This window comes from Dama dama, chromosome 4, assembly GCF_033118175.1.
Source record: "Dama dama isolate Ldn47 chromosome 4, ASM3311817v1, whole genome shotgun sequence".
NCBI lineage: Eukaryota > Metazoa > Chordata > Mammalia > Artiodactyla > Cervidae > Dama > Dama dama.
This window is the reverse complement of record NC_083684.1, coordinates 8,733,466-8,877,644: the sequence shown is the minus strand read 5'-3', so window position 1 is coordinate 8,877,644 and position 144,179 is coordinate 8,733,466. Positions and strand designations below refer to the sequence as shown.

The following is a 144,179-nucleotide window of genomic DNA, read 5'->3' as shown; positions in this document are numbered from 1 at the left end:
GTTATGTTTGGCAGACATTCAGATTAAATATTAATGTGCAGTATTTAATGCTACCAGTTAGTGGTGTTGCTCGTAATACGCATTACTTTCGAGGTCTCAAACTAGACAATATTTAAAGAGTTAAAGCTCTGAATATTTAAAGGCAGAATATGAAATTCCAATTACAAGATAAACTATGAAGCATGGGTAAAGATCTCTCTACCACATCCACACCATGAAAAAGGCAGAAAAGTAAAAACTAACGCATGAGACTACAAACTAAAAGGCTTCTGCCCAGCAGAGGAAACCGCCAACAGACGGAAACCTCGTCAGACACGAGCTGCCAATAATCTACCAAATGAGAGGAGATACTTGCAAGTCACGCATCTGATGAGGGGTGAATTTAGCAGAAAAAAACGCCGATATGATTAAAAAAACAGGCAGAGGAAACAGACATTTTTCTGAAGACATACAAATGGCCAACAGGTACATGAGGTGTTCAGAATCACTATTCATCAGGGAAATGCGAATCAAAATCACAGTGAAATAGCCATTCTTACAGGTGTGGTGCCTATATATATATATATATATGTATATAAAGACATAACTATTTACATATCCTTTACATTATACACGGCACTTTAAGTTACCTCAGTTCAGTTCAGTTGCTCAGTCGTGTCCGACTCTTTGCAACCCCATGAACCGCAGCACGCCAGGCCTCCCTGTCCATCACCATCTCCCAGAGTCCACCCAGACCCACACCCATTGAGTCGGTGATGCCATCCAACCATCTCATCCTCTGTCGTCCCCTTCTCCTCCTGCCCTCAATCTTTCCCAGCTGACTCTTTTCAAATGAGTCAGCTCTTTGCATCAGGTGGCCAAAGTATTGGAGTTTCAGCTTCAGCATCAGTCCTTCCAATGAACACCCAGGACTGATCTCCTTTAGGATGGACTGGTTGGATCTCCTTGCAGTCCAAGGGACTCTCAAGAGTCTTCTCCAACACCACGGTTCAAAAGCATCAATTCTTCAGCGCTCAGCTTTCTTTATAGTCCAACTCACATCCATACATGACCACTGGAAAAATCATAGCCTTGACTAGATGGACCTTTGTTGGCAAAGTAATGTCTCTGCTTTTTAATATGCTGTCTAGGTTGGTCATAACTTTCCTTCCTAGGAGTAAGCATCTTTTAATTTCATGGCTGCAATCACCATCTGCAGTGATTTTGGAGCACGAAAAAATAAACTCAGTCACTGTTTCCACTGTTTCCCCATCTATTTCCCATGAAGTGATGGGACCAGATGCCATGATCTTAGTTTTCTGAATGTTGAGCTTTAAGCCAACTTTTTCACTCTCCTCTTTCATCAAGAGGCTCTTCAGTTCTTCTTCACTTTCTGCCATAAGGGTGGTGTCATCTGCATATCTGAGGTTATTGATATTCCTCTGGGCAATCTTGATTCCAGCTTGTGCTTCCTCCAGCCCAGCGTTTCTCATGATGTACTCTGCATATAAGTTAAATAAGCAGGGTGGCAATATACAGCCTTGACGTACTCCTTTTCCTATTTGGAACCAGTTTGTTGTTCCATGTCCAGTTCTAACTGTTGCTTCCGGAACTGCATACAGGTTTCTCAAGAGGCAGGTCAGGTTGTCTGGTATTCCCTTCTCTTTCAGAATTTTCCACAGTTTATTGTGACCCACACAGTCAAAGGCTTTGGCATAGTCAATAAAGCAGAAATAGATGTCTTTCTGGAACTAACTTGCTTTTTCGATGATCCAGCAGATGTTGGCAATTTGACCTCTGGTTCCTCTGCCTTTTCTAAAACCAGCTTGAACATCTGGAAGTTCACGGTTCAAGTATTGCTGAAGCCTGGCTTGGAGAATTTTGAGCATTACTTTACTAGCATGTGAGATGAGTGCAATTGTGCGGTAGTTGGAGCATTCTTTGGGATTGCCTTTCTTTGGGATTGGAATGAAAACTGACCTTTTCCACTCCTGTGGCCACTGCTGAGTTTTCGAAATTTGCTGGCATATTGAGTGCACTCCCCTTCCCCACCTGGCGTGAGGCAGGCGGGCAAGGTGGGCATGCACACACCGAACTCCACCAGCTGGCTGGCTGGTGCGTGCGCATGCATGGAGTTGTGGCATATGGGATCTAGTTCCCTGACCAGGAATTGAACCTGGGCCCCCGGCACTAGGAGTGTGGAGTCTTAGCCACTGGACCGCCAGGGGAAGGAGAGTGCCGCAGAAGCACGGAGGCTTCGACGGACAGTGCAGAGGCTTAGCAGCCGAGAGGAGCTTCAGTTATCTAGAGATGATTTAAAGTATATAGGAGGATGTATGTGGGTTAGATGCAAATACCACGCCTTTTATATAAAGAACTCGAGCATCTGTAGACTTTGGTATCAAAGGGGGGTCCTGGAACCAACTCCCCGAGGATACTGAGAGATGATTTATCACCTCTGATTATTTCAGTATAATTTACAAAAACCAAATATGCAAACAACCTGAGTATCCACTGATGGAATATCATTCAGCCATAAAGAAGAATGGAATCTTGCCACTTGTGACAACATGGACCTTATGCTACATGAAATAAGTCAGATAAAGATTTATGGTCTCAATTATGTGTACAATCTAAAAAACAAAAATCACCACAACCATGTAGATACAGCGAACAGACTGGCTGCCAGACGCTAGATGGTAGAAGTAGGAAAGTTAGGTAAAAGGGGCCAAAAGGTACAAATTTCCCCTTAGAAAGTAAGTCAGATAATGTACAGCATGGTGACTGTGGTAATAATATTGTATTGCATGCCTGAAAGTTGCTGAGAACAGATCTTAAAAGTTCTTAGACTCAGGAAGTTATGTGTGTATGCTCAGTTGTACCCGACTCTGTGCAGCCCCATGGACTGTAGCCCGCCAGGCTCCTCTGCCCATGGGGTTTTCCAAGCAAGAAAAAGAGTGGGTTGCCATTTTCTCTTCCAGGGGATCTTCCCGACCTAGGGATCGAACCTGCGTCTCTTGCGTCTCCTGCATTGACAGGCAGATTCTTTACCTCTAGTGCCACCTGGGAAGCCCAGGAAAACTTATAGGAAGTAAGAAAAAAATATGAGATAAAGATCCGAACACTACAAATGACCTAGTCATATTGCACAAATTTTCAGGTAACCCAGAAGTATTGTCTTACAACATCCTACAGGAATCTTTCCCATGCGGCCTGGGAGCAGAGAATGCTGGTGGCAGGTCATTGATGCCTAGGATCAATATCACTGAGGTCAACAATCAAGATTTTCCCAGTAGTAAGTATTTATTCCTGTTTTCAGATCACTTCTGAAATTCGTTACAAAAACAGGAACACTGGTTAATTTCCCAAGGAATAAATTGAGTACAGAGGACCAAGATCAGTCTTCAACCTTAGAGGCAAGCTGTAGAGCCCTCGAGTCTAACCTTCGCTTCCTTTCACTGCATCTCAGCTGCTACCAACACTTCCTAACTCTGATTTCCTGTCTCTTCGTATTCTCATCTACTCCACATTATAAGCTAGCATGGTTTTTCTAAAGTATAGCTCTAATTATAGGATCGGCTGGATCCTATAGAAACGTCATCCATTATCTCTTAAACTAGTGACTAGCCCAGCGTTCAACACATTTCAAACTCCTCCTCCACCCTCCTTCCCCTGACTCCTCTCTCTGCACAGATCCTCCCACTTGGATCAGGCCACAGATGGCCTAGATGGGACCTTCCATAATTTGAGTCCCTCCTCTTTTAAACCCTGGAGGACTTTTATTGTATTTCTCATGTGGCATGTATTTCAATCTGCTTTCTTAAAAAAAAACAAAACAAACAAACAAAAAAAAACCTTATTTCTCTTACTGTCCCCATTAGATATTATGATTTTTTAGACCAGATAACAATTTCTGTATTCTGATAACAATATCTCTGTATTTCTGTTAGCACGAACTACATGAGTACAAGTTAGGTACTCAAAGAAAATAACTTTGTATGAGTTAGAAAACTAGAGCTGTTTCTCTTTAGAAACAAAAGGAGACAAACATAGTATTTCAGGTTCATTTTTGATATAAATTTCTCAGGGCTGAGGTACACTGACTCAAAGATCTTCTTTCTCCATGAGACCCTCAACTTCTGTAGGTAACTTCACTGCAGACAGAGACAGAGGGAGGAAATCTGCCGGAGGTCCCCAAACCATGCAGCTGCGTGGGCCGAGAGCAGGTAGGAGGCTGGTGCGCCTTCAGAGCAGACGCCCACTGGAGGTCTCCCGCCCAGTCGGGGGCTTCGGCATCTGAGATGGCCTGAAGGTGGGGCTGCTGTAACCTCAGGGAGTGCCCAGAGAGAAGGAACTGCTCAGCATGTGCTTCTGACTCTCTGGCCCAAACTGGCTGCTTCACAGAGGGGACAGAATCTTGCTGGCAGGACCCCACTGGGCACCTACAGCCTGACCAACAGGCACAGAGCCTGGACACCGCGGGAGGCTGGTTGTGCTCCGACGGCGCGTTCTCGCACCAGAGGCAAGACTCTGGGCTCAGAAACTTACTGCTTGAGTCCTGGGCTGACAGCCGGAGGCCTGTGTGAGAGGACCTGGAACATGGAGCGGGTGGCTGTGACAGGGCGTGCGGAAGATCGGGTGCTGTTTGAAGGGTGGGCTAGTGCCCTCCCTCTCCAGAGTTCCCCCAAACTTCACTATTTCCTTTTCATCTGAGCCTCTTCCTCCTGTCCACACACCTGTGACCTCAGGAGAAGGGTCTCACTTCTGTATCACTTGAAAGATCCGTAAGCACAGAATATGTGCCCGAGCTATGTTCGGTGCGGGGACAAACGCGAAGCTCCTAACGTGTGAAGCTGCAGGTCTCGGGGCGCTCTTGGTACTACAGGTCAGGGGCAGGGGGCGCTCAGCCACAGACAGTCCAGCCTTGGGGCCCGAGCCCACTGTGGCTCCAGGGATGTGACACCCGCCGGGATCAGTGAGGTCTAAGGGAATTCAGCAGGCGTGTCTCTGTTTCTGAATTTAATTTTGGTTTTACACTGGTGAGTAGTTCACTTAAGATGTCACGTTCGCTAAGACTTCCCAGGCGGTCCAGTGGTTAAGATTTCGGCTTCCAGTGCAGGGGTGCGGTGCGACCCCTGATTGGGGAGCTAAGACCCCACACACCTTGCTGCCAAAAAAAAAAAAAAAAAACCCACCAAAACATTAAAAAAGCAAGACTGTAACAAATTCAATAAAGATTTAAAAAATGGTCCATACCAAAAAAAAAAAATTTTTTTTTAATGTTGTGGTTAAGTATTTAGCAACTCGATTCACTAACATACATGGGTATGTACATATACCTGTGCTATACAGTAGATGCTTAATGATCTCTTTTCTAGGGTGAATATGATAATTCCAACCCCCTAATTTATCCCTCTCCTCAACCCTTCCCCTTTGGTAACTCTAAGTTTGCTTTCTACATCTGAGATTGTGTTTTGTAAATTATTTCATTTGTAGCAATTTTTAGATTCCACTGGGCTTCTCTGATAGCTCAGTTGGTAAAGAATCCACCTTCAATGCAGGAAACCCCAGTTTGATTCCTGGGCCGGGAAGATCCCCTGGAGAGGCTACCCACTCCAGTATTCTGGGGCTTCCTTTGTGGCTCAGCTGGTAAAGAATCTGCCCACAATGTGGGAAACCTGGGTTCGATCCCTGGGTTGGGAAGATCCCCGGGAGGAGGGAAAGGCTACCCACTCCAGTATTCTGGCCTGGAGAATTCCATGGCCTGTACAGTCCATGGGGTCACAAAGAGCTGGACATGACTGAGCTACTTTCACTTAGATTCCACCTGTAAGTGGTATCATATTTGCCTTTATATGTTTGACTGACTTCACTATTATCTCTAAGTCCATCTGTGTTGCTGAAAATGGCATTATTTTATTTTATGGCTGCAGAATATTTCTACCACATCTTTATCCATTCATCTGTCAATGGACATTTTGCTGCTGTAAACAGTGCTGCAGGGAATCTTGTGAGCATGTGCCTTTTCGAAGTGTGGTTTTCCCTGGACAGACACCCAGGAGTGGAACTACCGAATCGTCTGGCAGGGCTGTTTTTAGATTGTAAAGAAACCTCCATACTAATCTCCACAGTGACTGTTACCAAGTTTATATTCCCAACAGTGGCTTAGGAGGGATCCCTTTCTCCATGGCCTTTCCAGCATTTCTTGTTTGTAGACTGTGATGATGGCCATTCTGACTGCTGTGAGGGGATACCTCACTGGAGTATTGATTTGTATTTCCCCAATAATTAGCAATGCTGAGGAGCTTTTCATGAGTAAAATTTACCTTTTGAACTTGGGTTCCTGAAAGCCTACCCTATTTGAAGTCGTTTGTGATTATCTACCCAAGACATTTTTTGAGGGCCCCTATCATTTACAGCTCCAAAGGTCTGGTGATTATGAAGTGCCCCTAAGCACTGACTTTAAAGCTGTTTTTTAATAAGAAATGGCAGGAAGGTGGCAGGGTTTCTTCTTGCCCGGTTCTGGTTACTCAGGGAATGTGAGCCTGAGGGAGGGAAGGTCCCGTTCCTTGGTTACAAATTAGAGTGGGACGCGCCTGACCAGACACCCAAGGGCCTGTGTCTCCTCCCTCTTACCCTTCATCTCCCAGACAGAGCCCGAGCCCTGAAAACTCCTGTTACGGGTACTGTCATCGGAGGCGGGCGGCTCCGACGGGGCAGGCTGGAGATGGTCACCCCCCACAGGAGAGGTGGCGATGAGGTGACCTTTCAGATCTCTTCCAGGCCAAAAGGGCCACCTTCCTTTGGTTGCCCAAGTCCTGTTTTGGCTGCCCCTGCACTTGGAAGACTGTGGTTCCAAGCAGAGGGGTCCAGGCACGATGGGTCAAAGGCGACACGTTTCTTGGTACATCCGCCCCTGCACCCTGCGTTTCATGACAGTCCAGCCTTGGGACCCAAGTCTGCTCAGGCACCAGGGATGTGACACAGCCTGGGTGAACGGGGCCCAAGGGAATATAGTAGGCATTTCTGTTTTTCTTTTTGAGTTAATATTTGTATTTTAAACTGGGGAATACTGTTTGTTCTGCGTACACCAACCTGACTCACATATTGACAGGTGCCTACACATTCAGTTTTGGACTTTTTTCCATCTAGGTAAGTACAGTGTGAGTACAGTAGGTCCCTGTCCATTAGCTCTTCTCCATATAAAAGAATGTATGTATATTCCAGCCTCCTAGCTTGTCCTTCGGCCCCATCTTTCCCCTCTGGTAACGATAAATTTGTTTTCTATAGCTGTGACTCTTTCTTGTTGGTAAATTAGTTCATGACTACCAACTTTTACATTCGACCTATGAATGACACCTTACGCGTGCCTTCTGAGTGTGACTTACATCACTCAGCAGCAGCATCTCCAGGTCCTTCCGTGCTGCTGCCAATGGCATCACTGGCTCACGAGCCAGTAGTGTTCCACTGGCTTTATCTTTTTCTGTTCACCTACCAGTGGACACTTTGGTGCTTCCACGCTTGGCAGCCATCAGTAGTGTTACAGTGGGACTTCCTGGTGGTCCAGGGGCTCAGACTCTGAGCTCCTAATGCAGGGGGTCCCAATTTGATCCCCAGCCAAGGAGCTAGACCCCACATGCTGCAGTGGAGACTGAGGATGCCTTGTGCCACAACTAAGATCTGGGGCAGCCAAATACATAAATACTTCCTAGCAACAGTGCTACCGAGAACCTAGGGTGCGTGTCTCTTCCAGTTGTGCTTTTCCTAGACACAGGTCTGGGAACGGAATTCCTGAATCATCTGGCAGCTCTATTCTTAGAATTTCTTTAAGATTTTTTTTTTATGTGGACTATCCTTAAAGCCTTTATTGAATTTGTTACAATCGTCTTCTGTGTAATGTTTTGGTTGTTATTGCCACCAGGCATCTGGGATCCCAGCTTCCCGACAAGAGATCGAAGCGTCACCCTCTGCATTGGAAAGCGAAGCCTGAAGCATCGAACCACCAGAGAAGTACCTCTTCTAAGATTTTTAAGGAACCCCCACACTGATCTTCCTAGAGGGTGTTACCACTGACATGGCCACCAGAAGCCGGGGGTTTCCCTTTTATCCTCTCCCACTCCTGTATTTCTTCTTTGTAATTTCTCTGAGGAGGGCCGCTCTGAATGGTGCCATAGGGGCAGCTCATTGTATTGTTGACTGGCATTTACCCCAAAATTAGTGATGTTACAAATCTTTTCATTTTCTTAATTTCTTAAACAATGTGAGTAAAATTTAACTCTTGAAACTGGTTTCTTAAGTCTTTTCTCTATTTGAAGTCGTTTTCAATTACCGACAGTATTTTTGTGAGGGCACCTGTCATTTAAGGCACAGCAGACCTAGTACACAGAAGTGCCCGTAAGCACCAGTATAAGAGTTGCTGCTAGGAAAAATGGCCAGAAGGCTGCAGAATTTCCTTCAGCCCGTTTTGCGGTCTCAGGAAAAGTGAGCCATAGAGAAAGTCTTGTTTGTGACATGGAAATCAGAGTGGAACACACCTGACCAAACGACCACCGGCTTGAGGCTCACTATGTCCTCCTCGATATTGTCATCCCTGAGTAACTTGCAATCCCAGGAAAACCACCTGTTAGGACCCTGTGAGCAGGAGGAGGAACCAGAGGAAGGATGGAGGTGGGAACCCCTGCGAAAGGACCCGTGGAGATGAGGTAACATTCCAGTTTTATTAGAAGAAAGACAGTTCACCATGATTCCGGTGTCCAAGGACAGCCTTAGCTGTAGAAGGACATTAATGGACAACAATATGTGGTAGCAAGCACAGGAAACAGCCAGCGCATCCAGTGGGGGGCATTGTTGGTGCATCCTCCCAGCTCCCTCAGCAGAAGGACAGACTGCAGCAAGGAAGAGTGACGGTGTTATGAGCCCGGACAAAATGGAGTCTTCAGCATACTTCTTTTTAACTTAATAAATACTTTTACAATACCGAATACATGACTTTAAAGGTTCTGATAAGTTCAAGACCAACTTGATTAGAACTCCATATATAACTAAATAAATTTCTTCTATCTAAAACTAAAAACAATGTAAAACTATTATATCTCCATGAAAAAAAATTACATGGAAAGGAGAAAATGAAGAAAAAATGACCACTCTCGTCCACCCGGGCCTTAGTGACCTGGTGGTGTCATAGCCCTGGGGACCCAGCAGCCTAGATCTATGGACACTGCGGGGCTTGGGGCACCAAGGAGGGCTGCTGGGACATGAACCCCTCGCTGCCTCTACAGCGCCTGGGCCCCTCTGGAGCAGGCCACAGCCGACCAGTCAGGCACACTGGCACCTACACCCGGCTACTGCACCCCCAAAATCCCGGACACCTGGGCTGGCAGCACTTGGAGAGGTCCCCCTGTCTCCATTTCTCCTGGGAGGGGGGTCCCCAAGTTCAACTTCTTACAGTCTCTCCACCTATGTAGGAAACAGCCTGAAAACAGGACTTTTCTGGGTCTCAGATGGCTCTTGCCGTCTCAGACCCAGGGGGTGGGGGTGGGGGTGGGAGGGTGGTTGTGAGAGAAAAGGGGCGCGGAGGAAGGACACTCAGGCTCTCCGGCGATTCCTCGGCGGTCTGCACGCTCCCTGACGACCCAGGAACGCCACACCGGCTCGGGTTCTGGGTGCCCACCGCGCAGACCGCGGCTGGCGGAAGTGCTGCCGTCCTGTGGCCGCTTCCGGGAACAACAGCGCTAAACCAGGGCCGAACAGGTGCTTCCCGGACAGAGGCCTGCGGGATGCTGATGGAACCCGCCCTTGAGAAACACCCTGGTGTAGTTCAGAGAGACAGGATTCAAAACAGGCCCGACTTTCAAAAACCAAATACAAACGGTAGATTTTCCTCACACTTAATGGAAACCAACTATCCGCACCTTGAAACAATCTCTGCCTCCCTAATTCTTAAGAGATTGCCAAGCAAACCTACAGCCAACTATCATCAGGCAGCCCTCACCAGCAAATCAGAATAAATTCTGGAGACCTGCAGGGAGAGAAGGGAACCCTCCTCCGCTGCTCCTGGAAATGGAAATTGCGACCAGCCACAATGGAGAACCTCATGCAGGTTCCTTGAAAACAAAACCAGCACCTACCAGGAGATCCTGCAAGCCCTCAGCAGGCCCTGTATTCTGGGAAATGCATCCGTCGAAACAACACAGGCACCCCACACTTCAGGAAGGCACTCTTTCCCGGTGCCAAGGCGCCAAAGCAGTCATAAAGTCCTTGCACACAGGGGTAAACACTGAAGCTATGCTTCATATATGCCTCAATTACTCAGCCATAGGAAAGAATGAAAAAATGCCATTTGAAGCAACGTGGAAGGATCCAGAGATGATCATGGTGTGTCAAGTAAGTCACACAGACAGACAAAAATGGCACAGGGTATTGTTTGTAGGTGGAATCGAAAAATACAATCAACTAAAACTTATTAGCAAACACAGTCTGACTCCCAGTTACACAGCAAACGTAAGCTTATCAAATTCAAGACGGATGGGGGTGGGGGTCGGGGTGCGAAGATCACCGAGGAAGCTGGAATTCAACAATCCATGCGGAGACACAGACACATGGTCAGGGAGACCCACAGACACATCGAGAACAACGAGCAAGTACGGGCCGGACAGAATCAGGAAGTGCGCCCCACACTGTCAGCAGCTACGGGGGGAGTAAGTCCAAAAGGAACAGACGCGTGAACATAAAGGAACCCACTGCTTGTTCCACCACAAACAAACATGGCAACAGGAATCAATAGGCTTCAGTGCAAAATACACGTTTCAGGGAAAGGAGAAAATGAAAACAAACGCATACCCAACCCCTCAGGCCTGCTGCCCGGGGTGCTGGCACACCCCTGGAGCCCCCCGGCTCCCCGGCCCGGCCCGGCCCGGCTCCAGGGCTGTGGAGGGCGTGCGGGCGCAGAAGCCCTCACTGCATCTACAGCGCCTGGTCCCCTCTGGGACACGCCACAGCTAAGCAAACTGCCAGGCACTCCTGCACCTATACCGGGGCTACTGCACCCCCAAAATCCTGGACACTCTGGGCTGGAAGCATTTTAAAGTTCCCATCTCCATTTCTCCTGGTGGGGGGTTCCCAATTTTAACTTCTTCCTTACAGAATCCACGTATATAGGAAACAGCCTCAACACAGCACCTTTCTGGTGGCTGAGATGGCTCTGGCCAGGCCGGGGGTGGTGAGGGGGCTTTGTGAAAGGAAAGGGGCATGGAGGAAGGACACCCAAGCTCTCTGGTGTCTACTCGGGCAGTCTGCACTCTACTCTACAGCTCAGGTTCTGGGTGCCCACTTGACTGACCAGAGCCGGCAAAAGTGCTTCCGCCTTGTGGCCGTTTCCTGGAACATCGTCAAACCAGGGTCTCTGAACTGTGGTGTTGGAGAAGCCTCTTGAGAGTCCCTGAACTGCAAGGAGATCCAACCAGTCCATCCTAAAGGAGATCAGTCCTGGGTGTTCATTGGAAGGACTGATGCTGAAGCTGAAATTCCAATACTTTGGCCACCTGATGCGAAGAGCTGACTCCTTGGAAAAGACCCTGATGCTGGGAAAGATTGAGGGTGGGAGAAGAAGGGGACGACAGGGAATGAGACGGTTGGATGGCATCACCGACTCAGTGGACATGGGTTTGGATAAGCTCTGGGAGTTGGTGATGGACAGGGAGGCCTGGTGTGCTGCAGTTCACGGGGTCGCACGGAGTCGGACACGACTGAACGACTGAACCGAACTGAACTGACACGACTGAGTGACTGAACTGAACAGGCTCTTCCCAGTCAGAGGCCTGCCTGATTAAGCTAAATGACCCCGCCCTCGACAAATAACCTAGGGTAGCTCAGAGAGACAGAATTCAAAACAGGCCCGACTTTCAAAACCCGACCGCAAACGGTAAATTTTCCTCACACTCAGTGGAAACCAACTATCTGCACCTGTAAAGAAACTCCGCCTCCTAACTCTTAGAGAAATGCCAAGCAAACCTACAACCAACTATCATCAGGCAGCCCTCACCAGCAAATCAGAACAATCAACGCTGGAGACCCGCAGGGAGAGAAGCGAACCCTCCTCCGCTGCTCCTGGAAATGGAAATTGCGACCAGCCACAATGGAGAACCTCATGCAGGTTCCTTGAAAACAAAACCAGCACCTTCCAGGAGATCCTGCAAGCCCTCAGCAGGTCCTGTATTCAGGGAAACGCATCCTTCAAAACAACACAGGCACCCCACACTTCAGGAAGGCACTCTTTCCCGGTGCCAAGGCCCCAAAGCAGCCATAATACCCCAACACAGGGATAAATACTGAAAGTGAAAGTGGTGTCTGACTCTTTGTGACCCCATAGACTATACAGTCCCTGGAATTCTCCAGGCCAGAATACTGGAGTGGGTAGCCTTTCCCTTCTCCAGCAGATCTTCCCAAACCAGGAATGGAACCCAGGTCACCCGCATTGCAGGAGGATTCTTTACCAGCTGAGCCACAAGGGAACCCTCCTCCGCTGCCTCTGGGAATGGAATGCTGAGACAAGATGCAGAACCTTATGCGGGTTCCTTTAAAACGAAACCCAGACCTATAGCAAGACTGTCCAAGCCCATATGCATGGAAAACTATACTATGAAATAAAGCACCCCAATGTTCAGGAACCCATTATTTACAATAGCCAAGATATGGAAGCAACCACAACACCTATGCACCCAGGTTTATAAATTGAAGTTGTGATTACTCAGCCTTAGAAAAGAATGAAATCGTGTTATTTGCAGCAACATGGCAGATACTGGAGATGATCACACTATATCAAGTAACTGAGACAGAGACAACTGGCTTAGGGAATGCCTTACAAATGCAATCTGAAAAGAAAAACAGCACAGGGGATTCCCTAAACCTCAATCTAAAAATAAATACAATGAATTAACTTAGGAAATGCAAAGAGATTCCCAGAGTTAGACAAAGGCTTAGGCTTAAAAAAGGCAAATATACAGTGATTGAAGAAATAACCAAGGAGATTGGGATGAAACCATACACACTTATACACAGACAGAATGTCACAAAGAGACACCCACAGATACATCAAAGAAAAATGAACAAGCATTGGACAGAACAAAGAAGTGTGCTCAACACTGTCATAAGCTACAGGGGAAGAGAATCCAAAAGAGATCAGATACTTAAGTATAATGGAATCCACTAGTGGGCCACACACAATAGCATACTAAATGAACTAAGTCAGAAAGAGAATGACAAATACCATATAAAATTACTTATATACGGAATCTAAAAAATAAAACAAACTAACCTATCTGTGAAATAGAAACAGAATCATGCCCACAGAGAACATACCTGTGGTTGCCAAGCGGCGGGGGTTGCAGGAGAGATGGAGTGAGAGGTTAGGGTCTGCAGATATAAGCTATTACATACAGATAAACAACGAAGTCCCAAGATATAACACAGGGAACTATATTCAATATCCTATGATAAACTATAATGAGAAAGAATATTTTTTAAAAAGAATGCATATGTATGTATAACTGAATTACTTCACTGTACAGCAGAAAGTAACACAACATTGTACATTAACTATACTTCAGTTAAAAAATAATTTTTTTTAAAGGGCCAAAGACCTTAACAGGCACTTCACTAAAGATATACGGATGGTAAAGTAAACGTGTGTAAAGACACTTAAGATGTCAGAGAAGTATCAAATTATACTGCGAAACACCTATTAAAGTGGCCAAAGTTCACAACCCTGACAACACCAAACGCTGGCAAGGACACGGAGCAACACGAACTCTCTCTCACTGCTGGTGGGAGTGCAGACACTGTAGCCACTCTGAGAGACGGCTGGGCAGCTTCTCACAAGCTACTCTTGCTGCACCATCTAGCTGTACCTCCCCGCATTAGTCTTCCTCAGCATTTACCCAAATGGTTAATTCACGTTCATACACAGACATGTTTATAGCTGCTTAATTCCTAACCGTCAAAACCTGGAGGCAACCAAGATGTCCTTCAATTGCTCAATGGGTAAATAAATAGTGGTACATTCAGACCATGAGATATTATTGGGTGCTAAAAAGAAATAAGCTGTCAAGTCATGAAAAGACATGGAAGAACTTTAAATGCAGATTATTAATGAAAGTCTGAAAAGGCTGCATACTGACTGATTCCAACTGTGTAACATTCTGGAAAAAGAAACCACTGATATATATATATATATATATATATTTTACTGCCCCTCCAATTCTGCCAGGTGCTCAAGGAAAGGGAGGGAGGGATGAATAGATGAAGCACAGGGGATTTTGTGAATAGTGAAGCTATTCTCTAAGATACAATAATGGTGGATACATGTCATTACACATTTGTCAAAACATACAGAATGCACAACACCAAAAGCAAATCCTAATGTAAACTATGAACTTTAGGTGGAGTATCAGTACTGGCTCATCAATTTTAACAGCTATACCACATTAATGCAAGATATTAATAACAGAGGAAACCATGTGTGCAGAGGGAGTAAAGGAATTCTGTACTTTTCACTCAAATTTTTGGTAAGCTCAAAACTATTCTAAAAAAATGAAGTCTATTCATTAAAAGCAAAACAAAACACATATAAACAGAACAGTATAATTAGTATGCCATCTCATAATAAGCTGTACTTGTGTAAATATGTAGAAGTACATTCTGGAATGCTACTCAAGAAAGTAATGACAACAGAACTCATGTAAGTTAGAGGGAGAATTTAAATACATATCCAGATCTTTAGTGAGTTTTCTGGCATCATGTTAATCTCACTGGAAAAATAAAATACACACTGTATTACCCTGAAGAATGCTATATGAAATAACCGGAGACAAAATAATAATCTGTTTTTCTTCCTGGGAATGCTGCTCAAAACACCATCTATATGAACGTTCATAAAACTAATTTAGACCTAATACTCGAGAACCAAGGAAGTGGTATTCATAATAAATGCAAGAATTGCTTAGTTAATTAACTTGATTTACTTAACTTTTTTTTTTTTTTTGGAATTTACTTTTTTTTTTAATACCTGATTAACTTGATTTTACTTTTTGTCTGCTGGTATTGATTATTCTTACTATGTTTTTCTGAATTTTAGTCATTTATACCTTTCATTTCATTTTCTAGGTCCTTATATATTTCCTCAAATGCACAGAAATATTAGGAATAAACAACTCACCTGGGATTTGTTCATTTTCTGCAGCTTCTGGATAAAGGCAGAGAACTATGAAGGCAGAACTGGAATAGAGGAAAACAGAAGGTATTGTTATTAAAGGTCTGACTTGCCTCAGAACTTCCAGGATGACTTGTTTATAAATCCTTACACATCACCTGAGAAAATTCCACCTCGTGGGCTAGTCCTTTTGCTTGTTCAGAAAGGGCAAAAAGGATCATGCTGGCAGAACCCACTTTCAATCAAACATTATGAAACATCTGAAAAGGTTTAAGACTAAGACAAATATTACCTGACAAAACAGAAAACATAACTGGTTAAATTACCAAACAGGGAATTTAAAATTATGATTCATATATTAAAGCTTCGTGGAAAAGATTTACAAAATGAATTAACAAATAGGGAACTTCAAGAGACGGAACCATCAAGAAAGAAATGGAAATGCTAAAAAAAAAATGCAGTAACAGAGTTGAAAGACCATCTTCAATATGCAGTGCTACAACAGAGCTGAGAAAATTTTCGGTAAATCTGAAGATAGGTCCAAAGAAATTACCCAAACTGAGACACAAAAAGGAAGTTTAAAAAAAGAAAAGGACAAAGAATCCAAGGGCTGTAGTGCAATATCAAATGGCCTAACAAAAATGTATTGGAGGGACTTCCCTGGAGGCCCAGTGGCTAAGACTGCACACTCCCAATACAGGGGGCCCAGATTCAACCCTCGGTCAGGGAACTAGATCCCACTTGCACAACCAAGAGTTTGCATGCCACAGCTGAAAATAAGATCCCATGTGCTGCAATGAAGACTGAAGACCCCATGCGCCCCAACTAAGACCCAGCACAGGCAAATACAGAAATAATTATTTTCAAAAATAATGTGTTGCCAAAAACTTGGCAGTCCAGTGGTTAAGGCTCCGCACTTCCAATGCAGGGGGTGCAGGCTCGATCCCTGGTTGAGAAAGTAAGATTCCATGCCCCTCAGAGCAATCAAGCATGCTCATTGCAATTATTGAGCCCGCATGCCACAACTATCCTCTGGGGGCCGCAACAAAAGATTCCACATGACACAATGACAATCCCACGGGCTGCAACTAGGACTCAACACAGCCAAATATATAAATAAATATTTTTACAAGTAGTATTTGAAGACATAATGTCCAAGAATTTTCCAAAAATGGCTAATATCAAACCTCAGATCCAAAAACTAGGATAAAAAGGGTAAGTATCAAAAAACAAAACAAAGATACACCTAGACATATAATATTTAAGTCAAAGTTAAAGAGAAATTCTTGAAAGCAGCCAGAAAAAAAAAAACCTGACATATTACATAAAGACATATCTTTTTTTTTTTAATTGTTCTTCTTAAAAAACAAATTAAAAGTTTGTGGCAACTCAGCATTGTTAAATAATGGTTAGCACTTTGTAGTAATAACATTTTAAAATATTTATTTATTCATTTGGTTGCACTGGGTCTTGGCTGCAGCATGCAGGATCTTCAGTGTTAGTTCAGACATAGGATCTCCTCATTGCAGCATACAATTGCAGTGGTGGCATGTTGATCTAGTTCCCTGACCAGGGATTGAACCCAGGCCCCCTACGTTGGAAGCACAGAATCTTAGCCACTGGACTATCAGGCAAGTCCCAGTAATAATGCATTTTTAAATTAAGGTATGTAGAGGACTTCCCTGGTTGTCCAGTGGCTAAAACTCCACGATCTCAAAGCAGGGGGCTTGGATTCGACCCTTGGTTGGGGAACAAGATCCCACATGCTGCAACTAAGAGTTCACAGGCCCCAACCGGAAGATCCCTTGTGTGTGCTGTCAGGAAGTCATGTCTGACTCTATGACCCCATGGACTGGAGCCCACCAGGCTCCTCCATCTGTGGAATTTTCCAGGTGAGAATACTAGAGTGGGTTGCCATTTCCTCCTCCAAGGAATCTTCTCGACCCAGGGATAGAACCCAAGTCTCTTGCATGGGCAGGTAGATTCTTTACCAATGAGCCACCAGGGACGGCCCTGCCACAACTAAAGATCCCACGTGCTGCAACTCAGATCAAAGATCTCGCCTGTGCAACTAAGACCCAGCACAGCCAAATAAATAAAGTTATATACATTGTTTTTAGGCATAACACTATTGCAGACTTAATAGACTGCAGTATAAAGGCAAACAAATTTATATGAATTGAGAAAACAAAAGACTCATATGACTTGCTTTATTGTAGTGATCTGGAACTGAATGCTGTTTCTGAGGTTTGCCTGTACAGAGGACTCAACATAAAAAATCCGTTTCTCATCAGAAACTATATAAGCTGGAAGGCAATGTAGTGACATCTTTAAAAAAAGAAAAAACTACCAATCCAGTATTCTATACCCAGCAAATATATCTCGGGGGAAAAAAAAAAAAAGTGAAATAAGGTAAAAACCTTATCAAACAAAAACAGAGAATGCATTACCAGTAGTCCTATACTACAATAAAAAAGAAATTTTTTTTTTTTTTAAATAAAAAATTTTTAAAGACGTTCTTCAGGTAGAAGGGATACCAGACAGAAATGTGGATCTACACAAAGAAATAAAGATCTCTGGGAGTGGTTAAAATGAAGAGAACTATAAAAGACATTTTATCTTACTTTCAATCAATCTAAAAGATAACTGATTGTCTAAAGCAAAAAGACCAGAAAAGTTTTGTGAACTTATAGGATATGTAAAAGTAAAATATGACATTAATAGCATAAAAGATGAGATGATGAAATTGTTGATGAAGTATAGTTTTAAAGATCTTACCTTACACACAAAGCACTGGAATATATTTAAAAGTTCACTGTGATTCACTCAAGAAGTTTATTTGAGCCTCCTCCCTCCCTATTTAGTATGATACGTCCATCTGCATTTCACATTAACCAGAACTCCTCAAAGGTAGGAATGCCTACTTGCCATAATGATGTTTTCTTCTGATGTGAGCAATGTAACTTCTTAAAAGAGTAACATTCTTTCTCAACTCTGTAAGGGGTCATGATGACTTGAGGTTCACTCTGCATGCGCTTACTTGAACTACTGTATACTTGGTGAACTTTATGTCAGTATGTCATTTTGGTAAATGATCCTCTGTCTCAAAAATGGACAAGAGATTGTCACACTGACTGAAGTAGTCAGAAGAGTGTCTAATATCCCTTATATATGTGGAATCTAAAAAGAAATGATACAACTAAACTTACAAAACAGAAGACGACTCAAGAGACTTAGAGAACAAACTTTGTTTGGTTGCTGAGGTGAAGGGACAGTTAGGGAGTTTGGGATGGACATGTACACAGCGCTGTATTTAAAATGGATAACCAACAAGGACCCACCGGACAGCATAGGGAACTCTGCTCAGTGTTATGTGCCAGCCTGGATGGGAGGGGAGTTTGGGGGAGAATGGATACATGTATTTGTATGGCTGAGTCCCTTTGCTGTTCACTTGAAACTATCACAACCTTATTAATAGGCTATACTCCAACACAAAATTAAAAGTTCAAAACAAAGTATATGACTATGCCTTCCACATCTAACAGGCAGAACAGTTCTCAGAGCTCCTAAGTCTGTCTCTTGGGTTATAATCCTCAGGTTGGCTCAAATAAAATTTTCTTCTTGATTATTAATTGAATTTTCACCAACAACAGCTAGATCAAAACAAAAAGTACAGGGGCTCTCCTGGCAGTCCCGTGGGTAAGACGGCTTCCACTGCAAGGAGCATGGGTTCAATCCCTGGTTGGGAAACTAAGATCCTGCATGACATGCAGCACAGTGGGGAAAAAAATAGTAGAAGGACAAGAAAAGATTCCTTGCACACATTAATCAAAAGAAAGCTGGATTGATTAATATCAAAGTAGACTAAGAAAAATTACCAGGGATAAAGTGTGATATTACATAATGTCACTGCGATAAATGACAATGACAAACGTATCAAATCACCAGAACACGTAACAATCCTAAATGTTTATGCACAAAAGAACTTCAAAATATAAGAACCCAAAGTTGATAAAACTGAAAGAAAAGATAGGCAAAATCCACAATTGTAGCTCAAGAATTCAGGATTCTTTTCTCAGTAGGTGACAAGACACTAATATAGAAAACCAGTAAGGATACAGAAAAACTAAACCACACTACCAACAAACTTGACCCATTTAGTATTTATAGAAAACTCTACCACTAACTGTACAATAGTCATCAAAGTACATAAAAAACATCCTCAAGGTATAACATATCCTTGGCCATAAAATAAAACAAAACTTTTATTTTTATTTTTGGCTGTGCTGGGTCTTCACTGCTACAAGCAGGCTTTCTCTAGTTGCAGCGAGTGGGGGCTACTCTTCATCCAAGTGTGCAGGCTTCTCACTGTGGTGGCTTATGTTGTTGCTGAGCATGGACAGTAGCTGCCCCAGGTATGTGGAATCCTCCCAGGATTGAAGCATGTCCCATGCATTGGCAAGTGGACCCTTAACCACTGGACCTCCAGGGAAATACAAGTCAACAAGGTTTAAAGAACTGAATTATGTAACAAAGTATATTCTTTAACCAAAACAGAATTAAACTAGAAATCAGCAATAGACAGAGATCTAGAATATCCCCAATGTTTGGAAATTAAACAACAAATTTCTAAACCACCAATGGGTGAAAAAGGAAGTCACAAGGGAAGTTTAAAAAACTAAATGGAAATGAAAAACAAAACATACCAGAATTTGAGGGGTGCAGCTAGAGCAGTATTTAGAGGACAGTTATAGCATTAAAATCAATGTCAATAATAATGGGAGAGACATTACTACAGATGGTACAGACATTAAAAAGTTATTCTTTTACATTAAAAAAAATTAATAACCACTTGCTACACTAATTAGGGAGAAAGAGGAGAAATCTCAGATACACATAATAAGCCAAGTGGGAAATATCAAATACGAGAAAAAATGAAATAATGGGGAAAAGATTCCATCTTCAATAGCAATAAATTACAAAAGAATAAGATAAAAACGCAAATACTCATGAAAAAACTTACAAAGGGCTCTTAATGGGGGAAAAAATGAACAATTTGAACAAATGGGAAGGCCTATAGTAAGATCCAACATTATAAAGGTGTCCATGCCCCCTAATTAAATGTAACCATCAACTGGATCGTCGAAGCACGAACAGATTTTTAACATATAATTTATTCTAAATTATCAGTGGGAATCATTAGCAAAGGTGTATAATCTCAAAACGGTGGAGGTTTGGGGATGTCCAATAAAAGAAGAGCAGTCAATTCAACCACTGAAAAAATCGTAACGCCTCCCCGGTAAAAACTACTGGTGAGCAAGATTAAGAGGCAAAATAAAAACTGTTTGCCGTTCGTGTGACGGGACCAGCTGGCTGCGCCACCTCGGGTAAGCGCGGGAACGAGCGCAGACGCAGTGGAAGGGCGCGCCTCGGGGAGCCCCGGCTGACGGCCCGGCGGGAGGTCCCGGCGTCGCCGTCCGCGCCTCGCCAGGGCGCTCCGGCCGCCCTCCTCCGCGAGGCTCCGTCCGCGGCGCACGCGGCGCCCGCGCGCTCTGAGGCGCGCCCGGCCCCGCCCCGGCCTCGCCCCGCGCCGCCCGCCGGGTCACGAGCACGCGCGCACGCACGCGCGCACGCCCGCCGGCTCTCGGAGCACGGCGGCGCGGCCGGAGACCTCCGCGGCCGGTCGGAGGCGCCCCGCCGGACAAAGGGAGGGAGGCCGGCCCTCGCCGCCGCCCGCCCCCGCGCCGTCCCCGCCCCCGCACGTCTGGCCGGGCGGCCTTGCCAGCCCCGCGCCGCCGACAGCGCCGGGCGGCCGCCGACGCCGCCCCGAGGGTCGCCGCCCCGAGGGGCTCCGAAGTTTGGGCTCCCGCCGCGCGCGGGCACGAGCCCGCCCCTCGGCCCCTGCCCCTCGGCCCCCGCGGCCCCGCGGGGCGCCCTGGCGGGCCCCCTCCTACCTGGAGGGGCACAGCCTCCGCTCGTGGCGCAGGGCCAGGCTGGGTCAAGGTGCGGAGACCGGGGCCCTGTCACCCACTCGCGGCTGCAGGTGGGGGAAGGGCGGCCACCGGCGCGCTCGCAGCAGTGCGCATGCGCAGATGTAAGGGGCTGCACGCCGTCCCAGGGTCCTCCGAGGGGTGGTCCGTCAAACTTCGGGACTACATTTCCCATAAGCCCGCAGGGCCACACTGTAGGGACTCTCAGGAAAGTTTTCACCTTGTTTAGCCGGTCGGATGAGTGCTGAACCTGATAATCCCTTGGCCTGGACCTCATTTCCACCAAAGGGGGTTATGAGTTACAATCACCACCTCCCCCAAAATAAGAATCCTAGCTTTTAAAGATTACACAGGTAATCTATGATCACAGCATTTGAATTAGAAAATATATATAAAATAGAGCAAATATCACCCATGACCTCACCTTTCAAAGATAACTATATATAACATTATTACCTTTCTGATATTAAAAATAAATAAAATTGGTTATAAAAGTATGCGCTGTCAGTAGGGTTTTTTTTTTTTTTTAGTTTTGGATTTACAGTAAAATTTGAAGAGAAAGTTCCAGTGTACCACGTGTGCCCACACATGAATGGCCTCCCCCACTAGAGCACCCAGTACCAGAGTGGTATATTTGTTACAATTAAACATGCAATGACAAGTCACCCAAAGTCCATAGTTTACATTAGGGTTCACGCTGGGTGTTGAACATTCTGTGGGTTTTGACAAACATACGGTGACATGGATCCACCACCACAGTATCACACAGAATAGTTTTACTGCACACAAATTCCCCTGTGCTCCATCCATTCATCCTTCCCTCCCTCTCCCTAAGTCCCTGAAAGTCACTGACCTTTTTACTGTACAGCTTGGATTATTACCGAGTCCAAGCTGCACGCAAGACCAATAACTCAACAGACAAGTTGTTGGGGCAAGGAATAGCGACTGAACTGGGAAAGCAAGCAGACCAAGAAGATGAACTCATGTCCCAAAGAACCATCTTGCCTACTTTTGGATTCAGGCATCTTTTACACATCCCCTAAAAGGGGAGGGGGTGGAGTCAAACAGTTCCTGGTTTCCGGCAGCCTCTGGAGGGGGTATATTAATTTCTTCTTCGTGCAGTTATTCACAGGTAGGCCTGGTCAAGGTGCTTACAGTGAGCTGAAGAAGGGTATTTTAGCTTAATGCACATGACCTGGGAAGCAGGGTTCCCAGAGATGGGTGATTATGTATAATGTAAGCTTTGAGGCAACATCCTTTTAGTGATTAACTTGTAATAGAATACAAAATTTCTTCCCTATTACAGTTGTCTTTTTCAGAATGTAATATAGTTAGAACCATTCAGTTTGTAGCCTTTTCAAGTTGGTTTCTTTCACTTAGTAATATGCATTTAAAGTTCCTCCATGTCTTTTCATAGCTTGACAGCTCATTTCTTTTTAGCACTGAATATTCCATTGTCTGCATGTACCACCATTTTATCTACCCATTCAGCAACTGAAAGACATCTTGGCTGCTTCCAAGTTTTGCCAATTACAAAAGCTTCTCTAAGCGTCCCTGTGCAATGTTTTGCATGGAAATAAAATGTTTCTCATTTGTGTAAATGTCAAGGAACACATTAGGTTGTATAGTGAAAATATAGTTTTGTAGAAACTGCCAGACTGCCTCCCAGAATGGCTGTACCATTTTGCACCCCCACCAGCAATGAATGAGAGTTCCTATTGCTTCACATCGCTGCCAGCTTTTGCTGTTGTCTGTGTTGTGGATTTTGGCCATGCTAATAGGTGTGTAGTAGAAGCAACTAGTTTTCAACTGAACAATATATGGTCTCAAAATCTACTGTTATTGAACCAGACCTGGGTCTGTATGCACACACTGAAGCCAATATATGATGCCAGGTTGTGGTAAAGAAAAGTGCAGAGTTTATTGCAAGGCTAAGCAAGGCGTAGGGTCAGATACTGCTTCAAAGAATGCAATTCCCTGACGTCTTTCAGGGAAAGTTTTTTAAAGATGGGATGGGGCTTCCCTGGTGGTCTAGTGGTTGAGAGTCCACCTGCCAACGCAGGGGACATGGGTTTGATCCCTGGTGTGGGAAGATCCCACATGCCGTGGAACAACTACGGCCGTACACCACAGCTACTGAGCCAGTGCTCTAGAGCCTCAACTGCTGAAACCCAAGCACCTGAGAGCCTGTGCACCACAGCTAGTGGAGCTGCCACAATGAGACACCCACATGCAATCAGCAATGAGAGAAAGCCCACATGCAGCAAAGACCCCCACAGCCAAAAATACATAAATAAATCAATCTTAAAAAAACAAAGACAGGGTGAAGGAGAGGATTGTGGGGTAATCAGCTCATGGACATTTTTATGGTTGGTGATGAAGTAATCAGGAATCTACCTTGATTGACTCACCAACCTTCTGGTTTCAACCCGTCTGGGGTCTACATGCTTGTGGTCTATCAATATTGAGTTAACTTCTTCCACCTGGTGGAGGTTTCAGGATTTGCAAAGTAGCTCAAGGATATGGTTCATAATATTATCTACAGCCCTCGAGGAGTAACTAAAGGTCCCTGAATTTGTTTAATGGTTAAACCATTATTATTTTGACTTGCTTGACTGTTTTTGTATGTTCACATTTCTTGGATTAAATTTGTTCCTTGAACCTTGAGAAAGGCCTACAAGGCAAGTTTTCTTCAAGCAAGAGGCAGGCAGAGGGGACTTCCATGATGGTCCAATGGGTAAGAATCCACCTTATAAAACAGGGGATATAGGTCAATCAGTGGGAGGGAACTAAGACCCCACATGTAGCCAAGCCGCAGCCCACCTGTGGGCCGAAACAAAAGATCCAGCATGAAGAACAAAGACCCCGTATGCTGCAACTAAAAGACCCGATGGAACTAAAGAAATAAACATTTTTAAAATGTTTTCTCTTTACTCAAAATCAAAGAAAAGCAATGTGATAACATATGTAATATCATTTTGACGTATCAGTTTGGACAATTTTTAAGACTAAGGATACCCAGGGTTGGAACAACTTGGCAAAAAATTTTTTTAATGTGTATTCATTCATTTATTTTATCATTTATTTTTGGCTGTGATGGGTCTTCGTTGCTACACACTGCTTTCTCCAGTTGTGGTGAGCGGGGATCTCACTGCGATGGCTTCCCTTGTTATAGAGTGCGGGCTCTAGGTTTGTGGGCTCAGTAGTTGCGGCTCACAGGCTCCAGAGCAAAGGCTCAGTAGTTGTGGCACACAGGCTTAGTTACTGCGCCATGGCAGGCGGGATCCTCCCAGACCAGGGATTGAACTGGTGTCCCTTGCGTTGCAAGGCAAATTCTTAACCACTGGACCACCAGGGAAGCCCCCCACAAAAAAATTTTATACAATTCTGGTAGGACTTTAAGATAAAATCTTTCTGAAGACCTCATTGTATCAAAAGTTAAAATTTTTAGATTTTAACCTTGTACAATGATGTATATACATGAATGTTCTCACATTGCAGCCTATATCTGCAACAAAACACTGGAAAAATCTAAACATCTTCCAGTAGATGTAATTAAAATAATAATATGTAAATGGAATTTGGGGAGACATTGAAAATGATAATGCATACTAGCTCCATTGGGCTTCTCTGGTAGCTCAGCGGTAAAGAATCCACCTGCCAATGCAGGAGACTTGGGTTCAATATCTGGGGGGGGAAGATCCCCCGGGGAAGGAAGTGGCAACCCACTCCAGTATTCTTGCCTGGGGAAATCACATTGACAGAGGAGTCTGGCAGGCTACAGTCTATGGGGTTGCAAAGAGTTGGACAAGACTGAGCACACACACACATGCTAACTCCGTGGGGGAGGTGTCTGATACATTCAAAATCGCAGATCACACAGATTATGCAGAGTGTGATCCTATTTTTGTAAAAAATTATACATATTTTAGAAGGACTAAATACTTAAATGTATAAAAAGAATAAACACACACTCTTCCCCCAATGAGTTAAATTCTACACACGAGTTACATTCCCAACTGCATTATGCAACAATGTCGAGTACTGTGTGGGGGGCTGTTTCTGAAGACCTTGCACATTATTCTTTATTAATTTCCTCTTAAGAATAGAGGGAAAGTGTGGAGGATTAAAAAAAATCACACTGCAAATTTTAATTTAAATGTTGCCTTTAATTTTTTTTACCTTCCACGAAGGTTTCACACTCTCTTCTCAGTCAGCTGCCCAGCATGTCCCAGTGGTTCCCAGCATGTTGTGGCATCCACTTGCTTTCCAACAAGCGCCGGCACCTAACAGTAACCACATGCTCGGATGGCATTGTTACTGGATGCAGACAGACTCTGTTATCCTAGTGACTGTTCAGAGTGGAGCAAATGTTCCAAAGCACATGAGTGAAGTGTGGTTTGTTCCTGCCTGTGTGCGTGCCGAGTCACTTCAGCCGTGTCCTGCTCTCTGGTGACCCTACGGACCAGAGCCCACCAGGCTCCTCTGCTCCTCTGTCTATGGGTTTGTTCCTGGATACTAGCAAAAAATTTTATTTTTGTTCATTTGCTCAAATGACATTCCCATGGGGCACAGATCCTAGATCATCCAATTATATCAAACAACTTGTGTACTCTGTTACATTAAAATTCATTGGTCTTTCTTGCACTTTGAATGGATCCTTTATCTCAAATCCATGATTTTGTCATATCATATCCTGGTCACTAGAAAAATACTGGCTTACTGAGTCCTAAAGATCTTTAAAATGTTGATACATTTTATTGCATAGTAGCAAATGACCATAATAATATTACCACTGGTCTCAATAGAAAAGCTTTCATAAGTTTTGGGAAGCAGAATCAGGTTTTTGCCAACATTCAAATTTTCACTTGAAAGATACTTTTACCATTGAGCAACAACTTGTAGTCACTTGTTTTTCTTGAAATGACAGCTCACTTCATTCATCTTTGAGAAAATGTCTGCCAAACACCCAGCCTTCGATTGACGATCAGCCATTCAAGTAAAAATGTTTCATGAGAAAAGCAGCTAGTTCAACTTATGACTCAAACAACGGCACAAGTGGTTTTCCTGGAGACAACATTCCATCTCTGTGTGCAGCAGAAGTATTATACTCCGTATGTACTTCCTGTTTCATCGGACAGAATATTAAAAAGGCGAGCGCTGAAAGGTTGAGGCAAGCACAATTAATCATTTTTACTGCTCCACTGAAGTCATTCTTTAGTGAAACTGGCGCTTCTTTCCTGTAACTGTGTGAGAGTGCAGAAAGCAGCGACTACCAGGGACTTCCCTTGTGGTCTGGTGGTTAGGACTGTGTGCTTCAGGGGGCAAGGTTCTACCCCCGGTCGGGGAACTACAGCCCTGCATGCCTCGGCACGGCCCGAAAACCCTGAAACGAGGCCATGACTGCCAGTGCAGTTTAGGGCCACTGTCTGGAATCCCCAGGAGGCTCCCCAACAAGTAATTTTTTTAAAGTGACCTTGACCTCCTGGATCCTCAGCAAGGGTCTTGGAGACTGCAGGGGTCTGTGGGTCATACTTAAAGCACAGTCACTGTGCACTATTATTACACCTAAAAATTTTACAGTATTTCCTAAATACTATGCAAACATCCAGTTGGTGTTTACATTTCCAATTTGTTTCCATGAACATCATACACTTCTTCAAATTTTTCAAACTCAAGATCCAGTCGGGGACTTCCCTGGTGGTCCAGTGGCTGAGACTCCTAACTCCCAATGCAGTGGGCCCAGGTTTGATCCCTGATAAGGGAACTAGATCCCACGTGATGCAACTGAGAGTTTGCATGCCGAAAGTAAAGATCCTGCATGCTCTAACTAAGACCTGGCATAGCCAAATAAATAAATATTTTTTTAAAAATTCAAATGAATCCATGGCCCAGGATTAATGTCTTTTAATACACAGGTCCTTCCTCCATATCTTTTTTTTCCCCCTTTTCACCCATATGCTAAAAACACTGGATTGTCTAATCTGAAGAACTTCCACATGGTCTGGACTGTCTTGATCACCATAAATTTTAATTGTCAATTTTCTCTTCCTTCGTCTGAACTCTGAACCTGAGGTCAAGGTTTAAGAAGAAATTTTAGCCAAATATTACCAGTGATTCTTTACTCCTTTCCAGGTCTTGAAACAATTCTTTTTCTGAGCAAGTTTAATTTTTCCCCCAAGTGTCTTTATTTTCTACTCCTTTATTCAGCATTCTTGCCATCGGCGGCAGGCACTGTGCGTGGACACAGCTCTGAGCAACCCAGAGCCCTCTCCTTGTGAGCTTCCGTTCTGTCTGGGGAGACAGGCAACAAACAAGTAAAACAGAGCATGTCAGATGGTGTTCATTGCTAAGAAGGTCACATCAGGGACCTCCCTGGTGGGCCAATGGTTAAGACTCTGCAATTCCACTGCAGGGGGCAAGGGTTTGATTCCTGGTCAGGGAACTAAGATCCTACACACCACTTGGCATGCCCCCCCAAAAAGTATCAAGAGCTTGTGGAGGGGTGCATTTTTGAGCAGAATGGCTAGTGAAGGCTTTACTCAGCAGGTGAGGTTTGAGCCAAGACTCTTGGGCTCCATAATCCCTAAAATCATAACTCTAAGACTCCATAATCAGACCCCTACCGGTGGATATTCCTTCCTTGTGTTATTTCCAGTGTCTGACAACACCACTCCATCTTGTCACCAATTTCTCCCATCCAGTTGACTGGCCTCCCTCTTTTTTATAGACGAGATGATGGAAAAGGAATGATATCTAATCACAAGCTTTTCCTTCCTCGTTTGGGGCTCTGAGAAGTGACCTTCAATTAACTTTTTTTCAAGGCAAAATTACAAAGTAGGGACCCTGCAAAAATTCTTCTAATTTGTAGCAAAGTGATTATATTATACTATCTTTCCTTTATTTTTTAAAAAATTATTTGGTTGCATCAGGTTTTCGTTGCAGCACATCTTCGTTGCGTCATGTGGGATCTTTCGTTGGAGGTACCAACCCTCTGGCTGTGGCGTGCAGCCTCAGTAGTTGTAGCAACAGGCTTAGTTGCTCTGCAGCATGGAGCTTCCCAGGCAGCTCAGTGGTAAAAGAATCCACCTGCCAATGCAGGAGATGCAGGACACGCTGGTTCAATCCCTGGGTGGGGAAGATCCCCTGGAGGAGGAAATGGCAACCCACTCCACTATTCTTGCCTGGAGAATCCCCATGGACAGAGGAACCTGGCGGGCTACAGTTCACAGGGTTGCAAAGAGTCAGACACGACTGAGTACACACGCACACACGCATGTGGGATCTTAGTTCTCTGACTAGGGACCGCAAGGTGAATTCTTAGCCACTGGACCACCAGGCGAGTTTCTTTCCTTTATTTTTAATATAAATGAACTCTGGGGAATGGAACCAACCTGAGCATCAAAAAAACCTGCTACCTTATTTGAGTGCTTGACAAGGCCATCTTTATCCTTAACGAATGAAGGGGTCTTACAAGGTCAGCGGCTAAGATCCAGGGATCCTCTGTGCATACGAGGACTGTCTCTCATTTGTCACGGCCTTTCCAGCACTGTGCTTGATGTAGATGAAGAAAGAATGAATGACTGGGGCAGGAAGTACTGATTCTTGAAACCCAGCTACTGCCAGTATCGCGCACATCTGTCCACCTGAGTGCACCAAGTGCTGCCTATGCACCCTGCGTCCTGCTGGAGTGGGCAGCTTCCAGCATCACCCAACTTTTCAGGGCTGCCGACCTCAGAGGGGCAGCAGTGCCTCCGCAACACACCAGGGTAGGTAGCTGCTCCTCTGGCCCTTCTCTTGGGCTGGCCAGGTCTTGGGATTATAAAGAACTCCAGCTATTCCCTCGCTCTATCTCCTCTTTGTGAAGAGACACCTAAAGACTACACTAAAAAAAGAAAAAAAAAAAAAAAGGTTTCCCTGGTGGCCCAGTGGTAAAGAATCTGCCTTGCAATACAGAGGACAAGGGTTGGATCCCTGGTCAGAGAACTCAGAATCTAATATCCCACATGCCGCAGAGCAACTAAGCCTGTGTGTCACATCTAGAGATGTGTGTCCTACATCTAGGAGATCCCATATGATGGAACGACGATCCCAAGTGCTGCAACTAAGACGTGAATCAGCCAAAATAAATAAATAAATAAATAAAATTTTAAAAAGAATATCCTATTTATCCCACCTTAGGGGAAAAAAAATCATAGTCATTCTGAATCAGGTTTAATTTTGGGTACATTGGTTTTTATAGAGGATTTAGAGATAACTGCATACAAGTCAGAAAGACATAGGTTTGAATATTATTGGACACAGTATTATTCTTTTAAAAAGCAAATATTCTGAACTTGTTTTATTTCTTCTATTTGTCTTAGTCTTTTTTATCATATATTTATTTTTAATTGGAGGATAATTGCTTTACAGTGTTGTGTTGGTTTCTGCCATACATCAACACTATTCAGCTACAGGTGTACACGTCCCCTCCTTCGTGTATCTCCTTCCCACCTCCCTCCCAATCCCACCCCTCGAGGTGGTCACAGAGCACCAGGCTGAGCCCCCTGCACTGTGCAGCAACTTCCCGCCAGCTATCTGCTTCACACATGGTAATGTATGTATTTCAATGTTACTTCATCCCACACTCTCCTTCCCCCACTGAACAAAGTATTATTACAAAATAAGCAACTGAATCAAAGATTCCTCTATTTTAAGAGCAGATCCATAAATATTAGCAGAACAGATCAGGACCCATTGATCCACATACCTGTTCACAAATGGAAAAAGCCTGGAAAAGCCAAGTTTTAATTCTGACAAAGATAAGCTGTTTATGGCTTCAAAATGATAATATGAGTGTTTTAGGGGCTCCCGCAGACCACACTCAGGTTCAATTTTTCCTTAGAAGGACTCAGAACTCTGTTATAAGCTGTTATAGTCACGGCTACATTTTGCTGCAGTGAAAGGATACAGATTAAAATCAGCAATGGAAAGGCACAAAGGCCGAGGTCCGGAAGACACACGGCACACAATCCCAGCTGTCCTCTCAGGGGGGTCATGCACACAGCACTTGATTCTCCTAGCAGTGGTGTGTGACATCACACGTGAAGTACAGCTAACCCTAAGCTTAGCTGAACCTTGGTATCCAGGGTCTTTACTGGAGGTTGATCACATGGGCACATCTGACTGCCCACATGGCTGACCTTAGTCTCCAGCCCCTTCCCAGGTCAAGCTGATACCCTGGGATCAAGAAAAAGAATAAATGTTTATTGTTTTATGCCATGGAGTTTTAGGTGTTTGTTATACTATAGCAACAGCTAACTGATTCAGTGGAGTAGTAAACGGAGCAATAAAAGTACTTTTTGAAATTAAAGTGTACTGACACGAATCAGACAACTGTAATGACATACTTTCTCAACACACTACTGTCAAGCAAACATTTCTGGTTCTAAATGTGACAATGAAGTGTCAGCAATGTTTCTTCTTTAGTTTAAAAAGTGTTTCCTAGGGGATATAAGTATACCTATGGCTGATTCATGTTGAGGTTTGACAGAAAACAGCACAATTCTGTAAAGCAATTATCCTTCAATAAAAAACAAATTAATTTTTAAAAATGATTCTTGCATCATTTTCCTTGTTGGCTAGATCTTTAACATTTTTTCTTAAAATATTGTTTTAAGTGTAAGAACACTTGGGACTCCCCTGGTGGTCCAGCAGCTAAGACTTGGAGCTCCCAATGTAGGGGACGTGGTCCAGGAACTAGATCCCACACGCCACAGCTAAGAGTTCACATGCTGCAACTAAAAAAAGAAACTGTGCCACAACATAGATGCGTGCCACAAGTAAGACCCAGTGCAGCCAAATAAATAAATGTTTTTTTTTAATGTAAGGACACTTAACATGGGCTCTATCTACTTAACAGATTTTTAAGTGTGCTGTGCAGTAGTTTTGCATGAGCACAATGTGGTACAGTAGATTTCTAGAATTCATTCGTTTTGCATAACGGAAATTTTAAACCTGTAATTAGTAATCTATGGGATCAACACATTTAAAAAATGCCATTTTCGGGCTTCCCTGGTGGTCCAGTAGTAAGAATGCCCCTTGCCACGCAGGGACACTGGTTAGATCCCTGGCCCAGGAAGACCCCACATGCTGCAGAGCAGCTCAGCCCACACACCACAACTCCTGAGCCTTCGCACCCTCACGCCCGTGCTCTGCAACAGGAGCCAACGTGCTCTGCGGTGAGCAGCCCGAACGCCGCGCCCACATAGGAGCTCCCGCTCTCTGCAACTAGAGCAAGCCCTTGAGCAGCCATGAAGACCCAGCCCGGCCAAAAATAAGTAAATAAATAATACCATTTCCTTCTAATACTTTTATGATGTCACTTATTTACATTTAAATATTTTATCTCCTTGGTATTTATTTTGGATATGGATCCAACTTTATTTTTCTCCCTGATACCTGCCATGTGTTAATAAGTCCATCTTTACTACACTGACACTAGGTGCCACCTTTATCAAACATAAAATATTTGTGTGTATTTGGTTATACTTCTGAACTTTCTATTTCTCTTCCACTGGTCTTTCTGTCTATTCATGAAACAATATCACACTTACTATTATTGTGTCTTATGGTATGTTTAATTACTAGGGTCCAATCCCCCCTCATTAATCTCCTTTTCTATTTGTATTTTTATTAATAGACTTAATTTTTTCAGAAAAGTTTTATATTTACCAAATATTGAGCAGATAGCAGAGCTCCGTATCTCCCAAGAGTGCACAGTTTTCCTCTATTATTAACATCTTACATTAATTAGTATGGTTCATTTGTTATAATTAATGAACCAATGTGTGTGAGTGCTAAGTTGCTTGTCATGTTTGACTCTTTGTGACTCTAATGGGCTACAGCCCTCCAGGCTCCTCTGTCCATGGGATTCTCCAAGAATACTGGAGTGGGTTGCCATGCCCTCCTCCAGGGATCTTCCTGACTCAGGGTTCAAACCCAAATCTCTTGTCTCCTGCAATGGCAGGCAGATTTTTTACCAAGGACCACTTGGGAAGACCAATGAATCAATAATAGTATATTATTAACTAAAAGCCATAGTTTTTCAGATTTCCTTAATTTTACTGACTGTACTTTTTCTGTTACCACATTCCATCCAGGAGGCTACATTTAGTGTTCGTTTCCTTAGGCTTTGCTACAGACTGAATGTGTCTGCACCAAATTTACATGTTGAAAACTAACCCCCGATGCAATGGTACTTAAAGGTAGGGTCTTTGCGGGGATGATTATGTCAGGAGGGTGAATCCGTCATGAATGTGCTCAGTCTCAGAAAGCTCCCTCGCCCCTTCCACTAGGCAAGGACTCATCGAGAAGACAGCTGTCTCTGACCCAGGAAGTGGCTCTTACCAGAACCCATGCCTTGACCTGCCCATGCCTTGACCATGACACCCCAGCTTCCAGAATTGTGAGAATTAAATGTTATGTAAGCCAATAAAAGCAATGGACTTCAGCAACAAAATCTGAATGAACTAAGATGGATTCCCCTTGGCTGTGGCTTTTTCAGACTTTCCTTGTTTTTGATGACTCTGACAGCTTTGAGTACTGTCAGGCATTCTGTTCCTCTATTAGTGAGTGTCTAATGTTTCTTTCACGGTTAGACTGGGGTTATGGATTTGGGGGAGGAAGATATCAGAGGTAAAAAGAAACATTTTTATCCTATCCTATCAAGGGCAGTGTATTAGCTTCCTCGGCCTGTTATTTAAAAAAGTATCACAAACCGAGTGACTGAAAACAACACAAATTTGTCGTTTCACAGTTCGTGATTCTGAAATCAAAGTGTTGGCAAGACCATGCAGCATCTGAAACCCATAGTGAGGAATCCTTCGTTGCTTCTTCCCAGCTTCCGCGATGCCCAGATGCAGCACCTTCACCGCTGCCTCTGTGGTCACGTGACATTCTCCTCTCGTCTCTGTGTCTCTTCTCCCCTTCTTATAAGGACAGCAGTCACACTGGACTAAAGGCCACCCCTACTCAGTAGGATACCATCTTAACTGATTATATCTGCAGCAACCCAGTTTTCAAATACAGTCCATTCTGAGGTCCTGGGAAGGACATGAATTTTGAGAGGATGCTATCCAACTCAGGACAGGCACCATCAACATGATTTGACGCTGATGTTGATTTTGATCATTGGGCTGAAGTAGCACTTGCCAGGTCTCTCCACTATAACGTGACCCTCTTCCTTTCCCCCTTTCCACAATGTAACTTTGGAAGGAAGTCACTAGGAGCAGCCCACAATTAGGAAGTGGGAAGTTATGCTTCCTCCATTTAGGGGGAAAGTTCTACATAATTTATTTAGGATTCTTTTGCACAGGAGACTTGTCTGTTTTCCCTACTTACTAATTCAGTCAATCAATCCAGTTACACGTAAAGCCGATTCAGAAGTGTTAACTCATCTCCCTGTGGGAAACAACTTGACTGACTCCAGGACAGTGCTTATGGGCAATTCCTTCTGCCTTTAGTCTAACTTAAAACTCCATTTGGGGGAGTCAGCACCTGTTTCCTCCACCCTCTTCAGAGAGGTTGCTTTATATATTTAGAAAGATAGAGTTAGATTTTCTTGTCACAGTCTTCATTCTTGCCTGGGATCCACCAACCTCCTAAGTGATCTTTTAGAAATCTGCCTCCACTAAGATTCACTCTTGGTGTTGTAAAGTTTTATAGGTTATGAAAAATGTGTAATGTCAGGTATCCACCATCAAAGTTATCAGCGTACAGAGGCTAGAGAAATATATTAAGCAATCCCACAAGAATGCAATCATCCAAAAACCAAATGTGGAAAATTCTACAGAACAAGTGTCCTAGTTTCTTTAACAAGTAAATGGCATGGAAAAATGGGAGAGAGGGAAACTGTTGTATATTAAGAGAGGCTTATGAGACACATTAACCAGTTGCTCTGTGAGGGCTTTCCTTAGATCTTGATTTGAACTAACCAACTGTAAAAGAGACCTTTTCTTTTTTTTCTTTTTAAAATTTTTGGCAGTGTGACATGTGGGATCTTAGTTCCCTGACCAGGGGTTGAACCTATATCCTCTGCACTGGAAACATTGAATCTTAACTACTGGATCACCAGGGAAGTTACAAAGAGACAACTTTTGAGATAAGCCAGTTAAGCAACACATTGAAAGTGGACACGTGGATTCATTTCAAATGTGGTTGGGGAGAAAGACCCAAGTAGGAGTTTGTATTCCTGGTTTGACTGGGAAGAAAAACAAAGACAAGAATAGCTTTATATCAGTACTGTTAGCAACACATTTCTTCAGTTTCTGTAGGAGGAAAACCAAGCTTGGAATAGCTTCAAGAGCAGCAGCCACATCACTCCCCAAGACCCTGGGATATGCCCAGTGGGAGAGTGGAGACAAAGGGATGCAATTATCTTTTCCTTCACTTACCTGGTAAATTGCGGCTCATCCTTAGCACTCCTCTTCCAGGAAGTCTTCCTGGCTTGCCTTACTGCAATAGCCCACCCCATCCCCCAAGAGCCTCCCTGTGCTTTCCTACTCAGAGCCCCATCAAGGCTTACTCTGTGACACTGAAGCTGGGTCTTGTGGGATGAGAAAGCTCAAGGGTATTTGCCAAGCCCCTGAGCCTGTCTGGAGCTCTGGGTACTCGGACTACAGTAAGTCATTGCATAATCTTAAGTTAGGTAGTGGCTGCTGTTCCGTCTCCCTTTGGATCAGTAAACCTCACCTCTCCTTCAAGAAGTACTGACTCAGCAAGCTCTGGCAGGGCCACCTTAAGTACGCACCACCTTAAGCAGCCCCGCCCCCAGCACAACCAATAGCCCGGGGTGGTAACTGGCGGCTGCACAGCTATGGCCAGCCTGCTCCGGCCTGCAACTTGGGGACTGTTCTCCTGGAGGGGCTACTGCTCCAGAGGGACGCAGGTGGGTAGGAGAGGAGAAGCCCCTTAGAGGGTGGAGGGCCCGGCTCCGTGCTGCCCCAGCATCCGGAGATCTCCAGGGGAGAATCGCTGGGCTCACCCCATGTCAGATGTGGGTGTTGAGTGAGGGGGGCTGAAGCCCCCGCGTCTGCCGTGACCGGGACTGGGGGGTTTCAGCTGAAAGGTTTATGGACTCCAGAGCGCCCCCTTGGGACTCCGGAACACACACACACACACACACACACACACACACACATTTTGAAAGAATGCCTGGGAGGCAGGAAGCTGGTTCTAGGCCAGGTCCTGTCATGGATTCGATGGCCTCTTTTCCCCGTCAGTAAAATGGGAAGAAATACCGAGAAGGGCTCCAAGAGCCCTAGGAGCCCCCGGCCAACGTGGGGCGGGGCTGTGGGTGCCTCTGTTCACAGGCAATGGAAGCCCCACCCCACCAGCCAGGTGGCCCCAGGTATCTTTGAGTGACCCTGCCAACGTGTTTCTCCCCTGCAGGGCAGACTCAGCGCGGGCTTTGTGGAGGCTCTGAAGGCAGTTGTGGGGAGCCCCCACGTGTCTACCGCGGCTGTGGTCCGAGAGCAGCACGGGCACGATGAGTCCATGCACAGGTGGGACCCCCACATCAGAAGCCCCCTGAAAGTGAGGGCCCTGGGGTGTCTTCGGCCCCCTTTTGGGTGCCCTGGCATTCTCCACCTCTCCTCTATGCCTCCAGAGGGTGTTCTCTGCCCACTGCGCCTCAGGCCTTGCAATAGCTACAAACACGAGCAGGACCTGAGGGTAGCACACACCCTACACTCTGAGGGTCTGGTTGCAGGTGCCAACCTCCGGACGCCGTGGTGTGGCCCCAGAACGTGGAGCAGGTCAGCCAGCTGGCAGCCCTGTGCTACGGCCAAGGCGTTCCCATCATCCCCTTCGGCACAGGCTCCGGCCTGGAGGGTGGAGTCTGCGCGGTCCAGGTATGCGCGGCGGGCGGCCTCCTCCGCGGGCCAGGCTCTCCGGTCACACTTGTCACATGCGCGGCGGGCGGCCTCCTCTGCCGCGCGCGGCGCCCCTTACCTGCCATGCTGGAGCTCCGGTCCGCCTGCTGGGAGCCACGAGCTGAGGTCCTCCTGGCGGAAGACCTAGGTCAGTTATTCTTTGAATGCCTCCCGCCAGGGTGGCGTTTGTGTCAACCTGACCCGTATGGACCGAATCCTGGAGCTGAATCCCGAAGACTTCTCTGTGGTGGTGGAACCCGGCGTCACCCGCAAAGCTCTCAACACTCACCTGCGGGACTGCGGCCTCTGGTTCCCTGTGGGTAGGCTGGGGCGCGGGGCCTTTCCCCGGGCCTGGGGGGCTCCCTGGGGACGGGGTGTTTCTGAGGCTCAGCGGGACCCCTCTGCGGGCCCCAAGCTGCCCTCTGCCTGCCCTCTGCCCTCCAGACCCAGGTGCAGACGCCTCTCTCTGTGGCATGGCGGCCACCGGAGCCTCGGGCACCAACTCTGTGCGCTATGGCACCATGCGCGACAACGTGCTGAACCTGGAGGTGGTGCTGCCCGGCGGACGGCAGCTGCACACCGCGGGTCGCGGCCGGCGCTTCCGGTGAGCGCCCTCTCCCGGCCCTGCCCGCGCTTCCGGTGAGCGCCCTCTTCCGGCCGGCGCTTCCGGTGAGCGCCCTCTCCCGGCCCTGCCCGCGCTTCCGGCGAGCGCCCTCTCCCAGCTCGGGCCGGGGCCTCTGGGAGAGGCGAGACAGGACACTGTCCTGTGGGCCCAAGCTGGTGGTCCAGAGGCCTGATGGGCGTTGTGCCAGGGAACAGCGGGTCTTCCCTGGTGGCTCAGGCGCAGAGAATCCGCTTGCGAGGCAGGAGCCCCAGGAGCCACAGGTTCGATCCCTGGACGGGGAAGATCCCCAGAGGAGGGCACGGCAGCCCTCTCCAGGGTTCTGGCCTGGAGGATCCCAGCGACAGAGGAGCCTTGTCCACGGAGTCACAGAAAGCTGGACAGGACTGAAGCGACTCAGCAGGCGCATAGGGGAGCGGCTGCCTGGGGGGTAGTCTGCGCCGAGGGCGGTCAGCCCAGACCTTGGGCTCTGCTCCCTCCTGGCCTCTGGCCAGAGACCCGGCGGCACGTGGTCTGGGCGCTCATCTGCCTCGTGTCCCCGGGCCCAGGAAGAGCGCAGCCGGCTACAACCTCACCGGGCTCTTTGTGGGCTCCGAGGGAACCCTGGGCCTCATCACAGCCGCCACCCTGCGCCTGCATCCTGTCCCTGAGGCCACGGTGGCCGCCACCTGTGCCTTCCCCACTGTCCAGGCGGCGGTGGACAGCACGGTACACATCCTCCAGGCTGCAGTGCCTGTGGCCCGCATCGGTGAGCAGTCCAGGTGGGCTCTCCGGGGGAGGCCCCCTGTAAAGGCCGGGGTTCACTTCACCTGGCCTCTCCTTGGCCCCAGAGTTCCTAGATGAGGTCATGATGGATGCCTGCAACAGGCACAGCAAGCTGAACTGCTGCGTGGCACCCACTCTCTTCCTCGAGTTCCACGGCTCCGAGCAGGCACTGGCAGAGCAGGTGCAGCGCACAGGTGTGCTGGGGTGCTGTGGGCAGGGGGCACAGGCTGCCCCCAGAGTAGAGCTTGGTGTAACCCACCCCCACCCCGCCCCCAGAGGAGATCATCCGTCATAACGGAGGCTCCCACTTCTCCTGGGCCAAGGAGGCGGAGGAGCGCAGCCGCCTCTGGGCAGCCCGGCACAACGCCTGGTATGCGAGCCTGGCCCTGCGGCCGGGCTGCAAGGTGAGCGGGCTGGGATGGACGTGGGAGCCTTTCCTCAGCCTGGTGCCCTATCGTCCAGGCCGGCCAGCTGAGGCCCTGGCAGGCAAGACTGCCAAATCCTTGGGAGGGAGCCCCTTCCTCGAGCCAGGCCCTGGGTGCAGGGACCAAGCAGTGGCAGCACAGTGCCCTTAGGAGTTTGAACACAGAAGGCCGACTTCCTGGAGGAAGAGGTGGTGAAGGGGGAGGTGGTAAGGGACAGGAAGGGGAGGCTGGGCCCCAGGTAGCCAGTGCTAGGGGACCTGATTGGGGGTGGGGAGCAGGCTGAGAGCCCTGGGAGCCTATCTGGGCCAGTCGTCTTGTTCCCCAGGGGAAACTGAGGCTCAGAGACGGAGCGGGCACATGCATGTGAGAGATCGAGCTCCCTGAGCCCATCTGTAGCCTTGATCCCTTACCTCCCGATCATGCCGGGGGAGCGGGGGACGCTCACGGAGCTGCCCCAACTCAGGGCTATTCTACCGACGTGTGTGTGCCCATCTCCCGGCTGACGGAGATCCTGGTGCAGACCAAAGAGGACCTGGAGGCCTGGAGACTCACAGGTTCCGCCAGCCTCCCGCGGGCGCCTGGGGTGGGCCGGGGTGGGGCCGGGGCCGCAGCTCTGTCTTTTGGGACCCCAGGAACCATCGTCGGGCACGTGGGTGACGGGAATTTCCACTGCATCCTGCTGGTAGACCCCGAGGACCCTGAGGAGCTCCTCAGAGTCCAGGCCTTTGCAGAACAGCTGGGCAGGTAAGGGCGAAGCGGGAGGTGGGGCAGGAAGGCGGGGTGGGGGGTGAGGGGGCTCCCGCTGAGGATCCCTTCCGGTTGCCACCCAGGCGCGCACTGGCGCTCCACGGCACGTGCACTGGGGAACACGGCATCGGGCTGGGCAAGCGGCAGCTGCTGCTGGAGGAGGTGGGCGTGGTGGGCATGGAGACCATGCGGCAGCTCAAGGCCACACTGGATCCCCGAGGCCTCATGAACCCAGGCAAGGTGCTGTGAGGGGCTCCGAGCACCTGACCCACAAGCCCCCCCAGAGAGTGGCACCTCCCTTTCTGGAACCTGTTTTAAAGCCCCCAGACTCTGCAGGGGTCTTCACCAGCTGGAAAGGTCTTCACTTGCCTTTTTAAACGAACCCCGGGCCAGGGGGAGGAGAGAGAAGCTTGGACAGGCCGCCGGCTTCTCCCCAGCTCTCTTGCTGTCCTCAGGAGCCTTTGCTTCAATAAAATTGCTCGGGGTCATTCCCCGTGAAGCAGCTTCCTCTCTGCTGTGACACATACGGGCCTGGCTGGGAGAGGCACCATGGGTCACCCCAAAGACTAGGACCACTCCCCTCCTCAGCCTCCACAGCCCAGGACAGGAGAACAAACGCTGGGGATGCAGCACCCATAGCCCATCTCCATCTGCCTGGTGAGGGGAACGCCCCTTTGCTGGTGGGGAAGGGAAGTTCTGTTCTATGTTCTCAACCCTGTGCCCCCCACCCCACCCCCAAATAAACCTGAGCCCCACTTGCAGTTGTCTGGAGATGAGCAAGCTGCACCTGTGAATGGCCTCCTGTGCCTGCCTGCCCCACCTCCTCCAGATTCTCTGTCCTTCCGCCCGTGATGCCCTCATCCCTCACCCGGCACCTGCCCTTTGACCTGTTCCAGCCTGAGGAGGGGACAGTGCTCAGGCTGCAGGAGGAAGGTCACTTCCAGGGACCCAGGATCCTGTCCCAGTAGCTCTGCCTGTGAGAGCCCCAGGACCTGAGGACTACACTATGGCCATCCTCACTTACCATCGACTTCCCCCACTGAGCCCCCAAACTGGGCTCTAGAACATTCTGATCATGTCCTTCAAGTGGCTGCTACCACTCACTGGAAATGGAAGTGATTTTCCTGGTACCACACCTGTCCACGGTGTGGTATGTTTCTCTACCAGCTTTCTTGACTCTCAACGTCAGGCTCTGTTCCCCCTGAGGCCTGCCCCAGCCTTGGTCACGATTTTTAGCCAGAGCTCCTGTCCGGGGTGCCTGGCAGTTGTTCCCCCTAAGCCCACACGAGGGCACCTGACACCACAAAGCTCAGACACCAGTATCTGCTTGGGGTCGTGCTCCCCTCCGCAGGGACTTACAGCTCTCAGCTCTGGGCGCCCTGTTTCCCAGGGCCCAGCAGATGCCTGGAGCCCAGGAAACAGATCTCCAAGCTCCCACTCACCTGCAGGTCCCAGGAGCCTCTGGTGCAGACCCACCTCCCTCCCTGGTGGCCTTGGCCCCCAGGAGAGGCTAAGCAAGGGGTGCAGGGGAGCCAAAATAACCCCCCCAACTCACTTCACTCCTATCCTCCCAAGACCCCGCTGAGCTCCTTTCCTGCCTCCGCCCCCTCGCCCCACCCCATTCACCCCATCAACTGTTCAGGCCCCCAGCAGAGGCAGCCCCGCTAACTGAGACAAGCTTGGTTCGAACGACTCCTCTGCTAACACCCGGCTGAGCCCTGAGTTCGCTCTTCTGTGACATTTCTGTCCCTTGGATGCGCCAAGGGTGGTGTGGGGCAAGCCTCATGCCTCACCCCCCCCCCCAAAAAAAAACAAAAAAAAACACCCAATAAAGGAAGCAGGAGCACTAACCATCAGCCACATGAACTCACTGGTGCCTCCCCTTCCCGCAGGCTGCCTGCCACCAGCAGTCCTCCAGGGGCAGCATTCTGCAGGCCAAGGCTCCTCCCTGGCGTGCCACCCCACCCCCACCCCCCAGCGCCTGGCAACTAGTAGGTGCTCAGCCAATTTGTAAGGAGAAGCTCCAAACATGCAGGAGAGTTGAAAGAACAAGTACACTGTTCACTGAAGATTCAACAATGAATGTTGTTACCTGGCTTGCTTCATGTGTGTATTTTTGGGAAACCATTTGGAATTGAGTTACGGAATTTTTCACATCATTCACCTACACAATTCAGCATCGGTTTCCTAGGAATAAGGACCTAAAAACCTCGACATGATTAAATGGCTACTGTGCATGCTAACTCACTTCAGTCGTGTCTGACTCTTTGAGACCCCATGGGCTATAACCTGCCAGGCTTCTCTATGGGATTCTCTGGGCAAGAACACTGGAGTGGGTTGCCATGCCCTCCTCCACGGGATCTTCCCGACCCGGGGATTGAACCTGAGTGTCTTATGTCTCCTGCATTGGTAGGCGGTTTCTTTACCACTAGTGCCACCTGGGACTACTAGATGACTAGTTTTAGTGAGGTGCCCTTTGGCTAGGAAGCTACCCTCTCCAAGTGTGCAATCCACTCGACAATCCTCCAATAGCAACCCACTCCAGTATTCCTGCCTGGAAAATCTCATGGACAGAGGAGCCTGGCGGGGTACAGTTCATGGGGTCGCAAAGAGTCAGACATGACTTATCGACTAAAGAGCCAAGTGTGCTGAGCCCTTGGCAGAGGGAGTGGGTGGAACTCACCTCCCAGTTCCTGCCAATCCCCCCCCCCCCGCCCCCTCAGAAAAGCAGAGCTTGGGAGAACCGTTTGGACGGAGGATGACAGACACCAGTTCCATCTGGGAAGCCAGGACAACCCCATCCCACCCCTGCCCAGAAGCTGGCAATCTGGGGCTGAATTCAGAGGACACGGCCACCAGCAGAGGGCTGCAGTGAGCCGGGCGGGAGTGAAGTCGCTGGGGGTGGGATAAACACCAGCCCCAGGAGCCTGGAATAGCACCCGGCGTGGGCTCCAGCCCGCCTCCCACCCAGCTCACCCTGGGTGCCACCAAGGCTGCCAGGCCTAAGCCACTGAGGTGGGCACATGGTTCCCCTCTGCCTGCAGGCCTAGGGGTCAGGCAAGGAGATGTTCAGGGCCAGCTTTGCTGGAGGAATTAAATATAGAACAGGGAGACACAGTTGCCAGGCAGAAGCAGGAGGTGCTGTGAATAGAACAGTGCTCTCTGCAGTGACAAAGCCATGAGAGAGCCTGCTATGCATGTGCCAGGGCTTCTGGGCAGATTTTCTGACCCTCACGCTGACCTCTGAGCTGTGACTTTGTTCCCACTTCACATGTGGGGAATCTGAGGTTTAGATGGGAGTCCTTTCCCCAACATGGTTCTGCCAGGCAGAGAAGCCCCAGACAGACAGTTTAGAGACCACGTTCCTGCCACCATGGCAACTGCAGGTTTCCGGGGTCACCATCCCACCAGCTTGGACCCAAACTCCTCTCAAGTCTTTATCTGGAACGCTGGACGTGCTGAGGCCTTGGCTCACAGCTGCCCACCAGCCTGCAATGCCCTTGCACAGACCAGGTGCTTCAGCAAGCGTCTGACAGAACATGACTGCAGGGCCTTGGTGGGGTCAGAGCCCGCACAGGGCAGCACATGGGGGGCGGGAGGCCGGCAGAGCATGTGCCCCCCTCCTGAGCTGCCTTCACAGGCTCTGCAGTGCCTCTCCGGGAGCGGGTCTGGCGCAGGGAGAGGCCAGGTGGGCACTGGTACCCCCTGCCCTATGCTTCCCACCCTGCCCAAGGTGTGCCAACTCTGGTGAGCCCGGAGTGGCTGGTTCTAATTCAAGGGCTCTGAGCTGGCTCAGCTCCAAAGCAGGGCCTCTTTCTGGGCCTCAGTGAAGCATGCCTGTGAGTCAGCATGGAGACTCGGCCGGAGCAACAGGAAGGGCAGGGTGCAGGATGGGGAGCCAAGGATGGTGGTGGTCGTGGGTAATGCCTGGAAGAACACAAGTCCCTGCAGCCTCCATCGGCTACAAGATCCTTGTCCCGCAGATCTTTCCAGAAAAGTTCTGTCACGACCACGCCACAGGTGATGACAGATTCCATGAGGCTAGAGTGGGTTTGTAAACCTGCGGGACTCCAGCCTGCCCTGGCCTGTTCCCTCACCCAGGAATGCCTGCTGAGAACCGTGTCACACACTCGTAGCCCCGACACTGGCCTGAAGGAAGGCTAAAGCAGGTGGGCGAGAGAGCAGGGACAGAGACCTTCAATGCTCACTTCTTGGTTGTGTAATAATACTTGATTAAAATGAAGTCACACAGTGCATCTTTTTATTAGACATTATTTTAATACCATATCAAAACACCTTGACTAATGAAGAAAGCCTTTTCCCCCAGCTTTGAACATTTTTTAAACATTTTATAAGGTTTTTTTTTGTTTTGGATTTTAATATATAAATACAGAAACCTATCTTGCCGGAGCTGATGTCACGCATGAACATCAACAGCTAAAATGTTCTCAAACAGAATGCCTGAAAACAGGGGCAGCTGTACATATCCTTTTAGTCTTTTGTTTGTCTAAGTTTTCTGGAAAAAAGAAGAAAAAAATACACAGGGGTCTAGGAAAAACGTTCAGGCATTTTTGCAGGACACTTGTGATTGTTAAATCCTCTGAACTGACCAGAACCAGGAGGGAAGGGGGAAGGAGAAATGGGAAGGAGGGGGAGAACATCCTGATGGGCTCGTTTTTGGCAACGAAGTCAAGATATCAGGGTCCCCAGGGGAGAAAAGTGCAAAATCAAGCCAGAAAAATGGGGGGGGGGGGGGGGGATAAAACAAACAAAAAAACCAAGGCAGAGTGGTTGATGGAGAGGCCGCTGGGTGCCGGGCACAGGAGGGCTGTGAGCTCGCTCTGTGCCATCGGCACTCGAGTGGCAAGAACCCGGCTCTGTTCGGTTGTCACTGAGTGGGTTCTGGCCGGGCAGCAGACAGCGATCTGTAAACATCACGAGGGAAAACACCAGTCGACACTAGACTTTTTTCTTTTTTTTTCTCTTTTTTTTATAATTTTTTTTTTTTTTGTAAACACTTTAGAGACAGACCCACAATGCCTTTCAAAGGTGAAAAAGAAAATGCCCTTTCCCTCCTGGGATGAGGATGAGGGGAAGGATAGCGGGTGATTCTTTCTTCTCTCAAACTGGCTCTCATCCAATCTGGTGTCCTCGGGGAGAAAGGGGGACCATTCTCTGGAAGTCAGTGCAGGAGGGCGCCCTGTTCCCACTGCTGTCCCCAGCTCAGCTCTGCCCCAGTGTCCGAAGCCTCCTCTCAGCAACGGGGCCCTGGCTGTCCCTGTGGGGACCGGAAGATGTCAGTCGTGCTTGGTGGGCCCAGGGCCGGCCGCGTGCGTCCTGCTGAGGCCGGGCTGGGGCGCCCCCCGAACCGGACGTCATGCTGGGAATCTGGACTCGAAGCTGGTGCCAGGCTCCATGCCCTCTGCCTCTTTCTTCCCTTCGCGTTTTCTTCACCCCACGTCCTCAGTTTTTGAGGTGAAGGTAAAAAGAGCAAATGTCCCTGAATAGTTTGACATCGTCAGCTGTTCTGGGGGTTTACTTGGGATAAATGAAACAAACCTAACAAAGAACAAAAGAAAACAAAAAAAACGAGAGAAAGAGGGAGAGGAAGAGAGAGCGAGAGAAAGAACGGAAAGAGGCGCCCGAACCCTTGGGTGTGAGATGGCGTGGGTTTTGGTTCCTCTGGGGGTGTCGTCTGTTTGGTGGAAGGAACAGGTAGGATGGGGACAGGAGAGGACATTCAGCAGTAAAGCAAGGTGCCCGAGGGAGACACTGGGGCTCACAATGGTTACAGGGTGGGAAATGCCCTGGGCACTTCCGTTTCTGGGGAGGAAGCTGGCTGGGCTGGGCTGTGGTGCAGTCAGGGACCTGGGTTGTGGCGGCGGGGCCCCAAGTCTGGCCGGGAGGTGGCCAGAGGAGGGAAAAACCTGATGAGATGACTGCTGACAAGAGCAGCAGGGACAATACGCTGTCCCGTTCAATGGCCGTGATGTCCACGTGGGGGTGCAAGCGAGACGTCCCCATCCCCAAAGAAGCGGGACCAATCCTCCCCCCCGCAACCCGGGTGAGGACCTGCTCCGCCTGCCCAGGAGCACAAGGCACAGAGTCCAGTCACCTGGTTCCCCCCCACCCAGCACTTTCTGAGGCTCTTGCTGAACCTTCTCAGGCAGACTTGCGTCTGGATCACACTGGTCTTTCCCCACCTCCACCTCCACCAGTCCAGATTCTTCTGGACGACCATGCAAGAGTGGACTCTCAGGCTTCCCAGGAACCACTCCCACCCCACAGAAGCACTGCTGCTTAGACCCTCTTCCCCCGACCCCTTTCAGTGGGGAGGCGGGGGTTTGTGAGGGCAGCTCAGCAACGCCCCCCCCCCCCCCCAACTCCAGGGCCCCAATCACTGGCTCACCATTGAGAGGAGTCAGCAAGCGAGCCCAGCAGGGTCAGTCCGCAGGGTGTTCTGGACAAGATCTGTTCACTTCAAACCACGAGTCTATGCAACTGAGGGGGGAGACGGCAAGGGGGACGCGTCACCGGCTGAGCAGCTGCTCCTCAGGGCTGGGTCTCCGAGCAGGATTCCTACGTCTCACCCGCGAGGACCCGACACCCACTGTCTACTGCCGGGAAGGAGCAGGGCACTCGGATGGGTGCTGGCTCAGCCGGAGGCCCCGTGCCGTGGGGTGGGGTGGCGTGGGCCTAGGCCCGCAGGAAGCGGGGAGCGGGGCCTCCAGAGGGACAAGGCCTCGGGGGCGTGGAGCCCGGGAAGACAGCACAGCTACTACAGAGACAGCGAGTGCGGGGGGCTGCGAACGGCGGCCAAGCGACCGTCTCCAAGGCTTGAAGAGCAAGGAAGGCTGGTCAGCGCCCTGAGTGGGCCGTCTCCTGAGGCTCCCTCCCTGGCGGTGACTTCTCAGGAGACCCCCGCTCTGCCTGGCTGTGGCGGGCCGCCAGCAGCCAGCCCTCCCGGGAGAAGGTGGCCCGGGGAGGGACTGAGGAGCGCCAGGCAAAGGCCGGCAGTGAAGTCCTGGAGTCACAGAAAGGGCTGTCCAAGCCGCGAGGGGGCCAGAAACGGCCCCAGGATGGCTTTCTGCGAAGGAACCAGACCGGCTATTTGCGTAAGTCTTCCCCAGAGCTAGAAGTCCCGTCCCCGGTTCTAGTCAGCGCCTCCCGGGACGCTGGCGGCGCTGGGCCCGGGCCCAGACCCTCCCCGCACCAGCCACATCGGCGTGCGGCCCCGTGGCCGTCGGCCCGTCAGGCTTCAGGAAAGCCTGCGTCAGGAAGCAGCTCCACGGCCCGAGGGGCCGAGAGCAGTGGCGGCCACGGGTGGCACGGGGCGGCCTCCCGTCCGGAGTGAGGCGTCTTTTTCCAGTTGGAAACAAGAATGAGGCTCGAGCTGGAGCCCGAGGACAAATCTCAGCCTTGCTAATTACGGCGGTGCCCGCCTCACAGGTAGTGAATATTCCCGCCCGCGGGCCTCCGGAGAGAGGGGCGGGGCCTGGAGCTGAGGGGCGGGGCCTGGAGCTGAGGGGCGGGGCGGGGCAGCCAGCACCTCCCTCCCTGCTGGCCCCGGGACACAGACCAGGGTCTGCACACTGCGGGGCAGGGGTGGGGCTCGTGTAGACGCAGGGAGACCCAACCTTCCAGGGGGCTAGGCATCTACCGGCCTCCGCGGCTCTGCGCCCCGCGCGTCCAGACGTCCCCGCCTGCCGGCCTCTGCCTCGACCCCGCTCAGGGTCCTTGTGACGCTGGCTCTTTGCCCCCAGCACAGGGAAGGAGCCCTCTGGTGTCTGGGCGTGGCTGAGCTGGGCCTGCCGGCTCCCGCGTACCTTTTGTGATAAATGCACAGGCAGGGCAGCCTGGCTATCGTGTCCCCCTGAAGCAGCTCCTCCAGGCAGATCACACACTCACCCGCGTCTTTAGTCAGCACGTCATCTGCAGAGAGGGGACAGTGGGAGAGGATGGGGGTCAGTCGCCAGCTGGCAGGGGTCTGAGAGCCGGTTGGGACGGCGTAGGCCGCCTGAGTGGGCCAAAGTCCGCGGCGGACCTTGACGTGAAGGTCCTCACTGCGGACACCAGACATGTGAACCACACGCCAACTATCTGAGGACAAAATGGGGTTAATCACCAAATACGCAGCCCAGGAGACAGAGGCTGAAAATGGACGGGGGAGGGAAGACACTGGGAGCTGGGCAGCAGGAGACAAACTGGCTCCCTGGACAGACTTTCCCCCTAAACACATACACAGGCCAGGGACTCTGATTTCTGGTTCCAGGAAAAAAATGGTGATGGAGAGTTGGACTAGGCAAGAATGAGGGGTAAAAACAGGCACTCCAGCCAATATAAGTGCACGCAGGATTACTCACAACAGCGAGTGGGAAATGTCCACCAGCTGATGGAGAAATGAACCGTGTGGACCCACGCAATGGAGTATCGCTGAGCCAGGAAAGGTGAAGGGCTGATGCGGGCTGCAACATGGACGCACCTCGAAAACACGGTGCCGAGTGAAGGAAGCTAGACGCAACAGGCCACCGGCTGTATGATTCCCTTTATGCAAAATGCCCAGAAGAGGAAAATTTAGAGACAAAGTTAGGTCGGGGGCACTGGAGAGTGAGTGCTTCATGAGTAAGGGATTTTCCTTTTTCTTTTTTTTTTTGTGGTAACATGAGATGTCCCCTCTTGATAAAAATGTAAGAGTACAGTACACTACTGCTATAGGCATCATGTTGCAGAGCAGACCTCATTCATCTTACGTAACTGAAATTTTCTACCTGTTGAATAGCAATTGCCTGTTTCGCTCTCCTCTGCCATCCACCCTTCTGCTCTCCAGTTCTATGGAGTTGACTGTTGACTCCTTTAGATCCTTTATTTAAGTGGAATCATACAACGAGGTCCTGCTGGGGTGATGAAATGTTTGCGACTAGACAGAGACGGTGGTTGCACAATATTGTGAATGTCCTAAATGCTGCCACACTGTTACTTGCGTGTTAAACACATTTTAACTCAATTAAATAGCTTGAAAAAAAAGACACCTTACGCTCCCACCAGAAAAGAATGAATGGAAGGAAGCTGCCGTGCACCACGGCCCTGGGTGAAGCCATAAACACAACAGGAGGAGCAGAGCCGGGGGCCAAACCAACACCCTCTAGGACATTCCTGTGACATTCTGGGCACTGGCGACTCAAGTGAATAAGCCACGGTCTCAGGATTCAAGAAACTCACAGCCCAGCAGGGGCGGCTGAAGAAGACGGAAATGAACAGCACGGGGATTCCTGGAAGTCTTAGGACGCACACAGATCCAGATGTGAGAAGTGTGGGAGATGCCTGGGTGGGGTGGGGACGGATCAGGGAGGGGTGTTCCAGGCGAGGGGACAGCATCTGTGCACCTGGGTGGGAAGGACGCTGCTGCAGAGTCGTGGGGCCACGGGGGGAGGTGAGACCAACATCCTAAGGACGGGCTTGGGACCTGCATTCTGCTGCGTGGCCTGGGCTTCCTCTGGCATGAAGAGGGGCCCTGGAGTCATGCTCTGATCACATCTGGCCTTCTGAAACCACTGGGAGTGGCTAGAAGAGCCCTGGGTTGGGGGGGGCGGGCAGCCTGCTCTGGAGGCTGACGCAGCACTGCAGCAGAGGGGAACTCAAGGCCAGTGCCAGCACTGGGGGCGGGAGGATGACACAAACTGGGGCAGCTGGGCAAACAGGGGGCGGGGGGGGCCCCGCTCATCACGACAAGAGGGAGCCCAGGAGGAGGGCTGGCTTAGGACGGGAACGACGAACTCAGCGCTGGGTGGGAGGTGCTGAGCAGGAGTCTCCCCGGGGACACGGCCACAGAAACCTCCCGGAGTCCACTCAGGTCCAGATCTGGGGTTTAGAGGAGAGACGGCCACAGCGGCAGGTGGGGGGTACAGAGCTTGGACAAACCCAGAGAGGGCAGACGAATGAAGCAGGTGAACTCTAGTATTTGAAAGGCAGGTGAAAAGAGGTGAAGTCAGCAAAAGGCTACCCAGACGTTCTCAAAACCACAGAAGAAATATCCAGAAGCTGGCTTCCAGATGTGAAAAGAGCAGAGCCTGAAGTTGGAGAATTCCTCACTCCTGAAACATTTTAATTGATCGTGGACACGGCCAGTGATACACACTCAGATTTATGTGTGCGTGTGTTCCATGAGCCTCAGGATCTTACAAGCCAGGCAGACACCTGGTTTTATTCCTGATTGGCAAACGGGGACAATGCGGCCAGAGAACCAGACACCCTGCTGAGGTCAGAGAGCTCGTGAATGGGAGCGGGCCGGGGACCCTAGGAGCTCGGGGAAGCAGGCAGTGCCCACACACAGCACAGAGCCCAGGAAGAAGCATCTCCCCACCGCGGAAGGCAGGAAGAGCCCAAATCCAGCAACAGGTCTGAGTGGGTTGAGTAAAACTTCCTGTCCCAATCCCCCGGGCACTAGGAATTAGCAGCCCCAGGTGTCCCTGGGTGCCCAGCAGGGGAGGGAACATGGCTGAAGCTAAAGCCTGCCCACCACCCAGATCCTATAGGACTTCTGCTCTCTCATGCTGGGAGCCCACCGCCAGTTGCCAGGGGACCTCGCTGTCCAAATGAGAGGACCCCGAGCCACAGTGAGATTACTATGCAGATGGACTCTGATGCCTCTGGGCTGGGCACCCTGAGGTCCCCAGAGCAGGGGGGCCTGACCGATCCTGGTCGATGAGAACACAGAACCAAGCTGTTCTTTCTCCTCAAGCCCCACAAGCCCCAGCTCCCTGACACCGTGTGCAAAGCCAGGCGAGGGGTGGTGCTGACAGGGCCAACGCTCGGCTCCAACGCAGACCAGAGAAGCAGCCCAGGGTGGTGGGCAGTGCGCTCCCCTCCTGCTGCCGGGGAGGAGGTGGGAGGTGACGGCACACTTCTGCCTGATCTGGTCCCTGACAGCTGCTGTTCATCAAAGAGGAGCGGCTGAGGAGGAGAAGAGGGAGCCCTCGCTTCTCTGGGGCCAGCTGCACGCCACAAGTGTTACACACACAGCCCGCTGAACCCTGAAGACCCTGCAGGGTCAGGGCTGCAGCTGAGGCCGCGGGTAAGCGGCCAGGACCCCCGCGCTGCTCCTTCCACTTGGCCAACCTGCTCCTGTCCTTCAGAGACTAGGCGACAGTCTCTGCTCTGGGGCTGGAAACCAGCACCCACCTCACCGAGGGCTCCGGCCCGCCCTCTGGGTGGGGGCAGGAGCCTGGCTGCAGGGAGCGCAGGCCCAACGTCGCCCGGTGGGACTGCCAGCGCTGCCCAGGCGGGCTGGGCTTCCATCATGACAAGCGGAGGGGGGCCCTCAGGCCTGAGGGGCTTCAAGTTCACAGAGGCTGCCCTGGGGGGCCCCTCAGCCCCCTCTCCCCAGGGCTCCCTCTCCCCCACGCCTCATGCACCAGCTGCCAGGAGCCTTCTGCCATACCCCCTACAGGAAGGGCGCCTGCACAGACACCCCCAGGCAGACCCCAGGCCGTCAGAGTCAGTCGCTACTAGCATCAGTAATAGCTCCCAGCAGCGCCCCCAGTGGCTTGGGCAAACTCCCCAGCCAGGACCTGGCTCCCCAAGGCCCAAGAAAAGGCACTTCCATCCCAACCACGGGGTCCCTGAGAGCAGAGACACAGGCCAAACAAGCACCATGGCACAGTTCTGCTGGCGGTGGGTAAACGAGCAGGAGGTACCCCTGCTTTGAGGGCAGCCAGAGTCCCTTTCCTTTAAAGAAATCTTGTGTGACATTCAGCATTTAGCTGGAGGCGATGACCTTTGGCAGAGAGGAGGGGTGGGCAGGCAGGACCTAAGAAGCAGGGCATGGGTCTGTGCCCCAGAAGAAAGCTGAGCAGACAGGAGCTTTTAACGCTGCTCTGACAGCCACCAAGCTCGCTCAATACTGCTGGCAAAAGAGCTTGCCACACGCCAGGCTCTCCCAGAGCCAAGGAGCCCTGCTGGTCACGGAATCGGGGCCTCCTCGGTCCTAGGACTGTGACCCTTCTGTTCGTGGCAGAACCAGGCCCCTCACCTCCAGATTCACTCTACTGGCTGACCAACATGATGGTCAAAACCTGAGTGCGTGTTCTTGAGGATGCGACTTGCCCCAGTATCAGAACCACAGAGTCCTTGGAAAGGGAGAGAAATTTTAAGATCCCGTCAAGCTGGACACATGTATCCAAGCAAACGGGTCCCCCGACTCCATTGTCACCCTTGAGGCATCCATCCTTGGCTCAGAGCTACCCACAGAGGAGAAGAGAGGACAGGAGACTCTGTGCTCTGGGTGCACCCCCACCGGGCCACCGGGTCACCCTGACTCCCGTGTGGGAGCACTAGCTCCTGGTCTTCTCCTGAGCACTGGGTGAACCAGTTAAACTAGTCTTGCCTTTCCTAAACTGGCCTTTTTTAAGAAAAATCTGGCAGGTGGCTACTGGAGGCCTTCCAACCTACGGCTCAGGCCAACCCTCATAATAAGAAAAATACTACTTTCTATCAGCCTCATTTAGGAGGTTTCTTTTTTTTCCCCCCTCTTTGGTGGTTAACTAAATTTCACCTTACATAACTGCTATCAATTTCCTAAACATTTCCCCAATTGGTGCTAGCATCTACAGAAAGGGTGTGTGTGTGTAGATGGGGAATCTCCCGGGAGTGACCAAGAATTTCAGTGAATCTTCCTTTCTGTATCTCAGAACAGGCCCCAGACCAGCCGTGGAGACTCACACTCCATATACAGACCCCAGGTGGCAAATACCTTCCTCAAGCCTGGAAGGTTTAGGTGTCCTTAGACAGACTGCACGTGTTAACAGTACACGCAGAGGGGTGGGGCACCTTCTTCGCCTTAAGACAAATTCCATTGATGGGACCAGAAGCAACACGCTGCTCTTTGCCTCTGATGATTAAGGACTGGCTTTTGCAAAAAAGGTCCTTCCGTTCACACTCACACACACACACCCTCTCACGCACACCCTCCCCTCCCCTGGCCCCAAAGAGATGGTTTTGCAACTGTGTGTATGTCAGTCGCTCAACTGTGTCTGACTCTTTGAGACCCCATGGACTGTAGCCCGCCGGGCTCCACTGTCCATGGGATTCTCCAGGCAAGAATCCTGGAGTGGGTTGCCATTTCCTCCTCCAGGGGATCTTCCCAACGCAGGGATCAAACCCGGGTCTCCCACACTGCAGGCAAATTCTTTACCATCTGAGCCACGAGGGAAGCTCCCAAGTGAAAGTGAAAGTTGCTCCATCGCGTCCGACTCTTTGCAACCCCATGGACGGTAGCCCACCAGACTCCTCTGTCCACAGAATTCTCCAGAAAGAATACTGTTCCCCCTTCTCCAGTGGATGTTCCCAACCCAGGGATCAAACCCATGTCTCCCACATTGCAGGTGGTTACTTTACCGTCTGTCTGAGCCACCAGGGAAGGCTTTTCAGCTAGAGGAGGGAGAAAATGGCAACAGACCAAGAACAGGCATGGCCAGGCCTCGGCTGGCTGGCTAACCTCTGCTCCCTCCAAGGGGACTCTCAGTCTGAGTGCGCTGAGTGAGGCCCGGAGGACACCGAGGGCAACATGGGCACACCCATGCCAAGGCAAGATATTTGGGTTTGATCCCTAGGAAATGGCAACCCACTGCAGTATTCTGGCCCGGAGAGTTCCACAGACAGAGGAGCCTGGTGGGCTAGAGTCCATGGGGCCCCAAAGAGTCGGACACGACGGAAGCAACCGAGCACGCATGCACGTCTTCGCCACAGCACACGAGGCAGGTGTTAGCTTTCACTCTGCCCACGGGCTGTCGTGGCAGGGGACTTGGGTTTCATGGAGTCCCCCGATGTACTCATGCTCAGCCCCGAGGTGGCAGGTCAGTTCTTAGTCCCCAGAGGTGTCCACACATCACATCTATTCTGCCCTGGACAGTCAGGCTTAAGCAGGTCGTGCAAAGCTCAGCCCGGACTCCCCTCCCCCACAGAGAGCTGGTGCTCCCACGGACCCTCCTCTCTCAGCTGTGGGTGACCAAGGCCTGTCTCCCGATCAGACACGAGAGGAACTAAGCAGGTAGAAGAAAGGACAGGGCGCACTAGCCTCCGGAGGGACTCCTGTCCTACCCCACTCCCCTTGCCCTTCCTGCTCAGAGGCAGGGTGCAGAAGCTGCCCAGAGGCCACCCCCCCCGCCCCCCCCCCCCCCCCCCCCCGCCTCCCACCCCAGCCAAGCCCTCACCGTTGTAGGAGAGACGAGGTTTGCTCAGACACATTATAAAGTGCATTTCCATCTCATCGGAAGCCACGGACTTGGAGCAAATGGGGCACTTGAAACCTGAAAGAAGAGAGAACAGAATGAAATGTTTTGTTTTGTTTCCCCACACCAAGCATATCCATAATAAAGGTGGAAACTCTTGGGTGACTCTGGCCATGTGGGCTCAGAATCAACATGGGGAATGATAGTCTAGATACATCTCACAACTGACTTCTGCATTAAGGCAAGCAACATTTCGTTTCTTTGTTATAGCCTCCAGCTCCCATTTTTCCTTGGAGGCTCACCCTTAGCAGAGACATTACTTTGCCAACAAAGGTCTGTCTAGTCAAGGCTGTAGTTTTTCCAGTGGTCATGTATGGATGTGAGAGTTGGACCGTGAAGAAAGCTGAGCGCCAAAGAATTGATGCTTTTGAACTGTGGTGTTGGAGAAGACTCTTGAGAGTCCCTTGGACTGCAAGGAGATCCAATCAGTCCATCCTAAAGGAGATCAGTCCTGGGTGTTCATTGGAAGGACTGATGCTGAAGCTGAAACTCCAATACTTTGGCCACCTGATGTGAAGAGCTGACTCATTTGAAAAGACCCTGATGCTGGGAAGATTGAGGGCAGGAGGAGAAGGGGATGACAGAGGATGAGATGGTTGGATGGCATCACCGACTCAGTAGACATGGGTTTGGGTGAACTCTGGGAGTTGGTGATGGACAGGGAGGCCGGGTGTGCTGCGGTTCATGGGGTCGCAAAGAGTTGGACAGACTGAGCAACTGAACTGAAATGAACTGAACACCCTTGTCATGCCCCTTTCCAAAGCCTACCAGCTGTCTCTGGCAGCCAACTTGAGTTTTCTTTGCATTCAGATCCTTTCCCAAGGGGATCTAGTGGGCAGTGGGGACAGGGAGGCATTGATCAAATCAAGGTACTGAACAGTCTGTCTTTGAATAACAAAGAGTTAACATCCTTCTGTGGCCCTCAAACCACTTAGCTGGATCGCCTGGGGAAGGAAGCCCTACAGGTGTGGGCGCCTCCGCCCCTCAGCCCGAGCACCTTCCCTCCTGCGGCTCCCACAGCTGTCCCTGGGGAGTGTGCGTGCAGCGGGGTGGCCCTGCAGAGCGCTCCCGAATGCCGCACATGCCTTGGCCTTACTCCTCCAAGGGTGGCAGCTCTTTCACAACCACAGGCGACGACCCTGCCACTTTATTCTCCAGGAAGTTTACTTATTACACACCTGGGGTGTTTCATCAAACTGTATCAGCACTGGATATTTTGGCGGAGAATCTTTTGAGCTGAACTCCATCATGCAAACTTAGTCCTTTGATCGTTTTTTATAAATTATTTTTTGACCTATTTTTACAGATAAATATAGATTTTTACAGACAAATACAAACCTTTCCAATTTCTCCCATTTTACTTTTATTAAAATTACTTTTCAAAGGGGGAACTCCCTCCCTGGTGCTCTGCTGGCTAAGACTTGTGCTCCCAATGCAGGGGGGCCTGGATTCGATCTCTGGGTCAGGGAACTAGATCTTGCATGCTGAAAATAAAGATCCCACATGCCTCAATGAAGACTTGGTGCAGCCAAATAAATAAATATTTAAAAACAAAACAAATGGGAAATCCCCTGGTCGTCCAGTGGTTAGGACTCTGCTTTCCCAGGTTTGATCCCTGCTCAGGGAACTAAGATCCCACAAGCTGCACAGTGGAGCAAAAAAAGAAAAATACTGTTTTCAAGTAGATTACTTCACTTTCATTCTACTAAAGAGACTGAAAAGTTGTCTATTTATTTGTCCACATCAAATTTTAAACACCACAGTGTTTCTCTTATGCGACCATAACCCCTACTTTCCCAGTCTGCAGTTTCCAGGTCAAATACAGGACGTCTAAATACTGTTGTGAAGATTTGACCCTTCTGTTTATTTTCAGCCTAAATGTCCACACACAGTTTCACTGGACGCAGGAGCAGTATGTACCATGAGGAGAGGGTTCGTGGAAAAGAGGAGCTCACACCTTCCCAGTGCCCTTCCCGACGGGGCTCGCTCGCTCTGCAGGGCAGCCCCTGACCCGGACAGCTGGCGGTGCTGAGGCAGGAAGCGGGCCGGCTCCCGGGCAGGGCACAAGCCCTTGGCATGAAGTCTTCTCCGAACCCTCCTCTCTTCAGGGACAGGGCTCTGAGCTCCAGAACCAGACAGAACACCCACAGTCTGGCCCACTCAGGGCAAAGTGGACCTCAGACTCCGCGGCACCAAACCCATTCCCCCAGCCCCTTTCCTCAGAGACACTCGGTCTACCTGCGTTGGCTAAAAAGTCCTGGAGGTGCTGTCATCTCAAGGACTCTGGCTGAGCTTTGAGAAAGGGCTATATTTTCTGATCTCTGGGTGGTGATGAATCCATTAAAGACAAAACCAGAACACAGAAAAGAAACGCGAGGGGGAGGGTCCATCGCGCGTCCTAGTACAGGTGAGTCATGAACTCGAGTCTGGCACGGTGAGAATGCTCTTCACCTCTAACCTCAGTCCCTCTGTCCCCCTGAATCTGCCCTCAGGCCTGTGCCCTGCAAACACACCAATGCTTATACTAAATAACATTCCACAGAATGACCAACCACTGGGACAGTTGTTCACCCTTCTTTCCGACTCAAAAGACCAAGGTTTTGCAACGCTTTAAGTGACTACAGGATGTTTTCACTTTAAACTTGCCAAGTTAGGCCCCTGTCTGCAGGCCGAGGGCGCAGGGCTGAGGGGAGGCCAGGATGGACCTGACAGGTCCTCAGACACCACGTCCCGATGCAGCCAGCGGAGGTGGTAAGTGACTGCTCACTAAAGAAAAGCCCTTCACCGTGTACATTACTCACTTCTCTGATCACTCAGAACAGCCCTGGTTGTTACAACAGCATCACTCAAACCCTCGCACCCCACCGTGATTCCCTGAGTATAGGAGAAGGGTCGGTCAAGTTACAGCTATGATGCTGCGAAACAGGGCCACCCCACAAGAAAGATCTACAAGGAAACGTCACTGGACATTTATGTCCGAGGAAAAAACAAGATGAGATTCACAGGTTTAGGCGGATCCTCTCATTGTACAGATAAAGAAAGAGATGCCAGAAGGCCAAGAGTCAAACAAGTGGGGGGCCGAGCTGAGACCAGAATCAGATTTCTTAGCTTCCAACCTAAAGTCCTTGCCATTAGTAAGAGTTGACTGCAGGTGTGATGATGTGATTTCTCATCAGAAGTATACATTTGGCCTTTGTCCTGTTTCTGGCACAGAGCTAAAACCCTTGGAATCCCCTAACGTAAGGCCGATAACATTTGGTCTTTTGTCATCACTTCCTGAAAACAGTTCCAGAAACAAAGGTGAAAGGATTAAAGGAGTGTTTTTTTATTCATAACCATCCCCTTTCAACTGCACCACAGTCTATGTAAATGAGGTGACTTTCGGAAAGTCCCTAAGGATGTCTGGTTGCCAAGAGAACCAACCATGTGATGAGAGGACTGGAACTTCCAGCCCCACCCCTGACCCAGAGGCTGGACCAGTCACCAGTGGCCAGGGGTTTAATCGATCATGCCTATGTGATGAAGCCCCCATTAAACCCCACAAGGAGGGGGTCTGAGAGCTCTCTGGCTGGAGGTCTGGGGAGAGTGGTGTGCCTGGAGACAGTGTGGCTCTGAGTTCCTTCCCCACACCTGGCCCTGTGCACCTCTTTCCCTGGGCTGTTCCTGAGTTACATCTCTTCATAATAAACCGTTGGTCTAGTGAGTGAAATGTCTCTGAGGTCTGGGAGCTACTCTAGCATATTAAACATACGTGATGGAGGGGGCATGGGAACCTCCAATTAACAACAGGCAGCTGGACAGAAGTGGAGGTGACAACCCGGGTTTGTGACTGGCCTTGGAAGTGGGGTCCGTCCTGTGGGGCTGAGCCTGTGGGATTGGATGCCATCTCCACGTAGATACCCTCAGAATTAAGTTAATTGCTTGGTGGTGTTGGGAAACACACCTCAGAACAGAGTTTTCAAAAAGAGGTGGGCTGGGAAATACTAGGTCTTGGAGGAAGCACCTATAGTAGGGAGAGACCTATATTCTAATGAAAGCAGGGTCAGTACTGCTTCCATCACCTACCTCTGCGTTTGTCTGTGCGTGTGTAAGGCTAAAAAAACAATAAACCTCAGGGTCTGTTGTTATGTCAGTGGGGAAGGCCAAGATGACCCAGGTTTTCCAGCCTCAAGACCTTAGCAAGTGGTCTACTCTCCCTGGACCTCAGTTCCTCATCCGAAAAAGAGAGACATCTACCTCCCTTTGGAGGATCAAATAAGAAATCTGAAAGCGGGCTAAAAGGCGCTGAACAAAGGCACGCCACCAGCAGGCCAGGCAGTGCGTAAGAAGGAAGAAGGAAGGGGGGTGAGGGATGGGGGCATGGACCAGAGGGCACCTCGGCCCCAGGTCACGCGAGCGTGCTGGGGCTGACCACGGCCATCCCTGCTGGGCCCATCTCCTCAGAGCACAGGGCTTCGGAGCACTGTTCATGGTGCTTTCTGAACAGCCGACATGGAACTGGACACACCAGGTCCCTGTCCAACCTCTAAGGCACCCACTCACGCAGGTCAAGATCAACCGCATTTTCAGTGATCTGGGCAGCTTTACAGGTCGTCTCATTTGCTGGGAACATGAGGCGGGTCAGCATTAACACTAACTCTTATTTTGCAGAAGACCTACACCAGGGTAGGTCACGTGCCCAAGGTAACGCAGCCAGGGCCAGGGATGGCACCCAACAGCCAGGGAGTCTCGCCTCCCAGCAAGCGCCGTGTTCCCGGGACCGCGGGACAGGCCGGCCAGCACAGGAGGGTCACACGGCAAGAGGGACGTGAAACGCTACACAGACACACAAGGCATCCTCAAACATCCACCTCAAGGCTTCCACATCGTCCCAGCAACGCCTCCTGAAGCAACCATGGTCCTGGATAATCCCACAAACTACCAAGTGATAACTTTGTTTCCCTGGGAGTTCTGTTAATACGGAGTTCTGCTTTCCACTTGGCACTGAGCCTGTAGCATTGGTTGTAAGATGCTGAGTTTGCAAACTACCTTCTAAATGGAAAGTGAAGGGCAAAAGATAAAATATGGAGAGCCTGGGGGGTGGGGGGGGACTAGTGACCCAAGTTCCCTTCCCGAAAGGTCCGGATGATCGGGATGGACACCACCGCCCTGCTGCCCCAGGCGCTGCTCGGACCTGTCCAGTCATGGTTCAGCATCAACAGCCCTACGCATGACACGTACTGTGATCTTTTTTACGTGAAATGGCTGATGTTGAAATGCCTCTTTTATCTTTATTGACTGCGCTGGGTCTCTGTTGCTGCGAGGGCTTCTCTAGTTGCCCCGAAGTCGGGCTGAGTTCCGCTGCAGCATGTGGGGTCTTAGTTCCCTGACCAGGGACTGAACTCCTGCCCCCTGCACTATGATCTTTATGAGCCATCTGACGGTTAAAAAAAAAAAAAAAAAAAAACTAGGAAATTTTGATACCACTTTCAAAAAAAGTCCCAACTGAACTAAAATCAGCCCAGCAAACAAAGATCAAACAGAGGTCCCTGAAGTCAGCCAACTGACATGATTTCCGTCAGCTTCATGCGACCTCAGCACTCAGGAAATTTGGGAAAGAGATGCTCTCTTGCCCTTCACGGGGAAGCCAGCTCCAGGTGGGAGTCTTGAGGACTCTGCCCAGCGAGCCCTGGAAGCGGGGTGAGCAGACAGCACGCGCCCGCTGCACCCCCTCCCGTCTAATCTGTCTTCGGAGGGCCCTGCCCGCGTCGTGTCTTTAACATCTGCTGGAAGGAGGAGGCGCCGCTAGCTCAGGCTGGCCGGCCACTTCTGCCAGCGGCTCCCAAGCCTGCGTCTGCCCCCCCAGGCTGTGGCAGAGGCAGGGGATGGAGCTGTCCCAGCACTGTTCTGCCGGCGTCTACAGCACCGCGGGGGACTCGTCTCCACCCCAGGCCTGTGCTGGGGTTCGACCCAACAAACACTGCTACAGGATCCTTCCACCCCCAGTCAAGAGGGAGATCCTAACGGAGACTCCGTCTTCCTTCTTTTGCCATCAGATCAGCCCAGAGTTAGACAGAGAGGTGAAGGCCAGAGCCCAGCTGCTTCCTGTCGTTCGACAAGTGTCTGGCCTGAGTGGGGGGAATCCTCACTGGACGGGAGATCGGAGCTCTGGGGACAGGACGAGCCTGCACCTGGTGCGGGGCTGTCCCCCTGCTCTCCTGGGTTAAAGGGAGGTGGTGTCAGTGAGCCCCCCAGCAGAGAACCAAGAGGGACCCAGGAACACACACGTGGTCATGCGTTGAGCGTCTTCCTGGACGGGGTTAACTGGGCCCCTCGGACTTGACCCAGGTGCTTCTGTCTGACCCGCAGAGCAACTGAGGAAAGACAGGGGAAACCAGCTCAAGTTACAACTCCCTCGGGCCTCTACAGCATTTATCTTGCAATTCCAAGGAAAGCTTTTCTCATTTTCCAAAACTGCAACCTTCTCCTTTAAGACCTGATTTCTCAGGCAGGCAGAACGCGTGCTCACGTTGCCCCAGTTCCCTTCCAGACCCTCCCTCTAAGCTGATGCGCTATTTTAGCCCTGCCCCAGTTCTGCCTGTCTCTGGGATCACCTAAAGGGAGAAGACGCAAAAGCAGCAGCCAGGGAAGGAAGCCACGCCAGGCAGGCCGTCCGTCCTGGTGGGGGGCTGAAGGAGTTCCTCCCACCAAGGGGCGCAGGGAGCACCCCCACTGCATCCCTACCACCCAGGGCCGAGTGTCCGGCCCAGATTTCTCCCTCTCACATTCTTGTGGTGCCTGATGTCCATTAAATGAGACTTGACTACATGAATTCTATTAAATGGGATTTATTACAATGAAAGGCCAAGGGGTAACGCTGGATGGTTTATTTTTCTCTACCAAAGAAACATGTCCCCAAGAGCACTAAGTATGTGCTGTGATGTGAATGTGATGACTAAGTATCACATTCTTAACACACACTGACTATCTCTGTCTCCCTCCCTCCAAAAAGAAATAACTGGAAACCAACGCACAGTTCCTCAGTGTTGATGTCTGGGTCATCCTCTCCTGCAGAACACCCTGGACTAGGGAAAGGCCCACAAGTTCTGACTGTGGCTTCTTTCGACACGTCTCTTCTGGACTCAGCCTCTAAATTCTGTTCTAGAGTCTGGAGCTCACCCACTGTCCCAGGCGCCAACAGAATTCTCATAGCAAGTATCAGGAGACAGCCACAAGGATAGACACTTAAAATCAATTTAATACCGAGTGCATCTGTCTGTGTATGTACTTAACATACCTGTTGTGTTGGTTAATTCTGTGTTTACTGGGTCATGGGGTGCACAGATATTTGGTAAACATTATATCTGGGAGTTTCTGAATGAGATTAACATTTGAGTCTGAAGGCTGAGTAAAGCAGATTGCCCTCCCCAGTACGGGTTGGCATCATCAACTTTGTGGAAGACCTGCAGAGAATAAAAACGCAGAGGAACGGAAATTCTGAGCTCTCTGCCTGGGAGACACTGGTCCTCTCTTGCATTCGAACTGGACTACACAGCAGTTTTCTCCTGGTTCTCAGGCCTTCACACTCAGACTAGAACTAAAGCTGGTGGGATTTCCTGGGTCTTCAGCTTGCAGACAGCAGATCACAGGACCTCAGCTACCATCACTGCATGAGCCAATTCCTTATAATAAACTGCCCCCCATATATACACACCTATATATATATATGTATATCTATATATCCCATTGGTTCAGTTTCTCTGGAGAACTCAAAAACATTTATTAGACTGTCAAACATTCAAATTTAAAAGGCTGACAACAAATGTTGGTGAGGATACGGAACAACTGGAACTCTCATATTCTTGGAGGGAGTGTAAGAAGACAGTCACTTTGGGAAGAGGTCCGGCGGCTCTCTCTAGGAGACACACACAGCCTCACCCAGGAGGCTGCTGCTCTCCGCTGCTCAATCACGTCTGACTTTGCGGCCCCACGGACGGTGGCCCACCATGATCCTGTCCATGGTATCTTCCTGGCACGAATACTGCTGTGGGTTGCCATTCCTACGCCAGGGGATTTTCCTGAACCAGGGACTGAACCCGTGTCTCCTGCATCGCCTACATTGGCAGGCGGATTCTTTACTATTAGAGCACCTGGGAAGCCCTCCTAACACAAGAATTACTGTCTAAATATTTACCCAAAAGAAACCAAAACATGTGTCTATATGACTATGTCTCAGAATATTCATCACAGCTTTATTCTTAGTAAGAAATCTCTGAAAAAACCCAACTGATAATCAATACAATGGATAGTTAAACTGTAATATAATCATGGAATGCAATTAGAACACTTCTCAGCAATAAGCAGCATACACTGCTGATACATGGAACACACAAGATTATTAAAAACATGCTGAGTGAAGCACATTAAAGAGCACATATAATAGGAATTATACAAAGTTCTAAAACAGGGAAAGTTAATCTATGGTGGAAAAAATCAGAACAGTGGCTGTCTCTAGGGGGTAGCAGTTGGGGCAGAGAACCTTCTGGGGTGATGAAAATGTCACGAGGAGGGTTTAGGTAACACACATGCATGTATCTGTCAAAATTCTGTGAATGTGCACTCTAGATTTGAGATTTCATTGCTTGTACATTTTACCTCAACCAGAAAAAAGTATACACAAATACTGAACTGTAATTGATGATAGGCTGAATGAAGCATTTAGAGGGAAGTGTACTAATGTCTACATTAAAACTAAATGCATCAAAAAGTAAGATATATAAGTTAAGCTTTTCAACTTTTCTGTATGTTTGAAATTTTCATAATATAATGCTGGAAAAATTGTCATTTGATAATTTGTTTTTTCTTTTCTGAGACTGGATGTGTTTTATTTCTTTTCTTGCTTAATTGCTATGGCTAAGACTTTTAGTACCTGACTGTGTGGATCACAACAAACTGTGGAAAATTCTTAAAGAGATGGGAATACCAAACCACCTGACCTATCTCCTGAGAAATCTGTATGCAGGTCAAGAAGCAACAGTTAAAACTGGACAAGGAACAACAGATTGGTTCCAAATTGGAAAAGGAGTATGCCAAGGCTGTATATTGTCACCCTGCTTATTTAACTTATATGCAGAGTATATCATATGAAATGTCAGGCTGGATGAAGCACAAGCTGGAATCAGGACTGCTGGGAGAAGTATCAGTAACCTCAGATAAGCAGATGACACCACCCTTATGGCAGAAAAAAAAAGAACTAAAGAGCCTCTTGATGAAAGTGAAAGAGGAGAGTGAAAAAGTTGGCTTAAAGCTCAACATTCAGAAAACTAAGATCATGGTATCCATTCTCATCACTTCATGGCAAAACATGGGGAAACAGTGACAGGCTTTATTTTTTTGGGCTCCAAAATCACTGCAGATGGTGACTGCAGCCATGAAATAAAAAGACACTTGTTCCTTGGAAGAAAAGCTATGACCAAACTAGACAGCATAATAAAAAGCAGAGACATGACTTTGCCAACAAAGGTCCATCTAGTCAAAACTATAGTTTTTCCAGTAGTCACACATGGATGAGAGAGTTGGACTATAAAGAAAGCTGAGCACCAAAGAATTGATGCTTTTGAACTGTGGTGTTGGAGAAGACTATTGAGAGTTCTTTGGACCGCAAGGAGATCAAACCAGTCAATCCTGAAGGAAATACAATCCTGAATGTTCATTGGAAGGACTGATGCTAAAGTTGAAATTCCAATACTTTGGCCACCTGATGTGAGGAACTGACTCACTGGAAAAGACCCGATGCTGGGAAAGATTGAAGGCAGGAGGAGAAGGGGACAACAGAGGATGAGATGGTTGGATGCCATCACCGACTTGATGGACATGAGTTTGAGCAAGCTCTGAGAGTTGGTGATGGACAGGGAGGCCTGGTGTGCTGCAGTCCATGGCGTCGCAAACAGTCAGACATGACTGAGCAACTGAACTGAACTGAATCATGTTAGATAAAAGTCTGCCTGGGTATAGGATTCTTGAGTTGCCTTCCTTTCTTCCTCAGTGGTCTGCAGATAAAATTCTATCATTTTTTAGCTTCCTGGAGTTGCAAATAGAAAATCTGACGCCAGTGTGGCTCTTTTTCCTTTGGCCTGAAAGCTTGAAAGATTCTTCTTTCCATCCCAAGAGTTAAGCAATATTACTGGGATACTCTTAGATGTATCTTAGTTTTCCCCTTCATGGTAGGTCAGGAGTGCCGTTTACCAAATATTTCTAGCTTTCCTCCTTCCAGCTGTATGGTAGGAACATATATGCCTCCCTTTGAAGTTAACAGTGGAATTGTGATTTGCTTTGGTGAATAAAATAGAAGTGATATATGCACTTCCAAGCCAACTTTAAGTGCTATTAATAGTTCATGATTCAAAGCCTCTGTCACCTTTTGTTCCTGAATAACAACGAGCAAAACCCCCTCCTCCCATACCTATACTGGCTACTGCATCATGGGGGGGAAATAAACTTGTTGAGTTAAACTACTGACCTGGTGGACTGTTTGCTATTATATTTTAACCTACTTCTAACCTGTCCTCACTGATACCCCCTTCCTTTACCTTTTTCTCCTTTGAGTGCCCCTACTACTGGTATGTCAAGTTCTTGGTTCCATCTTCCGGGTCTCTTGTCTCCTCTTCCATAACGTCTCTGTCTCAGCATCTGCTCAGGAGTTCGGCCTTTGTGACTCTTCTGGGCCCTGCCTGCCCCTGCTTGCTGGAAGAGGTCAACGGTTGGCAGCAGAATCAAAGCAATGAGACGTGCACTCTGATTAGAATCCTCTCTGCCCAGATATCCATATTTCCCTCTTTTAAATATACATTCTCTTTGGATCAGTAACAGTCCACATACGTGTCATTTTCAATGCCTCTGCATTCTGTAGTAATAATATATTGTGCTTAGCTATCTTCTTCTGTGGGTGTTTAGATTCCCAATTCTAATTGGGAATTCTAATTGGGAATTGGGAATTCCCAATTCCCAATTTAGATTCTCTCAGTAGTGATCTCCACTCTAAGCAAGGAAGAACATACCAGTGTATTTTTGCTGTTTCTGGATTCTAGGCTGACTGGTCTGGAAGAAAGAAAATTATATTAGGGATCAGAAGAAACAGACTCTCTATCACTAGCCAGGTGGCCTTGTACAAGCTCCTCAGTAATATATGCATAGGATAGCACCCTGCCTTCTTTCCAATATATTCTAAAATCCAACCAACAGTGGATATGCAAGTGCTCTGTGCAGAGCAAACTCATGTGAAATATGAGGTGCCCATTTTACTTGGCTGCACCTAGCGCAACTTGAATACACAGAGACTCGCTAGTAAATCTGCCTATTTGAGGAAATATATAAATTCTTTGGGCAAAGAAGTGAAAAATGAGCTGATCCTAGATAGTGTGTTTTTGTGGACTCTAAGATGCCATCAATTTATTTTTTTAATTGGAGTATAACTGCTTTACAATGCTGTTCCAGATTCTACCATTCAACAGTAGAATCAGCCGCAAGTATACACACATCCCCTCCCCCTAGAACCTCCCTCCTGTCCCCCAAGGTCCCACCTCTCCAGGTCACCACAGAGCACAGCGCCGAGTTCCCTGATCTGCACAGCAGGCTTCTACTCGTTATCTATTTTACATACAGCAGTGCATACATGTCAATGCTACTCTCTCAATTTTTCACCCCTCTGCCATCAATTTTAAGAGGCACCATTATGAACCTCCAAGAGAGAGAAAAAAGCTGTCAGTTATAATTTGGGCATGTGACTATAGGACACATCCTGATTTTAGAGTTAAATTGTGTTTAGTTGTTAAATTGTGAAATGTATGTGCCTTAGAATCAATGGATGTATGAAAAATGCATACATAAATATCCTTTAAATATACAGGCTGAATCCCAATCAGTACATCTATCCCGTTCATTGGCTAAAAATGAGAACAGGCTCAGTGGAGTACCTATCGTGGGAACAAAGGCAAGAGCTGCAGGCTGAGCATGTGGTCGTGTGCCCGGCGACTTCAAACTCGCCCACGGCCACAGCAAGTCCGGGCCGCGCTCCTGCCAGGTGGAGCCCAACAGCATCACTCCAGCCAAGAGAAGAGTGGGAAAAGCATTTGCCAAGAGCAGGAACTATGCTGCTAATTGGTCCCATTCCCCTTGACCCTCTAACCCACTTCTTCCAGAAAGAGGCCCTGGAAGGACTATCTAGGAGAAGGATTACTGAGTGGGGAGGGAAGCAAGAAAGGGCATGACAGTCTGATGACCTGGGCCTGAGCGAGGACAAATACAAAAAGGATGAAAGGCTCCGTGTGAGAGTGATCAAGTCCCGAAGCACCGGCCAGGAGACATTACTGTCAAATGATAACCCCTCATCGCACGGCTAGTATGCTTGGGCCAAGTTTAGGGGCAGCCAATCAGGACTCAAAGTATGGATGTGGTCTCCAGATGAACATCTGGCTTTTAGTTTGCAGATGCCTTAATTAAAGGATAGCTCATCTGTTGAAAGAGGAAGATGGCCCAGGACACAAAGGATCAAGGCAGAATTTCTTCAGATTCTTAGATATTAGGCTTATCTAAAAGCTAGGCAATAGGACAGACAAGGCTGACCAGGAAATGCCCAGTTACTCAGTCAAGTACCAAGCTTTCCTCCCAATGGAGGTCCTGCCTCCATTCCAAGCCCCAACACAGCACAGGCCCACATCCCCTGGACCCAGCACCCACAGCCGCGGTCAGAGGGGGCTTTCTGGAGTCTGGGCAATGCCAGAGCACATCTGAGAACAGGCAGGACTGCTCAGGCTTCTCCTCATAAACTCAACTGCATCAAGCGGGGCCAAGGAGCCCCCTCCCTCAGAAGAGACAAAGGGAACGTAACATCCGGGTTTTAGGCAGAAAAGGCAGTTACCACCCTCAGAGACATGGGGACTGCCCCCACAGCGACGGCAGACACGCGCCTCGCTTCTTCCGATTCCTAGGGGGATGCTGTTTGAGCAGGACATGCGCCATGCAGGTCTACCCTCACGCCTAACAGGCGCCCTCGGCTGACATTCCCAGAGAAACGGGACTATGCTTGGAATCACCCTATTGTCAGTCTATACTCTTCCAAGTCCTGGGATCTTGATCAATATACTTAAAATTTCCAACTTTTAAGTAACTTTTAAAAAATGGTGTGTGTGTGAAAGAGAGAGAGAGAAGGTGGAGTTGGGAGAAGGAGAGGTAGCAAAGAGAAAAGGACAAAGATGGAAATTTCTGCATAAAATCCATGGAGGACCAAGAGTTTATTTCTGGGTTTCTGAAGGCACTGTCCATCCTGATGCACATAAGCCTGATAGAGATTTTTCACTTACAAGAAAGAAAACGCTTGAACACACCATGAGATCACGTTCAGCCAGCATCTGACTCATCCGGCGAATGGACATGACACTCTTATCTGAGTGACTGCTCATTCTGAAAAACGCCATTTGCCTAGCACTGTGGAACCTGCACCTACTCATGCTGACAGCCCTGGTCTCCGCGTCACTGGAGGTCTGCCAGAAGACCCCTCCACATCCCCCAGTATCGTCTCAGGATGCGGATCTCACGCTGCTGTACGCGATCCATAGAAACCATCAGCTCTGGTCGGGCCCTGCCATGCGGCAGGCTGAGCTGGGTTATCTGGAAGGATGAATGCTGGCTGGCGTCTCGCCTGGGCCTAGAGACCTGGCCCCTTCTCAGCAGGGCATCCGCTGCTCATCTGCACCTCCAACACAGAAGGAGATGCAGGCAGGAACTCGGCGGACATGATCCTGTCAGCCACAACTGTGCTTTGAAATGGCCTCTAAAGAGGAAGAAGCCAAAAGAATAGAATGAGGTTGTTTTGAGAGCTCAAGAGCAGCGGAGTGATCAATCCTGTGAAAGAGAACTGTCAGGGCAAGAGAAGACCTTCATGCTTCAGTCCTTGATTTTCTGTCATCCACAGCTTTGAGTACCACAGAGAAAGAGATGAGGAGACCCTAGAGAGCTACGAGGTACTGACCAGTGAGTTAAAAAGCATTTCCCAGGGACCCTCCAGACACACGCACAGGCAGGAAGGGCCATCAATTCTAAGGTCCCTGAAGCAGCGAAGGACCCCTATCAAGACGTGTAGAGTGTGCTACCATACTGACGGCTTGGAGTATAGGAGACAAAAATGGGAGAGGCTAGTGTGGGGGAGCAAAGAGGGCAAAGGAAGAGACTCCAATGTAGTAGCAGGAACATGGCAAAACCGCCTAATCTTCCTCATAATAGTTCCAAGGTTTAAAAAGTCAGGGATCTCCTAATGATACATAATCTGACTGGCTGGCAAGCAAAATATTAGTAACATGCTGTAACATGAAAATCAAGTATATGTCAGTAGACAAAATAGTAAGCCACTAAGCAGTCTCTGTATTGGACCTTAACACATGAATGCTGATGAGAAATGGGAAGGCCATGCAAACTGGAATTAAATTCTTTCTTCACTTTGATCTTTTGCCGTGATAACCTCATTTACATAGGTTTTGACATTTCCTTATTTCACTGAGTCAGCACATCAACTTCCCCAAATATTTCAGGAACCTAAATACTGACAACTATCACTAACTGAAATCCGTGGAAGATATGAGAATTAAAACACAAGCAGCCAAGCAGAATGGAACAAGGTGGTTAGGACTCAGAATTCCAGCACTCAAGTCATGAATTTTGGAGCCAAGGGGAAATCACTTGACCTCTCTGAGGTTCCATTTTCTCACCTGTAAACCAGGAATAATTTTACCAACCGAGCCTCTGAATGAGAATATATGTGTAAATAGTTATAGAAATGTTTGGCTGGCAGAATAACAGTCCCTACAAGGTGTCCACACCCTAACCTCTGGAAGCTGCAAATGTTACCTTTTTGATATAAAAATATACTTTTTATTGTAGTACAGTTACTTTATGTAAATATTACCTTGCATGGAGAAAAGGGCCTTACAGATGGGATAAGTTAAGGCTTTAAAACAGAAGACTACCCTGGATCATTCGGGGGTGCCCAATGTGGTCACAGATTCTTCACAAGGTAAAGGAGACAGCCAGGGAGTCAGACGTCAGAGGGACGTTTGAAAGTAGGAGCTGCCGGCTCTGAAGACAAAGTAAGGCGCCGTGAGCCAAGGAGAGCGGGTGGCCTCCAGAAGCTCCCAAAGGCAAGGAAATGGCTTCTCCTCTGGAACCGCCACAAGAAATGCAATCCTGGCAACACCTTGGCCACTTCAAGAATTTTAACCTCCAACAACGTAAGACAATAAATTTGTGTTGTGATCATTTGTTACACCCATAACAGGAAACCAACACAAAATTTAACAGGAGACAAGGTTATTTCCCCAAAGGAACAACTTGTTAAAGGGGAGCTGTCGGCTCGACGGGAAGTTACCAAAGCGTGGTGTCCTGTCTCGGGCATCAGTGAGGACCGCACGGCCAGCCACTCCCTGCTCTCACGCAGGGTGAGCCGCGAGCGAGGCAGGCAGTCTGTCCCCTCACTCTTATGCCAGTCACTAAGCTTAAGAAACAAGGCAAAACGTTATACCATCTCTACCCTCAAGGAACTGAGATCTCAGGAAGAAGAGAGAAGCAAGGCCACGGGGCTCTCATTTTCCTGCCATTTCCAGAGCCTGCAGGGACTGATGGTGTTGGCAACGTATATGATGTGTAGCACTCCCCTGGGTGCTCCTGGAACAGACATCAGAGGATCCATCAACCTCCCTAAACAACATGATAGGAGTGTTTTCCTTGGGTATGAATCTGTAGATTTAGACTATCAGAAGGGTTTGGGTTTAAAACCCCAAAGTTCCGAACCATTTGGATAGCAAGAGAAAGATTACAAACACAGGGAACCAAGCCCTCCAGGGCTCTTCCTTACGATCAGGGTCTTTACAACAAGTTCCATTAAATGCATTTTCCCTCTCTACTGAGTCAGCACGTGCGGGCCAGACCTCCCCTACCACAATCCTCTCTCAGTTCCACTTCCACCTTGAGCAACTGCCCCATGTACAATGAAGAGCACCTGCAAAGAGTTGTCTGCAATGGTCCTCTTCACTCCCCCCCTCCTTACAGTCCCTCTTGAACAACTCTAAACCCCCAAACTGACCTCACCAAGGTTACCAACGACCCCCAGGTGGCGGTATCTGCAAGTTGCTTCTCCAACCACCAGCGCTGAGAAAGCCGACCCTCCTCCTCCCTGTCCCCCGGGGCTGCGCTGGCTTCCTCCCTGAGGTTGGTCGGTTCCCTCGCACTGTCTCAGACGACCCTCCTGGGACTCCAGCCCTCTGCAGCCGCACCCCGTCGGCGCCCATGGCCGCTGCGCCTCTATCACCCCCACGCCGCCGCACGCTCCCTGGAGGCCCCTCCACTGCGGTGTCCCAAGGGTGGCCCAGGGTGGGCTCCTGAAAACATCCGTCAGGTGAACAAAAACCACACTGGGTGGAAGCGGGTGAGAAGGCTCCAGCTGTGTAGCCGGGCAGAGACAAGCGGAGGCGACGTCAGACTAAGCCAGTTCCCAGCAGACATTCACCCGCTACCACCCGGGGCTCCAGCGACTGCCACCCCGCGGTGAGGACCAGGCGGGATCACAGCCGAGAGACGGGACGTCGTCAGAACCCACTGCGGTCACGCTGCTGCCTGCCCACGCCTGTGTCCCCGAGAGGGCGTGTGCACAGGTTGCAGGTGCCTGCCCCCAGCACTGCAGTGTGCAGCGGATGTGGGGCTTTGGCTGACACCTGGGCAGGCCCTGAAAGCTCTGGGGGCAGGAAAAAGGTCAGCGCTGCCCCCACACTAAGCCTCACTGGGCTAGAACACCCTCAAGTTCCCACTGCTCCGAGCAACAAGGGCGGGCAGAGCCCGTCCCCACCCTGCCCCCTCGGGGCAGTGCCCAGGGGCAGCGGAAGAGCAGCAGCTGGTGACCTGGGTCTTCCACCCCAGGGTGGGGGCCACCAGGAACCCAGGGGCCATTTCCTGGACAGGGGAGCTTCTGAATGCTTCTACAGTCGGATAGATACATTTCCTTTTACAAAGCCTTTTTATTTGGAAAATTTCAGACAAACAAAATATAGGATATAATGAGCTCCCAGGTACTTATCACCCAGCTTCAGCAGTGATTAACTCAGATCAAGTCAGTCTCTCCCCTGGGGTGGCCATGCCTTGGTGTGTGGGGACACTCACGGTTTAAACTTGGTGATGGAATTACTAGCCCCCTTGTATCAGCCTGCAGTGCAGGAGACTTGGGTTCAGTTCCTGGGTTGGGAAGATACCCTGGAGAAGGGAATGGCCACCCACTCTAGTATTCTGGCCTGGCACAGCTGAGTGACTTTTACTTTCACTTTGTTCAGTCTCAGACATGCCTAGGATTGGACAATAAATTATACGGTCACCTGATCTTTACCCCACCCACCTGGATTATTTTGAAGTCAATTTCAGATAAGTCTATTCATAAATATTTCAACATGTGGTTCCAGAGATTTTAATACATCTCAGCACTCCAGGTATCGACCTGCCCACCCTGGAAGGCTGTGTGCACGGGGTCCTCCATACCCACTTTGTGGGCCGACGACACGATTCCGGCTCAGGCGCTGGGCAGCCAAGCGCGTGGAGAAGCCAAACGTGCACTGATTCAAGCTGCGACTCCGCTGGATGGCCTGCTTCCACTACACCACACTGCCTCCATGCAGAGGTCGAGAAACAGCCGTGGACAACGGGGCCCTGGGATAACCCTCAGCACGGTGGATCATTTTCCACGTGGACACACAAGCAGCAGAGTGAGTCTGAACTATTCAGAGTAAAGGAATTCATACTTCAAACCCACCCACAAGAGAATACAACCCCAACCTTCGTCCCTGTTTTCTGGATGGTATCACTGCAAGATTTCAGAGGCAGGCTAAAAGCCGGGGCAGTCTATGCAATATACTTTCTTAACACTTAGGAGAGAAAAGGGAGAGAAGTGGGATACAATCACTTCTTTTGAATCTTTAGAAGAAATGATAGAAGAAAGTTCACTGCTCTATGACTGAGTGAGCCCATTTCTGGTAGGTTTCCCTGAGAAATCCTCCTCCAGGCCCATCAGAAGATGGCTCGGAAGTTCCCCACCGCACCCCGCGGGGCGACAGCGAGCTGCAGGCAGCCCGGATGAAGAGCAAGAAAGGTAAGTGCCATGCAGAGTGTGGACACTGTGGCGTGTTTGTGTGCGGCAGGCATCAGCAATGGACCGAACGCACACACAGGAGAAATCTGAACCCAGTGCCAAGTGGAGAAAACATACGAAAGGATCTGGAGCACCAAGCCATTTAAGGTAAAAACATATATATGTGGTCACTGAAATCCGAAAACAAAAATAAAAACACAGCACACAAAGCAACAATTCCTAACGCAACAACGAGAGAATATATATGAAGCACACTTGCGTGGTTGGCTACAAGGGCAGGGGATGGAGAACAGGAACCAAAGCGAGGAAACCGACGTACAGTCACCTAGAGCCAAGAGGACAGCCTCACCCAGACCAGCGACAACACGCCACAACCAGAGGAGCAGAGTCGTTAACTCAACCCTCTGCACCGGAGGCAGGTCTAAGGATGAAGGGGGGACGGGGGGAGGCTCACTATTAACAAAAGCTGGCAAATGATGAACCTGAGAAGGGAAGCCTGGTCTCCACTTCTGAAGTGCCTTCTTCCATCTGCCTAGATAACTGGCTGACATGGCCCAGGACCGGGCAGGCAGAGTGCAGGGCGGCTGAAAGGGCGCCTCACTCCCGCCTGCTGCTGGCGCTAGGGGAGGGCGTGTGGACGGCAGCGGCGGGCTCATCACTGAGGCAACGCGGTCCCAGCTCGGTGGCGCGGGCAGGGGGCCCCTGTGCTGCGGGCCTGGGGCTGCAGCTCCCGGAGGCTCCAGCTTCCGGCTGGATGACTCCTGGCACAGTTCGCTTTACAACCTTTACCTGCAAGGGCAGGGAGCGGACAGGACAGTCGAAACCCAAAACTGCTCCCTGCTCTCCTTCTTGAGCTTGTGCGTGTGTTACAACACCGCTTATCCTGTGTGTTACACTGTTAACGCTCAATTCTGTGCGTAAGCCAGTCTCCAGCAGGGCGACACTGAAAGATGAACCCATTTTCAACAGTTACGCGGTTGCTGTGGATTTTCAGGCCAAAGATGCTGTGGATGGGGGGGCCAGGCTGTGCTGCTGCCGGCCAACCCTGGGGAAACATTAGGGTCCCCTGTGCTGTGGGGGCCTCTGGACTCGCTGCCCAGTGGGCCATCTGGTGGATTTAGAATCCAGAAAGGACGTCTGGTCGACTCGACTCTGAACAATTATTTTCCTTGATTACTGAGTTTTTTGGTGTCTCCTCACGCTTCGTGCCCAATCCTGGTGTAAAAGCATATGGATTAAAAAAGATCTCCAACGTGTTCATTCTCCTGGATTTTTATTTTTTAATCTTAGAAGTCAGAGGAATGGGTGCAAAAGTATTCATAGTCAAAAAACGATGCTCAGGTTTCTGGCTTCAGAAACTGAGTAGACCGTGGTTTTCATGAATATACAAATCCTAGAAGGAGACTGGCCAACAGAAAGGGGGCAGGAATGAAGATGATGGTTCAGTTGGGTTCAGTTTGGGGAACTCATGTGAGCAAGACAGAAGTAGAGCCAATGGTGTGTCTGGTGTAAGGAACTGGGACCCTGAGAGAAGATCTACACTGCAGATATGGATTAAGGTAGACACAGCCAGAGAAAAAAGACCCACGGGAACAGATAAGCCCAGTCTAGGAGAGTGTGTGAGCATTCAGGTCAGAGCCTGGAGGGAAAATAACATTGATGGGACCACACTGAAATACACGTGAACATACGGTGGAGACTGGAAGTAAAAGGAGTGGGTAAGAATAGTATATTCATAGTATAATAAACTGGTGAGGGAGCTTCAGGCCCATTTCACAAAGAGGAAAAAGGCCCAGACAAATAAGGAAATAGATACATAGTGAAAAGGCTAAAAAGGCAAGTGTGTTCTTACAGCCCTGGCCACCAGGGCCAACTCCTAAGCTTGGATTAGGGTGATTACACTTCATGCCCTGGAGGGAGGCAAGGTTCGTGGCTGGAGACCTGGAGCTTGCTGTGCTGACTTCAGACCCTAGAACCACCCTTGGTGTCACTCACCCCCGCGGCTGGTGTTGGAGACCCTCGTACACAGCTGGGGCTCCCTTCCTCCAAAGGTCACGCTCCAAAATGAGATCACTGGGCCTTTAACTTTTTGGACAGAGAAGTGTTTGAGTTTGGCTTTAATAGGCAAGACCAATCAACCAGATCATCCATAAAAAAGGAACAGCGGGCATGGATCAGAACCCAGCTTGGCCTCCTGACAGAGGATTCGTCTCGGGGGCCGCTGCCCCACTGCCTGCCCTCCACACAGAATGAGACCCCCCGGTCCGGTGAGCCCCTTCCTTCTGTTCCACTGCGGGGATGGTGTCATGCGTGAGGGTTTTTTCTGTTCTCTGTCACTTAAGCATGTTACAAAATGTTCACCAGTCCTGAGTGCCACCCTCCTCCTGCTCAAGGCTTCTCCGGGGTACTGCACTCTTGGAGAAAGCTGACTCAGCTCTAAACTTTGAGGCCAATTTTATGTGACAGAAAAGGGTTTTATTTTTTAAATATATTTCTGGGTTATATGTTGAGACCTTTTTTTTTTGTATCTACACTATTCTGAAATCTACTTTGTTCATTTTAAAATACATTTTCTTCTATGGAAATGTATGGATAATCTCCCTCATCTCTTTCAGAAACAGTTATGTAGGATCCTACTGTGCGTGCACACTCAGTGGTTAAGTCACATCCAGCTCTTTTGAGACCCCATGGACTACAGTCTGCCAGACTCCTCTGTCTGTGCAATTTCCCAGGCAAGAATACTGGAGTGTGTTGCCATTTCCTCCTCCAGGGGACTGTCCCAACCCAGGGACTGAACCTGTGTCTCCTGCACCAGCAGGCGGGATCTTTACCACTAGAGCCAGCTGGGAGCCCCGGGATTCTACTGTATGGAGACATAACTTATGTATCCAATTTCCTACAGCTAGACTAAATTTAGGGTGTCTTCAGTTTTTCAAACAACGTCGTGTCTTGGCAGCACTTGTCCGGTTTCATCCTTGGGTAAATTTCACAAAGTGAAACTGCTTAGTTAAGACACAGATACTTCACAAAAACCACAGCTACAAAACAGTACAAGGGAAAAAGTAAAAGTCCCCAGGTTCAACTCCCTGGAGGTAATTATTGATGATTACATTTTAAGACCTGGGGAATGGCTTTATTCTATCCTCACGTGTCTGTTGATGGAGGCTGATTGACTGGTTTCACTGTAAGACGCCAAACGTCTCTTCCCAGACCTGTTTCAATCTTCCAGCGCACCTGAGCGAGGCCTTTTTCTTGTGTCCTTTCATTCCCAAGGGTCATTCCATTCTCCGCTCTGCAGATCTTTTCCCCTGGGAGCAACCATTTCAATCTACTTCACATGACTCCTCTGGTGTATAGGTGTTCTTGCAAAATGTGGACTGACATTTTGGCTACATGACTGTTATTATTTTTTCTCTTTATCATCCTCATCAGCAAACAAATAGGCTAGTATTTCTCCAATTTTGGAAAAATGCCTTGATTCCACTTCAACTGACAGCTGTCTCTTCATTTCTTTTCATGGTTTTGTATCAAAAACTCTTCTGCAAGGTTGTCTACATTTGATAACGCCTTTCCTCCCTCTCACCCCAAGCCCACTCCGACCGTATTTTTGCCTTCAGCACTGCACGGAAACTGCTTTGTCAAGGGCACCGCGAGCACGCAGGCCGCCACACCTGACCGTCACCTTTTGGTGCTGGCTACCTGAGGTCTCCCGGGAGCAGGGCCAGGTCGGCGCTCCCGCCTCTGTGACTCACTTTCTCCACTTGGCTTCTAACCTGGACTCTCTTGGTTTTCCTCTTACTCCGCCGGTTGCACTGTCTACGTTTCTATTTCCTCTTCTTCCTCCCAACCACAAGCACAGACATAATAACGGTCTATGCTTCAAGGCTCAGTCCCGACTCCCCTATTATTCTCTTTCTACATCCTCTCCCTTCTGAGTCTCAAGGCTTTAAATACCATCTGTGTTTTTTGCCTTATTTGTGCTTTACAATACTCCTCCTTGCTCCTGTGACAGGGAGATACTCTGTCCTACTCTCTACTTTTTTATAACCCCTTATTTGCAAACTTTGGGGCTAGAGGAATTTTGGAATTCAGACTGTTCCAGACTTAAGACTTAAGAAAGACTGTTCCAGACTTAAGAAAGGTGATATCAAGTAATAACTCCTAATTAAAGTCTAGAACAGCACATATTACACACATTAATAGCTCTGAAGTGACCCACCAAGGAAATAATTAAGGTAAGGATCACCAATGGATAATAAAGCCATTAGGTATTATCATCAGAACACTAAAATAATTTGGACACTGGAGAACAGGATATTTGCAAAAGCCACCAGTGAATTGCCCTGTAAGCAACTGGCGAACTACAAAGAGGGAAGGAAAAAAATAGGACTTTTACAAGGGAAACTTCTGGTAGTCACCATGTTAACCAAATTATCAAACTTAACAGAACTAGGGTGGAAAAACCTGACATTTCATCACGTGTTTCCTTACATCACACAATATGAAGTACATAGCCACAACACACCTGAAGTCTCGCCAAAAATGTTCAAATGGAAATTATTCCAGACCTCACTTTCAGTTTATAAAGAGATGCAAGGGATAGTTAGTACCTAGAGAAACAGGTTAAATGACACCATGAGAAAATCAGACAAATCCAGAATGAGGGACACTCTATAAGTCAGTTGGTTCTGGCCTTTACAGGCAGTCAATGTCACACACACACTCACATACAGTTCTGGATCAAGAGAAATGAAAGAAACATACTAACCAAACATAATGGCTGGAATCCTGGCTGGATATTAGTTCAATAAAGCCATCTAAAAAAGTAAATTTTTGGTTTCTTTAAGGCCAAATGTCCCTCAAATTAGAATCACGTTAAGGTCTGAACAGAGAGAATGAGTTAGGACCAGGAAAAGAAGTCAGCTATTCTCCCAACAAAGCTGTAGCAGGAGGAAGCCCCTCCAGAAGGAATCAATGATTCCTTGCTTCACATCCTTCCAGAGTTTTGTTTCTGCCAGTACCGTGGCGTTTATTGCAGCCTGTCCTGCATCATATTTTTTTTTCTTTTTTGGTGTATGGTTGTTGTTTGTTTCTCCCACACTGGACTGTTCCCGAGGACAGTGAACACATCTAAATTTATTTCTGTATTTTCCCGAGTGACCTCAATAGCAGGTGTTCAACAATGTCCACTGAACATTATTCAATGAACAGTAAACAGATAATGCTCATATGCTCAATAAACACGTGCTGAGTGGGGAAAGACATGTGGGGGATAACTGAACAGGGGTGAATGTGGGCACTAGATGATATTATATTATTATGATATTATACTGTTAATTTTTTTAAATGTTGACTATTATGAGTCTGTAGGATAATGGCTCTTTCCTTATGGAAATGCCAATACATAGCAGTACGTATAGATAGAGTATCACAATGTCTGCAACTTATTTCAAATGGTTTAGTAAAAAAGGAAAAAAAAAAAAATATATATATATATATATATACACACACACACAAATACCCATATATAGATAAACTACACCAAAATGATAAGTATTGAGTTCAGCTAGTAGATATATGGGTGCCCACTGGACAACCCTTTTAATTTTTCTGAATGTTTCTAAGTTTTCACAGTAAGTCTGATAAAACACTGCAGTGAAATGTGTGAACTTCACATTCAGCAGGAGAAGGAAATGTACAAAGCATTTCACCACAAGTTTTGCTGCCATGTGGGTTATGAAAGAGCTTTTGGTTTTCAGAGCTTCTTGGATTTCACATTTGTGGATAAAGGAGAGTGAGCCTCTATTAATTTTGTGGTGTTACCACTTTCATTTAGGCCTTTAATTCTCTCAGAATCTACCATCGGATGTGATATGACGTGGTAAACTGGTTTATGTTTTTCCAACTGATGAGTCAATTTTCCCAACACTATCTACTAAGCAATTCATCCTTTCCTCATTGATCTGTGGTGCCTTTTTGTTTTTTAAAATATTCATTTACTTATTTTGGCTGCGCCAGGTCCTAGTTGCAGTGTGTGGGACCTTCCATCTTCATTCTTTCAGCTGCCGGATGCAGGATTTTTAGTTGCAGCATGTGGGATCTAGTTCCCTGGCCAGTGGGCAAACCTGGGCCCCCTGCACTGGGTCCAGTCTTAGCCATTGGACCACAAGACAAGTCCCCTGGGGTACCTTTTTATAGTATATGAAGTTCCCACATATACATGGATCTATTTCTGAGACCTTTATTCTATTCCATTTTTGTCTATCACCTATTCTGGCATAGATACCATACTTTTTTATTACTATGGCTTGTTAGCTTGTATCTGATGCAAAAGTCCCCTTTTTTTTGTAAAAGTTTACTTGGCTATTTCAAATGCCTTTAAGAATAAAAGTTGTCCCCCTAAAAATCCAGTTTAATTCTGAATGGAACTGCGGCTCTGGCAGCCTCTGTTTTCCAAAGATGGCTGCACCAGCACATGCTTCATCCCACACACTCTTTCTCCAATGATATTAACATTCTCCTATCGATACATGGGGTTTAGGTTCTCTTCTCTTCTACCTAGGGTGACCTTCGCAACCTGTCTGAATCAATAATGTGCAGAGGTGATGCCATGTGACTTCCAAGGCTGGATCAAAAAAGGCTTTCCCGTGGTTCTCTCTTGGGACAAGGGAATGTGGAAGCCCTGAGCCACCTAGTAAGAAGCCCAGCTACCCTGAAGGCACCATGCTGCTGAGATCCCAGGAGAAGCTTGCACACAGAGATGCCCAAGGATCCCCAGCTGTTCAAGCCCCAGATGCTTGGGTCCTCCCAGACGAGGCACTGGTGCATGAGAGAAGCACCTCTGCGATGGTCCCATCCACAGCTACCATCTGACTGCAAGCTCAAACGAGCCCCAAAAGACAAAAGTCCTGCAAGAGCTGCTCCCCAATCACTGGCTCATAGAAGCTGAGAGAGAGAATGTGTTTCAAGCTATTCGGTTTTGGAGTAATTTGCTACTCCAGTTTTTGGAATAGCCCTGTTTATAAATCAGTGTGAAAGGCAGGTTATGATCTGTACAATAACAGATCTCATGCAAGAACAGACTGTCTTCTCATTTATTTGGCCTTCTCACAGAGGTTCTATATATTTTTGTTTTTTGTTCAACACCAGAAACTATATGGTTTCTTCTGCTATTATTTCTTAAATTTCCAGTTGATCCCTGCTAGCATAGGGATATATAACTTAAACTAATAGATTCATCTTGTATCTGATTACATCATGTGAAAACGTTATCTCTTTCCTTCCAATTCTTACATTGAATTTCTTCTTTCCTTAATCTGTTGATCAAGATCTCCAGTAAATTAAACCATTTCTTCAGTTAAATACAATGTTTGTTACAGATTTGTTATATAACTTCTGTCAAATTAAGTTCTTTTAATCATTTTTTTATTGAGTATTTAAAACAAAAAATGCTGCTGAACTTACAAATCATTTTTCTGTATCAACTGAGATCCTATTTTCCTTTCTTTTGTCTATTGATATCACAGATTTTTTGATGCTGAACCATCCCTGTATTGGGGGTGGGGGGTGGGAAACAGTACTTGTTTGTAGACGTTCTCAATACACCACTGAATTGGATAGCTGATCTCCTATTTGGGGATTCTGGTAATATGAATGCCAGGGAGCTTTTTCATTTGTGACCAGACTTCTGCTCTGTAATAAGTTCAGTTTCTTCAAGTACAGAGCCTTCAAACTTGCACCCCTTCTGTAGGAGTTCTGGAACTAAACAGGCGAGGAAGTCTGGAGCCTCCGGGTACAGTGTGGACTCTCATCTGACCCTCCTACCTCTGGCTTGACCCTCCCACCTCACCCCCACCTTCCCTTCCTTGGTGTCTGCCTAAGTCCATAAACTCCAGCTCAGTTTCTCCAGAGACAATACCTCCCAACTGCGGCAGAGCTGGGAGGTTACCGGGTGGAGACGAGGTGACAAGTGGCCCTTATTCAGACTTTCTCTCCGTATTTTCAAGGTTAATAGAAGTCTGGTGAATAATTTGTGGGACGTCCATATGACGGGCTAGCGGACAATTAAAATAAAAAAAAAAAAAAAGAGTTCTAAATATTAAAATTTGTCCACAAACTTAAAAATGTTGCAGAACAACATGTAGCGTGTGACACCCTTAGAAAACAGACGCCCACACGCGCTCGCAGCACGAGCTTGGACACATCTGCAGACACACCCGTGCGTGGCAGGGGCTGCCTGGTCACCCACCGACCAGAGGCTGCCGCAGCGGGCGGAGGAGCACAAGCTTTCACTTTCAGCCCTCTGCAGGGTCTGACCCTGTGATAATGAACTCAATTACTTTCAGAATTATAAGACACAAATAAGATTTTTTTGTTACGTCCTCCCACTCCCTAACCCCCACCCCAATTATCCCTGGATCTCGGTGAAAACCACAATGATTGAAACTTCTGTTTATTAAGAGGGCAAAAGCGGTGGTCCAGGCCTGACGAACGACTCGGGCTGAAAGACCCGGGGTGAGCCTGCACGTGGGAGCTCCAGGGGCCCGGCAACGAGGCCAGGCAGCAGCGGAGAGCCTCTCCGGCTTTCCGTCATTTCCGCTTCCGCCTCGCCTGCCTGCCTGCCTGCAGCACGTGTTCTACTGTGATCACCAAAGCGATGGGACTGGTACAGCTTCTCGCTCTATGAGAGCACACTCCTTTCTCCCTTATTTGAAGGCACAAGAGTTACTGAGCAAGGACCACCGGAGCCAGGACCCCCATCGCATGAGATAAGGTGAGAAGCACCCCAAGGCTCCAGGAAGAGCAGCTGTGTCGTCTCAGTTCACCAAATACCGCACTCCCGGGCGACCAGCTCTGAGCTCCGCACACCGGCGGGTGCTCCAAGCGCCTTACGTGGGGTCCTCTTGGGGGCGCCGAGAGAGGACGCGCAGTGAGCTGAGGGCAGGGTGGGCCCTCAGTCCTTCCAAAGAGCCTCTCTGGCTCTCACCGACGCGAGACACGCGGTGCCAAGAGCAGCCTGGGAAGGTCTCCATGCTCTTGCCGCACGCAGCAGCTCTGCGCCGGCTGTTCGCAGGGTCTCCATCCATCCAGGAGGTGGCAGGAGGGGCGGGGGGAGAGGAGGGCGGGAAAGAGAAGAGAGGCGCGCCTTTCCGGAGCAGAGCCTCCAGGCACAGGCGCCGCCGGGCGCTGCATTTGCACGACTGCATTTAAACCCTTGAGCCTCCGTGCTGGGCACCACGATTATTCCTACTTTACAGACGTGAGACTCCAGGTAGGGGGCAAGTTTTCAGGAATAACGCTCCTAGACTCCCTGGAATGACCTGGAAACACAGAGGAAGAGCTATAATGATAATGGGGAGTGGCCCCGTGTTTCAGCAGAGTCCTGAGCTGGAAGACAACCTCCGCTTCTTCTCCAGGCCTTCCCCCCCGCCCCCGCCTCCGGTAGGAGGGAGGCAGACACAGAGGCAGGCCACAGCCCGCCTGTCCCCAGCTTTCTACTGAGGACAAAAGCAGTGACTCTGGGCCAGAGTTTCCCCTCTTCATTCTCCCTCACCTGCGGAGCGGGTGGCAGGAAGACCACCCTGCTGACAGCCACGCAGCTTCAGAGCTCACAGAGAGCCTCACAGGCTTCAGTGTCCGCTCTCAAAACCACTGGCGCACTGTCTCCACTCAAAGATTCATCCACTTTCAACAACAGATCAAGATCTTTGGGCTGAGATTTAAAATATACCTACGAGATTCCACCATACATATTTTTTAAAGTAACAGAACACGGACATCTATACAAGGCAAATGTTGAGGCCAGCGAGGTGAGGCGGGAGGAGAGCTGGAGATGAAGGGGATAAGGTAAAAGGACATCCACGTGAACCCTGGCTGTCAGTGCCTGTCCCAAGCCAGGCGGGGATCTACCCCCTGCCTCCAGGAATGTGAATACCCCTCAGCACCACCAGGCTGGAGGCTCCTTCCGCCCTCCCTAAAGGCACGCCTGTGTATCTCCTGGCTCCAAGGGCCCAGCCTGCAGCCTGTGCAGTGGGAAAGGGACTAAGCAGGAAGCTAAAATATGTGCATTCTTATCAAGGTTATAAATCGTGATGTTTCTGAGTCTCCACTTTTTTCACCTGTGAAGTGAGGAGACTGGCTTATGCCTCTCAGAGTCCTTCTAATTCTAAGGCTTACGAATCTGAAATTAGTAACGACTGTGGGTCCTCTTCAGTTCAGTTTTCTTTTTCTTGTGGGATCAGATCTTAGTTCCCCAACCAGACAGTGAGAGTGCGGAGCCCTAACAGCTGAAACCCCAGGGATTTCCCAACACCCTTGGTTTCTACTGCCCCTGCAGAAAAGCAGTATTATTTTCAGGTGAGCTAAAAGAGTTAGGAAGCCTCAGGCCTCACATATGGTAAATATTTTTAAATATTTTCAGAATTGATATTCCTGTTTAATAAAAGAGAGAGCCCCTATTAGAAAAGGCAAGGAGATACTTGTTATTCACATGCTGACTGCTAAACCTCAGAAGATTCCTCCCCTGACAACTCTCCATGGACCACCGCATAGCATTCTTCCCCCAGCCCTCCCTTACAAAACCTCCAACACCTACAGTGACCTGAGGAGAGATACTCTCACAAAGAACTCAGGTGCGTGCGGCCAAAGCTGCTGGGAAAAGGTAAAGACGTATTCCATATTAGCACTCCCTTCTACTTAAGCTCTTTTAATCGACCCTTTCTGATAAATAATTCACCTCACCTTGGCAACTGTCAACTTTAGTAGAAGGTCAAGGCATTCCCCTTGGGCTGCTGTCGGAGGGAACTTCTCCAGCTGCCTTTGGAGACGCCTAGAGAGGTTCTGAGGAGAGAGCAGTATTTCCCACATGTCTGAGAAATGCATTTCTCTGAAGAGACATGGGGTGTCTGCCTCTGTCACCCTAACCTCTCAAGCACTTAGGAGCAACTACAAGGCATTACCTTCTTCTGAGACGCTCTTAAACAAGTAAGGTTCCAAGCGTGTTATTATAAATGAGATGTTAACAAGTCTGTCAAAGCAGCTTCTTTAAACTGTCTCGATTCTTTTGAAGCTGCTGAGCAGACATTTGCTTAGATCCTTCTGAGCAGGGTAGCAGCGAGAACACGGATACTCTGTCAAGTCAAAAGTGTAATTTTATGTTTCACAGATTAACTTGAGAGGAAATACAATATAAACCAGTGTCTTCCAGTGTCTCAGCAGCCAGGCTCTTCAGAAGGGCAGTCTCTCATGGTAATACTGCACTTAGGCCAATTTTTCATTAAAAGGCCTCAGCCAGGTCAGAAGCTGTGACAAAACGAATTCCTTGAATTAATACTTTAAACCAAGCTGGTGACAAGATGATTAATTCTGTAAAAGAAAGCTGGGGGAGTGAAAGTTATACTCAGGTACAGGGATATTCTCCATGTCCTCCTTCCCCTTGCGCTGCTGCTAAGTCACTTCAGTCGTGTCCGACTCTGTGCGACCCCATCCCTGGGATTCTCCAGGCAAGAACACTGGACTGGGTTGCCATTTCCTTCTCCAAAGCATGAAAGTGAAAAGTGAAAGTGAAGTCGCTCAGTCGTGTCTGACTCTTCGCGACCCCGTGGACTGCAGCCTACCAGGCTCCTCCGTCCATGGGATTTTCCAGGCAAGAGTACTGGAGTGGGGTGCCATTGCCTTCTCCACCTCCCCCGATTACTTCTGACTAAATCCATCACAAAGCCTGCAGTGTGAACACCAGAACGTCACTGCAGGTCTGAATTCACTGTGTCCCCCTGAAAGGTCGTCACCCTTGGGCAGTCTTCCTGAGACCTTCTTGCCTCGCTTTCTTAGCCTCCTCCTTCATGTAGTTAAGAAGCTCCAGCACCCTCAGAGTACAGAGGAGAAATGCAGAGAGAACCTCAGAAGTCTTCCCCCAGATCAAGAGGACAGCCAAGACTAATACCCAGGGGTCTGGACTCCTAAACTCTCCTGAGGCTGGTGTGCTAGGGTGGGTTTCATGGCCCTGGTGCTCAAATGAGTAGATATTAATAGAGTTTATCCCTCTTGTTTTGGTCCAGGTAGGATCAGCCTAACTTACCCAGCTGTCTGGCCATACAGACCTTCCCCAACTCTCCACATCGCTGGACTCTGTAAGTACAAAGGAGAGATGGGAGAAACGTGGCGGGGTGTGGGGGGGAGGTGGTGGGTGCGGAGAGGAAGATAAAACAACATGACTTTCAAGGGTCAGATGAAACAAAGCCAGTCTGAAGAAGGGGGTAGCTGTCAAATCTACCAGCCTAAGATCTTCAGTCCATTTAAAAACTGATTTAGGCAACTTTTAATCACGACAGGGAGAGTAAAAAAACTCAAGCTTTGGGCTCCAAATACTTCTCTGCTCACAACTGGGAGGATCAAATAAGACCTAAGGACAAACGTCAAGAACCAGAGTCTTTTGATGGCAGAAAAACTGGTTTTCTCTGATACCAGAGGTTTATTGTGCTCCATCTTGATTTATGATGATGTTCTTTTTCAAATCCCACAGATATCTGACGCCAAGCCTGCAAAAGGGAAGGTGACCGCCAAGAGTCTGTAATGAGCCCAGCGTCTGAGCCCAAGAGAGCCAAGAGTGGGGCCTTCCTGCAGGGCAGGGTCTGGGCCGTTTTGAAGGCTTCCTTCACAGATCCCAAACACTACACAGCTGGAGATCAAAGCCGGGATCTAGTTATTTATACTCAAATGGGGAAAACCAACTGGGCAGTGGTTAATTAGACACTTGATTTATTTAAAGGAGAAAAGGAAAGGAAACACTTCTGGATCCAACTGGCAAAAGCTATACCCAAAGCAAACCTAAGTACTGAGAGTTACTGCTATCTAACATCTTAGCATTCTTGGGCTTCTCCTGTCACTCAGCTGGTCAAGAATCCGCCTGCAATGTGGGAGACCTGGGTTCGATCCTTGGGCTGGGAAGATTCCCCTGGAGAAGGGAACGGCTACCCACTCCAGTATTCTAATCTGGAGAATTCCGTGGAAAGTACAGCCCACGGGGTCGCACACAGTGGGACACTGAATACTGTCACTTTCACTTTCAATGTCTTAACAAATTATCAAACTCAGTCTAAACATTTCTGTCCAAAGCAGACAGCATGATGAGAAGTACTACCGGTTTTGTGCCCAAGTGCAACACAAAGGGCTGGAACCCCCATCGTCCAACAGGGCTCCGAGTCCCCTCCAAGCTGCCCTAACTGTAACCACTCTCTCGCTCTTCCACGAGGCCCTGGCTGCCCTCCTTTCCCGTGGCCTCTTCTGCTTGCAGTGCCGCCGGACCAGCAGGTACGGAGGAGTAATCCCTGGACGTGACTGCTTCTGCAGTGTTATTCTCAGAGTGCCCCTTGCAACACGGCCAGTGAGAAGCCAAAAAAGGAAAAAGCTGCCCACCACTGATGAGAACAGCCCACCGAACGGGACAGCCCCAGGCTACCATCAGGTCTATACACTCCTGCAGAGAAAGCAAAGGAAAGGAAAGCGGGCAGGTCAAGGATCAGAGTATTTACAGAACCAGACACATGAAGAGAGGCTCTGCTCTCTTGGACCCCACGCATGCTGAGGCGCTGACAGCGGCTCTGCCCGCCCGCACCCCAATACTCAGCACAAGGCTGAAACCTCAGTTCCCAAGGCAGGCAGGCGGCTCCGCCTCCCTTGCGGAGCAGCTGTGGATGACCATCCCGCGGCCTGGAGTGATGAATCCCTTGTTTATGAAGTTTTCATTTGCTCCTGTAAGGTTATTTTCAATCCTACTTCCTAAGATTTCTAACTCTGGAACTTGAACTAGAAGCTTCAAAACTGACAGAGACCCAGAGAAACGATAAGGAATCAGGCCACCTCGATTCCCTGAATCAGCCAACCTGGGCCAAGGGAAGGCTTCTAGTCTCAGGGCCTTCTCAGTCAAGGACCAAATTAAATCATTTAAAAATCATTTAAAAGGGGATTTTCTCTGGTGTTCCAGTGGTCAGGATTCCATGCTTTCATTGCTGAGGGCCCAGGTTCCATCCCTGGTTGGGGAACTAAGATCCCACAAGCTGTGTGGCAGAGTCAAAAAATTAAAAAGTATTGATCAAACCTGGTGATTCTTGATGAGCAAACAAAACTCTATCGCCAACTCTATTTGTACTGGAATAACCCACTAAAATCTGTTTAGATCAGAAATCTGTTTGGCATGAAAAAAAATAAGCATTTGGGTTACACAGCAGTCAGAGGACTGGGGAGATGGAGGAGAAGGCTGGCAAAATGGAGGTTTTCAAAGAGACCCTGGAGCCATCGGCTTCTGAATGAAGGAAAACACCAGGAGACTGAACAAATCTGAAAGAAAATACAAAGGGCGTTGACTCCGTAAGGAGAAACGCCATCATAACAAGAACCCTACGTCTTGAGTTCCAACAAGCCAAGCAACTGAACCGGAAGAGGCCGTGGGGCTGAATGAAGCACTGGGGAAGGACAGCTGGCCTTCTTCTGGCAAGAGGATGTCCAGAGCCAGACGCCCTGGGTTTGCCAGTTGCTTCTCAAGGGAATCCTCAAAGTAGATGGTTGAACTTACGGGCATGAAAAGTCTCTTCCATTAGATAAGAACATGGCTTATAAGATTAGAACACATGTAAACCCATGGCTGATTCATATCAATGTATGGCAAAAACCACTACAATATTGTAAAGTAATTAGCCTCCAACTAAAATAAATATAAAAAAAATTAAAATAAAAATACAACAATGAAAGAACACGGCGACTTCTGCTCTCACGCTCTACTCGTGAACTTCAGTCCCTTTAAGTCTGTACTGGGACACAGGTCCCATTCTCATTAGAGTGCTCACGCTGCCGTTATTCTTTAACCACTGACATCGGAAAGAACTGTCTACCTGACTTGCAAATCTGTTCTGGCCACAACCATCACTAGAATCCATGAGCAGTCTGTCATCAGAAAGGGAAGGATTGCTCAGCCCAGTACCTCCTTTCCAAGGCCTCTGACCAGAGCCGCCGAATGACACGTGAACGAACATCAGTCACTGCAACCTAGGGAAGTAGACAGTCCTTTCATAGTCAACCTCCAAATGCCCGACCTCTGATGAGGAAGATTCTGACTCATCTCTGTGGATCCTTCTCTTTCTGTTTCTGGCCACGTGGCACATGGGATCTTAGTTCCCTAAGCAGGGGTTGAACCTGCGCTCTCTGCATTGATCGTGTGAAGTCTTTAATCACTGGACAGTCAGGAGAGTCCTACAGATCCTTCTATTTCAAACATATTAAAAAAAAAACTTCTGAAGTGAAATGGTAAGGGGGACCCATAAAAATAACCACCAGCTATTAGTAGCTAAAATGGTTGCAGCCCTCAGAGTTTTCTAAAGCAACAAATAGTCCTGATTACACATAAATATAACCTGCCAGCTCAGCAAGGATGGATCTAGATTCTGAGAAGCTCCAGAATGGCTCTGGGTCAATGGCAAGAGAAATGTCTGTACTGAGGAACGACCAGGGCAGAAACTCTTCTTGATTTCTCCAAAGCTGGTGATGTGAGAGACCCCATCTGGGTCCTTCAAGGACACGTGCAGTTAAGAGATGAGGCTGACTCTCTCAGGGCAAGCTCAGTTCGGAAGGAAGGGCAATAATCACCCCTACGGACAACGTGTTTATGCTGCTTTTCTTCTGTAAAATCAAGGTCCTTTGTCTCCAAGCTCACTTGAAGAGGTCATGGGCGTCATTTCCACGCCTTTCCATCAGAAGTGACTCCCCACAAACCAGAAGCAAGGGCTTTCTGGCTCCAGGTGGCAGCTGCTGCATCCACAGCTCCTCTGGCTTTGTGGGCAGAGGAAAGGCTCTCCCCGCAGCAGGAGCGGCAGAGCCGTCATGAGGCCCACGGCCTTTCCGAGAGGAAAGTGGGCCCGCAGCGGGCCCAAGGCATGGCGAGTGTGGGAACCAAGTTCTTCCACAAGAGTCACCAACAGCCTGAAATCAGGACCCTGGTTCTGCACACAAAGGGTGAAACTCTTCAACCCCAGGTGAGGGGGCAGGAAAGCAGACTGAACACACACCGAGGTCCTTCACTCTATTTAGCCAGCGCTGCCATTTACTCAAACCCGAGGAACGCCTCCTTTAGAAGACACCAAGTGGGAACAGCGGGGGAAAGCCCGAGTGATGCTCCCACACTCGTCCACTCTCCCCGCACCACCGCAGCCCGGGGCCCCGCCTGGCCCTGCCGGCGGGAGGGGGACGCCAGCCCCGCAGACGAGTGAGGACCCCGCCCTGCCGCCTCCACAGCCGTCTCTCTGCCTTTGCTCTGGGAAGCGGTAAGATCGGAGGAGCAGGCTCATCCAGACGCCCTGCTCCTTTATTACCCTTCTGAAACAAGAGAGCTACACAGAACAGACCGGGAAGAGACTCGGACTCTCTTGTTCGGACTTGACCACGATGAAAGGCCACGTATGAGAGCCCAGGAGTGCTGAGACCGTCCAGCTGACGGGGGCAGTGAAAGCCAAGGCCCAGAGCCGGCCTCACGCTCCAGGAGAGGTGATGCTCCACAGAAGAGCTGAGGCCAGTCCCCCCATGGGGTTTGCCAGGACCACGGCGCGACGTGGTCCTGCTGTCCCAGGACGCCGGCGGAGGAGGCGGTCAGGGAAGCGCAGGACGCTGCTACAACTGATGGGCAGATTACTGAGTTACTTCTTAAAGTACAAAGCAATGATTCTAGACCTTTAATCAGACACGCACGATTCAGAGGTCAGAGTCAGGGCTGAAAACCCAGCATAAGACCCGAGAAGGCCCTAGGGAGCTCCATGCTGGCTCCACCGTGCCCTCCCACACTTCCTCTCTACCCGGGATCTGAGACCAGGGACCACAAGCCAGTACCTAGCTTGTCCCCAGAGCCACGGACGCCAGCAAGGCGGAAGGACAGCCAGGGTATCAGGAAGGCAACGGGGAGTCGGTTTCCCCCAGCAGGACCGTAGCTGGAAGTCCAGAACCAGGCCCTGAAAGTCCCCTGCCGCTCACAGCAGTTGCTGGGTTTTCGTTTCCTTCCTCAAACCAGGAACCACATTTTTGGATCAATAGGTTAACAAGACCCTTCATGCTCTGGAAGGCAAAACGCGTCCATGAAAACGCTATGCCTCTGAAACACACAGCAGGCCGATTATTCTCCACATGGGCACTGCCATTTCCACCAGGAACCCCAAACCCAGAGGGAACTAAGCGGTCCTGCTGGGTGGAGATGGAGCACAAAGGGACTGTCAACCAGGAGGGAAGGATGGGGCAAACCTGTGAGAGGAGACACAGACTTAATCCAAGTAAAGCAAAGTTTTGCCCTGGGCTTGGGAAGATGCTGGCCACTTAAAGGAACCTGACAGAAGAATGGGAGCTACCAGGACGAGCCGGACGAGCCAGCGGACGATGCTACAGCAGAGACTAAGGCCTGAACAGGCCGCCCAGGAGCCAGATGGGTCCGGAAACCCCAGAAGAAATGTTTCTCAAGTCCAGATTTTCTTGAAAATGTGACGGGTCATCTCAAAGCAAGAAATGAAGAGATATCATCTGAGGGCATGAGGAAAACCTCTATTTCTGTGAGTCAAGTCTGCTTATTCAATACATCCCTTCCTTGCGTTTTGCATGAGGCACACCTGTGATGGGAATTACAGATGCAAAGAAGAGGAAGACCTCTAGGTCCAAAGGTAGCCCTTAACAGCTACAGTTTTCCTCTCTCCAGCTGGAGTCCTCAACTTGGAGAATATAATTATTTTCTGACCCTCAGTTCCCATTTTACACGCATATTTAGATAATCAGTGTTTAACGTTAAGGTTCTAGCCACCCACCTGAACTAATTTAATTTTAAAAGGTGGGATGGGCAGTGAGAGAAAACCCTGGAGATTTCCTCCAGGCTCTATGAACACAGGTTCAGGAAGACAGCTGGTCTACCTGGGGCGGGGCTGTAAGGAGGAGTCCGTTTCCTCCGCAGGGAGGCTCCTCCTTCATTCCCAGCACACATGCCTCATGGAGCAGTGGCGGGATGTCTGGCCTTGGGAACACATGTGTCTTAGCCCTGACGGCAGCAAATGAAAATGCTTTTCCCATCTGTAGGCTCAGATTCTCCTCATTTTCACATGGGTCACCAACTCTGCTTTAATTTTAAAAGCTGGTGCCACAAAGGAGCAGAATCAAGGAGAGATTAAAACTGCATTTGACCTTATTTACAAAATAGAAGCAGAGTCACAGATGTAGAAAACAAACTTGTTACCACAGGATGGGAAGGGGAGGGATAAACTGGGAGATTGGGACTGACATATACACCCTACTATACACAAAAGAGATAACTAGTAAGAACCTGCTGTGTAGCAGAGGGAACTCAACTCAATACCCTATAATGGTCTATATGGGGGAAAAAATCTAAAAAAAAGTGTATATATGTACAGGTATATGTTTAACTGATTCACTTTGCTGTATACTTAAAACTAGCACATTATAAATCAACTACATTCCAATAGAAATAAAAACAAAAAACCTGCATTTGGTGAAATGCATCAAAACAATAACATGGACTGCACTGATGAGTTCATGATAAAGCAAATGTAGGAAAATGCTGATCATGGAGTCTGGGTGCTGGTTATATGGATGTTCACTGCACAGTTCTCTCAACTGTGCTGTCTCTGGTGGATCCGTCTGCTTGAGGATGGAGGTGGCCTTGCAGGAATAAGGAAATTGCTCACATATGTGAGATCAGAAGACCTGGGCTCACGTTAAACAGGCTTGCTGGCCTGAAGGCGGCTTGTCAGGTCACCAAGGACTCTTTACAAAGGCATACATCAGAATCAGCCTCCTCAAAGTTGGGGACCTCTGCAAATGGCTAATGCTTGGGCCCCACTGTAAGTCTCCTGACCCACAGGCTGAGGCTGGCAGAGTGATATAATTTTTCTATCTTGGTGGAGGTCTGTGTTGTTCCTGTGTATACATTGTCAAAACTCAGTCAACATATACTTCAAATGTGTGCATTTCACTGTATGTAAATTTCATGCCAAGGGAAACTATAAACAAATACTAAAAACTAGTTAATGGCATGAATGTTGAAATCTTCAGAGGAAAGCATACAAATAGCTGCATTTACTTTGAAATGCATCAAAAAATAAGACTGAGTGGCGATATGAAAAGAAAAGAAATGTGGTGATAAAACAAGTAGAGTAAAAAAGATGTATTTGGGGTAGGTAGTGGTGGTTGCAGTGATATGACTATACCAGCAAAACAAGTATTTTTTTAGAAGTTCCTCAAGTGGATTAAACAAATTGCAATGGAATACTAATTAATAACAACAACAAAAACAGGAATGAATTATTGATAAACAGAACCTGGAAAGGGAATTATGCTAAATGAAAAAAAGCTAATCCTGAAAGTTATATACCTGTGTGATTCATTTATAGAGCATTAACAAAATCACAAAATTATAGAGACAGAGAACAAATCAGCACAGTTGCCAGACACTAAGGAATGGGGCGGGGTGGTGGTGGTGGAGTATGACAATAAAGGGAAGTATTAGAGAACTCAGTGGTGATACAACATTCTATAGCTTGACTGTGGTGATGGATGCTCCACCTGACACATGTGCTATAACTACACAAACCACACACACACACACACACACACACACACACACACACACACACACGGGTGCATATCAAACGGTGAAATGTGAATAAGGTCTGTGGGTCGTCCCAAAGGTACCAATGCCAATGTCCTCGTTTTGATATAACGCCACAGCTACATAAGATATACACCACTGCGGGAAACTGTATGAACGTATATGGGATCACTACTATTTTTACAACTTCCTGTGAATCTATAATTATCTCAAAGTAAAAAGCTAAACAAAAGCTCCTCAGACAATTCCAAATTTTCCTAGTGAAGGACTACTCATTCAGTCTAATCACTGACTATAGAGAAGAAAAATCAAAATTCTACAGAGTTCTCTCAATCACAAAAAAGTTTATCTTCTAATTCTAGAACTAAACTTGATCAGGTGTCAGAAATGTTCCTTGATATTTCTAAGCCAACTGTGTCTAAATACATCCCCTTCCATCCCTGGGACAGGCATTCTTGGCATTACATGAAATATCAGGATTGAGATCATCCACATGGGTAATCTGGGGGAAAAGAGGTAGGTCAAGTGGACCAAAAGGAGAGGAAAAAAAAAAGAGAGATGCTACGTTACAAAGGAGCAGCTGCAAATGTGCAAACTAAAAATTACAGGGAAGTTTTTAAAAAACTGAGTGTTTCACAACCAAGCTGAGATTTGTCAAAAGAGGTTTCTCTCAGCTTTCAGAGCTCCCAAGCCATTATTTGCTAGTAAATTTCATGAGAAGCAGAGGGGGACATGCTCCAGACACAGCTGTTTCCATCTGTTGTTGAAAGTAAGATCCTGCCTAAAAAAAGAAAATGTTAAAAAAGTCATAAATCCTTCAGACAACAACCTCAGAAGAGGAGTAAACCATGATTCTTTTCATCTTTTAAAATGTGATAACTTTGCTCCTGCTTGATCACACTGAAAAGGAAACCATTCTGACACATTTAAATGCTGATGTGCTGATACCCTTAAGAACTGGAAGATTAAGCAAAACAGGACACACTTGGAGCTTCTACAGCCAGACAACTTCACTGTCCTTCCTGCTGCTTTTCTCTGCTCCATCCCTTCTTCAGCCCCCAACCATTAAGAAAAAATAACCTGTAAGATTTTTGTAATCAGGATTAACAATAAGCTGGAAGCAAAGATTCCGGGACTTGTTAAATTGTGAGAAAGGTAACAACTTGAGTCACTTGCTAAAAGTTCACAGAATAAACCTAAGCCTTAAAAATGATTTGAAGTGCCGAGTCTCTCAATTGTGAAAATCAAAACCAGGGGAACTTCCAGTTACAGTCATATGATAGCCCAGAAAACCAGAAAATCCTATTGCTGCAAATACCTAATGCTGCTGGCAAACACAAGAAAGAGCTGGAAATCCCCAAGCACCACAAACCGAGAGAACTGAAAAGAGAAAGTACGAGTGGGGAGGAGGCCGGCCTGCTTGCGCTACAGAAGAGAAAAAAGGCCTCTTCTGGGCTCTGCAGCTGCAGGCTTGCACCTCCTATTCTGGTGCCCAAGAGCTCGCAGTCAAAAATTACACCTCACACGGGAAAACCGCCCACCAAGGGCAGGGCTCCCAACAGTACAATCTGACAGACACTGCAGATACGTACAGCGTCTACACCGTAACTTCTAAACTGCTCAGAAAAAATTATACGTGAGAGAGGTAAGGGAGTGAGAAGGAACAGAGTTCAAATATGGCAAAACATTAACTGGCTGGATCTAGCTGAGGGGAATGAATATAGGTGTTGGTAGTCCTGTTCTTTAAGTCTTCTGTAGGACTGAAATTTTTCAAAATAACGAGTTGGGGAAAAGAAAAGCATATCTTATACATTTATAAACATAAAAACCAATGTATGTATCAAGGTAATTAAATACGGTAATGAGTGTGGGGGTTAAAAAAGAATAGAAGAACTAGAAGCGATTAATGAATGATTTAATGTGGTTTCAATCCAACTAACTCATACAAAAAAAGAAGTCCCCAGAAGATCATTTGAGGGAGAGTTAGTTCATTTACTTCAGGAGATCTCATTTCCATACTACTTAAAACAGAGCCGATAATAGTATGCATTTGTATTGGATCATCTAAGGAAATGTAATTGCCAACTTCATCAAAAGATCTAAGAATAATGTTTTCACTAGATATTCTACAGCCATGAATCCTGAATACTAAATTAGCAAAAGGCTTCTTATGTGAATGTGAAAGTGATTTTTTTAGAAAGAAACAATATAAGAGGATTAAAAAAAATAATTTCCTCTATGGATTAAAAGATTTTTGTGTGACAGCAAAGCAGAACGTAGAACAGGCAAATCAATACAGGAAGTAGACTGCTTGATGCTGGGAGACTTGGTCGGTGGGTGGGGGAGAAGATGCGGGGTGTGGAGCTTCTTTGGGGGGTTAAGTTGATGGTGATGATGGTTGCACAATTCTGAAAATACTAAAAGAACTGTATACTTCAAATAGATGAACTATATATAAATTGTATCTCAATAAAGTTGTGAAAATGCATATATTAGAAAACAAAAATAATGGAAAATCGTTAGCAAGAGGGTCCAAGTAAAAACCTAGGAAGACTATAGAGTAAACCCAAATAGAAGGAAAGGGAGGACAAACAGGCCAAAAAAAAAAAAAAAGCAAAGCACCCGGCAGAAAACAATCATGGTATTTAGGCAGAAAAAAGGTTAATGGTGGCAGAGTAGCTTGGAGAGAAGCTAAGCTTCTGAGCACAAGGCCACACACACCACGCCGCAAGTGGACCGACAAGGAGCCTCCCACCTCGGGACACTTGAGCAAAGCGCCACCATCATACCACCCACACCACCCCAATGCCATCTACATGCGAGCATCTGACCCGTCCACACACCGCCTCCATGGCCTCAAGCTGCTCTTTCCAAATTAACCCTTGGACGGGGCCCAGGTCATCTCTCTGGACCCTGCTGTGAGGAGAGCCAGGTATTCAAGTTTTCTGAGCTCTAACCAATGAAAGCAGGCCCTCTTTGGTTTGGAAAGTCTCCATCCTCCACTCCTGAGCAAAGAAGGCTCTGAGAGGACCTTCTCGAGCCCAGGGAAAGCACCTCCAAGTCACAGCCACGAGCACTTTCAGAGGCGAGAGTTAAGAAAATTCCCTTTAAAATCCCTCTGTGGTCAGGAACAAATCAAGGACAGCCATTCAGTGGTGTGTAAGCCGCTGAGACAGCACAGTGTCAAAGGCTGATGCGTGTCCCTCCTAATTTCCATGTCAAAGTCTTAACGCCCAGTAACCCTTAATATGACTGTACTAGGAGACAGGGCCGTGAAGGAGGTCACTAAGGTAAAATTAGGTCATCAGGATGGGCCCTAATCCAATATGACTAGTGTCCATGCACCAAGTGGAGATCAGCGCGCGCACACAGAGGGAAGACCATGTAAAGACACAGACCGTCTACAAGCCAAGGAGCGGGGGTCAGAAGAAATCACCTCTGTGGACATCTTGATCATAAGCTTCCAGCCTCTAGAACTGTAAAAAATTTCTGCTGTCTAAGCTGCTCAGTGTGTGGAGCCTTGCTATGGCAACCCTAGCAATCTAACACAGTAAGGAGTGACAAAAGATACAAGAGGGGAAGAAGCACTACCGTGCTATGATTGTCTGCGTGAGGAAAGGCAGGAGAATCTGCAGACTGCTAGAACTAATAAGTGCTCAGTAAAACCGCCAGATGTGAGAGCCACATACAAGAAAGTCAACAGCACTCCTCCCGAAACACTCGTGACAATTAGAGAACAAACAGGCACCTTAATGAACTGTCCCTCACTGTGCAAACGGATAAAGAAATTGAACTATATTTATCCACAGGTCAAGGGAACACTACAAAGCAGTTATTTCTAAAATAAATAGGCTGGATCTGCACAGATAGATCTCAAAAACACAACTCTTAATTAAAAACAAACAAACAAACAAAAGCAAGTTACAAAGAAATAGATATATTCTATCTATTCATTTTCAATACACACACAGGTCATGGAGATGCATATAAGCACAAGCGCAGATAAACCCACAGGCAGGGTGTTTATGTGAGACATTTCATCTTGGTGATAGGCACACAGATGTTTGCCATGTCGTTTTCTGTACTGTTCTATGTATTTGAAAGGCTTCATTTTTTGGATATAAATAGAAGACTCTGTGAGGTCCAGATAAATGCAAACATAAAATTCTAAGGGGTTCATGATTTTAAAAGCCCCACAGTACTCTTCTCTACTATCTGTACACATGTGCTTTTTTAGGGGACTCTGAAGTTCACTCCCATACTGTTCCTACCCCAGCAGGAGGATAAAACCAGCAGAGAAAACCATTTAGGTTTCAAGACACCTAATTTTTAAGTCAGAATAAAAACCAGCTTTAGGTAGTGCCCCTTTCTCACGCCTTGTGTGATCGCCTATAATCTGAAAGGTGCCAGGAATGTAAATAGACCACATTTTCCACCTGGGAGCACTCAGCGAGGTCATTAAAGAGAATTCTCAGCCAAGTCAAAGGATTGCAGGCACCAGGTTCAGGTCAAATCAGGACCATGATTGGGAGACCTTGGATAAAGCCAGGGACTGGTAATGTCAAGGAACTTTATAGTTAGGTTAAAAAGGAAATCCTGGATCCAGTAAAACCTGCAGCGACCCCTTCTCTGCTTATCAGCAGTCACCTTTCCCCACTCATCCATCCTCTCTCTATGCCTAGGGTAATGACTTCAGTTGCTACTTCCCAGCCTTTTCCTAAGGTGGGGGGGGAGGGGATCAAGAATACCTAATAAAAAACTGTAATGCAAAGGGCAGAGAGAGTTCATGCGTTTAATTTTAGGTCAGTTACCAGGTTTTTCTTGAGCTCTGGCCAGGGTTATTCTGGTACTGGCATGGGGAAACCTATTTTGCATGGGTGTGAGTTAGATTAAAAACAAAGAAACAAACAAAAGTCTCACAACAGATGCTCAAACTACACATCCCTCACGGAGCCCGAGGCCACCAGACGAGCACTGCCCACTGGGCCAACCAGGTCATCTGCCAGAGACTCTGCTAAAGACAAGGGTTTCCCATGGCACAGAAAGGGACAAGGGAGACAGCTAACAGAATCACTACTTCAAATCCTCTCCACTGCCTCCTTCAGGTGGAAGTATTAAGCAAAGTTGGAGGAAAAAAAAATCTATGTTGGAGGAAAAAAAAAAAAAAAATCCCACTTTCAACAGACGGTGGGTGACAGAGAACCATGTTAAGCTCCCCTTGAAGAATAAAATATGAAATAACAGATAACGTGCTTAAAATATCGTTACTCCATATGTCACTCTTGGTTCATTCATTACACATACAGCCCTTTTTCCCAAGGGAAAACAGAATGGCCATCAAACAATTTGATCCTTGCAAAACCAATGGCACCAAACTGAGTCAACAGGATAAGGGGCCTGCTCTCTACCCAGCAAGGCTGATGGTTAAACCAGGCAAGAAATTCCTAAGGATTAAACTCTGAAAGTCAGGATCTGGGTTTTAAAATATGCAACGGTGGTTTCTGATTTATGCAGATTCTTCGGAGACCAGTACTCCACTCGACCCGAGGTCCGCCTCTCTCCTCTCTGCTCCGTCCTATAGCTGTTCTTAGCTATTTATTGTGCACTTGCACTACACACTCTCTCTCTGACCAGAGTATAAACTCCATGAGGGCCAGAACCAAGTGTTAGCCATTTTTGCAGATCTATTAGGGCCTAGAATGATACCCTGCCTAAAGTCAAATGCTCAAATAAACACAAGCTGGGTTTAAGCAAATCTGGCCCAAAGAGGCCTGGTGAAAGAGAAGGAAGATAAAAACTATAGTCTGGAAGGCAGCCTGTTCAAAAGAACTACACATTTAAAATGTTAAAAGAAAAAAAAAAAAAAATGTTAAAAGATGAACAGCCATCCTCTGCAAGACACAGATAAAGTGTTCCTCTAAGTTAAATTGAGGAAGGGAAATACCAGTTTCCTCTGGCAAGCTTCTGAAAAGATAAAAGCATGTCTGCTTTGAGTGATAATGTGTTACAGGCTTAGGCAAGAACAGGTGAAAAAAAAAAAAAATCTGATAAAACCATGAAGCTGCTGGTAACTCAGTGAAGGGGGAACTGGAATTGGCCAGGCCGCTTCACAACTCATGGCTACACAGGGCGGCTTTAAAATAAGGAAGGCTCAAAAAGAACAGAGAAGATAAAGACATTATCTTCAACTGGTTCTTTATTGCCCATGCTCTCTCACTCCTATTAAGCATTTATGGAGTGCCAGCTACTGGTGAGACAGCCAGGTGAAGGGAAACACCCCAGCCATCACTGCTCTGGAGCTGGCCTTGGCTTGTGTTCTCATTAGCTGTTCAACCTGCCGAATGCCTAGGCTGGAGAGAGGCCAGTACAGCAAGTGTCTCTCCGGAATCATTCGTTATAACCTATCAAAGAGCAGAGTCAGTTTCATTTTCTCTCTGAGAAGTCACAAAGACTCCCGAACGAAAATATCAAGATTCAAAAACAAAGAACTGTTTTGTAGAAATCAACAAGCTGATCCTAAAAATTTGGATGGAAATACAAGGACCTGCTATTGCCAAAATGATTTTGGAAAAGAACAAATTAGAAGAACATACATTACCAGATTTCAAAACTTAACCATAAAGCTATAAGTAACTAGGATAATGACAGACATATAAATCAATGGAACAAAACTGAATCTAGAAATAAACCTTTACATTTACAGCCAGTTGATTTTGCCAAGGGAATTCGGTGGGAAGAAAGAATGGTCTTTTCAACAAATGGTGCGAAGATAACTGAATGCACAAGTGGTTCTTTAAAAAAAACAACGGAACTTGCACCTGTACCTTGCACTATACCCCAGTGTTAACTCAAACTGGAATAGAAACATATGTAACAGTTAAAACTATAGAACTTCTAGACGAAAACACAGGAGAAAAATCTCCGTGACCTTGAACTAGGCAAAGATCTTTTTACATATGACATAAAAAACATGACCAATAAAAGAGAAACCTTGAGAAACTGGACTCAATCAAAATCTAAAATACTTGCTCTTTAAAAAACACCATAAGAAAATGAAAGGACAACTCACATATTGGGAGAAAATATTCTCAAATCACATATCCAGAATACACAGAGAATTCAGTGTACAACTCAGACAACAGCCAACCCATTTGAAAAAACAGAAAAACAAATGGGCAAAGATATGAGTAGACATTTCACCAAAGAAGATATATGAATTGATATGAAGCACATGAGAAGAGGCTCAACATCATTAGTCATTGGGAAAATGCAAATTAAAACCACAATAAGATGCCACTATCCATCTACTAGAATAGCTATAAATTCACAAGACTGATAGATAATACCAGGGGTTTTGAGGATGTGACAAAATTGGCATACCCACCCCCCCAGTCCATTGGCTGAAATGTACAGTCACTTTGGAAAAGTCTGTCAGTTTCTTGAAAGGTTAAACAAAGAACTGCCATGTGGAAACACATGTCCACACAAGAACCTACACATAAATGTTCACAGCAGCACCATTCATAATTGCCTTAAAGTAAAAACAACCCACCTGATCAATCGACAGACAGAACGTGGTAAATTCACACAGTGGAATACTACTTAGCAATAAAAAGGAACAACACCCTCAACATGGATGAACCTAAAAGAAGGAAGCCAAATGCAGAGACTGCATATTCAATGATCTCATTTATAGGATATTTCCAGAAAACACCAGTCCAGGGCAGCAGACCAGCGGGGCTTAGCAGGGATTGACTGTAAGTAGATACAATGTTTGGGGGGATGGAAATGCTATAAAATTGGATTTCAGTGATAGCTGTACAACTCTGTCAGTTTACTAAAAAATCCCAAAATTGTACACCACAACAGATGAACTTTCTGGCATAAAATTCGTAAGCTTTAGCACAAAACATGTAAGAATCACCTGGAAAGCTGTTAAAACCCAGATACCCAGAGATCCTCCCATCCCAGATATGGATTCAGCAGGTCTAGGATGCAGCCCACGAACGTGCAATTCTAAGAAGCTCCTGAAACATGCAGTAAAAATAGATTTCAAAGTCCCACCAGAGATCTACTACATAGAATCTTTAGGAAAGGAGGCCCTGGGATATCTCCACCTCTTACAGGTATAGTCGTCCCTCAGTAACCGTCCACAGGGCACTAGTTCCAGGACACACCACCCCTTCGTGGATACCCAAATCCACGGATGCTCCAATCCCTCATAGAAGATGCACAAAACTAAATACAGCCTCACCCATACACTTCAAATCATCTCGGGATTATTTATAATACTTAATACAATCTAAACGCTATACAAACAGTTGCCAAGGGGTGGCAAACTCAAGTTTTGCTTTTTGGAACTTTCTGGAATTTTTTTCCTGGATATTTTCGATCCACAGTTGGTGGAATCCATGGATTGGGAACCTGTGGACAAAGAGAGCCAGCCAACTGTATGGGAGAATCTCATGCTCAATCTCATGGTTCAGCACTTCATGAGCTGTAACACTCTCATATGCAATTAATTCCAATGACTTGAAGTAGTTCCAAGAGTAAAATCTGTGTGCTCTTCTTTTGAAAATGACAAAGTAAATGTCTTATAGTTTTACATGGTTCAAAATCAGATGGGGTTCTGCCTTAGGCCTTTCTAAACAAAGTAATTTGCAGAGAAGTAAATTGTATTCATTCAAGGTATTCTAATCTAAATACGGCTCCACATTTTAAAACAAATTTCTCCTTTAAAAATGTTTAGGCTACTTTTCAGGTTGAATCTGTTTTAAATCTGTTTCGGTGCACGATCACATGTTTTTCTGAATTCTTAACAAGGATGTGTAACTGATCTATAGGATCACAATTCTGACTGCCACAGATAACATTCAACAGCACTGGTGCCATTTTTAATGGTTCAACTCAGTAACTACTGGAGTCTAATGCTCAGCTATCACAGAAGACACAGAAGACCTAGTTCACACTGGGAATTAGCCATTCTTTTTAGTATCATAAAAACAACAGCACCCAACATCAGTGAGTGCAGAAACGGGAAATTTTTACAGAGACAGGACTGTGTTCTAGGAAAAGAAAAAAAAAAAGCACTTAAATTATTTTCAATTTCTCTTATCGGTATGGCTCAAAAGAGTGGGAGTGGCCTTGCACGCTGGATGCCAGGTCGCACAGGCCAGAAACAGCCAGACGGTGCTGAGGAGCGCACACGTGGGCCTTCCCTGAGAGCACCTCACCTCACTGTTTTTTCCGACTCTGACTGACATGGCCCGGGGTGGGGCTCAAGCTCGCCAGGGCAAGGAGTCGATAAAACGATATTTCTAAAGACAGTCACAACAGTACTGTCCATCCCACAGGCTTCTCTGCAAGGCCCCTCTCCTAGCCCTGATTCCTGTTACTGACCCACAGAATATGGAGGGAATGCAGAAAGTCACTGCCCAGGCTAACCCGTAAGAGAGCTACAGCTGTGTCTTCCCTGCTTGGAAGGCTTGTTCTCGGAATCCAGCTGCCATGTAATGAAACCTAAGCTGGACAAGAGGTAAGAAAGCCCCATGGAAAGGGAAAAGTCCTAGTCTCCAGCCACACCAACCAGCGTCCCTGAGGTGTGAGTGAAGGGATGTCATGTTCCACCCCCACATCCTTCACTAACTACCCCTCATGAGATGCCCCGCCTGCGGCCACACAGATAAAAACCACCCAGCTGAGCCCTGCCTCAATTCCTGCGCCACAGAATTATGAGTGAAGATAAAACGGCTGTGGTCTTAATTAAGCATCACATTTTGGGGTAGGTCTTGTTACCTAACAAGAGAAAACAAAAACAGGTTTCAAGTTTGCTCTCAAATGTTCTTGGTAAATGATGGGCAGACATTAGTCAACATGTACAGACTTAGTTTTCTACACCTCAGGGGTGGGAAGAGCCTGAAAGCCAATTACCAGGGAAAGAAAATAAGTAATCATAAGTAAGACTCAGTCTGCTTCAAAGACTTTTCCATATCTGTTGGCAAAAGATTTTGTTGCTTCCCAATTTTTGTATTAAAGAATCAGGTTACATGAGTTTTGTGCTTTCCTAAAGGCCAAATCAGGACTTCCCCGGTGGCTCAGAGGGTAAAGCGTCTAACCTTCAATGCAGGAGACCTGGGTTCGATCCCTGGGTGGGGAAGATCCCTTGGAGAAGGAAATGGCAACCCACTCCAGTATTCTTGCCTGGAAAACCCCATGGATGGAGAAGCCTGGTGGGCTACAGTCCATGGAGTCACAAAGAGTTGGACACGACTGAGTGACTTCACTATGAAAGGCCAAATCAGGCATGGTATTGCCATCACACACCAACCTATCAATGTGATTCCACTTATCTTAAGAGTTTACTGAAACAGAAGACACAAAGGATCCTCAAGATGTAGGCTTCTATAGTCTCATCCATTCATCTCTTCCCTCTAATATACCAGCATGTGTGCGTGCTAAGCCACTTCAGCCATGTCCAACTCTTTGCAACCCTATGGACTGTAGCCCACCAGGCTCCTTTGTCCATGGGGTTCTCCAGGCAAGAACACTGGAGTGGGTTGCTGTGCCCCCTCCCCCCAGGGGATCTTCCTGACCCAGGGATCGAACCCGCATCTCCTGCACCTCCTGCAGTGGAAGGCAGGGTCTTCACCACTAGCGCCACCTGGAAAACCCCTTTATACCAGAACGCCCTGTCAACCTTACAATAGGGAAGAGAGTTTAAACGCAATTATATCTAAGATGCGACCCAGCACAAAGATGCAAAGGCAGATGCTGAGTCAGGTGGATTCAAATTCTGGCTTTGTCATTTCCCATCTATAAGATGGGAAGGTTGGCACTGAACAAGCACTCAGGAAATGTCAAGCTCATGTTTACTTTCTCTCTTCTCGCCCAAATTAATGCAACTAAACCTGTAAAGTATTGCATAGCCCAAGGATTTTCTTGAAGGTACTCTAAGCAAACACAATAAAGAAACTGAATCACATACGGCTCAGTTCATAGCGCTCAGGGAGATTAAACATAAGTATCCAAGTACACTGAATAAATCTTACTCATCCAAGTACCATACAGGTACTACCATCCCTTTTAAGTGTTTACAATTTCAACATCTGAGAAAGAAAATTAGTGAAGTTGCTTCCACATCTCTGAACAGGTTGCCCAAAATTCTTTAGACGACAGAGAAGATAACTTAGCTGCCAGAGAACAGGCCGTGCTTGTCCAGAGATAGATCCTTAAAAGGAGAAGTGCAGAGATGCACTCTGAGCCTAAAGCAGCTATGCAAGTCTTAATGATCCCAACTCAAAGCTGAGAGCTGGCTAGTGAACACTTCAGTGCTGGGAAGTAGTGTCTTAAGAGAGAAGAAGGTTTTGGTTGAAACAGGACAAAGTCTTCATATTCAGAAGAATACCAGCAGGTACAGAGCTTAGTTCTGCTAGGGTTTAGGAAACGGAAGATTTCCAGTAGGATCCTTCTTGATTCTTACATAAGATAGTAAGTTGAATCTTCTCATCACTGACATTAAATTGATACTGGCAGCCTCCTACTAATTATAGCTAGCCCAATCTTCACCAGTTTCTTTTATACTCAAATCTCCCTCACTCTTTTATCCACTTGAACCACAGAACCAGAAAAATAAGACTACATGTGCTTTTCAGGTCTCAATATGATTTGCTCAAATCTTCTAATGTCTGCTATATGAACTGTGAAATCACAGTTTTATTATTTAAGGCCTACTCACTCAGCCCTCCTCTCAGGTCCAGTGGTTGAACTTGAGAACTTGAGGCAGCAGTGACGGACTTAGAAATCTTCTGCTGGAGGCAAATGAATGGAAGAATACCACTGGAAATTCTTTCCCTATAGATTAAACGTGCTGTGCTGTACTTAGTCACTCAGTCGTGTCCGACTCTTTGCAATCCCGCCAGACTCTTCTGTCCACAGGATTCTCCAGGCAAGAATACTGGAGTGGGTTGCCATGCTCTCCTCCAGGGGATCAAACCCAGGTCTCCTGCATTGCAGGTGAATTCTTTACCATCTGAGCCACTAGGGAAGCCCATACATTAAATACTATAAAAGAGACTGAAGGTACACTATGATAAGTTAAAGATGTATGATGTAAAATCTAGACTAACCACTAAAAAAATAAGCCAATATGTAAAAAGCTTGGTAACAAGCCCATGTGCTACGGTGATTGTGCCAGGCACCCAGTCGTGTTGGACTCTCTATGATCCCACGGACTGTAGCCCACCAGGGTCCTCTGTCCACAGGATTTTCTGTCAAAGAATACTGGAGTGGGTTGCCATTTCCTCCTCCAGGGGATCTTCCTGACCCAGAGATTGAACCCATGTCTCCTGCATTGGCAGGCAGATTCTTTACCACTGAGCCACGTGGGAATCCCAAACAGCCCATAGTGAAGATAAAATAGACTAATAATAAAAAAAAAAAAATGCCAGAATATATAAAGAACTTCTACAAGCACAAAAAACAAACAGCCCAAATTTTAAAATGGACAGAAGATTTGAACAGAATTTCTCCAAAGATATATAAATAGTCAACAAGCACACAAAAAGATGCTTAACGTCATTAATCATGAGGGAAATACAAATCAAAACCACAACGAGTTATTACCTTCTATCTGTCAGGATGTCTATTATCCATAAGAAAAGAAATAACAAATGCTGGTAATGGTGGAGAAAAGGGAATCCTTCTACACTGTCAGAGAGAATGTAAACTGGTACAGTCACTATGGAAAATCGTATGGCAATTTCTCAAAAAATTAAAAATTAAAATTACCGTATAGTCCAGCAATACCACTTCTGGGTATACATAAACTGAAAACAAGGTTTCAAAGAGACGTATACCAATGTTCATAGCAGCATTATTCACAATAGTCAATAGATGGGAGTGACCCAAGTGTCTATCAATGAATGAATGGTTAAACAAAATGTGATACATATGCAATGGAATATTAACCAGCCTTAAAATAGAAACAAACACTGGTACTTGCTATAAATGGATAAACTTTGAGGAAATCATGTTAGGTGAAATAAGCCAGTTACAGAAAGACAAATAACATATGATTTTACTTATACGAGGTAGCAGGAGTCATCAAAACGCACGGAAACAGAAGCATAATGGTGGTTGCCAAGGGCCAGGGGAGGGAAAAATGGCGAGGTGCTGCTTAAAGGGCACAGAGTTTCAGTTTCTCAAGGTGACAAAGTTCTGGCCAATATACTTAACACTACTGAATTAAAAATGATTATGATGGTAAATTTTATGTTATGTGTCTGTTTACCACAATGTTTTAATTTTAGAGTGAAATTCTTAGAGATAAATGTTTAAAAATGTGTGCAAGACCTTTACGCTAATAAAACACTGCTGAAAGGGATTAAAGATCACTTACATAAATGCAGAGAAATACTATTTTTACAGATTTGAGGCTGCGATATTTAAATTTATTCATAAATTTCACTTGATCTCAATCAAAATTCCTGTAGGCTTTTTTTCCTGGAAACATACAAGCTGATTCTAAAATGTATACAGAAATTCAAAGGATAGTGAATACTCTAAAAAATAATTTAGAAGAATAAGGTAGAAGAATTATAGTGTTTTGATTTCAAGACTTATTATACCACCACAATAATCAAAAGAGTGTGGAATTGGCATAAGGACAGACATGGAGAGCAGAAAAGAATACAGTCTAGAAGTAGACCCACCATATAAACTATGGTGAACAGTTTCTTTTCCTTATTCCTTTCTTTTTTTTGCAATAACACTGGTTTACAACATTGTACAAGCTTCATGTATACTACTTTATATTTCTACTTCTGTATGTGCTATAGCGTACTCACCACCAAAAATTTAGTTTCCACCCATCACCATACAGTTGATCACTTTGACCAATTTCACCCTCCCCCTCTCCACCGTCTCTTCTCAGGCAACCACTGCTCTGTTCTCTTTATCTATGCACTGATTTTCATCTAGTTTGTTCATTTTGTCTGTTTGTTCTTTATATTCCACATTATGAGTGAAACCATATGATATTTATGTTTCTCTGACTTATTTCATTTAGCATAATACTCTAGAGTCCATCTATATTGTAGCAAATGGCTGAGTAGTATTCCATTGTATATACACATTTTCTTTATCTGTAAATAGAATCAACAATTCAATAGGGGAAAGCATAGTCTTTTCAGCAACTGGTGCTGAAACAACTAGGGTGGAAAATGAACTATGAAAGCAATGATAAGGTTTGACCATGGAAAACTACAAAACAGCTGAAAGAAATCAAGGAAGACCTAAAAAATATAAAGACATCCCATTCAAGTTCATACACTAGAACACTTTAGTACTATTTAGATGTTAATACTCCCCAAATTGATCTAAAGATTCAATGCAATCCCTAACAAAATCTCAATTGCCTTTTTCACAGAAATGGATAAAATGAGTCTAAAATTCAAATGAAACTGCAAGCAACCCCAATCTTGAAAAAGAAGAACAAAGATGAAGGACTCATACTTCCCAACTTCAAAATTAACTACAAAGCTATAGTAATCAAAACAGTATTGGCATAGGAGAAACACACAGACCAATAGAATAGAGGGTACAGAAATAAACGCATGGTCAACTGACAAGGGTGCTAAGACCATTCAACTGGGAAAGATTAGTGTTTTCAATAAATGATGTGGGGAAAACTGGGTATCTCCATGGAAAAAGAATGAAGATGGAACTCCACCTCACACTACAGATTAAAAATCAAGAGATCAAAGACCTAAAACTATAAAACTCTTAGAACACAGGTGAATCTTTCTGATCCGAAATTAGGCAACAACTTTTCAAAAGTATAGGAAACAAATGAAAAAAACAAATCGGGCTTCATCAAAATTAAAAACTTGTGTGCCTCAAAGGACACTATCAAGAAAATGAAAAAACCAACAGAATGGGTAAATTTTTGCAAATCATGCAGCTGACAAGAGACTAGGATCCAAAGTACATACAGAAAACTTACAGTTCAATAACAATAACAAAAAACAAAATCCAAATAAAAAATTGTCTTAAGAATGTGAATGGACATTTCTCCGAAGAAGATATACAAAGAGGCAACAAACGAGAAAAGATGCCCAACATTCTTGGAAGTGAAAGTGGAAATGAAAGTCGCACAGTCATGCCAGACTCTTTGTGACCCCAGGGACTGTACAGTCCATGGAACTCTCCAGGCCAGAATACTGGAGTGGGTGGCCTTTCCCTTCTCCAGGGGATCTTCGAAACCCAGGGATCGAACCCAGGTCTCCTGCACTGCAGAGTCTTTACCAGCTGAGCCCCCAGGGACATCCCCCAACATCCTCGGGGAAATGCAAATCAAAACCACAGTGAGATACCACTGCACAACCACCAGGATGGCTATTATCAAGAAAACATATAGTAACAAGTACTGGAGAAGATGCCAAGAAATTAGAGCCCTCATATACCGTGGGGGAAGAATATAAAATGGTATATTTCCTTTGGAAAATAATCTGGAGTTTCTCAAAAACATTAAACATAGTAACCATTGACCCAGCAATTTCACTCCAAGGTATATACACTGGTGAAATGAAAAGACATATCCACACAAAAACTTGCACTTGAATGTCCTTAGTAGTATTGTTTTTAATGCCCCCAAAGTGGAAACAATGCAAATATCCATCAATAGATGGACAAAATGTAATACACTCGTACAATGGAATGCAGTGCTGACACACACCACAATATGGACACACCGTTAAAACATGAGGCTAAGTGAAAGAACGACATGCGCAAAGTCACATATTACACAGTTCCACTTTTATTACATGTCCAGAATAGGTAAATACATACAGTGGAAAGCAGATTAGTAACTGTCTAGGGTTGAGGTAGATTGAGACAAACTGAGTTACTGCTAATGGCTATGGGGATTCTTTTCGGGTAATGAAAATGTTCTAAAATGTATTGTGGTGATAACTGCACAACTCTCAATGTATTAAAAACCACTGAATTGTACATTGAAAATCCGTAATTGGTGTGGCATGTGAATTACATCTCAATAAAGCAGTTAAAAAATAGGTCAAAGGAGAAACTGAGCTAGAGAGGTCAATTTTGGAGTTATTATATACAGTATTTATAACCAGTATTCTCGAACACTTCTCCAGGGTTTTGTACACAAAAAAATGCGAAGTGGTCCAAGGACTAAGCCCCCATTTTCTTCAATGCTAGAGGTAGAGTGATCAATGAGAGGCAAGAAGAAAACTAGGTGAGTGTGGTATCCGTGAAACAAGTGTTTCAAGGAGATCAACCTGCCAAATGCATCTGGCTTTCCCAAGCTGAGCACTGAGAAGCAATCACTGCCTGAGCAGACATGAAGTTTCTCAGTGACCTTGAGAAGAACAGTTTGACGGAGAAGTGAGGACAAACACCTGATTAGAGTGGGTTCAAGGAGACTAGAAGGAGAAAAATCAGAGAAACAAGGCAAGAGAGGTTTTTCTTGTTTGTTTTCTGGCCGTGCCCACATGGGATCTTCCCGGACCAGGAATCAAACCTGTGCCCCATGCAACTCTGCCTGGCTCTTAGTAAGCCATAAATAAATGTCTGCCATTAGCAATAATGCTTTACATACTACAGTTTAAGATTGTGCACATTTCCTAATTTAAAAAGCTGCAATAACCAACAAAAAACAGATTGTTATAAAAGGAACAGTCTACTCAGTAGGGAAGAGTTCAAAGACTCAAGTATGAAGCCTGGCTCAGGCTCAAGTCATTACAGAATTCTTCCAAGTACTTTTCCCACTCTGCTCCTGGTTCTCCACTTCCTGGGAACATGGGAGAAATAACACGTGCCACCCAACAGGGCTGTGAGCTCACGGAAACTCCATAAACATTAACTGTGCTGTTGGGTAATGGGTTCAACCTCAACTGAAACTCAATTTCTAAGTTCTGTGCCAGCTTCCTGCCCACATAGGTGGCCTTGATAGTCACATGGAATAGCAACATCTTTAAAAAAAAAAGCTACACCCTAGGAAAGGGTGTTTTTTTTTAATTTAGGAACATTTCACATGTCCATTTAAGAGAGACCAGACTTCTTCTACAGTTCAAATAAGACGCTTGGTTACTGGTCATCTTATTGATCCACAGGTCACTGGGAGGAGGAGGAGAATCAGTTATTCACCCACCTGTCACCTGACAGGTTCCTCTGCGGGATCCCACCGCAGTGTTGGGTCCCAGAGGGTTGCTGCAGGCCCCACTGGCATGCTGCCTCTTTGACAGTTTGTTTGCAGAACCCCGAGGAAGCAAAAGCACCCGCCGAGTGCAGAGCCCTGAGATTAGCTGCCTCAAGACAGGCTTGGCTTGAAATGTTTCCACCCCGGCCCCCCACCTGTTGTTTTCTTTTAGGGCAGCTCAGATTGTGCATCCAAGGTAAAAATTTCTTATGCTGCAAGTCCAGCTACTGGCAGAACCAATTATCACATCAGAAGTAAAAATGGGAAGAAGCTGTGAACTCGGGAACAGGCTCGACATAGTCGGATTATTTCAGGACTGATGGCTGGGAGAGAGTGGGGTCCTGTGAAGCCTACTGCCTGGAGCTGTCTACTTACCAAATGCTCTCAGTATTTGGGGCTGAGCTCTGGGCTCTTTCTAGTTTATAATTTAATTGCTCTACCGAGAACAAACTAAATTTATAGGAAGGGCTATGTGATCTTTCCCTGTGACATCCTTTTAACAACTTACAGTTAAGGAAGTCTGACCAAATGAGAGGCATGGTCTCTCGAGCAAAGAGAAAGGGTAAAAGCTCTTTGGGGGCAAACTTCCTGCGCATCAACCTGTGACATTATGAGTTCACTCAAAGACGCACAACAGCTGGAAGGTGAGGGGGACAGATCCACTTTGAATATGTACCCCCCGCCCGCCACAGGCACAAGTTTCTGGAAATTATAACAGACACAAAAGCAAAACAAAATCCAGGAGTGACATGGAACAATGAAGAAAAGATTAAATGAAAGAGGTTGTGAAATGAGATAAGCAGAATGTGATTTCTACCATTTTAAACATATTAGTCCACAGGGGCAAGCAAAAATCTGGAGAAACACATACCAAAGAGATCACAGAGAACCTTTACTTTCTGTATCAATATTTGAAATCTTTACAGTGAATATTCTGAGTATTTCCGTGACAGGGAAAAAAACCTAGGAAGAACCTATGCTTCCAGATTTGCTTGAAAAACAAAAAACTGCTAATCTAGAAACCACAAAAGTCTGTTAACTTCTGTTTCTGCCAAGTGCCTATTGGTTCATCCTTTGCAACTTCTTCCAACCTTATCCTTTCCAGACTGTTACAGGACGTTTCCCTTTTCACAACCTTTTTTTTTCTAGAAATGCTGTCTCTGAATTCTTTCTAAACCCCTCCCAGTCATCTTATAAGCTATCTTCTTCTTTCAGATTAATTTCTTCCAAAAAGTCACCTCTGAGCTACTTTTGCCAAGCCTACAAAATCCACCAGGATGAACTAATAAGTAATGGATTCTTTCCCATAAAATTATCTTTATCTTCACCTCTAAAATTAACATCCTTTTTTCATATGTATCTTCACTGAACAACTTTTATTTAGGTACCTACTCTATACCATGAGCCATGCATACTCCAGATAGAATTTTAAAAATTTCTCAACTACCTGATCTGGCTCACAATAGGCACTCTGCAGTCAACCAGAACAATGCTCCTTCTCAGAACAGCAAACTTCAAGTTCAAATCCTAGCAGACAACAGGCTTAGTCTCACATACCAGCTCCAGCCAGTCAGTCTGACTGGGCACCTGAGCACCGTGCTGAGGATGCTGAATCCTTGCATCCTTGCAGCCTCCATAATAAAGACTGAAGTATGTTTTTTGGTTTTTTTTTTTTAAATATTTATTTGGCTGCGCCAGGTCTTAGTTACAGCATGTAGGATCTAGTTCCCTGACCAGGGATCAAACCCCGTCTTCATTGGGAATGCAGAGTCTTGGCCACTGAACCAACACCAGGGAAGTCCTGTGAAGTATGTTCTCTTTTCATAGGCAAAAAACAAGGTTAGGGTCACTGGCTCTTTCCCTCTCTTTACAACCTGCTGGGGCCAGGCTAGTATGACCCACATTGTTTTTATTTTTGGTCTATCTTGAGTCCAGTCACTGTGAAATGTTGCTAAATTTGAGGAAGGTGTGGGTGTGTGTATGTGGTGGGGAGAGGGGGTGGAGAAAGGCGGTATCTCTTTTCTTGAGAATCCTGAAGGTTCTACTGCAACTCAAAGGAAAATGAGATGGCAGTTTAAGGGGGTGGAGAAAGATGATTTCATTACAAGGAATTTCCAATCTGAGTCAAACTTCAAGTAATAAGACCTTGGGCTGGTTTGCTCCACTCACAACCCATCTACCCTATTCTCAGTTTAATCACAATTGCATAAAATCAAGAGATCCATGCAGTAATCCTTTTCCATGTTCCCCAAAGTTTGTTCAACATTACGTTCACTCACTTCTCTACTTACCCCGTCCCCATGGTATCACATTACAGGTAAGACAGGTAAGCTTGGGTTTACCACCTCACCCGTAAATCACTCTGAGTGCAGCACCCTTTCTGTATTCTTCCCGCATACTGATAGCACAGAATGGGGATAACTTGAAAGAAGGACTTCCAGGTTCTGGTTATCAACAAGTTCACTTTGTGAAACTACATGTACCCCTTCTGTCTACCATAAGAATACTATGTAAGAGTTCAGAACAGCCCTGTTGGAGACAACTTTCTGCTACAATGAAAATGTTCTGTATCTGTGCTGTCCAACTGTAGTCATCACTAGCAATTTGTGGCTACTGGGCACCTGAAATATGGCTAGTGGAACTCAAAGGAAATTCCAAACTTTAATTGACTGTAATTTAAATAGCCATATGTGACTAGAGGCGACTATACTATACTATGCTGGATAGAAGAAAGAGAATATATCCAGTCTCTGTTTTAAAAAAAAGAAAAAAAAGGAAAGCTCTAAAAGTTTACCCTGTAACTTCCCTCTGCATATCCTGAGGACAGAGGAAGAGTTAGGTCCTCTACTGCCATAGAAAGAGACCCTGCAAGAGCCGTGAGCCCCCAAGAGGGACAGTGCTGAAAGTCTGCCCTGTATGACTCAGGAGTTACTCCTCCTCTGGGAGCAGAGAACGAAATGATGATGGGCTTCCAGCTTCCTGCTTCCCTGTTCACAGTGTTCAACGCAACAGTATGATGCCACTGTAGGGCTTCATGGAATTTCTGAGCAGGAAGAGAACAGAACACTGATTTTCCCAAAGAGAAAAACTAGAACCATAAGAGATGATTTACTCATGAAAAAGTCTTTTTACACAATTGAAGGAAAAAAAGTAAACAACCCACAAGGAATTTAAAATACAGTTCAATGAAATATAAAACTGAATGAGCAGGTTAAAAAATAGGTAAGAAAGAATTACTGTACTGAAAGGTCAGTTATGTCTGACTGCAACACCATGAACTGCAGCCTGCCAGGCTCCTCCGTCCATGGGATTCTCCAGGCAAGAATACTGCAGTGGGTTGCCATTACCTTCTCCAGGGGATCTTCCTGACCCAGGGACTGAATCCAGGTCTCCCTCATTGCAGGCGGATGCTTTCACTGTCTGAGCCACCAGGGAAGCAATAGAAAATTACCAAGAGGGCAGCATATACAGAAATAAAGAGTTGGAAAATATGGAACTGTTTAAGAAGCAGGAAGGACAGAAGAAAAAGGTCCAATACACAACCTCTAAGCTTCTCAAAAGGAAAGATAGGAGAGAATAAAACAAAGGCAAAATATGAAGGGATACATGGCTGAGAACTTCTTGGACACTTTGAAAGACATGAACTCTCATATTCAAGGACAAATGGCAAGAATATAGAAATAGATCAAACCCTAAACACAGAACAGTAAATTTGCAGAATACCAGGAACAAAGGTTATAAAGCAGTTAAGAGAAAACACAAATTAACTGTTTAGAGCTGAGAATCAGAATTCTCAACTGCAATATCAAAAGCTAGAAGATAAAGAAATGGAATAACATTGCCCAAAAACATTGCTGAGAAAAAAATTACTGCCAAAACAGATTTTTATACTCTGCTAAATTATCACTCAATAGTTACAGCAAATAAAAACATTTTTTTATTTGCAAGCAAAAAAAGTGTTTAGGAACTTTAAGAATCCACCTGCCAGGACTTTCCTGGTATTCCAGTGGCTAAGACTCTGAGTTCCCAATGCAAGGGGCCTGGGTTGGATCCCTGGTCAGGAAACTAGATCCTGTATACCACAACTAAAAAGATCCTACACGCTGAAACTAAAACCTGGCACAGTTAAATAAATAGTTAAAAAAAAAAAAGAATCCTCCTGTGATGCAGGAGACCTGGGTTCGATCCCTGGTCCAGGAGCTAAGACCTCACATGCTATGGGTATTTACCACAGCTGCTGGCCCTGTACTCTGGAGCCCATGAGCCATGCCCACTGAGCCCACACACCACACCTACCAAAGCTAGACAGTGCCCAAAAGCCCATGCTCTGCAACAAAAGAAGCTGCCACAAGAAGCCAAGGCACCGACTAAAGAGCAGCCCATGTTCACTGCAATTAGAGAAAGCCCATGTGCTGCAACGAGGACCCAGCATAGCCAAAAATAAACAAATAAAGTGTTTATGTTTAACATATTCTCACTGAAAAAATTTAACGCCTACCTCTAGAAGAAGGAAATTAACTCAGAAGGATGAAATATGATCAAAGAAGGAACAGTAGGAAAAAATTTGCTAAGCAGGTGGGTGACTCCAACCAAGCAGACATTATCAAATAAGAGGCTAATTCTAGAGTATAAAAACAGAAATGAAGTGGGATTAGAATACTCAGTCTCAACAATGTTTAAGACAAACTGTGGGTTCTTTTTTATTTGGGAAGACAGTAGTGATATTAATTTAACATTAGATTATTTTCAAACATGCAGGCCAAAAATTTAAGAGTAGCTTCTTAAAGAATTGAAAGTTCCCAAATGGTGATAAAGAAAACAAGTTATATAGCAGAAAGAAGGAAAGCAGAAAAATGCAAACAAAATACATGATATATAACACAAAATAACAATATATATAGTAAGATATTAAATTAACATATAGTTGTATTCACAATATTTTTTAAATGAATTAAATGTGCCAATTAAGTCTCAGAGTTTTTTTTTCCCCCCTCAGAGTTTTTAAACAGTCTCAGATTAGCCTGAAAAAAAATCCAACTATCTGTCATTTACAGAAGATACATCAAACACATTAGGACAGGGGCTGAAAATAAAAGGACAGGAAAAGACACCAGCAAACAGTTACAAAAAGAACACTGACATTAATACCAAACAAAATAGACCAAAAGAAAAAGTATGTGAAATAATAAAGAAAAACAATCTCAATAAATGCACGGGAAAATCTGATAAAATAGCCATTTGTAATATTTAATTTAACAAATTAAGAACAGAAAGGAATTCACCTTTGAGGGAATGAAGGCTATCCAACAAAAACACAGACAATGCTTTTAATGCAAGAAGCACTTTCTTCACTAGGAGGAAAACAAGAATGCCCATGGTTATATAGATTCAAATAAACCTTTTAACACAGGAAACTGTCAGCAATCCTAAAGTAGGAAAGGGGCGTGACACACAAGAGAATCCGAAAAGAAGAAATGAAACATTATTATTTACCAACGCGATTCGCTCGGATTTTCTCTGTAGATGCTTTCCATTAAAACTATTAGACCTACAAGAGTTCAGCAAGTCTGGTGAATACACCAGAAACCTGAAATAGTTATAAAAAAAATTTAAAATACTACTTACAGCAATAACAAAAACTATAAGGTACCTACGGATAAATCTAACGAAAAAAGATTCGAGATCTTTAGATAATTACTCAGCTTTACCCAGAGACATTAAGAAGTTACTTTTACTGATCACTTACTATCTGCTGGGCGCTGTTTTGAGAGAGGTCGATATGTCAATAAGCTCATTTAATTGATACAAAGTACATATGAAAGATATAATTATTATAAGCCTCACTTAACCTTAACCACCACCCCACACTGCCTCTCCCAAGAAGGGGTGTCTCGTGTGCACTGGTGATACAGTGGTAAGCATAGGTGTCCTCCATGAAAGGGAGTCTCATTGCAGGCATCCCCCATACAGGAACCTCTGACACAGACAAGTCAAGGCTCCAAAAGACATTCTCAGGTGATACAGAGGCAGACTTGACCAGAATTACCCAGCCTCCAGCTGTCTAAGACTCTCAACTGAAAGCAAGCAGCCCCTCTTGTATCAGGTGAGATCACAGCACAGCACACACCGGGACCTGACACACATCAGATCACATAAGGACACAGACCAACTCTGAAGAAAGCAGACCTCCATGTGAGGCCTAGCCACCCCTTCAGACACCACGTCACTTTAACATCATGTGGTTTTCCCATTCCTAGCAACAGATCAATCTACATTCCTCAGACTTGAGATGCTTCACGTATTAGGACTTTATGCTGCTTTGCAAAGTCAAGAACTTAGTGGCTATTCAATTACTTAAGCCTTTTTAGTAACATTTGAAAATTCTGGCTAATAGAAATGCAATATTTATTTTGCATTTTGCAACTTTTCTATAAGTCTTCTGCTGCTGCTGCTGCTGCTGCTGCTAAGTCACTTCAGTCGTGTCCAACTCTGTGCGACCCCATAGACGGCAGCCCACCAGGCTCCCCTGTCCCTGGGATTCTCCAGGCAAGAACACTGGAGTGGGTTACCATTTCCTTCTCCAATGCATGAAAGTGAAAAGTGAAAGTGAAGTCGCTCAGTCGTGTCCGACTCTTCGCAACCCCATGGACTACAGCCCACCAGGCTCCTCCGTCCATGGGATTTTCCAGGCAAGAATACTGGAGTGGGTCGCTATTGCCTTCTCCTTCTGTAAGTCTGAAATTATTTCAAAGCTTAAAAAAAGTTAAAAAAAAAAATTCTGTTTTTATATCTGTTAAGTCCATTCCCATCAGGTTCATAGGTAGACCTAATTTTATAAAGACACAACATAAAACTCCAATAAATATCCTAACAGTTCCTTCCCCACAGAAGCTGACAAAGCTGATTTTAAATTTTATATGGAAGCAAAAGGCACCAAAAATAACTAACCAGTTTGTGTTTTTATTGTTGTTGTCTGTAACATACAGAACTGTTTATTCTGCTGCTTGCAATACAAAGACACAGGGAAATGTTATTGTTTGTGCAATATAGTAGGGGAAAAAATCTGAAACTGCCCACTAGGGTCAGTTTGCCAGATGTCCTGTCATTAAGAAAAACAGATATAAACAGAGCAGTTCCTGGTACTCTGTACTTCATTTTGCTGATTCTATCCGATTCCCTTCTTTGTCCCCTAGAAAGCTTTATTTAGACAACACAGCTTTGAAAGAGAATAAATAACAAGTTGAAAGGATTTGCCCTTCCACACAGCAAGACAAAACTACAGTAATTAAGAAAGTATTAGCACAAGGATAGACAACTTGGCTGATGGAACAGAACAAAAAGCCCAGGAACAAACCTATGCCTGGAAGGAAACTTGATTATTTTGATAGAGGTATTTTGAAACTTGATAAAGGTAGCTTTACAGATCAGTAGGAAAAGACTTTACCATTCTTCACTTGCTGTTGAGAGAGCTGGCTATTCATATGGAAGAAGGAAAAGATACCCTTATCTTATCCCATTCAAACAACTTAATTCTCCATAGCTTAAGGACTTAAATATGAAAGACAAAATTCAGAAACTTTCAGAAGACAATATAAGTTATCTCTTCTGACCTCAAGGAAAGACAACCTTTCTTAAGACACAAAATGCATAAGCCATGAGGGAAAACATTGGGATATATATTAAAGGTAAATTAACCATAAGAAATTGCAAAGAGAATAAAGAGATAACCCACAAACTGGGAGATATACATCTGTATGACATATGCTTCAGATGTGCACCTGGAAACAAATGAAACAAAAACACAAATTCATATTATATGGACTAGTAAGAAAAGGATGAACCATCCAATATAAATATGGATAAAAGACAAGAACAAGCATGATGATTAAAAATATATTAGCATATTATATGTAAATTTTATTATATCAAGTATATAAATAACAAAAATCACAATGATACACCATCTCACACTTTAACTAGAGTTTGCCAAAAATTCAAGTATGACAATATCAAGTTTTGGCAAGAACATGGAACAAGTGAATATATGCTATCTGGGAAGTATAAAATTGGTACCAGCACACTGGTCATCCACTGGGCAGTATTTAATCAAGAGTCAGACCCTCTTGATGAGCCTATGACCCAGCGATCTCATGACTAAGAATGTACTCTAGAAAAACTCTCACTCAAATATGCAAGGAAACAGCAAAATATTCTCAAAGTAACTGAAAATAATACCCACTGATATCCAAGAGAATGGGTGGATAAATGGTGATATTTGTGCTATATTCATACATACAGTAGAGAAGAGCAGCAAAAATGTGTTAGAGCGGCAAATAGTACAGTGGATTTACAGATCCCAAATCCAATTCTGAGGCATATCTATAGACAGAGATATAAAGATGAGACATTATGAAGTTTAAGTTAAATCCTGTAAATATTCTTTTGGACAGAAACAGGCAGTACAAAGTAGGAACATATATAGGATGATCAACAGGCGAGTCAGGGCAGAGGTTACCTTTGGGAAGGAAGGGAAGGAGAAACATGAATCGCTTGAGGTCCATACAGTTACATCTATAATGTCTATTCACTTATCTGCTTGGTAGGTAAGCACATTCTCCCTTGAATGCCCGAAACAGCTCATTTTTGAAAAGATTCCAAGAGACAAGAATTCCTACTCAGAGTCACACCAATATTTGATTTCCTAAAATGTGCAAGTGAAACCAAAACTGAAATAGAACGAACCCCTGTGACCCTTCCATCTTGCAGTCACAGGACTGGGGCTTCACAGAGTTCATCTAATGTGAACGGACAGGAAAAGGAAGGGTCAGGCTCCAGCCTGGATCCCATGACAAGATGTACCCTGGGGACCCTCCGGGAAAAGAGAGGAAAGTTATTCCGCTATTTTATAAAAAGTGATAATCATTTTTAAGAAATTGTTTTGAACTCCTTAGGCAAAAGGCATTTTGTAATCATGTCATCAATTAAGAATATTGAGCCCCACTATACCATCTAAGAGAAATGTGAATTCTCAGAACAGAGGTTCCTACTGCTTTTTCCTTGTTTGAGCAAATTGGTTAAAGTCATCTCTGCAGGATGTATCCATAATCCTAGAGGCCTGGATACCTTCAAGGCCCACAACTCCCCCTCCCAGTTCCCTGCTTCTGCCCTTTTCTCTTAGTTATTGCTGGCTCTTAGGCATCAAACGCTGGCTTCCTGTTCCCCCTCACTGAGCTCTGGAGACTTGGAACTGGTAAAAGGCTTTGAAGAAAAGTACAAAGCCAGGAAAACACGGAATGGAGACAGCTCTGACTTTCCAAAGGAAAGCAAATCTCAACAGTTGTAATAACCTTTCAGACTTTCCTTCTCTGCAGCTTACATAAGACGTGGTTCAGACACGAGGACCAAAGAAGTACTGTTAAGTCACTGAAGTTGGAAACGGTGAAAACTCGGGTTCCGGCGGGCAGAGAGGCTGAAGACAGGCATTCTGGATGCTGGTAGTATAATCCTGGCTTGTTCTGAAGTCTCGGTGTCTCGAGCATCCCCTTTTCACCATCCCACAAAGACAATGGCTCAAGGGTTCCCTTTGAGTGTTATTCTAAGTGCTTTATTAGATCTGAAGTCTTAAGAGCGCAGACCCTGCGCAAATCCTCTCTGTCTGAGGTGGTCAGCGCCAGGAACCATGCCACCATTTCACAGTGTGAAAAAGGAGGCATGCTCGTGGCTTGTGAGTCTCATCATCAGGACCACAGTCATCCCTTGATCCAGAAATACAAGGGATTTGAGGTCGTTCTAGTACACAGCCTCGGGCCCTCCAACCCAAGGACTCGGTTTCGGGCCCTCCAACCCAAGGACTCGGTTTCCTGATCCTTTTACACTACAATGCTGTTTTAATGAAGAGTTTGAATGCTGAAACTCCAATCTCATTGGTCAGGACTCTGACAGTTCTCTGAGCACAGGCCTTCCCCATTCTATTCTGCTGCCCTGCACTTTGAATTCAAGGCTTGCTGTCAGCCCGGAAAGCACCAGAGTTCCGACATGGCAGCCCCTTGGTTATGTTCGACCGAGGGACTTATCTTCCACAACCTACTCAAATCCTCCCCCAACAGCTACCAAAAATTCCCCTGGTGAGAAATGCTATTATGAGAAGGAGTGGCTGCTTTGTGACTCACACTGTTTCATTAAAAAGATTTTTTTTTTTTTTCCAAACAAATGTTCAGTACAAGAATCCAAAGGTTTTCCAAAGCCAGGGCAAAAACAGAACAGCTCATAATACTATTTCTCAAAGGCCTGCCACTTCATAGGAGATTCCTATACCTCAAAATACTGGAGATGCTTAGACTCACTATTCTTTTACATTGCATCTGGCCTCTGGGTGGAGAGAAGGTAGGAAATGGATGGATTAAACACAGCCAACACGACTGGGCTTGTTCAGATATTAAGATGGAAGGCAGCTAGCTTGCAAGCCAGTCCTGAGCACAGGCCTTGAATTTAACCAGAGTTCGCCAGGGCAACTGGCTACAATGGTATGACTCTTTCAGCCATTTCTGACCAGGATTGAGGAAATCTAACGTTTAGTCTGTAATGCTTATTACAGTAGTGGGCAGTGTTGTCACAAAGTTCCTTTGAAAAGCTGACTTACATGGCGCTGTACCTTTGAGGGTATTAGAAGTGTGCATGATCTAAAGCGAATAAAACAATATTACAGAAAACTCATTTGTATTGATGGTAGACCAAGTGCTCCATCAGTTTAGACTGGAATCCCTAGGGCTCCCTCAAATCCTTGCAGGATTCCTGGAGTACTAAGGTGGGAATCATGATAATGAATCCTAATAGCTTTCTCTAAGGAAAAGCACCATCTCAGCAGGGGTGGGGGATTAGGGGTGTTCTCCAAACACTGGAGAAATGTGGGCAAAATGACCAAGCTGGCTAAGGTCTTGGTGGGGGGTGGGTCTCAGTTTTGCATTCTCCTCCTCTGTCTCAGATCATGTGGGCAACTCCAGATTTAAGTTTCTCCACATGCTAAAAATCAACTTTGACCTTAAAAGACACTGTACAATACAGAGGTGACTAATTACAGAATAACTCTTTTTGAAGCATGGCTTATTTAATTACATTTTGTAAAGGGCTGAAGGTACGACCAATAAGCAAGCTGGAGCCATGGCAAGCCGAGTGTAATTCACCAAGAGGCCACATACACAGAAATGCAAGGAGAGGTTTCTCCAAAGATTATCCTTCAGAGACTAAGGTATCACCTCAACAGCCAAAGTCTACATAAAGTCTTTCAGCATGGAACATTCTTCTATATTCTTTACTTTGGGTAAAAAAAAAAAAAAAGAAAAAAACAACTCAAATATAACACAGATTTAAAAATTATTCTGGGGGAGAAATAACATTTCGGTCACCAGCGTTGCCTTTAAAAATTACTTAAAACAGCACTAAAGTGTCAATGTCATGGAGCTCACAGACAAAAACAAGACCAAGAAGGAAAAACTCTTACTTACATTTCCTGAAGTACATTTTGGCTTAGGATGAATTTCACAGACATGGGTTAAACGAGTGGTGAATGAGGCATCCAGAAAACAGTGTTCAGTGACCAGAAAGAACAGAGGCTCTAGGGATGACAAAGATACTGAAGGGCAAAGATGATTTCAAACAAATGTTTTTCTTTTGCAATTTCCATTGAGAAGAGGACTGCTCGTGTTGGCACATATGAGGAATTTCTTCTTGGTAGGCTCTTGACTGGAAACACAAAGAACAGATGACCTGCCCCAGCCCAGACACAGGACTGAGGAAAGAAGAGGAGGGAGGAGACCATCCCTGCAGCAGCCTCATGGACAAGCACACGAATCTGTCTGTGTGTTCAACCAAGGAATGCTGAAGAAGGTCAAATCTTCCACAGGCTGCAGGATTCAGACTCTCTCTCAGAGGAGTGAGGAAGTAAGGATTCTTGGAAAGAACAAAGTAATGCTAATCATCTTCATCATAAGTATATATGCCCGGCACCTAGGTATACTGGAAGCAATCAATCTCAGTTGAATACATCAGTGTCTTAGTTCAACAGATCTACACATACGGTTTCATACTTTGTCAGTTAAAAAATAAAATGAAAAAGGTATTTTGTCCACTTTAAAGTCTGGATTTATCCTAAGATCTTGACTTGTCTAGCTTCCCGGCTGGGGATAGAAGAAAGAGGATGTAACTCAGGAAGCCCTCCTGCAGCCAATCAGCTAACGGCAAACACGCCTTAGGAGAAAAACCAGGGGAGGAGGCGCACAGGAGGAGAGGGGTCCCTGCCACAACCACTTTCTGTTCTGAGCAACTGGGGACCAAGGCAGACCGGCTCAGGCCTGCCTGTAGGAGAAAAACGCTTTGTACCGAGTGAAAGAAAGCGGGCAAAGACTGAACAATGGTCTTGCTGGGTGAATACACCCTCTGGGAGCAACAGAAGAGAAGATCTGTGTGGATTCCACTTGGGAATCTAGTTTAGAGATGTTGAAAGGGATGAATGCATAAGAAAAGCATTCGGAATTCTCTGGGGAGAGAAAAGTTAAATCCATGGTAGGGGTGCCTTTCATTTAGAGAGGGTATTCTGACTACATTTTTAGGATCATTTGTGACAGATTCAGCTTCTACTCAACTCTGGGAGTGGGGTCCTGCCATCTGCATTTGTTAACGAGGCTCTGGAGAATACTGGGCAGAGTCAAGTTTGAAAACTCTGTGAACCATTCACAGAAATCAGGAGAGCTCAGTGTTTGTATCTGCCTCCTTCTCATTACAGATTTGGGAGCGCACTATAAGTTCTTACCCTGCCTCCTCTAACTTTACAGGGCAAAGCAAACTCCTTCCTCTTTACTCCCAGCAGAGCAAGGCTGTACTCTCAATTCCAGCAACTCCAGGGAGATCTCAAGGTAAACAGTCTCGCCAGTCTATTCAGTACCCCAGCTGCTGCTTTAAGATTCAACTTTGTTCTTTATTTGCTTCACACCTGAGGGTTGCTCTTCAGGTTATTCACTCACACCGGCAACTCACCCCTCATCCATTCAGCCTATCAAAATCAGGAACCCAACTGTTGGTTTCAAGGATAAACATGCGACCTTATGAGGAAATAAAGATTCAGAGGTGAAAACTGCCAGGTCTCACACTCCAGCCTACACCCACCATAATCACTAGGAACCATCTGACTGAGACAGGCCATGACAAAGCTTGGAAAAGAGACAGATGAAAATTTGTATGCATTCCTTACAAGACTAGGAACAGGATTTAAGTTTTGGACTAACTTCAAGATTTTGGTACCACAACCTCAGTGACCCAGTCATTAAAAACACCCCCTACTTAAGGGTTAGTAAGAGCGAGACCGAGAGCCCATTTAAGTTACCACCACTGCCCTATGACATTTCTCCCAATTTTGAAACTGTCAAAATTGAAGTTTAGTTTTAAAATTGGGTTTATAAGTGCCCAATAAACTTGGGTTGAATATCACATCTGTAAAATACAAAGCATGTTCCTTTTCCCAAAAGCAACTAGAGTTGCATTTCTGGTAAAGAGTGGCTTTGGCTCAGAGAGTATTCCTTGTGACCTATTTGAGGTGTATCTCTGTTTAATGGCAAAATGTACACATCCCATAAAACACACATTTAAGAGTGAAACCACTTTTTTTTTTTTTTTTGCAACACCTTTCAAACCCCAATGAGGAAGAAGTAACTGTGACCTTCAAGAAATTATCTTCTCCTCAAGGGAACCCTACTTTTCTTTTATAGAAAACAAGCCCTCATGGTAACAAAGAACTAAAAACTCTGCTTTGTAAAAAGTCCCCCCCCCCCCAAAAAAAAAAAAACTAGTCTTCATTAAGAATAGAACTTTTGCAAGGCAAGGACTCATCCTGCTACTTGGAGGCCACGGAATGGTTTTCCTTCTCCAGAAACCATGGAAAGGACCATTACATCCAGCACACCTAGAGTGAGGCACAAAGAGGCTTTCTGATCTACTCCAGTGGAATTGGCAGCTCTGATTATTTAAGAATAGAGAAGATCAAATTACTTGAGAACCCTAGAGTGCCAGCAAAACAACCCATGAGATATCCTGCTGGCAGACTCAAAGACTTACCAAAAGTCACCTTCTACTGGCCCCTCTGGTGGCTTGGTGACCACAGAGAACAGTTTAGTTTTCTGAACATGCACGTGCATACATACATATGACTAAGAAGGCGGAGGGAGACCTCGATGACCAGTCATTTTATATTCAGGCCCAGGAAACGGGCAACCTCTTCCTTCCAACATGGTGGTCTCTGTATTTCCCCCCACACTTGGCCATCTGCGTTCTGAATTAAACAGGACTATAAAACGATGACCAGACCTCCAGAATACCACCCAGCAACCATTAGGAGTAAAAAAAACCTTACAGCAAAACACATTTTAATGTGGAAAAGAAGGGACTCAGACTCTATTAGGCGGCTCTTCTCAAATGGCACTAGTTATTATGGATGGCCCCCTCAATACAGGTCAGATTTCAGCAGAGAGCACTTGCTTTCATTCTGGACAAAGAGTTCACACGACTGTAAGTTTTTCTGCCCAGCAGATTCAGAGGAGGTGAAAGAAGGCAGAGAACTACAGAAGTGACCCCTGTAAGATAACCACTTTCCATTCCATGTTACTTGGCTTTCGTAAACACCCTTTCCTGAGACCACAACAGTGACCTGGCAAGGTAAGCAGAGCAGGTATTATCTCCATTTTACAGGTGGAGACACGGTTGACTTAGAGGTGAAATGACTCACTTGTACAAGGTCACAAGTCAGGCAGTTAAGGAGCCGAGCAGCCCAAGGAGAGGAGCCCAGCCCTCTGACAAGCAGGCCGGTGAGATTGCCACAAGGTCCCCCAGCTTCCTTGTGTTTCAGGATGAGAGGAAGCAGACGGTAATGGCTAAGAGGTCAACTGGATTCTGACACTGGCAGGCCTGCACTGCAATCCCAGCTCTACCTCCCATTAGCTGTCTGGCCTTGTGGAGGTTCCTTAACCTCCCTCGACACCTCAGTTTCCTCACCTGTAAAATGGGAATAAAAACATTTTACCTCCTACTGTTACAGTGGTGAGTGATGGACATACAGCATTCAAATTCATCCACTCAACAAATATTTGTGCCTGGAACACGGAGTGTAGGAGTCACAACAGTGATCAAGAGGCACAGTCTTGCTCTCAGGGAGTAAATATTCAGTCGAAGTAAACAGAAAGAGTGTATGGATAACTAAAGTGTGTTAAGTGCTGTTAAGGTAACAGGTGAGTGATGGGAGAGATTGATAGGAGGGAGGCAATTTTGAGTGGTCCCTGAGGAGAAATTTAAGTAAAGCCTAAAGGGATCATAAAAGGTTATCCACGTACGGAATAGAAGGGAAAGCATTCCAGGCAAAGGAGAGAGAGCAAGCTAGAGTCACAACGCTGGCGAAGGCAAATGTAACTGCCGTGTATCCTCGCAGGATCTGGGGAACAACCTTTAGAGGCTGTATCTGTATTTTAAAAATAAAAAAGACTTAAAAGAGCTGAGTTGTCTCATCCAAGGTCTCAGCTCCTCCAAGGAGGAGGAGTGCTCACTGAACTCCCCTACTTACTTCACAGACAACTGTTTTCTGCGCCCATGAAGAGATCCAGAAGCACCTTGGAAACACAAACAACGACATCACAACAACTTCCAGACACCTAGTCAACCGTGCCCTGAAATCCTTACTCCTCTGCTCCTCAGACACAAGAGTGAGAACTGCTGGGACCTTACCCAAAGGCCCTAGGAGGGAAACAAGTTTCTCGACGTCTCAAGTGAGTGGCGAACAAGAGAGGAAAGGGATGTCCTGGAAGGAAGGACCTGTGGCATGTTCCAGAAGGCGAGAGAGAACCACGGCTGCAGAAGAGCGGAAGCATCAAAGTTCCTCTCAAATGAGCTGCACAGGAAAAACCGATTATTTCATTCGAATAAAACAACAAATCCCTAAGGCAGTGGTTCTCAATCAGGTGACACTCGGCCCCAACCAAGAGCGCTCTGAAATTTGTGTGGGTGCTGAATGGCAGAGCCAGGTATGTCCAATGTCCTGAAAAAGGCCAAGATGGCCCTATGATGACTATATTACTCGAAATATTAACAGCCGCCCCCAACACACACACTTTAATGTCAACCCCTCAAAGGGATTAATATGCTTCAACTTTTCCTGTAGTCCCTGGTTCAGTGGCTCTTCCTAACCTCTGGCTGGAAAAAGAAAAAAAAAATTAAGGTTTTACAGCTGAGGGGTCTGAATTTTAGAATCCAAATGCAAGCTCGTAACTCCAGCATGGAACTTGGTGGTGGAATAAGGAAAAAGAACTTTCTGGTAAAAGACAGACAAGAAATTTGAGCAGAAAAAGGGAACTCCTTCTCTAAGATTACATTCCTGCAACACACAAAATTCTACCTGTGACTTTTGAGAACCGCCTTATAGTGATTTTCTGTTTAAACTCAGACACTAATGACAGTTCTCTTAAAAACTTAACTTACAATCACCTCAAAAATACACCTGATCCTTTCTGGACCAAATTTTATAAGGAAGATTACTAAGTTCAAGATGTCTAAACCTGCTCAAATGATGTCTGAAAGTGCCAGAGGTAATCAAGCCCTACATCTCTCCAAGGCAGAGTCCATGATATCTAGACATCTGTACAGGGATTAAAATTCCATCCTAGCAATTAAAAGCCACTTTCAAGGATTAACCTAAATTAGTCACTATTCCTCCCTAAAAATCATTTCACAATCAGTTTAAAGAATTGAAAAAAAAAAAAAAGAACATTACTTCCAGAAATAGAGATCCAAAGTGTCTCCCCTATTATTTCACAAGAGCAAGCAGTGATCCAACAGATAAATCCTCCATAGAGCAATCTTTCTTCTACACAGTATCTAAATTTTCTGAAGTCGCCCAAAGGAGTCTGAATATGCTAACTTCTTCACTCCAACTTGCCAATTAGTAAATAGCGGCCCCACACCCCTTCTGACCAATTTTCTAGAGGCCTAACCTGGTTTCTCAGGTTAGCTAAGCAGACAGACCTGTTTTCCTCCAGAAGCGCCTGCCAGTGTCTTTTCTGCCCTGCCAGAGTCTAGGAAATCCTCCTCCAGCTTTTTGCTGACCTGTCACCAGAAGTTCACAAAATGAATTCAACCAGGTCCTTTGACTCCTCCTTTCCCCCTGACATGTGCCAACAGCCGGGCAAGAGAACTGCCATGTCTTGGACACAAAAAGATGCAGAATATCCAAGCACTTTAGCATGGATGAGAAGAAAAAAGATGGAGGGATCCAAGAGTCACTGAGCCAAAGCTGCTACTGCATGCAGCACGGGTAACCAGAGCCCCGGTCCCGCAAAGCCTCCCAGGGAGGCTCCCTGGCTGGGCCCTCCGACCAGCAGGCCACACCTGTCTATGGCAGCAGTTTGGCGGTCGCTCCATTTTAAACAATTCAGATTTCCAACACAGCCGCAAAACTGGGCACCCACTTCTCCAGCAAGAGCAATTGCCCTCATCCAAACCCCACTTGGCCCCAATTTTCTTTTCACACCCTTTGTCTGAGATGCTCGGTCAAATTGGATCCTTCTGTGTTACCGGAGTACCCAGCACAATGCAGCAATATCAGAAAGGAAGCACGGAGGCCGACTTGCTACCAGCCAGACTTCTCTGAGGACGGGGAGGCCAATGAATGAGACTTCAACAGGCATCCACAAGTGAACCAACGCCTTAAGTCCTAACACACCTGGCTCTCCTCGGCCTCTCAGAAAGCCTCATTTCTAAAGGGTGGGTATTCCATTCATCCCCTGGCTTCGGGAACCAAGGGGACGGCAGCCAGATCCAGGTCGCGCACTCTACCTCCAGACCTTTTGCGTGCACGCGTGCGAAGGTGCGGGGCACCTCGGCGCGCCCTTCCTGGCACCCCACCCTCCGAGGCCTCCAGCGCCCGCGGACTCACCACTGTGCGAGCTGAACCACCGGGGTGCGATGTGCAGAGGTAGAGCATCCGCCAGCGAGGCTCGGGAGCCCAGGTACAGCATCCCGTCTCTATGGTGACCGCCACCCGTCTCCTGGTAACCATTGCCGTGGGCATAGGTGGAGTCGGACGCCGACCCTCCGCTGCCGGGCGCCCTCTCGGCGTCGCCGGCCCCCCGGGAGGCGGGGGTGTAGAGGCCAAAGGGCACCCCGCCGGCCGTGCTGGGGTCCATGCCCATGCCCGCCACGGAGCTGACCGAGCGGCTGCGGAGCCCCATGGCCCCGCCGCCCGCCCGGTAGTGGCCGAAGTGGGGCGCCCCTCCCGGCGGGGGCACGGCGCTGTCGTCGGTGGAGACCCCCGGGAAGGGGCCGCGCGAGCGGGCCGCCGTGCTCTGCTTGCCGCCCATGCTCGCCCGGGCCCCGGCGGGGCGGGAGCCTGCAGGCCGAGACCCTCCCCCTGTCCTCAGCGGCGGGGGCAGGGCTGGGCGGGCATACGGGGGGCGCAGAAAGGAGACCGGAGGGGAAGGGAAAAAGAAGGAAAAAGAGAGGACCCGGGCGGGACCCAGACTACGGGCTGCAGGCGTCCCGAGCCCGGCGCATGTTTCCCCTCACGGTCCGGAGAGGCGCGGTGCGCGGGCTCAGCGCGCCCCAGGCCGCCCCCGGGCTCCCGAGGGCCGGGCGCCGCGGGGAGGAGGCCGCCCGCCAGACAGCGGCCGCCGGAGGAGGAGGGCGGGGGCGCCGGCGCGTGCCGCCTCAGGACGCCGCGGCCGGGACGGCGGCCCGGACCCCCGAGGCCCGGGCGGGCTGCGGCGCCGGCGGCCCGCGGAGCTCGCGAAGCCGCGCTCGCGTCGCGCTCTCGGCCCTGCCGCGCGGGCCCCGCCGGCCGCGCCGCTCGCTCCCGGGCTGCGCTCGCCGGCGCTCCTCGCCGCCGCGGAGACAATGGAGGGCGGCAGCGCGCAGGCGCGGCGGCGCCCCCGCCCCCCGCGTTAACCCCTTCGCGGCCCGCGCGGCGCCGGGCGGGGACTCGGGGCGGGGACCCGGGGCGGGGACGCCTCGACCGTCTCGACCGCCCCGCCCGCCCCACCCGGCCGGGGCCGGAGTGACCCGAGCCGCGCGCGGTCAGAACGAGAGGCGACGCGGCACCTTTAAGCCCCAGAGAGCAGCTAGTCATTCAGGGGGAATCCTCCCGTGGGCGGGGGGCGGCGGTGGTCCCGGGGGTGGGAAGGAAACCCGGGGAAGAAGAGAAAGGACTCCAGACGCCTACCTAGCCCCGAGGGTCACTGGTCAAGCTCCCCTCCCGGCACGAATTTGCACCCTCAGCACCCTCTGCTGGACGTGCTGTCCGTTCTATCTGAGATTCGACGTCCTGGCACCTCCAACACCAGGAAGCTTAGCGTTCTGGGACTTGATAGTTTTTCCGGGATTAAACAGGGCTGGGGGGGGGGGCGGGGGCTGGTGCTTGTGATTCCATATTTTGTTGCCAGTAGATCAGAACTTCCTATTTTGGACTTAAGCAAATGGGTAGATCCTTAGATAAAATGCGATTCTGAAAATCATCAGGTGTACGATAAAAAACAAAAAGATAACAGACTTGGAAATCTAATAATGCAGCTAGGACGAGTGATTTTAGAAACTCCCTGGCTCAAGGAAGGACTCCTGTTTTGTTTATCGTTTATCCAGGTATGCATCGCAGGGACTGGGACACAGCAGGTACCCAATATTTGCTCACCGAGTCTGTGTTTCGCAATGTCTCCCTCACATACTCACATTCACTCACTCATTCATTCTTTCGTTCATTTGTTCAACAGCTATTTTTTAAGTGCTGAGTGCTGGCTGGGACTATCACTCAGTCCCTGGTGTAACTGACTTCCTTGTTCTCAATGTCAGATACTAACAAATCAAGGAGCCAAAACAGGGTGTAAAATATTAAAACTAAAAAAAGAAAAGTTGATCTGTCATAGGTATTGATTGTCCCAGTGTGACCAACTTGGAAAGAATAGGAGGCTTTTGCAAGCAGCAGAGAGCCCTGCAGAAGGAAGTTGAGATTTCTGTATGAGAAATGATGGAGAAAAAAACAGAATGTTTTAATACCCAAAAAGTCATCTGTAAGTTTCCAAATGGGGAATTTGTATTCAGCTAAGATCCAAATGAGTGATTTGAAGAAAAACAAGAAAGGTTAAATTTAACCCAGTTTCCTCCCTAAAGAAAGAAGAGGGGTAATTCAGTACTGTGCAGAAAAGAGGATACCCTCCACAGATCTCTACTGAAGAGATAAATATATAATCCATAAGTATTGTAGCCTTCTAACTCGCTTTTGATATACCTATTCATACAACACTTCTTTTTAAAAATGTTGAACAAAATATGAATCTTTTTTTTTTTTTTTTGGCTGCACTGGGAGGCTTGTGGAATCTGTTCCTTGACCAGGAATCCAACCTGGGCCCCCAACAGTGAAAGCGTGGAGCCCTAACAACTGGACAGCCAGGGAATTCCCCAAATATGAATCTCTAATAAGTGCCAGGCATTGCACTAGGTTCTGGGATATGATGATGAGCAAGACATATGGAGTCTTGTTCTCATAGGGCTTCAGAAGAAACACTAACCTAAATGTTCATCAACTGGTGAATGGATAAAGCAAATGTGATACATCCATACAATGGACTGTTATTCAGTCATTAAAAGAATGAAGTGCTGATACATGCTACCACATGAATGAATCTTGAAAACACTAAATAAAAGAAGTCAGTCACAAAAGACCATATATTTTCTGATTCCGCTTGTATGAAATGTCCAGAATAGGCAAACTTATTGACAGAAAGAAAGGTGGGGGGCGGGGGAAGGGAGGGAGGGGAGAATGGAGAATGACTGCTACTGGGTTTCTTTTTGGGGTGATGAAAATGTTCTGGAATTAGATAATGGTGATGGTGGTATAACCTGGTGCATATACAAAAAAAAAAAAAAGCACTGAATTATACACTTAAAAGGGTCAATTTGACAATCTGTGCATTACAGTGCAATAACACACATACACACATATATATATATGTGAGGTATCAACATAGGCAGTGACACTCCAGTATGGTAGATAAGCCTAAAACAGTGCCTGCAAGTAAGCAACACTCAATATATGTTTATGAAATGAATGAATGAGTAAGTGCTGTGAGAATTCAAGACCGTGCACTGATGGAAGGAGACAGGCACAGACATAGTGATTCTAAGCCAAGACCTAAAAGATGAGTTGGAGATTAGCCAGGGAAAGCAGGGTGGGGGTGGGGAATTAGCTGTGTTTCAGGAAGAGAAGAATGTCCCAAGCAAAGGGAACAGCATGTTCAAAGGAACTGAAAGATGCAGTTGAGCTGCGAAGAGAGGAAGTGGGAACCAAAGATGAAGCTGGTCCTCAGAGCTGACAAGAGAGTCCAGGGTAGCCATGAACTGTATCCTGAGGGGATGGGGAGCTGTGGAAAGATTTATCAACAACTTTATGGTTAAAAATAGTAACGATTAATAAGGCCAAATGGTTAATGAGCCCTGAAGATGGTGCTTGCTGCTGTTTAGTCACTAAATCCTGTTCAACTGTTTGCAACCCCTTGGACTGCAGCCTGCCAGGCTCCTCTGTCCATGGGATTTTCCAGACAAGAATACTGGAGTGGGTTGCCATTTTGTTCTCTAGGAGATCTTCCTGACCCAGGGATTGAACCACGTCTCCTGCATTGGTAGGCGGATTCTTTACTGGTGAGCCACCAGGGAAGTCCCAAGCAGTGAAGATACGAACTTGAAAAATTAAGAAACTTATCCTCTGTCAAGTTGTCTGTATTTTTCTTAGCTTACATATCGATAAAGATATGAGTGGAAGACTGGATGGAAACATGAAACAACATAATGTAACCCTCTGGGGGGGTGGGAAGTAGGAACTGGAGAGCTTGGGTGATGAATGGGAAATGTTTCATTTCATTATATACTTTTTTGTATTTTAGTGTTTGAACAGAGAACTTAAATAAAGAGAGGGGGGTATATGAAAAGTGTAAACTACTGAAAGAAGCAAAGCTGGACTTCTAAGCTTTACAGTGAACATGCTCATTAAGGCCTCTTTGGATGACAATTTCATTTTTTCTCTGTGCTTCCCAATGGGGTGAAAAAGATTAGATCTGCCTAATAACTGTATTTCTTTTTGTATATTAATTATTTGCCCTTGAGGAATATATTCCAGTCTACTGGTTGTCCTGTCTCTCTCACATCTGGCACCACTGAATGGCTGAGAATTTAATCTGCAAAGGTGAAGCCCCTGCTTTCTGCAATGTGATGACACTGAGCTTAAGTGGCCTGTGGGACCTTGAATGGCAGTCTTTCTCAGGCAATGTCCTTGTTATCTCCTCGCGCATTTATTCAGATGACAAATTTCCCCCTGAAATAAAAATATTAAGATATAGAGCAAGGAAGGTTCTTCATTCAGTAGCTTGATTCTGTCCTTTACATCTTAGAGAGAGTGACTCATGCCATAGCAACAGGCACCCACCAAAACCTGCAGCCTCAGATTAGTTTCATTTTGTCATTTGTTGCATCAAGAATCCAGTATGTGTTTTGCTCCAAGTCTCTCCTGTGGGTTCCTGATTTACAGTTAATAGCTCTGGGGAGAGGTGGCCAGTCATTCTGGACACACTTGATGCAAGGATACCATATGCGAAAATGGCTCCAGCTAGACGAGAACCCTCTTTTTATTTTTTATCTTCACGTTCTCACTGACCCTGAGGGAACTGTTTCCTGGTTCTCTGCCAGCTGTGAACCAGGATTAATAAATCACTGACCCACCTACCGGAACAGTCAGGAGAAAGAGCTGACAAAATCAGCATTGCCTGTAATCAATATTTTATAATAACTATAAATGGAGTATAATTTTTAAAAATTGTGAATCACTATACTGTACACCTCAAACTTTTATAATATGTAAATCAACTATATCTTAATTTTTTTTGTTACAAGTCAGCATTGCCAAAGCCATTTATTTGCCTTTGCAATGTGAATGTGTAACAGTGACGCAAAACCCCAGTTTGGAACATCACCTGGAAGAATGTAAGTCTGGGAGTTGAAGGTTCAGAAAATAAAGGAAAAGGCTTGTTAGGGCCTATTCCTGGGAAGTAGCCAGGCTGGGGATGACCTCCCATGGCTTCTAGGAGATGACAAGTGTTTCCAAGTAAGAAACATCCTGTCAGCCGTCTCATAGCTCCTGGTTTTCTTTTGTTTGTTTGTTTGTTATTGGCATTGTTTGTTTTATTTTGTTGGGGGTTTTTTTGGCCACACCCTGCAGCATGCAGGATCTTAGTTCCCCAACCAGGGATGGAACCCACATCCCTCACACTGGAAGCCTCGAGACCTAACCACTGGACTGCCAGTTAAGTTCCCTCTCATAGCTCTTTAGTTTTTTAATCGTTTTACTTGAAAAGAGAAAACGTAAAGAGAGAAAACCAGGGTGATGATCAACCAAATGTATGTAGTAAGGAGCCAGAGCATGTGGGCACATCCACAAATATTTGTTGGTTGATGAAGAGAGGAAAATTACTGGTAGACTTCAGGGCAGGGTTCCAAGCTTCCCAGATATAGAGAGACTGAGGGGTCAGCTAACTCCACATTCTGCAGAAGAGGAAGCAGGGAACCGGGAAGATAAAGGATTGTGCTCAAAAAAAAAAAAAGAAAGAAAAAAAAGGATTGTGCTCAAACTTGCAAGGAGAGTTGCTGATAAGAGCCAGCCAGAGTCCTGGATTTCAGGGTTGGCCACATTATACCCTGCCTTCCTGTGGTGTGGCTAGCAAGTGACCTTCTGAAAAGACATTGTTTGGTGATAAGGGCCCTGCAGCCTGGTCAGCAAGTTGGGATCTGCCTAACAAGGGACTCCCAGTGCTCTTCCATCTCTAACCCAGACTGGACCTTCAAATGCAGATCTCGGGGGAGCACAGTAGTGAAGAAGCAAGCAGAGAGCTCTGGACTTCTCTCCAGAGTCCCTACTCTTTCCTGGTCACACCATGGGTGGGAGGTGGAAAGAAGGCTTGAGGAGATAGCTAGGAAGGGGCTCACGGTCCCTCTCTAAAAATTCTTCCTGGCCTTTTTCACGTTTAGGAAAGCAAACATTGGGAAAACAGAGCACCGAGGACTTGAAACCCAAAGTACTTTCTGTACCTAAAACCTATGACAAGCAGATTTTTAGAACTAGACAAAAATAAACTAAAGAGGTGGGAGTTGGGGAGGGTTTCAGAAATGTTTTGGCAGGGGCAGTCCTACTGGTTTTAGTGGGAAAGGAATTACCAAGTTACATGTCGACAGAGAGAGAAGTTCGGAATCTCTTTGTCTATCCAAAATAAAACTTCAGAGTCTAAGCAGGTCCCTTCCTAATGAGCCCTTTTCAGCTTTTCTAGCTGTACTTTTTGTTACATCCTGCCATCTGCCCTAAGTTATAGCTATACCAGACTATTTGCTAATCACTCGTTCAGTGGACATCTACTTCTGCTTCATTGACTATGCTAAAGCCTTTGACTGTGTGGATCACAACAAACTATGGAAAATTCTAAAAGAGATGGGACCTTACCAGCCTCCTGAGAAATCTGTATGCAAGTCAAGAAACAACAGTTAGAACCGAACAGGGCCTGGAGAAGGAAATGGCAACACATTCCAATATTCTTGCCTGGAAAAGTCCATGGACAGAGGAGCCTGGCGGGCTGCAGTCCATGGGGTTGCATGACTGAGTATGTGTGCATGAGGGTGGAGGGAGATGGGTTGGTAGCAATAAAGTGGTAGAACTGAAAAAAAAAGAAAAAAAGAACCGGACAGGGAACAACAGACTAGTTAGAAATTGGGAAAGGAGTACATTAAGGCTATATATTCTCACCCTTATTTAACTTATATGCCCAGTACATCACATGAAATGCCCAACTGGATGAAGCACAAGCTGGAATCAAGATTGCTAGGAGAATTATCAGTAAGATGACACCACCCTTATGGCAGAAAGCAAAGAGGAACTAAAGAGCTTCTTGATGACAGTGAAAGAGGAGAGTGATAAAGCTAGCTTAAAACTCAACATTCAAAAAACAAAGATCATGGCATCAATTCATGGCAAATAGAAGTGGAAAAAAATGGAAGCAGTGACAGATTTTATTTTCTTGGGCTTCAAAATCACTGCAGATGGTGACTGCTGCCATGAAATTAAAAGACACTTGCAAAAAATAAGTAAATAAACAAAAGACTCTTGCTCCTTTGAAGAAAAGCTATGACAAACCTAGACAGTATATTAAAAAGTAGAGACATAACTGCCAAAAAGGTCTGTCTAGTCAAAGCTTTGGTTTTTCCAGCAGTCATGTTACGGGTGTGAAAGTTGAACCATAAAGAAGGCTGAGCACTGAAGAATTGATGCTTTTTTGAACTGTGGTGTTGGAGAAGACTCTTGAGAGTCCCTTGGACAGCAAGGAGATCAAGCCAGTCAATCCTAAAGGAAATCAACCCTGAATATTCATTGAAAGTATTGATGCTGAAATGGAGGCTTCAATACTTTGGTCACCTGATGGGAAGAGCTCACTAGAAAAGACAATGATGCTGGGAAAGATTGAAGGCAGGAGGAGAAGGGGACAAAAAAGGGTGAGATGGTTGTGTAACAGGAGGGAAAGGGGCAGGGCACAACATCTTAAAGGATGACATAGCCTAAGGACACAACCTAAACCGATTAGAATCAAATGGGACCAAGATTGCAGACAAGACTAGACCTTAATCCTCAATAAACAAGTGAAATGACACACCCAGAGGTGCCATGACAGTTCCATGGCACTGTTAAAAGACCAAGTGGTGGGCGGTGGCTCAAATCCTGGAAATCTCCATTTCAGTCAGTTTAGTCACTCAGTCATGTCCAACTCTTTGCGGCCCCATGGACCATGCCAGGCTTCCCTGTCCATCACCAACTCCTGGAGCCTACTCAAACTCATGTCCATCGTGTCGGTAATGCTACCCAACCACCTCATCCTGTCTTCTCCTCCCGCCTTCAATCTTTCCCAGCATCAGAGTCTTTTCAAATGAGTCAGTTCATCAGGTAGCCAAAGTATTGGAGTTTCAGCTTCAGCATTAGTCCTTCCAATGAATATTCAGGACTGATTTCCTTTAGGATGGACTGGTTGGATCTCCTTGCAGTCCAAGTGACTCTCAAGAGTCTTCTCCAACACCACAGTTCAAAAGCATCAATTCTTTGGCTCTCAGTTTTTTCTATAGTCCAACTCTCACATCCTACATGACCACTGGAAAAACCATAGCCTTGACTAGATGGACCTTTGTTGGCAAAGCACTGTCTCTGCTTTTTAATACGCTGTCTAGGTAAGTCATAGCTTTTCTTCCAAGGAGCAAGCATCTTTTAATTTCACGGCTGCAGTCACCATCTGCAGTGATTTTGGAGCCCAAAAAAATAAAGTCTGTCATTGTTTCCACTGTTTCCCCATCTATTTGCCATGAAGTGCTGGGACCAGATGCCATGATCTTTGTTTTCTGAATGTTGAGTTTTAAGCCAACTTTTTCACTCTCCTCTTTCACTTTCATCAAGAGGCTTTTTAGTTCTTCACTTTCTTCCATAAGGGTGGTGTCATCTGCTGGTAGTTTGAACATTCTTTGGCCTTGCCTTTCTTTGGAATTCTCCACCCCTTCCCCAAAATAGTTGCAATAATCCTCCCACTCATTAGCATATGAAATTACCCAGCCTATAAAAACTAACCACACCACATTTCTCGGCCACAGTCACCCTCTGCGATGGCCCACGCTGTCTATGGAGTGTGCTTCTCTATCAGAATAAATCCACTTCTTAGCTATCACTTTGTCTCTCACTGAATTCTTTCTGTGATGAGACATCAAGAACTTCAGCTTCATTAGGTCATGAAACCAGGTACTGTGGGTTTTGGTTGGGTTTGAGTCCCAGCCATGTGGGTTCAGGTACCAATCTGAGGTAAACGGTTTCAGCTGGTGACCCAGATGGGGCAGTGATAAGGTAAGAAAAGGTTGAGAGTCAGGACCTCTTGGTCCTAAGAGGTCCCTGGGACACTGTGAACCACATATACTGACGACAATGCTCTGCTGTTGTCTGCTTATTTGTGACTGGCCAACAGCAGGTCCAAGACAGAATTACACAGTTTTCTTTGACTCTGCGGTTTTTCTCCTACAGTTTTTTCTTGTTGATTTCTGCTGTTTCTTCTGTTAACCCCAGAAGATTGCTTTTGTTCCCTGCCTCTAACCCTTACAAGTGTCTAAGCTTTATTCCCAACTTATAAACAACCTCCAGCTCATTGCCAACACCTTTGGGGAAGTCTTCATGCCGTATCTTTGTGACAACTTTTGGGTACTAACAACCGGTTGGGAGACTCCCTTGGAAGGGATAGCATCTAAAATCCAAAGTGCAAATCTTGACCAAATTGTAGGGTGGATTCTGACTTAAGGGTAAAATTTTGAATAGAACAGGAATTAGAGACATGATCTCTGGTTTGGGTCTGAAATGGGTCAGGAGGCATCAGTCCCAACCAATATTCCCCCTGGGTCTTATCCTCCAGGATTGGGAAAGATTTGGGCAACTAGGATTAAAAGCAAAGAAACTTGTTAGGGTTTGTAATCACGATTGGCCACAATATGAGCTAGGAAGCCAAGAAAATTGGCCACTAAGTGAGTCCCAGTGTTATGATACTAAATTGCAGTTACATTTATATTGTAGAAGAAAATTTAAATGGAGTGAGCTTCCATATGTTCAAATTTTCATGGCCTTCTATTTAGACAATGAGACCCACAAAGGATTTAAGGTGTGAGTAGCTCAGAGGGATAACTGCAGTAAGGACACAAAAGACATTTTCACTGATCTACCCTATGGGGCCATCCAAAGGTTAAATCCTCTGCAAGGAGGAGCCAGAACTGCTCCTGGCCTACTGGGAGGAACTATTGACTCAGGGAAGACACATCTGGGGATGAAAAGAGGCCTCGCCCATATTCAGGAACCCCTTCTTTGTACCTTGAGTTACTCAAGGGGCCCATCCTTAGCTCAGCTAACACAGTCAATGATACAGGTTACCAACCAACTGCCCCTACAGTTTTGCCTCTGAGAGAAGCTCCTGATGGAAATTGAGGAACAATAAGAGTCTCTGTACATTTCTCAATGTCTCATCTAAGTTTGGCAGAGAACAAGGTCGGAAGTTTTTTCTGAGGATCCTGAAGGTTTTACAAAACAATTTACCTGACTAGTGAGATCTTTTGATCTCATCTGGGAGGACTTACAGATTTTACTATCCCATTGCTGCATCAAGAAAAAGCAGTGTGTAATACTGGCATGCAGCACACCTTGAGGGGAATGATGCTGTCCCTGAGGCAAACCGCAATGGAATTTCCAGCTGAATTCTACTGATAGAGATAGACAGGATCATTAACTGTCTAACAGAGGGTATGAAGGAATGAGGTTCACTGGAGAAGGGAATGGCAAACCACTTCAGTATTCTTGCCTTGAGAACCCCATGAACAGTATGAAAAGGCAAAATGATAGGACACGGAAATAGGAACTCCCCAGGTCGGTAGGTGCCCAATATGCTACTGGAGATCACTGGAGAAATAACTCCAGAAAGAATGAAGGGATGGAGCCAAAGCAAAAACAATACCCAGTTGTGGATGTGACTGGTGATAGAAGCAAGGTCTGATGCTATAAAGAGCAATATTGCATAGGAACCTGGAATGTGAAGTCCATGAATCAAGGCAAAGTGGAAGTGGTCAAACAGGAGATGGCAAGCGTGAACGTAGACATTCTAGGAATCAGTAAACTAAGATGGACTGGAATGGGTGAATTTAACTCAAATGACCATTATATCTACTACTATGGGCAGGAATCCCTTAGAAGAAATGGAGTAGCCATCATAGTCAACAAAAGAGTCCGAAATGCAGTACTTGGATGCAATCTCAAAAATGACAGAATGATCTCTGTTCGTTTCCAAGGCAAACCATTCAATATCACAGTAATCCAAGCCTATGCCCCAACCAGTAATGCTGAAGAAGCTGAAGTTGAATGGTTCTATGAAGACCTACAAGACCTTTTAGAACTAACACCCAAAAAAGATGCCCTTTTCATTATAGGGGACTGGAATGCAAAAGTAGGAAATCAAGAAACACCTGGAGTAACAGGCAAATTTGGCCTTGGAGTACGGAATGAAGCAGGGCAAAGGCTAATAGAGTTTTGCCAAGAGAACGCACTGGTCATAGCAAACACCCTCTTCCAACAACACAAGAGAAGACTCTACACATGGACATCACCAGATGGTCAACACTGAAATCAGATTGATTATATTCTTTGCAGCCAAAGATGGAGAAGCTCTATACAGTCAGCAAAAACAAGACCGGGAGCTGAATGTGGCTCAGATCATGAACTCCTTATTGCCAAATTCAGACTTAAACTGAAGAAAGTAGGGAAAACCAGTGGACCATTCAGGTATGACCTAAATCAAATCCCTTATGACTATACAGTGGAAGTGAGAAATAGATTTAAGGGACTAGATCTGATAGACAGAGAGCCTGATAAACTATGGATGGAAGTTCGTGACATTGTACAGGAGACAGGGATCAAGACCATCCCCATGGAAAAGAAATGCAAAAAGGCAAGATGGTTGTCTGAGGAGGCCTTACAAATAGCTGTGAAAAGAAGAGAAGCAAAAAGCAAAGGAGAAAAGGAAAGATATTCCCATTTGAATGCAGAGTTCCAAAGAGTAGCCAGGAGAGATAAGAAAGCCTTCCTCAGCGATCATTGCAAAGAAATAGAGGAAAACAACAGAATGGGAAAGACTAGAGATCTCTTCAAGAAAATTAGAGATCCCAAGGGAACATTTCATGCAAAGATGGGCTCAATAAAGGACAGAAATGGTATGGGCCTAACAGAAGCAGAAGATATTAAGAAGAGGTGGCAAGAATACACGAAAGAACTGTACAAAAAAGATCTTCACGATCCAGATAATCACAATGGTGTGATCACTCACCTAGAGCCAGACATCCTGGAATGTGAAGTCAAGTGGGCCTTAGAAAGCATCACTATGAACAAAGCTAGTGAAGGTGATGGAATTCCAGTTGAGCTATTTCAAATCCTGAAAGATGACGCTGTGAAAGTGCTGCACTCAATATGCCAGCAAAGCTGGAAAACTCAGCAGTGGCCACAGGACTGGAAAAGGTCAGTTTTTATCCCAATCCCTTAGAGAGGCAATCCCAAGGAATGCTCAAACTACCACACAATTGCACTCATCTCACACGCTAGTAAAGTAATGCTCAGAATTCTCCAAGCCAGGCTTCAGCAGTACGTGAACCGTGAACTTCCAGATGTTCAAGCTGGTTTTAGAAAAGGCAGAGGAGCCAGAGATCAAATTGCCAACATCCGCTGGATCATCAAAAACCAAGAGAGTTCCAGAAAAACATCTATTTCTTCTTTATTGACTATGCCAAAGCCTTTGACTGTGTGGATCACAATAAACTGGGGAAAATTCTGAAAAAGATGGGAATGCCAGATCACCTGACCTGCCTCTTTAGAACTGGACATGGAACAACAGATTGGTTCCCAATAGGAAAAGGAGTACGTCAAGGCTATATATTGTCACCCTGCTTATTTAACTTATATGCAGAGTACATCATGAGAAACGCTGGGCTGGAAGAAGCACAAGCTGGAATCAAGATTGCCGGGAGAAATATCAATAACCTCAGATATGCAGATGACACCACCCTTATGGGAGAGAGTGAAGAGGAACTAAAAAGCCTCTTGATGAAAGTGAAAGAGGAGAGTGAAAAAGTTGGCTTAAAGCTTAACATTCAGAAAACTAAGATCATGGCATCTGGTCCCATCACCTCATGGGAAATAGATGGGGAGACAGTGGAAACAGTGTCAGACTTTAATTTTTTGGGCTCCAAAATCACTGCCGATGGTGATTGCAGGCATGAAATTAAAAGACGCCTACTCCTTGGAAGGAAAGTTATGACCAACTTAGACAGCATATTAAAAAGCAGAGACATTACTTTGCCAACAAAGGTCCGTCTAGTCAAGGCTATGGTTTTTCCAGTGGTCGTGTATGGATGTGAGAGTTGGACTGTGAGGAAAGCTAAGCACCGAACAATTGACGCTCTTGAACTATGGTGTTGGAGAAGACTCTTGAGAGTCCCTTGGACTGCAAGGAGATCCAACCAGTCCATCCTAAAAGAGATCAGTCCTGGGTGTTCATTGGAAGGACTGATGCTGAAGCTGAAACTCCAGTACTTTGGCCACCTCATGCGAAGAGTTGACTCATTGGAAAAGACCCTGATGCTGGGAGGGATTGGGGGCAGGAGGAGAAGGGGATGACAGAGGATGAGATGGTTGGATGGTATCACCGACTCGATGGACATGGGTTTGAGTAAACTCCGGGAGTTGGTGATGGACAGGGAGGCCTGGCGTGCTGCAATTCATGGGGCTGCAAATAGTCGGACACTACTGAACAACTAAACTGAACTGATGAAGGAGCTTACTGTAAAACCTGTTAATTATGAAAAGGTGAAAGAGCTCCAACAGGGACAGGATGAAAATCCTGCAGTTTTCCAAAGGAGAGTAGAGGAGGCTTTTAGGAAGTATACAAATGTGAATTCCTTCTCCCCTGAGGGACTGGCCCTCTTGGCTACACATTTCATAGTTCAGTCTGCCCGAGACATAAGCCACAAAAATCGGAGAGCAACTGCTGGCCCTTAGACTCCAATTAACAATTTGCTCCAGTTGGCTTATTCGGTTTTCAATAATAGGGATATGGCCAAAAAGGCTGAGCACACCCAGAAAAATATGCAAGAGACCGAAATGATTGCAATGGCTTTGTCTGCTCAGAGACGACCAAGTAGGAGGCTGCCCTTTCTGGGCCAATTTGGTCCTAGCAGACCACAAGGCCCATGGGTACCCCTACAAGGCCAGTGTACCCTGTGTGGACAAATGGCACTGGAGGAAGGCCTGTGGTCAAGGTGTCCTTTGTAAACAGGCAGGACGTTGGCAGAGGGAATTCCGCAGATGCCAGAGAGTGATGGGGGCCCCTCAGCCATTGATGGTTTTGCAATCAGAAGACTGTCAGGACCCAAGGCCAAAAGTGGCTCTGCTAGAGACACTGTTTACATAACCAGTGTCCAGCCTCAGGTGATCATTGATGTGGCTGGCCACTTTGTAGAATTTCTTATAGACACTTGTGCAACCTTCTCAGTCTTAACCCAAAGGATTGGAAACCTTAGCAATCATAAGGAATAGGTAATGGGGTTGTTAGGGAAGAAACAGGGATACACTTTCCTAGAGCCCATTTATGCAATGCTAATGGCCAGTTGTTTTTACATTCATTTCTGTTTGTGCCTGATTGTCCCATCCCTTTAATGGGGAGAGATTTATTAACTAAGTTAGGGCCCAGTCTGTTTTTGGAAGGGCAAAGGAACCACCCTCATCGTCAAATGATTTTAACAGAAAACAGAAAGCGACAAATTGAATCGGAAGTTGAAATAGAAGATTTACTGGGCCCTGGACTGCAGAATATTGAAGTTCCAGATCTGGCCAAAGACATCCAGCCAGTGGTTACTATACAAGATCCTCAAGAAATGGCTGTTCACTGTAGAGGACATCAGTCTCAGATTCCCAGGTCTGAAATTGGAAAAGGAAATCACTGAGCTGACCAAGAAGCAAAGAAAGCAGCCTATATACCAACAGACAAAAACACAGGCAGCTTTAAAAGTCCTAGGCTTGATAAGAGGAAATGCCACAGCCTTGCTATACCAAGGGAGAAAAGTGAAAGTGAAGTCGCTCAGTCGAGTCCAACTCTTCGCGACCCCATGGACTGTAGCTCACCAGGCTCCTCCATCCAGGCAAGAGTACTAGAGTGGGTTGCCCTTTTGTTCTCCAGCTGATCTTCCCAACCCAGGGATAGAACCTGGGTCTACCGCATTGCAGGCAGACGCTTTACAGTCTGAGCACCAAGGAAGAAAACTGGGCTAAACATAGGGGTTAATAAGTCTAAAGGGATGGTGTATGTTAGATGAAAAGATTATGATTTCACAACCTCAGCAATGGAAAGTAATCAAGGCTTTATATGAAACTACTCACTATCAATGTGAAGCTCTTTGGAAAGCTCTTTGGAATTTACTATAAAGATTGTTTGTGGGTAAAGGAATGAAAATGGTGGAGGCCCAGATTACCAAATCCTGTGACAGGTTACAAAATAATCCTAGAACAATGCCACGCCCTCCTCCATTATGCAGACCCAGTCAACACCAAGAAAATGTGGAAAACTGGCAAACTGATTTTACTCAGATGCCCAAGTCCAGAGGATACAAATATTTATTGGTAAAGGTAGACACAGTCACTGGATGGGTAGAGACTTTTCCCACATGGACAGAAAAGGAGTAACAAAGAACTTGATGAAGAAGATAATCCCATCTTTAAGATTACATCAATATATACAAATGATATTGAACCTCTCCTGGATTTAGGAATTATTTTGGAAAAATTGTTTGGGTTCTCAAGATCCCATGGATGAAATTCTGGAACAGGTACTATGAGGTCTCTGTGTTACTGTGTTCATATCTGCCTATATGTGTTATAGATGTGTGAGATTTCCAAAAATTCATAAAAGAGCTCATTTAATTGACTTAAAGGAAATTAAATACTCATATAAATACTCAAAAATACAAAATAATCTGGCCAGAATGAGTTTCAGGCTCATGTTATCTGAAAAATGTTCAGGACAAAACTGATACCTGGTATGAAAGTGGTTTAAACATTTTGGTGTGATTAATATAGGCAAAGAGTTACACATGATCATGATTTTCTAAGACTGGATTAAATTTAGTTGGGTAAATGGATTTTGTTAGGAATAGGCTAAGACAAGACTGGATTTGGTTTGTTTCTCAGGAGTATTCTTCAAATGCTACTTTGACAAACAAATTGAGATGAGTTTCTTAGCCTGTAAGTGATTTAAATTTGCTTTTGAGATCTTTAGGGAAAAAATCTTTAGGTTAGGGAGTAAGTATTGTCTTCCAGTGACTTATGATCTTGTCTGACTAAAAACTAACTTTGGGATGTTTTAGAGGGCTCCTGAGGTATCTCAAAGAGAAGTATTTAACTAAGGTTATTTGGTATGTTATGTTAAATGTGATCATTTCTAATTCTGGTTATTGTAACCAAAGTTTATTGTACACTGTAATCAGATGTTTGACCATGTCTTTTGAGTTTTTTGTCATTTATAGATATTTCTTTACACTGGTGCTGATACAAAAATGCTTCATCATCGAAAAGATACATAGGAAAACTAAGGAACCAGTTGCAACAGTTCTACATCAAGATGCTGGCTATGTAGGGATTTCAGCCCATGTGGACTAAAACAAGGGCCTCCAGGCAATTATAGAAGATGGACCTTTGCCCTTCTTCTTCCCATAAGAATATGGGAGTAAAATCTCTGAGGGGTGAATGTAACAGGAGGGAAAGGGGCAGGGCACAACTTTTGAAAGAATGACATAGCCCAAGGACACAACATAAACCGACTAGAATAAAATGGGACCAAGATGGCAGACAAGACTAGACAAGACTAGACCTTTATCCTGAATCAGGAAGTGCAATGACACATCCAGAGGTGTGTGACAGTTCCAAGGCACTGTCAAAAGACCAAGAAGTGGGCGGTGCCCAGATCCTGGAAATCACCCCTTTCCCAAAATAGTTGGAATAATCCTCCCACTCATTAGCCTATGAAATTGCCCAGCCTATAATAACTAACCACGCCAAATTTTGAGACCACATTGGGGCTCTGCGATGGCCCACACTGGCTCTGGAGTGTGCTTCTCTATCAGAATAAATCCACTTCTTACCTACCACTTTGTCTCTCACTGAATTCTTTCCGCCACGAGACATCAAGAACCTGAGCTTCATTAGGTCCTGAAACCAGGTACTGTGGGTTTTGGCTGGCTTTGAGTCCCGGCCACGTAGGTTTGAGTCCCAAACCCTGGTAAACGGTTTCAGTTGGATGGCATCACTGACTCAATGGACATTAGTTTGAGCAGCTTCCAGGAGATGGTGAAGGACAGGGAAGCCTGGCGTGCTGCAGTCCGTGGGATCGCAAAGAGTAGGACACAACTGAGTAACTGAACTACCTCCTAGGGCTTCTCAGATGGTGGCTCAGTGGTAAAGAACCTGCCTGCCAAGCAGGAGATACAGGTTTAATCCCTGATTGGGAAGATACCCTGGAGAAGGAAATGGAAACCCATTCCTGGGTTATCTATTTCCTGCCCTTGACTCTGGCTTGCAGTTTTTCCCTTTCCTGGCTCTTTGAGCTGATACCGTTCTCTCCAGAGCAGTCTTTAGCTTTTTTGATGGAGAATTGGGAAGTAACGGTAATGTAGGAAGAAAGTCCAGTGCAGGAGTTTGGAGGCCAGGGCTGGAGGAGATATTTAAGGACTGGGTTGTGTGAGTATGTCTGATACGTGAATGAGAAAGAAAGCAAGGGATTTTAGGGAGCACTATTGGTGATTCTGTGTTACTTTCTGGGTGTAAGGAATTACATGTAAGGACCTTGAATTGTTTTAGGAACTGTTTTTGCTTTCATAGAAGGCATCCTTTTGATGTAGACAGCACTGGGGAGCACGACATACACTTTTTACCTTTATTCATTGGACCAGTATTTATGGAGTGCCATGTGCTCGCTGTCACCATGCAAGGCTGAACAAAACAGACCTGATCCCTGTCCTTCCAATGCTTGAAAATACTCAGTAAACAAATAAATATTATGTTACAAATTGATGTGTATATTGAAGGAAAGGAAGAAGCCACCGTGTTGTGTGTGTTAATTGGGGAACTGTTTTATGTCTTTGGAACACATCCTGCTCTTCACACTTTATAATGCTGAAGTACCTTTTAAAATAGAGGACTCTATCAAAAATCCTAAAATTATACTGTAAAGCTCAAATGTTACTGTCTTCAGGGTGTTATGTCAGGTCTCCCATTTAAGCTGCTTTCTTCTGGCACATTGCTTTCATAAAACACAGTTCTGCTAAGTGGATACTGTTGTGTCCCTGTTTACCCACTTTGAGCAGTTTCCAGGCATGAGTTGGTCTTCCTAACCCACTGACAAGTCCATCTTCCTATTAAATCCACACTCCAAGAGGGAAAGGAAGCCTTTCATCTCTATTCATGTCACAACTTGCATGTAGAAATAAATAGCTATAATTTTAACAACAATAATGATAGCTTACACTTTATTCACAA

The 144,179-nt window shown here is 46.5% G+C and overlaps 3 protein-coding genes and 1 long non-coding RNA gene across 9 annotated transcripts in view; 2 read left to right on the top strand and 2 right to left on the bottom strand.

Annotated features, from left to right (window-relative positions):
* The window catches only part of ZFP1 (ZFP1 zinc finger protein), a 26,462-nt gene extending 5,081 nt beyond the window's left edge, over nt 1–21,381 (bottom strand). For 2 of the 4 annotated variants that reach the window (XM_061137848.1, XM_061137858.1), the window contains exons 1-2: nt 21,139–21,381; nt 15,191–15,249 (exon numbers count right to left, since the gene is read on the bottom strand). Coding sequence is in view for 2 of the 4 variants with exons in the window: in XM_061137858.1 (XP_060993841.1) it covers nt 15,191–15,205 (15 nt within the window). In the remaining 2 variants the exon portion in view is untranslated. Of the gene's footprint in view, nt 1–629; nt 687–15,190; nt 15,250–21,138 lie in introns of those variants that run through there. The other 2 variants (XM_061137839.1, XM_061137868.1) reach the window with 2 other exon arrangements.
* On the top strand, nt 2,796–8,090 carry LOC133053074 (uncharacterized). The gene is made up of 3 exons (XR_009692088.1): nt 2,796–3,274; nt 4,108–4,205; nt 7,901–8,090. It is a non-coding gene; the product is annotated as an uncharacterized LOC133053074 (long non-coding RNA).
* Nucleotides 21,382–35,013: 13,632 nt separating the features above from the next.
* LDHD (lactate dehydrogenase D) lies at nt 35,014–40,854 on the top strand. The gene is made up of 11 exons (XM_061137830.1): nt 35,014–35,101; nt 35,605–35,717; nt 35,924–36,065; nt 36,265–36,406; nt 36,531–36,690; nt 37,257–37,456; nt 37,539–37,667; nt 37,750–37,877; nt 38,362–38,452; nt 38,531–38,642; nt 38,729–40,854. Exons 1-11 carry the CDS (start codon nt 35,030–35,032, stop codon nt 38,892–38,894), a joined length of 1,455 nt encoding a protein of 484 aa, XP_060993813.1. The 5' UTR covers nt 35,014–35,029; the 3' UTR covers nt 38,895–40,854.
* Nucleotides 40,855–42,884: 2,030 nt separating this feature from the next.
* On the bottom strand, nt 42,885–126,676 carry ZNRF1 (zinc and ring finger 1). Of its 3 annotated transcripts, none has more exons than XM_061137819.1 (5): nt 125,907–126,676; nt 52,853–52,948; nt 46,472–46,577; nt 45,055–45,146; nt 42,885–44,145 (listed from the first exon to the last, which is right to left on the bottom strand). In XM_061137819.1, exons 1-4 carry the CDS (start codon nt 126,328–126,330, stop codon nt 45,089–45,091), a joined length of 684 nt encoding a protein of 227 aa, XP_060993802.1. In that variant the 5' UTR covers nt 126,331–126,676; the 3' UTR covers nt 42,885–44,145; nt 45,055–45,088. The 3 variants fall into 3 exon arrangements, with proteins under 3 accessions (XP_060993802.1, XP_060993785.1, XP_060993795.1); XM_061137802.1 differs by having other exon boundaries at nt 42,885–44,204; nt 125,907–126,674; XM_061137812.1 differs by having other exon boundaries at nt 42,885–43,923; nt 125,907–126,673.
* Nucleotides 126,677–144,179: the final 17,503 nt, after the last annotated feature.

Bases quoted from the DNA above. Each gene is read 5' to 3' on its own strand.
- LDHD (XM_061137830.1), top strand. From the start codon at position 35,030: ATGGCCAGCCTGCTCCGGCCTGCAACTTGGGGACTGTTCTCCTGGAGG. The intron at 35,718-35,923 runs GTGGGACCCCCA...GTCTGGTTGCAG, and splicing joins CACGATGAGTCCATGCACAG to GTGCCAACCTCCGGACGCCG. The intron at 36,691-37,256 runs GTGAGCGCCCTC...CCCCGGGCCCAG, and splicing joins GGTCGCGGCCGGCGCTTCCG to GAAGAGCGCAGCCGGCTACA.
- ZNRF1 (XM_061137819.1), bottom strand. From the start codon at position 126,330: ATGGGCGGCAAGCAGAGCACGGCGGCCCGCTCGCGCGGCCCCTTCCCG. The intron at 46,578-52,852 runs GTGAGGGCTTGG...CCCTCTCTGCAG, and splicing joins ACCTCGTCTCTCCTACAACG to ATGACGTGCTGACTAAAGAC. The intron at 45,147-46,471 runs GTACGCGGGAGC...CTCCCCCCTCAG, and splicing joins CTGTGCATTTATCACAAAAG to TTGCATAGACTCGTGGTTTG.